Source organism: Cibotium barometz, chromosome 43 (genome assembly GCF_041138505.1).
Source record: "Cibotium barometz isolate CiBa-2024 chromosome 43, ASM4113850v1, whole genome shotgun sequence".
Taxonomy (NCBI): Eukaryota; Viridiplantae; Streptophyta; class Polypodiopsida; order Cyatheales; family Cibotiaceae; genus Cibotium; species Cibotium barometz.
Genome location: NC_141088.1, coordinates 13,733,486 through 13,877,664, shown reverse-complemented (window position 1 = coordinate 13,877,664; position 144,179 = coordinate 13,733,486). Strand labels below are relative to the sequence as shown.

The following is a 144,179-nucleotide window of genomic DNA, read 5'->3' as shown; positions in this document are numbered from 1 at the left end:
TCTCCTTCCTTCTCATCTTCATCATCTTATTCTTCTTCTCCATTCTTCTCAAGGTAGAGGTAGTTAAGCTCTCCAGGGCTCTATTCCTTTGTTGAACTCACCTATTAAGATTTCCTTTAGAGGGTGCAACTGTGCTTCTATTTTTCTACCAACATAAATGTTTCACAACATGTTGCTATTTAGTAACTCCTAATGACCCCTACATTTTTTCCTTTCTCTATAGGACATTTTAGGATAAGGTTGAAATATGGTTGAGTAGAATTCAGCTTTGTCTTAAATGACCTTATTCTTTCATCCTTTGTATGTCAAATTCTTTACCTAATTATTATCAATATTCATACATGATATAGTCACTTCGTTATTGATCTTGAATTGCCTTTTACATAAGATATATTGTTTATAATGATTAGAAGTTTTAAATTGATAGCTAACCACTATAAATCTATATTCTTAATTGACTTACCATTTTTAGATACACAATAAACTTGATGGCTAGAGCTTTTATATTGACATCTAAGTACTATAAATCTATATTCTTAATCGACTTATACAATGGAACATACCATTTCTAGATACATAATAAATCTATATTCTTAATTGAATTATACAAAGAATTATTATTTCTAGACACACAATAAACTTGATGGCTAGAGCCTTTATATTGACATCTAAGCACTATAAATCCATATTCTCAATTAAATTATACAAAGGTACATATACTTTCTAGGTACACTTGGTGATTTTTTATACTTTAAATTATTTAAAAAGTATATGAGCATTATAAGTAGTTTTTAGCTAAGAAAATAAAGGACCTTTGCATTATAATTTTTTAAAAATTATGAAATACAACTGTAGTGACACTTTGCATATAGTTTAGTTGGGCACGTTGGTCTCTCTCAACACACACTTAGTGACATGATCAGCATTTTGTAGTACATAGGCTTGATATCAATTCTCAAACCTTGCATTATAATAAACTTAATATTTTTAAAGAAAACATTGGATTTGTCTCCCCTTGTATAAAAGTCTAGTAGCAAGATGATATATAATACTACTAATAGGAGCTTTTGGTTTTATCGTTCCCTTCCTTATTATCAAGAAACATTAAAATACTTTCTTTGCAACCCATCTTAGGCACTAGTGCTTATCATTGAAAAAGGTTACTTGCTAGAATAATGTGCAAGATTAAGTCTTTCCTTTGATGATAGTAAAGGTCACTTTTTGAGATGTGGTCTAATTTTGTTGATGACAAAATGGCCCCAACACAAAGTGTCATATTAATTCTTTATTATGCAATATTTTTACATCAGTGTTTGACCTTGCCCATCAATTTAAATGGTAAGTAGGGTCTTTGCCTTGATTTTAGGTATCATTATATGTGAAGATCCCTTTAACAATAGAATAATTACTAACTAGCTTATATAAACATTAATTGGCACATGCATGTGGGTGAATTGATTATTGATTTTAACGAGCTATGTTGACGTTTTGAAAGAGCATGTATTAGGTTGTTTTCAGTATTAATAATGTTTCTAGAAGCCTTCCTCTAGAATTACTCTACAACATAAAGGAGTATATAGTAAGTAATGTACGTGAAAGTGTTATGTCCTCACCTAATTTTAAAGAAAATAATTATTACAATGGGATCTTTTCCAATGTATTTTACTCACCATTCATTTGGCATAAGCTCTCAACACCCTTTTTATACTTGAATGCGTAAAAAGGAACGAAATGGAGACAACAATGACTTTTTTTTGTTGTGCTCAGGTGGACCCTTGTTGGATTTGCATGATAAAAAGAGCATTAACAACATTTTACAATTTAATGAGGGTATACTTTACCACATCTTAGAGTTAATAATGAGATACTATGCTTGTAGACCTTGTGCAGCCGAATGTTGTTATAATAATAACAATAAAAGCTGAGTGACATTTGTACTAAAGATTTGTTTCAAATTGAAACATATTAAAGGCATATATTAGCGCTAAAAATTTGTTTCAAATTAAAACACATTAAAGAAATTTTTTTGCAATGATGTATACATATTGTAATAATAGTTGAGTGACATTTGTGCTAAATATTTGTTTCAAATTGAAACACATTAAAGGCATTCATTTGCAATAATGTATACATATTGCAAGAAATGAATGAAACCACATTAAAGGCATTTATTTGTAAAAATGTATACATATTGCAAGAAATGAATGAAAACATAACTTAACTAAAATGCAAAGCACACATTGTGTTTCAAATTGAAACACATTAAAGTCATTTATTTGCAATAATGCATACATATTGCAAGAAATGAATGAAACCATAATTTAACTAAAATGCAAAAGCACACATGTATTTCTTATACGTGTATGGTTGAAATCCCACCTGTACTACATGATTAATTAATTTATTCTAGTGTACTTCTTCTATGTGAACCCTAATCTTGAAATAGTTGTAAACGTTTACCACATGTATACATGAGCCATTTACAACTAGCACACAAAAATACGTAAGTATCCCGATGCTATACCAATTGAGGCATAAGGTAGTGAATGATGAGGCACCTAAAATTACAATTTCAAATCCACGGTGTGCATGTGTGATTATATTGGATAATTCAATATCTTTTTAACTAACTTCCTTTTGAATATAACATCCTTAACTAAAGCTATATTAAAAATTTATATCTTAGTTGCTATTACTAATCATATGACTTTTTTAAAGACTCACATACACTCTCTACTAGAGTATTAGGAACATTAAAAAATGGCTATTTAAATGCATATCTATAAGAACATAAAATATTCTTTTTGAAAAACTATGAGACCATCCACACAAAAAAAAAAATCTCTTAACTTTGAAATAACCTTTAGAAAAACTTAAAACAAAGTTTAATAAGTAGCCTTATGAAAGATCTAATGTGAGCACACCAAAGAACCTATTCTTGATATATATGTGTATACTTAGGTTGCAAAGTTTAATAAGCAACCTATTATTGATATTTATCTATGTATCATGAAATTAAAATGTAGGTTCTCTTATTTTTGCACATGCACATTACTTATCTTTATTTACTTTTAGAAGCCTGACATAAATTTTAATGTAAGATCCTTTTGTGTCCCCCTCTTAAGAACCGTATAAATCAAATGCATAATTGTGAAGATGAAAGTAATAAAAAAGACCACAATAAGCTTTTGTAAGTGTACCTACAAAATGGGGGCTACTGGCCACCTCAAGGGACGTGCCATACATGCAAGCATATGTTCAAAGATGAAATATTATCTTGGCAATATTCTCCTAATAACATTAACCTACATAAAAATCATCTCTTTGATTTGACGTTACAAATCCTATAACAAAAACAATTTCAATTATCACATTATCCACTACCATGTTTATTCATATCTTTAAAGAAATAAATACACATGCACATATGGAGAAAATAAACTATTTAAGTGATGTAATAGACTTATCATGGTCACAATAGAGAGAATCTTAGCAATTTTGGTCTTTAGGTAGTCCTTAAATTTCTAGAGCTATTGCTTTCCAATGTGGCATTTGCACCACGTTCCAAATTTTAACCAATATTTTTAGCATATATTGTAGGTAATTATGCTTGAAAGGGCTAAGTAATGTAATAATATTCTTTAGTTTGAGAAGCACAAATTAATCTTCCACTTTCCAAAAAAAACTTGTTGTGTAAATTTAATATCTTTATCAAATGTAAATTATTTAGTGGATTGTGTAGCCAAGATTTATAGAGTTTTTAATCTTGCATGAAAATGGGCTAAACAAAAGAACTCTACAACATGGTTCACAAGACAAAGTTCATACTTGAACAATCAAAATTTACTGAAACAAATTTATATTCTTTTTGTTTTGTTAAGTCTTGCTACAAATGTGTAGTTATAAGAGTTAGCATGACATGATTACATATTTAATTATTCCTATGTTAGTGTGGACTTGTTTTAAATTTTGATAATAAATTAGTCAAATATTACACTTGAACACCAAACATTTCCTTTCATTTCCATTAATTTAATTGAAATACCTATGAGCCAAATCCAATGTTTTTATTGGGGGAAGCTGAACTATAGCAAAGCTCTATTAAAGGGAAAAATAATAGTGATGTTCAATTATCTATGGTGCATGAGTAAATAATTCCACACGTGAGCTGAAAATCATATCACAAGAGTATGATGCACCAACATTAAAGGTTAAACGTGATGAGGAATGTTTTGGAGCTTCCTTGATGAGCCGAAAACTGTATCATAAGAGTATGATGCATCAATTAAATGTTAAACGTGACGAGTAATGTATTGCATCTTCCTTGATAATTGGCATGCATTATTTTATATTACCTTAAAAATATTTTTTATGGGAAAAATAAACTATAGCAATGTTCTATTATATATGGTGCACGAGTAAATAATTCCACACGTGAGCTGAAAACCATATGACAAGAGTATGATGCATCAACATTAAAGGTTAAATGTGATGAGGAATGTTTTAGAGCTTCCTTGATAACTTGCATGCATTATTTTCCTTGCTTTTGCACAATAAATACTTCCCATGTTACATTGACATAAGGAAAATAATGAATAATATGGTATCACTTTAGATAAAGCATACATAAAATGCAAACAAGTAAAGAAATGCCCACACTTCACTTGAGTCAACAACTTTGCCAAGTCTTGTGAGGTTGAATTTACTTCACATCTTCTCACAGGAGCATTTGGATAAGAACACCTAGAATCTTTCATTTTTTAGTGCCTAGGCAAAGAAAAGCTTAAAGGCAAAACATCTATTATCTTTTGGTAAAAACCTAATTTAATGTAAAAGAAGAAACATTTATTAACTTTTGGTAAAAACCTAATTTAGTGTAAAAGCTTTCAGCTATAGTGGAGTAAGTAGTATATTTTCCCCACTATCCAAATTCTTTGAGATCTAGGTTCCCCTCACCATCATAATAGTCATATAGTTAGGTACTAAATCATTCTCATGAGATAGAATTACATCATGGAAATGGATACTTAAGTGACAATTATTGACTTGATACTCAAGCAACAATCATTAAAGCATTGAAGCTTGCATGCAAACATCATATATCAAAGTGGTGTAGCTGAAATATGTCATTATGCCATGACGAGTCCTAAAGTCAGATAGTCATGTGACTAGTTAGAGTGGTTGATAGCAATTTCAGATATGTTAGGGCTTGAATCATGCCATTTAAAGTTGAGAGGGTGTGGGTTCGGTTCTTGCCTTTAAATTATTTTTTGTAAAAATGTGGAAGTACCAATTTATTGTATTGAAACAACAAATTGATTTTTTAAAAAAAGGACAAAAGTGAACTTAACACTTCACCTAAACCTAGAGAGAGGATGTTACTAAAGTGTAATAATTGATTTTATCAAATCTTAAAGTTCACCTATTTTTGGGTGTGATGTTCAAGTTTCTCTAGCTTGTAAATCAATATGCGATCTAAGAAGCCTTTTCCATACGCTCTACACTTGGCCAAAGCATGGCAATGTCAGAAGACTTGAGCAATCAAAAAGTTTCTCTAGCTTGTAAATCAATATGTAAATCAATATGCGATCTAAGAAGCCTTTTCCATACGCTCTACACTTGGCCAAAGCTGCCTTATATCCAATTGGCCCTTATTCACACTTGGGCGCCCCCCAAGAACTTACTTACGAGGCCTTGGGTGGCCAATATCTCATAATGTACAACTTTTATAGTGCCGTTTCATGACACTTATTAATGTCCTCAATTGAGGATCATGTTTGTTAATCCAAAATGGGATCAACATCCCCCCCTTCCTAATGTAGGTTCTGTCCTCAGAACCTGTTACCTAGGTCGGAAGACCTGGTCATCGAACTCATGTCGGTAGAAATTTCTTCTAGATTAGAGCTTTTTGAGTGTTCGTCTGAAGGCTAAATGGGATCTCCAAAATCTAGTATCAACCATATCTTCAAATGTGATGTGCATGTAGCTGCATGTAGCCTGGAAGACAACAAAGAAGGTGGTAATAAAGCATGATACCTCTATCTAATGGGCCTCGGTTCATGTCGAACCTCAAGTTGTCTACTTCATGACCATCATGATGTCCCTTTGGTTGGCCTATGATGACCACCACAAGCTTCAAAAATCTGACACTAGCTACAATGGCGGGGTCGGGAATGTTGCGCCATGCCCGAATCCATGTCAATAATTGTTGTCTTTGTTCTTGTATGTGGCCAAAAGTTACTGGTACAAAAATTGGGAAATTGTAGCACACATGAGAGTCACATCTTTTGGCTTCGTGAAACTCTAGCGGAGTCCATCTTCTCTTGATTGGCATGTACAATGGATCGACCCGCAATGTGGGTGGCGTGGTCATGTACACCTAGCTGTATTCTAGAATCATGAGGTAGTCCTTTCTCCATTCAGGTTGAAGTCCGAAATCCTCCAGGCGGGGGTGCTCATCAATAGTGGTGATGGTAGCGTAGCCACATCTGGTGTGTACGATGGCATTTGCTTTTCGCCACCTACGAAAACAGTAGTAGGCTGATCATAAAAGTGACTATTTTGATCTCTAGTAAGTCCGCTAATTGTGGGTTGGCGAGCTTTGTGTGCTTGGCCACATTTGCCCATAAAGTACCCTCTCCCGCCAATGGAAGCGATTCCTCGAGATCAGGTTGGGGTGCACGGAGAGGGTATGGTACATGATGTTGCTTTGTTGTCCCACCAGTGACCTCTGAGTATGCTTCCGACATGATCCGTTGGGTAGGCTCAAAGGGAATAATGTGCATTATTGCTTTGAACATCAATTTGGGCTTCAAAAGCAGATTGCCTACTCTTATAAGTCCCTCGTATCATCCAAGACTGTCATCAGTAAATGGCTCAAGATTATCTTGTGGTGTAGTTTGTCTTACCTCTTGAGCGTGCCGTGTTGGAGATGGAGTGGTTGCCCGTACCTCCTCGGGGGCGAGAGTGTTAGTGAGAAAATCAGTCTCAGGAGAGGATAAAAAGATGAGAAGATGCATTCTATGCCTGAGATGTGTTAGTAGGTTGCGAGGTAGGATAGGGGTTAAGTAGTTTACTAGCTACATTAGTGTAGACAGGGTAAGTGGATTTTAAGAATGAAGAGGTTTCTTCTTGACCCTGTTCTACGCTAGGCGATGGGTGACTAGGCTTATGAGACTTAATAAATTCCCTTAAGTCTGGAATTTCCTCTTTGTTTATAGTTGGATACTCTACATGGGTAGCATCAAAATTGTACTGTATAGTTGTCATCGTGGCTTCTAAATGTTTGTAAATATTACTATAGAGTTTTAGAATGCCATAAGGGTGATATAGAGTGGACTCAATGAGGTTTAGATGTTGATGAGTGTTATAGACCTCTAACCTGCCCCGTGACTTATGACCCACTGGTAACGTTGTGTTACAACTTTGTAGTTGGCGGGCATCTCTGGGATGTCATCTGGAACAAACAGGTCTAATTTTTTGACACTGTTGTCCAGAATTTCTGAGTTTTGGAGAACGCGATACCAACTACGAAGGTTTAAGACGATAGGGTGGAGGGGATAGAAAAAGATATCTTGAGGGTTAGTCAATACTAAGTCACCTCGCAAAACTCCCATGATTATTGTGGGGTCAGCATCTCTTTCAGTATTTTGTTTGATTATGTTAGTTCACCTAGGCCTTTATCTTCAGCGAGGTTTATATCATACTGAAGTAAAGATAGGGTTAGTGTAGACAAAAACAAAGAAAGAGTCTGAGGAGGGGCCCGAGGAGTTACTGGCAAACCGACCCAACTCGGAGGCACACTCAATGAGGAGATGAAGATCATCGCTTGGCTATGGCCTTTGGCTTCTTTCTTGGACTGCTAGTAGCTGGTGCTTGAGCTCTTGTAGCAGGCGAGAGTCCGTGTAGCTAAGGAGGTTTGAAATGGTCGTTTCTCTGACCATCCTTGTAGCATCTAAGTCTTTGAATCGTCTTGTGGCTACTTCCTGGGCCGGCCGAGCGGTTGCTTCCCTTTCCTAAGCTTTAGTAATCTCTTGGAGTCTTTGGGCTGCCAAGTTCTATGTGTCTTGGAGCTGTTGGAGTGATCATCGTTATTATTTCTTGGTGTGCCATCTCTTTTGTGTGTGCTTCTACCTAGCTTGTGCTTATGGTTTCATTGAGGGCTCAGATCTTCTCTGCATGAGCCTTATTGGTTTGTTCCCGTTCTTGTTGTAGACGATCTGCCTTTTCCTCCTCTACTTTGAGCTATGCTGTTAGTTGCATGATTTGGTTTTGCAGCACTTCCTCCTTGGCCCTGGCATTGTCCTGGAAGACCTTTGTTTATTGCTCATGTAGTGTTGTGATTTCTTTTGTGTGGTTTACTTCCTTTTGGAGTTGTTCCTTTGCTTGTTCCAGCTTGGCGTTAAGATCAGCATTCTCTTTGATCTTTTGGACTATTGTCTGGCTTAACATAAGGTTATTATTTTCCAAGGAGTTGTACCTCTTTTCCTGCTCTTTTGCAGCCTTCAAACTCTTTATAATGACTTCCTTATGTGTTGACTCTATTGCTTCTAAGTTTGCCTTTAACTTTTGCACTTGTGATGATGTATCTTTGACTTGCTTCCAGACTGCATTGTTGCGGTCATGGAGTATATGGGTTATTAGGAGATGGCATCGCCAAACTTTCTGCTCCTGCTCCCTCAGTGTAGCGGTTCCTATTCCTGTCTCCAGCCCAGTGAGTGGTTGATTGAGTAGCTCGTCGAGTCCCTCGATAGTCTCCTACAGGAACTGTTGGTAATCGATGGTGTGTAAGGAGGCAAGTTGTGGTAGCCCTTCTTCCTCTTCCAATCGTCTCCTCTTGCTTGGACTTGACTGCTCTGGAGTTCTTTGTTGTTTGCTTGCTTCCATGGGTACCTCAGCTTCTGGTGCTTGGGTTGTGGCTACCTCTTCCATTCTTGTTTCTTCAGCTTGTATGAGTGTTGCCGGTTCTGGAGCTATTTCAATTGGTGTGTCTAGCAGTATGGAATCCTTAAGAGGAGATAAGGCAGTAAATATAAGTTGGGCAGGGCGTGCTAGAGGAGTAAGCTATTGCTGGGGTTCTTGTGTTATCTAAGTGAAGAGATTTTCCATTAGTGCCTCTCCCGGTAAGTCCGAATCTCGGTGACGACTTCCTCCTCTATTCTTTGTGACTCCGCTGTAATATCAATCAGTACCCCCGCATCTTTTTATTTTTTTTCTTTTTGTGGTCTTTCTTGATCTGCTTGATAATGTCCTGTGTCTCCATCAAGATGGCTTGCCCTTCTTCTTCAGTTCTAGTTGTTACTTGGGGCTAGTCCTATAGTAGTGCTAACTTATAAGATTCCTCCCCAGCCTCTCAAAATGTCCAGCATCTTCCCTTGTAATCAAATCCCTCTTCAGAAATATAAAAAATCTTATTTCTACCAGTTTTGGCCTAGAGAGAGAAAATCTTCTAGAGAGTGGTAATTCAGTTTTTAAATATTTTTGGATAAAAAAATACCTCATCTTATTAAAATAAGTTCCCCTGAAACAGAAGTTCAAAAAGATTTTCAGAAGGTGCATTAGAAATTAAGTATATTCTGTTCAAGAGGCATTATCCTAGGACTCAAGATTTTTTCAAAATTTTAAATTAAGGTTTCTATGGACCAATAAGATTCATCCAAATGTAGGGAGGAGATAAATAGAAGAATAAAAGGAAAATCCCCCAAAAATGAGTAAATACTCACATAAGATGAAGAGTTGACAAGGTTAATAGTTAAAAAACAGAGATATTTAGATGAAATGATGCATTTTTAACACCTCAGTATGGGGGAATTCCCGTCATGAAGGAGATTTCACATGTGTGAGAGAGTTTTAAACTCCCAAATAATGAGATATTTTTATCTCTCCTCTCTCCTGTTTCAACTAGATCCAAAAAGTGAACTAAACTGACCCAAAAATGGTCAAAAATTGACCAAACTGATCTGGAAAATTCTAGAATCAGTTGGCTTGGTTAGAAGCTCACTTTTTCCTATAAATAGAAGCCTTCCCCTTTGTTGAAGCTTAATAGTGTTTTGCACTGTTACCCTACTTCTCCCAAGAGCCAGAAAACTGTGAATTTACTCATAATTCATTAGTTTTTTGACCTTCCCTCTTCCAAAGATTGGTGGCCACTCTTGTTTCAAACAAGAGTAAAACCCTCAAACCATCAAGCCAAAGGAAAGCTCTCAAATTTCTTCGTAAGTTGGAGATTCTTCTCTTTTCTATTCATTTTATGGTTTTTTATGATTTTTGTCTTCTCTAAATTGAATATGATGTTATGCCTCATTGAAAAAAGGCATTTCCCTCTCTTCTTTAGTAAATCCAACCATTCTTATCCTAGATAAATGATTAATGGATAACATCAAGTTTTTCATAATGTTTCTCTTTGATAAAGTAGAAAATGTTTACATTAGAATGATTTAAATACTCTTGGTGAACTTCTAATTAATTGTAAAGAGTTAAAAATTGAAAAATGGTCAGCCATACAAAGGAGGTTATGGCAAAAAAAATTAAAATTATGAAAAATAAGTTTTACTTTTTTATTCAAAAAGAGTAATTCCCATCGCATATGTATTCTTAAAGTGTTACTTTTCATCCTAGGTATAGAAAAATGCTTAGTAAAAATATTTTATAAAAAGAAAATGTTACTTTCTTTAGAATTAAATTCTGTGTATAGAAGGAAGCTTATTGAAATTTTATTTTGATCATAAAAGAATGATGTTCATCATAAATGATTTTTATGCATAAACATATGCATAAAAGATATTTTTTTATATTAAAAGTGTGATTTTCATCATAAATGATTTTTATGCATAAACATATGCATAAAAGATTTTTTTTATATTAAAAGTGTGATTTTTATCATAAATGATTTGTATGCATAAACATATGCATAAAAGATATTTTTTATATTAAAAGTGTTATTTTCATCATAAATGATTTTTATGCATGAATGGATGCATAAAAGAAATTCTTTTATATTAAAAGAGTCATTTTCATCATAAATGATTTGTATGCATAAAAGATATTTTTTTATATTAAAAGTGTTATTTTCATCATAAATGATTTTTATACATAAATGGATGCATAAAGGAAATTCTTTTATATTAAAAGAGTGATTCTCATCATAAATGATTTGTATGCATAAACATATACATAAAAGATATTTTTTTATATTAAAAGTGTGACTTTCATCATAAATGATTTTTATGCATAAATGGATGCATAAAAGAAATTCTTTTATATTAAAAGAGTGATTTTCATCATAAATGATTTGTATGCATAAAAGATATTTTTTATATTAAAAGTGTTATTTTCATCATAAATGATTTTTATGCATAAATGGAACATAAAAGAAATTCTTTTATATTAAAAGAGTGATTTTCATCATAAATGATTTGTATGCATAAACATATGCATAAAAGATATTTTTATATATTAAAAGTGTTATTTTCGTCATAAATGATTTTTATGCATAAATGGATGCATAAAAGAAATTATTTTATATTAAAAGAGTGATTTTCATCATAAATGATTTGTGTGCATAAACATATGCATAAAAGATATTTTTTTATATTAAAAGTGTGCTTTTCATCATAAATGATTTTTATGCATAAATAGATGCATAAAAGAGATTCTTTTATATTAAAAGAGTGATTTTCATCATAAATGATTTGTATGCATAAACATATGCATAAAAGATATTTTTTTATATTAAAAGTGTGATTTTTATCATAAATGATTTTAATGCATAAATGGATACATAAAGGAAATTCTTTTATATTAAAAGAGTGATTTTCATCATAAATGATTTTTATGATGATAAAAGTGTGACTTTCATCAGAATTAGATTTTATGCATAAATAGATGCATATAGAATGATTATATTTAAATAAGGGTTCTCTTAATCCTTTGTTTAATTTTCGTAAAAATTTAAAAAAAATGAATAAGTAGATAATCTGTGTGAGAAGAAATGCTACCGTTTGAGAAAATTCAATTAAACTATCGAAGTCAGAGATCGAGATAAATGATTATTTTATTCCTCATAAGAAATCCATGTTTTAGAAATCGGTAAGGCTAATTCCTTCGTCAGTTTCAATCAATGATGATGTGCCTTGTTCAGAAAAAATGTACTCAAATCTCCCACCGAATCTGAAACTAAGATAAGACATTTGATTTTGATCTGAGGATCAAGTTAACAGAATTCGAGGAATTCTGTTTGGAATTCAGACCTGGATCTAGAAGTATTGGGATACGGATTTAAGATTTATTCATGGTATTCAAACAAAATCAAAACTAAAAACTTGCATAGAAACCCTATTTTCTTAAAGGATTGTCTTACGCCAGAATGCTTGGAGGGAGCATTTGGCATATGTGTTTAACTAAGGGAAGTTCCTGAGGTTGCAATAGCTGGCGGGGAGTGTTCGAGGGACAGCTCACGCGGCAAAAATCTGCCCAGAGTGAAGTACCAGGACACCTAAGGAGGATCCTGGAGGGTTCTGACCAAGCGATGCACGGGCTCGCGGTGCTTAGGACACCCATACGTATGTCGAGGAAGATATATATATGTATGTTGACGAAGTGATTATTGTAATCTATTATTACTAGATCTCGTTGCTGACCAGCTGGCCCCAACGGAGAGTCCAGAGTGGTACTGTTTTTGTGAAACAAGGGATTGAATAGAAATTTTGAATTATGAAATCTGTGATCATATCTGTTTTATCAATGGATTATTTTTATATTAAAGTTTTAAAGAGGAGTGTGTACGTATCTGTTTTCTAAAGCTAAAGTTAAGAAAGGCATTTCAATTATGGGTGGGTGAGTACTTGTTTGGTTCTACCGATTCCAGTGGTAGGGTGGTGGCTAACCCATGGGCCGGATGGGGTTAGGCTGGAATCAGTGGAGTTTTGATAATCAAACTGAAAAATCTTAGGATTACGCTAGGATTCGAGTAATTAGTTAATTCCTTGATAAATTTTCTCAATTGAGTGGATCAATGGCTGTGCCTTATCTTGATTAGGAAAAAAGCATTGAAATCGCTCAGATGATCAAATTATATCAGTAATAGTTCCTTCTATCTGTCTGGTTTATTCAGTTGAAGGAGAGTTTAGATTTGATCTCGTTAGAAAAATTCGTTAAGAAAATTCAAAAAGATGGAATCGTCCCCGCTTTTTGGGCATGGGAAATTTTCCCAGTTTCGATTTTCGGAGTGACCACCAGCCTAGTCTCGTGTTCGGACATTCATGGGCGAGGCCTCGAGTGAGAAACCCTGCCCCACACATGAGGGGGCTACTTCCGTTGTCAGCTACCGGGAGTCTGGTGCGCGGGGGGGGCAGAGGGATCACACATAACTGCATTCGTTCTTCTAGTTCGGGCTCTTTGAGAGGCCTTTTCACTACATGGTTGAGGACCTGTGTGAGGAGGTATGGGTTACTTAGCCTTGCCTGGTGGGCTTTTAAATAGTTCTCCATCTCCTTATATGTAGGTGATATGCCCAATCATCCTCTTTCTCCTCATGTACCTTGGCAATTCTGTTGAGGCTTACCCTGTTGTATCTGTCTACTGGCTTTATTTGCAGCATCAAAGATATTGCTCTCTACAAGCTTTTGTTGTTGCCTCATCTCTAATATTCTCATACTCAGCACCATTTGATTGTATGATGGCTTCTTGAGCATGGCTTCCAATGGCATCTTGTTAATGCTGTGTGGATGGTGTCTAGTTGCAGCTGGAAGGTGCAGGGCTTCTCTTATCAAGTCCTTGATGATGAGGAGCTCTTCAGTGGTGCCATCTGCCTTTGTGATTCTGCCTCTCTTGGTCCCCTTATTGTAGGCCTTAAGGTACTCTGCACATAATTCTGTGTCGATTGGAGTACTTGTGCCATTGCACTTAGGCCGACTTATTCTAGCTTTGCTTGAACTTCAACTTTCTCCAATATCTGCAGACATTCAGGGCTGTGGTAGTGGAGAGCTACCTTTTCATGGGGCATATGAGTTTTGCTGGTGATGATGGTTCCTTGAAAAGCTTGGGAATAGGGACCCAAGAAATTCATCTTTGGTCGATATATTGTTCTTTTTCTCCGGCTGGCCGGGGATCCCGTAGCACTTGTAGCTTGTGATGCAGCTCGGGTCTCGTGTGCTTTGGACTCCGAGGTTGACATCTGTATCAGTCATAAGGGATCAGTCTTATGACTGGTGGGGCTTGATACCATCTTTTCTTTTCTTTTCTCTTTTTTTTGTATATACATATGTTTATATATATATATATTTTGATGGGGAATAGGTTAAGGAGTTCGTTAGTGTAGAAGTAATTGTATGTTAGTAGGAGTCAGCATGTGGCATAAATCAGCAGGGTGCGAAGAGGGTTGACCCGTGAAAGTACAAACTCCTGAAACTGTTAGGCCGTGAAACGGTGGGGCCGTAAAATGGTTTAAGTCATGAAATGGTTGGGCCGTGTGTGGTCGTGAAATGGTTGAGTCATGAAAGCGCAGACTCGTGAAATGATAGGGCCGTGAAATGGTTGACCCGTGAAATGGTTTAAGTCATGAAATGGTTGGGCCGTGAAATGGTTGAGTCGTGAAAGTGCAAACCCGTGAAATTGTTAGGCCCTGAAATGGTCGGGCCGTAAAATGATTGAGTCGTTAAAGTGCAAACCCGTGAAACCGTTAGGCCGTAAAATGGTTGACCCGTGAAAGGTTTCATAACTATCGTGTAACTAAGATTCGATGTTCGTGAACCTTCATATAGCATTTTTATACTTGTGTGATTTTTCTTGTGCATATGTGATGCGTTCATGATTAATGATGAGCGATTAATGATGATTTCCACAATATAATTGATGCCTATGATTCCTTGCAAACAACAACAAAAAAAAGAAAAGAAAAAAAAATAAGAGTCAAACTCCCACCTTGAAGGGAATGGTCGAGAAGATCATAAGGAGGATGGGAACTCGGAGATGCACACGGAATCGAAATGTAGAAGATCGATAATCGCAAACAATTTGTGAAATGATAAAAGAATAAAGAAAAATCGATTTTATAACACAACCGTCACACACAGCGGCGACTGCCTTAATGAAAGAAAGCCACATGGTGCTACGCACGAGTGGCTGCATGAAAATTACCATTTCACGACATTAATTGTTTTGGACATTTTCATGGCATGGAACCATTTTTTGTAGTTTCACGTCGGACTTTTTCACGACGTGAAACCATTTTTTACAATTTTACGTCGGACTTTTTCACGGTGTGAAACCATTTTCTGCAGTTTCACGTCGTCGAAGTGCATAAGATCGAATTTTTCTCATTTTTTCGTTATGCTCAAGAAATCAATCATGCACATGATGAGTGAATGATACAGAGCTTACCTTATACCCATTTGTGAAAACATTGGATACATGTTTGTTTATTGCCATGAGAACCAAGGGTTGACCTGGGCTCTGTTGGGCATTCGTTGATGCACTCTTTTTAGTTCCATGTGGTAGTTTTTTATTGTTCCTTCCACCCAACTGAACAATGTTGTCACTATTTTTAGTTGTGGAGGGCTTCTATCTGCACCTCCTTGCTGAACTTCTGGGCTACTATCTGCATCTCCCTGTTGAACGTCCTTGCCTTTATTTTTGGATTCCTTGTTTGGCTCTATAGCTAGGGTGGGTACTTATGTTGCTTTGGCCCTCCTCATCCCAATTGGCTGATTTTTCTTCTTCCTCCACACAAGAGTTGGCGGGTGCTAGCTTGGGCTGGGAGTTGATGTTGCACACTCTTACCACCCTCTTGTTGATGATTCGAGCTGTTTATGGTATTGACCACTGGATTGGGTTTAGCTACCATATTGCTGCATTGCCTCAATAGTAGCCTTGTGCTTGCAATAAGTCCTTCCAGACCCATTGTTTACAGAATCCTTGGATTTTCTTTGGATGCTTGGAGTCCTTCCACTTGGTTCGTCGGCAAGGTCAAACTTTTGAATTGTGTGCAGGTTCTTCTTTGGGTTTTTATACTATTTATGGTGTCCTTCTTGATTGGCTGACCCTTAAGTAGGTTCTTCGGCACCCACTTCTACATACCCTTAGATGTTAGGTATTGTGTGGGGGGCGAGCTTCTCGGAGCGGGTGCTAGTGCTATTTTCTGAGGTGTTTCCTCTGTACTCTGTTTGTTTATTAGATATGACGTGTTTCCCTTTGACGTGTTTTCTGAGGTGTTACCTCTGTACTCTGTTTGTTTATTAGATATGACGTGTTTCCCTTTGTTTGTCAAGTTCCATAAGGGTATGGACATGACCTTCTTGCCTATGCTTAGCAATGATGTTCTCTCTTCCCATTGGATATTGCATTTACTGCACACATCCAAGATCGTCCTAGAATAATCTCTTCTTCCATGGAACCTGCAGGCAAGACAAACACCTTTCCGACCAAAGAATTATTTCTGATCACTATGGAGTCGCTCACACCCTTGCATAGGACAATCACTCATCACTCTCTCACACAAGCATGAATCATACAAGCATAAAAGAGACACAATGCAAGAATGCTCTCTCTCCTTCAATCTCTCAATAGCACAAAGGGGATTGTGTCTCTTCATTATGAGAAAATGCCTTATATACAATTGGCCCTTATTCACACTTGGGCACCCAAAACTTACTTACGAGGCCTTGAGTGGCCAATATCTCATAATGTACAACTTTTATAGTGCCGTTTCATGACACTTATTAATGTCCTCAATTGAGAATCATGTTTGTTAATCCAAAATGGGATTAACACCCTTGCCTTTCTTTGCATTCGTAGAGCATATAGCATCTCTGGCTTTCCACATAAGCGTGCATGCTACTTGGTAGAGTGCCAAGTCTATATAAGTTGTCTCCTGACCATTTGGCCACCATCCATATCTGAATTGGGAAACTATTGATAAAAAACAGAAGTAGTAGACAGCACACACAAGGGAAGCAAACCCTAATCCATAATCATCAACCATAAAGAAGGAGAGAAGCCATAGTCACCATCTCTCTCTCACACACAAAGGAGAACACAACATAGTGTTATGTCCACACTACAAGATAAACCTAATGTAATGTCCACACACACATGACCAGCTGGACGCGGTCATAAACACATCACACGATATCTATCTACCATACTGTCACTCTGTCAGCACCCATGTGCTATCCTCCAGCTGTATACGAGCTTGACATTTCAACACTCCCCCTCAAGCTCGACATGTCCATCTCTAGGACTCCCAATCGAGTACGGAAATACTCGAACTTATCCTTACCAAGTGCTTTGGTAAAGATATCTGCAACCTGCTCATCTGTCTGCACATATGTCAAATCAACATGCCCATCTAGCACCTTCTCTCTGATGAAATGATAGTGGACCTCAATATGCTTGGTCCTGGCATGATAAACTGGGTTGCTAGCAAGCTGAATACTACTCATGTTGTCACAATGAATGACAACTCTCATATCACTCTGTATCCTGACATCATCTAGCAACTTTTTCAACCACATAGCCTCACATGCAGCTATGGCTGCTCCACGATACTCTGCCTCTGTGGTAGATAAAGCAACTGTAGGTTGCTTTTTACTGCTCCAACTCACAGCTCCACTACCAAGGCTGAAAACATAGCCACTAGTAGATCTCCTGTCATATGCACTACCGGCCCAATCTGCATCTGTATATCCATAGACATGCATGTCTTTTCCTGCCTCATAGAAAAGACCATAATGCGCGGTAGTTTTGACATATCTCAGAATCCGTCTCACAGTATCCAAGTGAGGTTTACGAGGACTCTGCATAAACTGACTCACCAAACCAACTGCATAACTGATATCTGGCCTCGTAATGGTCATGTAGATAAGGCTACCAACCATTTTCCTGTACATAGTGATATCATCAAGCTCATCACCCAAATCAGCCCTAAGCTTCATGTTTTGCTCTAATGGTGTCAACATTGGTTTGCATGCTGTCATACCATACTTTGCCAGCATGTCAAGTGCATATTGCCTTTGCACCAACCATATACCCTGGCTTGTTCTAATCACCTCAATGCCAAGAAAGAACCTTAAATCTCCAAGATCTTTCATATCAAACTCTTTGCATAAAGAGGCCTTAACCTCATCAATGCCTTTCCCACAATCACCTGTGATAATCAAATCATCAACATATATGACTATCATCACGATACCATCATGTGTCTTCTTCACATAAAGTGAAGAGTCTGCATTTCCAACCACAAATCCAATACTGACAAGATATCTGCTGATCTTGTCACTCCAAGCACGAGGTGCTTGCTTCAAACCATAAAGTGCTTTCTTTAACCTGCAAACGAAAGTAGGATATTTTGGATGTACATATCCTTCTGGCTGTTCCATGTACACCTCTTCTTGTAGATCATCATTCAAGAAAGCATTTTTTACATCCATTTGATGTAAAGCCCAACCTTTTTGTGCTGCTAATGCAATGATAGACCTCACTGTAGCCATCTTAGCCACTGGGCTGAAAGTTTCATCATAATCAAGACCATAAGTTTGTGCATATCCTTTAGCGACCAGCCTTGCCTTATGTCTCTCTAGGCTACCATCTGACTTGCACTTTACCTTATACACCCATTTGCATCCAATTGCATTCTTTCCTTTAGGTAACTCAGTCAATTCCCATGTATCATTTTTGTCCAAAGCATTCATCTCTTCATCCATGGCTTTCTCCCATATAGGCTCTCCAACAGCCTCTGTATAGCATGTAGGTTCCACATGCTTTACCATAGATGTCATGTATGCATAGTGCATAGCAAAATCTCTATATGTCAATCTCTCCACTGGATATCTGACTCTCTGGGACCTCCGCAATGCATGCGGGTCACTCTGTACACCTGTAACTCTGGCATGTGGTGGCACATATCTGTCCTGCCTAGCACCAGGTGTGCGTACAACAGGTATCCCGAGCTCCTCATCCAAACTCTCTGAGCTAGAGGACTCATAGCCTGTGATCCCAATTCCTTCAACTTTCTTCTTGCCTTTATCCATAGCACTACTCCCAGTGCTCACACTCTCATGCCTCAGACGTCCTGACCATGGACGTACACTGCTACTACTCTCAGCTTCTGCTGATGCTGGCCCAGACATAGTAGTAGAGCTAGAACTTGCTTGTGATGGCAAGTTCACAGGTACATTAGCCTCAAGTGTGTCAATGACTCCCTCATCTCTTGCTTTGTACCAACTAGCAAGCTCATCAAACACTACATCACGTGAGATGACTACTTGTCTAGTTTGAGGGTTATAACATTTGTAAGCCTTTCGATCCTGTGCATATCCAACAAATACACATTTCTCTGCCTTAGGATCCAACTTCCGTCTTCTTTCATCAGGCACATGAACATAAGCTACACATCCAAAGACTTTCAGATGTCCAATATCTGGCCTTTAACCTGTAAGCCGCATCTCTAGCGTGCTTCCATGAATGGCTGCTGTAGGTGATTTGTTCAGGATATACACTGCAGTAGCACATGCTTCTGCCCAATAGTAATCTGGCATGCTCTTTTCATTGAGCATTGCCCTTGCCACTTCACATATGACACGATTCTTTCTCTCAGCCACACCATTCTGCTGAGGTGTATACCTGCATGTCAACTGTCTCCTTATCCCATGCTTCCGCAAGAAATGCTCAAAAGCTTTTGAGGTGTATTCACCACCTCCATCTGTCCTCAGACACTTAATCCAACAGCCATATTGTTTTTCTACAAGAGCTTTGAAATCCATGAATTTTTCCAGCACTTCACTCTTCTCTCTCAAAAAATATATCCATGTCATCCTGCTGAAGTCATCTATAAATATCACATAGTATAGACTTCCTTTGATAGATGGGTTTTGTGCTGGACCCCATACATCACTGTGCACTATCTCAAGTGGTCTATTACTCATGTTTCCTTCTCTAGGAAACCTCAACCTTGCCTGCTTTCCAAACTGACAGGCTTCACAAACATGCATATGTCCATCATATTTAAATCGAGGCAATCCACTGACAATGCCTCTTGTTTGCATGTTCTTTAATCTCTGTATATTGACATGTCCAATCCTCTTGTGCCACATGTCAATGTCCTGCACAATCCCATTGCTCTTTGAAAACATGGCTGAGCTCAATTCTGGTATGCCTGCATCCAATTTGAACAACCTTCCTTCCTTCTTGCCCTTGGCAACCAATCTACAGCCATGCTTAAAATCTTCCACAAAACAGCCTTTCTCATTGAATCTGACTTGTAATCCCTGCTCAACCATTTGTCCTACTGATGCCAAACTTTTTGTGATGGATGGTACATATAACACTTCTGACATATTTTTCACATTTCCATCATGCATCTTCAAAGGCACACTGCCAACATGTGTTATAAGATGCTGAGTATCATCTCCTGTGACCACATAACCATTTGTATCCAATGGTTGCATCTTCTCAAACCACTCACCATGACATGTCATGTGGTTTGAGGCACCTGAATCCATATACCATGACTCATCTCCTGCATTCTGAGAATCCATTGTCCCCATAACATGCTTCATTGCAAAAAGATGATTCGAACTCCCATCATTGTTACTGGTAGATGCATAGTTTCCATGTTGTGGTCTTCCATTCCTCACATCATTCTGCTTTTTATAACAATCTTTTGCCAAATGTCCAAGTTTGCCACAATAGTAACATTCAATCCCATTCAAATTTTGTTGAGGACCTTGCCATCGTCCTCTACCACGAGCACCTGTTCCAAATCTCCCCCTATGGGATTGAAATCCACGACCTCCACGTGATCCAAATGATGACTGTGAATTCTGAAAATTCTGATTTAATTGTGGTTGAGTAGACCTGTCATTCCAACCACGTCCTCCACGGCCTCGAGGGGTAAATCTCCCCCTGCCTCGAAAGCCTCTAGATGAGTAAAAAGCCTGATTCCTTGCATGCTCATCATTGCTTGACGAGGATGCACCACCTGTAACACTCATACCACCAAGGCCAAGCTTCAATTCTTCCACAATGAGCAATGACACAAGCTCATTAAAGTCTGGCATTCCTCCCAACCTTACTGAGATGGAAGTGTCAAAAGATTTGTACTCTTTGACTAAACCACGCAATGTGAGAGCAACCAAATCATCATCATCCATCGGGGCATGGATTGATGACAAGGAATCAGCATACCCCTTGATTTCCTGAACATACTCATGTATACTCCTATTCCTTCATGTTACACTGTGAATCTGTTGCTTTAGTTGTATCTTCCTTGCACCAGTGTCTGTCTCATACATTCGGCACAATATACCCCATGCTTCTTTTGGTGTATCTGCATCTTGGATGTGAATAAGCAAGGCATCTGTTACACATATGGAAAAATAATGCAACACCTTCGAAGACCGCTCTACCCATTGCTTGTGAGCCAGTAACTGAGCATTATTTGGTTGAGGAGGTAGGTATGGCTCCAGATCTTCCTCCGAGACGAGACTCCATAACCCTTTGCCTTTCAAAAAACTCTTCATTCGAAACTTCCATACTTGAAAGTTAGTGCGATCAAGCTTCTCTCCAACAATCTGTATCGGACCATCTCCCATTGTTGCAAAAAAATAGAGTAGATGTACCCTTTCGATTACAATGTACGAAGTACCTGTAATGCTCCAAATCTCTCCAAATCACATCAAATGCTTGCAAATTGTGTGCATTAACATCCCACAATGATTCACCAACAATGTACACTCGATCAAAGTTGAAATCAAATGAAACTCCTTCACAAAAAATTTTCTGGTTTTTTTCTCGCCAGTAAATTCTCGCCAGTAACCAGTCAAGATTATGCTCTAAATCCTTCAAATCTTGTCCAAATTCAATGATTAAACTTGCATTAGCTTCCCAACACATTGCTCCAACATATCCTAGAAGGGTTTGATCCAAGTCTTCAAGGGGAATGAGAACCACCAATTTTTGTAACCTCTGGTTTGAATTTTTCTGCATCTGTCAGGTACCACCTCTCACTAAAATTGCTCTATCTCCTTCAAATCTTCTCCAAATCCAAAACTTTTTGATTCAAAAGTTTAGCAACTCATAGGACTTTACTTGTACCAAAGGAATTAGGCCAATTTGATATAGACAAAGACTAATGCCTTGATTAAAAATGCTCTGTTTCTGGATAGAATTTCTGCAAACCTGCACACCTCTGATAAATCACTTCAATGAGCTCCAAATACATGAAATGAGCTGCAACCAAGCATCACAAGGCCTTAGCAATGTTTTTGCTAACCTCTCCAAGCTTTAAAGCATTCAATTTGGTGTCCAAATGAGTGAATTAGACCAAATTCATTGCAAACTTTTCAAGAAACTCTTCCAAAAAACGCCGCCTTCTCTTGGAGCTCTAGGAGAGAGGGGTAATCACTAATGAGTGGATAGGTCTCTTAGCAATGACCTAATCTATCATGGGTATGAAGGGTTTGACTCAATTTTGAGTAGAATTGCCACAATTGATCCTCCACCGGGCATATGTTCTCTGTTTTTGTAGAGTCCAAAAAACCAGAATTTTTTTCTTCACAAATTGCCTGTAATGCATCAATTTTCATGCAATGGTTTGCTCCAGTGTTGCTAATACATGTGCCCTTTCACAATACATGAGAACCTCTGTGTTTCCTTTGTATTTGCACCAATACTTTTGACAAAATACATTCCTTCACAAGCTTTCCATGAAAGCTTAGAGAAAAAACCAGAATTTTTCCTTTGCTTTATGCCCTTCAATCTTCACTGAACCTGCTCTTTGATACCTGCAATCCGCAGAGGGGGTCTTGCTACACTCACCAATGGTCCTTAGCTCTCAGATCTGATGCCGGTGTGTGCTCCACAGCTTTCTTTTGCTCCACAGCTTCAATGGCTTCCTTCACAGCTTTTCCTTCTTCTTCCCTCTTCTCTCACTCACTCTCACAACTCAGCTAATGAGCTCTTGGCTCTGATACCATGATAAAAAACAGAAGCAGTAGACAGCACACACAAGGGAAGCAAACCCTAATCCATAATCATCAACCATAAAGAAGGAGAGAAGCCATAGTCACCATCTCTCTCTCACACACAAAGGAGAACACAACATAGTGTTATGTCCACACTACAAGATAAACCTAATGTAATGTCCACACACACATGACCAGCTGGACGCGGTCATAAACACATCACACGATATCTATCTACCATACTGTCACTCTGTCAGCACCCATGTGCTATCCTCCAGCTGTATACGAGCTTGACATTTCAACAACTATTAGGTGTTTAGTTGCTCACCACAATGACTACTCCTCATAGTAAGGGGCCTTACAAAATAAAGTACATATATCTTGCAGTAAACAACACAAGGGTGGAGCATTCAGAAAATTCTTTTATTGGGCATGTGAGTAGGGATCGATGCATGCCTATCAATAGTGTTCTATTCTCTTCTATTGTGTATGTGAGTAGGTTTTGATGCGGCCTCTCTAGAGAGTGGTCTATCCTCTTTTATTGTGCACGTGAGGAGGGATTGATGGCCACCTCTTCGAGACTAGTTTATGCTCTTCTCCTTCCTTCTCATCTTCCTCATCTTCTTCTTCTTCTCCATTCTTGCTCAAGGTAGAGGTAGGTAAGCTCTCCATGTCTCTATTCCTTTGTTGAACTCACCTATTAAGATTGCCTTTAAAGGGTGCAACTGTGCTTCTATTTTTCTACCAACATGAATGTTTCACAACATGTGGCTATTTAGTAACCCCTAATGACCCCTACATTTTTTCCTCTCTAAGATATTTTAGGATAAGGTTCAAATATGGTTGAGTAGAATTCAGTTTTGTCTTTAAATAACCTTATTCTTTCTTCCTTTGTATGTCAAAGTCTTTACCTAATTATTATCAATATTCGTACACGATATAGTCACTTCGTTGTTCATATTGAATTGCCTTTTACATAAGATATATTGTTTATAATGATTAGAGGTTTTAAATTGATAGCTAACCACTATAAATCTATATTCTTAATTGACTTATACAAAGAAGCGTACCATTTCTAGATACACAATAAATTTGACGGCTAGAGTCTTTATATTGACATCTAAGCACTATAAATCTATATTCTTAATGGACATATATAAAGAAACATACAATTTCTAGATGCACAATAAAATTGATGGCTAGAGCCTTTATATTAGCATCTAAGCACTATAAATCCATATTCTCAATTGAATTATACAAAGGTACATATATTTTCTAGGTACACTTGGTTCTTTTTTATACTAGAGAGTATACGAGCATTATAAGTAGTTTTAAGCTAAGCAAATAAAGGACCTTTGCATCATAAACTTTCAAACATTATGAAATACCACTGTCGTGACACTTTGCATATAGTTTTTTTGGGCACATTGGTCTCTCTTTCTAGGTACACTTGGTTCTTTTTTATACTAGAAAGTATACGAGCATTATAAGTAGTTTTAAGCTAAGCAAATAAAGGACCTTTACATCATAAACTTTCAAACATTATGAAATATCACTGTCGTGACACTTTGAATATAGTTTTTTTGGGCACATTGGTCTCTCTCCACATGATCAACATTTTATAGTAGACAGGCTTGATATTAATTCTCAAACCTTGCATTATAATAAACTTATTATTTTCAAAGAAACCATTGGATTTGTCTTCCCTTGCAAAAAAGTCTAGTAGCACGATGATATATAATACTACTAATAGGAACTTTTGGTTTTATCCTTCCCTTTCTTATTATCAAGAAACGTTAAAATACTTTTTTTTGCAACCCGTCTTGGGCAGTAGCACTTATCATTGAAAAAGGTTACTTACTAGAATAATGTGCAAGTTTAAGTCTTTCCTTTGATGATAGTAAAGGTCACTTTTTTGAGGTGTGGCTTAATTTTGTTGATGACAAAATGGCCCCAACACAAAGTGTCATATTAATTCTTTATCATGAATTATTTTTACATCAATGTTTGACCTTGCCCATAAATTTAAATGGTAAGTAGGGTCTTTGCCTTTGATTTTATGTATCATTATATGTGAAGATCCCTTTAACAATAGAATAATTACTAACTAGCTTATAACATTAATTGGCACATGCATGTGGGTGAATTGATTATTGATTTTAACAAGCTATGTTGATGTTTTGAAAGAGCATGTATTAGGTTGGTTTCGGTATTAATAATGTTTCTAGAAGCCTCACTCCAAATCTACTCTACAACATAAAGGAATATGTAGTAAGTAATGTACATGAAAGTGTTATGTCCTCACCTACTTTTTAAAGAAAATAATTATTACAATGGGATCTTTTCCAATGTATTTTACTCACCATTCATTTGGCATAAGCTCTCAACACCCTTTTTATACTTGAAATCTTAAAAAGGAATGAAATTGAGACAGCCATGACTTTTTTTTTGTTGTACTCAGGTGTACCCTTGTTGGATTTGCATGAAAAAAAGATCATTAACAACATTTTACAATTTAATGAGGGTATACTCTACCATATCTCAAAGTTAATAATGAGATATTATGCTTGTATATGAAAAGACCTTGTGCTTATGAATGTTGTTATTATAACAATAATAGCTGAGTGACATTTGTGCTAAAGATTTGTTTCAATTTGAAACACATTAAAGGCATATATTTGTGCTAAAGATTTGTTTCAAATTGAAACACATTAAAGGGATTTATTTGGAATAATGTATACATATTGTAATAATAGTTGAGTGACATTTGTGCCAAAGATTTGTTTTAAATTGAAACTCATTAAAGGCATTTATTTGCAATAATGTATACATATTGCAAGAAATGAATGAAACCACATTAAAGGCATTTATTTGCAATAATGTATACATATTGCAAGAAATGAATCAAACCATAACTTAACTAAAATACAAAGCACGCATTGTGTTTCAAATTGAAACACATTAAAGGCATTTATTTGCAATAATGTATACATATTGCAAGAAATGAATGAAACCATAATTTAACAAAAGTTCAAAAGCACACATGTATTTCTTATACGTGTATGGTTGAAATCCCACATGTACTACATGATTAATTAATTTATTCTATTGTAGTTCTTCTATGTGTTGACGAGCCCTAATCTTGAAATAGTTGTAAACATTTACCACATGTATACATGAACCATTTATAACTAGCACATAAAAAGACGTAAGTATCCCAATACTATACCAATTGAGGCACAAGGTAGTGAATGATGAGGCACGTACGATTACAATTTCAAATCCATGGTGTGCATGTGTGATTATCTTGGCTAATTCAATATCGTTTTAACTAACATCCTTAACTAAATCTACATAAGCATTTATATCTTAGTTGTTATTACTAATCACATGCCTTTTTGAAAGACACATACACACTCTACTAGAGTTTCAGGAACATAAACATGGCTATTTACATGCATATCTATAAGAATGTAAAATATTCTTTTTGAATAACTATGAGACCATCCACAAAAAAAATCTCTTAACTTTCAAACAACCTTTAGAGAAACTTAAAACAAAATTTAATAAGCAGCCTTATGAAAGATCTAATGTGAGCACACCAAAGAACCTGTTATTGATATATATGTATATACTTAGGTTGCAAAGTTTAATAAGCAACCTATTATTGATATATATCTATGTATCATGAAATTAAAATGTAGGTTCTCTTATTTTTTGCACATGCACATTACTTATCTTTAGTTACTTTTAGAAGCCTAGCATAAACTTTAATGTAAGATCCTTTTGTGTCCCCTCCTAAGAACCATATAAATCAAATGCATAATTGTGAAGATGAGAGTAAGTAATAAAAAAGAACACAATAAGCTTTTGTAACTGTACCTACAAAATGGGGGCCAGTGGCCACCTCAAGGGACGTGCCATACATGCAAGCATATGTTCAAAGATGAAATATTATCTTGGCAATATTCTCCTAATAACATTAACCTACATAAAAATCATGCAAGCATATGTTCAAAGATGAAATATTATCTTGGCAATATTCTCCTAATAACATTAACCTACATAAAAATCATCTCTTTGATTTGACGTTACAAATCCTATAATAAAAACAATTTCAATTATCACATTATCCACTACCATGTTTATTCATATCTTTAAAGAAATAAATACACATGCACATATGGAGAAAATAAACTATTTAAGTGATGTAATAGACTTATCATGGTCACAATAGAGAGAATCTTAGCAATTTTGGTCTTTAGGTAGTCCTTAAATTTCTAGAGCTATTGCTTTCCAATGTGGCATTTACACCATGCTCCAAATTTCAACCAATATTTATTAGTATATATGGTAAGTAATTATGCTTGAAAGGGCTAAGTAATGTAATAATATTCTTTAGTTTGAAAAGCACAAATTAATCTTTCGCTTTCCAAAAAAACTTATCGTGTAAATTTAATATCTTTATCAAATGTAAATTATTTAGTGGATTGTGTAGCCAAGATTTACAGAGTTTTTAATCTTGCATGTGGGCTAAGTAAAAGAGCTCTACAAGATGGTTCACAAGACAAATTTCATACTTGAATAATCAAAATTTACTGAAACAAATTTATATTGTTGGTGTTTTGTTAAGTCTTATTACAAATGTGGAGTTATAAAAGTTAGCATGACATGATTACGTATTTAATCATTCCTATGTTAGTGTGGACTTGTTTTAAATTTTGACAATAAATTATTCAAACATTACACTTGAAAACCAAACTTTTCCTTTCATTTCCATAGATTTAATTGAAATACATATGAGCCACGTCCAATGTTTTTATTGGGGAAAGCTGAACTATAGCAAAGTTCTATTAAAGGGAAAAATAAACGATAGTGATGTTCTATTATCTATGGTACACGTGAGCTGAAAACCATATCACAAGAGTATGATGCATTAACATTAAAGGTTAAACGTGATGAGGAATCTTTTGGAGCTTCCTTGATGAGCTGAAAACCGTATCACAAGAGTATGATGCATTAACATTAAAGGTAAAACACGATGAGGAATGTTTTGGAGCTTCCTTGATAATTGGCATGCGTTATTTTCCTTGCTTTTGCATAATAAATACTTACCCATGTTAGCATGACATAAGGAAAATAATGAATAATATGGTATCACTTTAGATAAAGCATACGTAAAAAATGCAAACAAATAAAGAAATGCCCACACTTTGCTTGCATCAACAACCTTTGCCAAATCTTGTGAGCTTGAATTTACTTCACATCTTCTAAGAAGCATTTGGAAGGACAAGAACACCTTGAATCTTTCATTTTTTAGTGCCTAGGCAAAGAAAAGCTTATAGGCGAAACATCTATTATCTTTTGGTAAAAACCTAATTTAATGTAAAAGAAGAAACATTTATTAACTTTTGGTAAAAACCTAATCTAGAGTAAAAGCTTTCAGCTATGGTGGAGTAAGTAGCATATTTTCCCCACTATTTGAATTCTTTGAGATCTAGGGTGACCCGCACCGTAATAGTAGTCATATAGTTAGGTATTAAATCATTCTCATGAAATAGAATTACATCATGGAAATGGATACTCAATTGACAATCATTAACTCAATACTCAAGCAACAATCATTAAAGCATTGAAGCTTGCATGCAAACATCACATATCAAAGTGGTGTAGCTAAAATATGTCATTATGCCATGACAAGTCCTAAAGTCAGATAGTTATGACTAGTTAGAGTGGTTGATAGCAATGTTAGAGTTGTTAGGGCTTGAATCATGCCATTTACAGTTGAGAGGGTGTGGGTTCAGTTTTTACCTTGATTTTTTGTAAAAATGTGGATGTACCAATTTATTGTATTGAAACAACGCATTGATAAAATAGGTTAAAAGTGAACTTCACACTTCACCTAGACCTAGAGAGAGGATGTTGCTTAGGTGTGATAATTGATTTTATCAAATCTCAAAGTTGACCTATTTCTGGGTGTGATGCTCAATATGCGATCTAAGAAGCCTTTTCCATATGCGATTTAATAAGGCTTCTCCATATGCTCTAAACTTGGCCAAAGCATGGTAGTGTTAGAAGACTTGACCAGTCAAAAATGTAACAATGGATGCCACCTTCAAGGTACAGGAATGCACAACATTACATGAAAATCAATGTCATGGGAGGTCTTAGAACCAAGTTAACTACGCCATGAAAAATGAACTCAAGAATGAGTAAGAATTAGGTGGTTGTAGATTTTGCTATGGTGGGATGTGAAACTCTTGGTTAAAATTCCAAACAATGTTTTCCAAGTTTGCTATGGTGGGATGTGAAACTCTTGGTTAAAACTCTTGGTTGTAGATTTTGCTATGGTGGGATGTGAAACTCTTGGTTAAAACTCTTGGTTAAAATTCCAAACAATGGTTTCCAAGTTCACACTTGTTGTCGAATCCATAGACAAATTGACACTCTTGAAGGCACAAGAGTTGGAGGAAGTGTGTGTGTGTGTGTGTGTGTGTGAAGATGAGACTTCATGACCGAGTCTGTGTGTGAATGCACCCTAGGATCATAACTATCAATAAGTCAAGACGGCATGTGTGAACCCACCCTACTCTCATAACAATAAGTCACTATCCAATATCTAAATGAGGGAACTGCATGGTGCCTGGGTGCTCACCCGATCACACACATAATGATAATGTATCTCAATTGCTTCATGCAAGCATGAAACATCAAGTTCTTAGCAATGACCATGCAATCTTGCAACTTTGGTAATCGCACAATAACATTGTTGCTCCCTTTTTAGTAACACACCCATGACTCCTAAAATCCTTCTCAACCTTATTGCTTTACATGAAGCAAAGCATGATGTCTCTACAAAAGAAAGTGCAATTGTATATTGATTCGTGTGCTTATTTAGGATGTAGTTCCAAACACAATAAGAATATAATAACCAAAAACATATTTTTTGCTATCACAATCTTCTACCCAATTAGAGTCGCAAAATCCTGTCAAGGTATTGCCCGATGTGTAAGTGATGTCATACCCAATGGTACCTTTGATGTACTTTAACACCTGCATCCATGCCCTCCATTGGTTCTCTCCATGCTGATTTGAGAACCTACTAAGGACACTAATTGCAAAGCTAATCTCAGGCCATGTATTACACATAAAGATCAAACTCCCCTTTAGCTTCCTATACTCCTTCATATCCAGAGTGGAGAAGCATCTTCCATAAATAGCTTCATATCAACCTCCACAGGTGTAACCAATGACGTGCACTCAGCCATGCCAAATGCCTTCGAAATTTCTAATGCATTCTTTTGCTAAGAAATGAGGATCCCATCTAACTCTTTCTAGACTTCGATCCTTAAATAGAAATCCATAAGCCTAAGGTCTATTGTTTCAAACTGTAACCTCAACATCACCTCTGTCTACTGGATCTTCTCTTCATGGTTCCTTGTTTCCCTCTCTTGATGAGGCCACCCACATATAGGAAAAGAATCATGTACCTACCTTGCCTCGAGAAAATATATAATTTTCTATCTAATGGTCTTTTAGAAAGACCAATACTTTTAAACAAACAATATATCCACGGATACTATTGTTCTTGAGGGACCTATTTCAACCTGTACAATGCTTTTCAGAGTCTACACACTTTGTTTTCTGAACCAGGTATCTCAAACTTTGGTGGTTTCACCACATAAACCTCCTCCTTGAGATGGCCATTCAAAAAGGTTGACTTCACATCTATTTTTAATACATACCATGAGAAGCCAAGGCTAATATTATATAGATAGTGGTCAACCTAGCTATTGGGGGCAAACGTCTCATGAAAATCAAACCCTTCCACATCTATAAATCCTTTTGCCATGAATCCAATGTACCATCAAACTTGTACTTGTTCTTCCAAACCCACTTGGTGCTAATAACTTCCCATTTTGTAAGATGCTCCATAAGATCCCAAGTGTGGTTTCTCAAAATTGAGTCATACTTTATCTTAGCCATCAAGGCAATATTGATAATGTGAGCAGATACCCTCTTCTGCTCATCTATTCTCTTGGATCTATGAATAGTTTTTAGCTCTTTTAAAATTACTAGTGGAGCTTTCCCAAGCAAGAGCTACTTCATCCATTTAGGATACAACCCCTTCTATGGTGTTGCAAGAATTCGTCTATGATGAATCCACCTCTTATGGAGTTGATACTACCACTCGTGTGGCTAGTTAGGCTACTTCTTCTTTGTTCAAGGTTGGTGTGGATGGATCCTTCTCTTTCACCTAGTGAGGTTGTTTCTCTTGAACACCACATCACGATTTATCTCCTTTTCCTCCAGCCTCATAGCCCGTAATCCTTTTAGTCCACACTTTACCCCAGGAAGATACACCTCCTACTCTTGGAACCCACATACACAAAATAGTCACACAACCAAATGTCCTAAAATATACAACTAAAGGTTTCTTACCATGACATGCTTCTTGAGTTGGATATGGACTATAGTACTAAGTACCTCGGCCCAAAAATAATTTGGTATTCCTTTCCCTTTAAGCATACTTGTAAGGACCCCTACCCGTAGGGGGCGGAGGAATCCTTTTGATAGGCGGTTAAGTCTCGTGTTATTTTTCGATTGACGACACCTCGATCTCGTAGAAATACGAGGTTACGAGCAAACGGAGGGACCTAACTCTATCTCGCAGGGGAAGCATAGTCATCCTAAAGGAAATTCTAATCCCCAGCACGGAATGTGCGTGGAGATGGAACAAGACCCACACTTGGTTCAAGAAAGCCAACGCCTTTTTCCCCCTGTATTTCATGAGGCACGGCCGCTGGCTCGGTCCCCTAAAACAAGTGTTGTTCGGGACTCTACTATTCCCTAAGTATCGTAAGTTACGACTAGTAGGAAGCTACCCGACTGATCGAGTCCACCCATCCTTAGAATGGTACCGTCATGGCATCCATTCTCCCACTTTCCACACACTCACCCGTTCAATTGTTTTCTAATTAAGTCCTACCACACTGTGAAACACTTAAAACAAATTTCTTTGTTAATTAATTACACTTGATTCCTTAAAAGAAATCTTCCTTAGCACAACATTGAAATCAACAAACATACTTACAGTGAAAAATATTTACAAAGACCCTGAACCCGGGCCGATATTCCAATCCAAACTTCCATGTCCAAACCATAACCATAACCATAACCACAATCCAATCACAACCACAACCACAACCACACCGATGATCTAGAATTGGATCTTCCAGCCTCAACCAGCTGGGTAAACCTCACGGACCGTCTCCCCTCGTCGTCAGCCAGCCGATGAGGGCCAAGCCGTCCTGTCACCCCCTTAGGTACTGCCGCTTGTACCAAACCCTCTCGCTCTTCAGAGGGGACGTCTCCTCATGAGGTGGGGGTTAAGTCACCGCACTAGCCTGGACCCACAGAACTAGGCAGCATATATACATCACCCTGGTGGTGAAATCCAATTCCCAGTGGCATAGGAGGGGACGTCTCCTCATGAGGTGGGGGTTAAGTCACCGCACTAGCCTGGACCCACAGAACTAGGCAGCCTATATAAATCACCTTGGTGGTGAAATCCAATTCCCAGTGGCATAGGAGGGGATTGCCCTGGGCCGACTCCCGGCCTCGCTATATCCTCCGCCCGGCTACACAGGCAAGCACGGAGTTAGCTAAGGGGGGGAGAAGCTGTACCTGCATGTTAGGAATAAACCAGTAGTATATCCAATAAAAAGAGACATAGCCTTTATTCAATGAATTCACACATTAACAGAAACCATCGTTTCGGAAAGACAATGATTCAAAAGCAAGATTATTTTCTTATAACTTTACTTAAGAGTAACCATAAGGTACTTTAGGCCATCTATACTAGGGGTTTAACCTTGGTTCCTTTCCTATTATTTCGAATCTTTGCATTAAGCTTCATAAGAGAGAATTTTACTTAAACTTGTTAAATGACCAACCTGGTTATCGTTTTCGTGCCTATTCGCTTCAAGAGGGGTGAAGTCGATTTTTGCAGGGACGCGATTCGCTTCATTCCCTCCTTGGGCAACGCGTGGTTCTTCATTTCGGCGATGTTTCGGCGCCATAGGAGCACTAGAGTTTTAAGAGGATAGAGAGAGAACAAGGTGAATATAAGAGGTTGGGAACTTGGAGAGAAAAGAGAGAATTCTACTGGTTCAAACGGATTCGAAAACGGAGTCCGTTTGGGGTAGGAAAAGCTTGTTGGGCTTATGGGTAGGAAAGACCTCTTAGCCTAAGTTTAAGTCGCCGCATATAGGGGGGGAATTGAGAGGTGTCCTTAACTTGGAGAGCTCTTGAGAAGAGTGTACGCCTAGGGAGGCCTAGGGAAGAGTGCAAGGTTAGGGAGGCCTAGGGAAGAGTAAGGCAAGGGTTGGAGGACAAGCACACTTTAAGTCTATTCACACGGGGGGGAGAAGAGTGTAGGACATGTCCTAGAGCTTGAGGGAGGGCTTGCGCCTAGGGCCTTGCTGGGGGCTTTCTCGGAGAAGGGGACTGGGAGGGTCCTTTTATAGGTGCTGGAGGGTGGACGTCCGTGTGCGGGAAGGCGACACCTGGGTGGTGTAGGTGTTCGGGAGAGAGTGTGGGCGCGAGACACCTGGGGGTGGAGGTGTCTCAAAGAGAGAGAAAGTGTGACACATGGGGGTGGAGGTGTCTCGAAGAGAGAGAAAGTGTGACACATGGGGGTGGAGGTGTCCCCGAGAGAGAGAGAGCGCGACACCTGTGGATAGAGGGTTCTGGGAGGAGGGGGTACGTGTAGGGGTGTGCTGGAGGGTGCGTCTAGGTCGTGTACACACTTGGGTGTCCCGGGTGGATTGTCGGTCGTTTCACGGGCGGCGCCCGTGGGTGGTGGGGCCCACGCCGGCCGCCCGGGGGGATCAAAAATTTTTTTGACGAAAATGTCCGGCCTTGCCCCGTGACCATGGGGGCATGTTCCATTCGTTGATTAGACGCCTGGATAGTTACTATTTTAGGTCGGAAGTTCGCAGATTAAAGGCTTAAAAGCTTAATTAAACCCATTCCGGGTACCCGTTTTTAGTTCAAAAAAACTATTTTAAGCGTAAAATTACGCGTAGATTCCAAATTTGGATTCAAAATTACAAATTTCTAAGCAAAAATGGCTCATTTTTCGAAAATAGAAGTTTTCTGATCGTAAAAATGACAAACTGAGTTATATTTTTCAACTCTGAAGCAAGTACATTGTTATTTACAATGGGTACGTTACATCCTTCCCTACTAAAAGAACTCGAGATGTTCGCATCTCGGCACGAACTCTGGGTAATTCTTTTGGAGGGTTGACTCTTCCTCCCAAGTGGCATCCTCCTCAGGGTAATCTTTCCATTCCACTAAATGTTCCCTAAGGATTCTATTGCGAAGCACTCTTTCTCTAGAGTCGATGATTCTATTAGGTCTCATTTCAAGGACTCCCTGAGTTGGCATTACAACTTGTTCATCATCAAGAACATGATCAGGATGAGGCACATATGGCTTTAGTAAGCTTACATGGAATACATCATGGATTTTGAGGTGGGTCGGGAGGCGAAGTTTGTAGGCATGTTTTCCCAAACATTTGATGACTTCATAAGGCCCACAATACCTTGGACTCAGCTTCCTAAATTTTCCAAGAGATAAAGAACTTCTCTTTGGCTGCACTCGAAGAAAAACTTTGTCTCCTTGCTAGAAAATTCTTTCAGATCTTTTGGTATCAGCATAATGCTTCTGTCGATCCTGGGCGGCTTTAATATCCTTACGAATAGCTTTGGTTTGTTCTTCCATTTCTTCAAGCATCATCCTAGAGGCTTCAACCTTTAGTGTGGGGTCAGAGAAATTTAAGGGAGACAAACATTCCTGACCATAAAGAGCTTTGAATGGTGACATCCCTATGCTTTGGTGATAGGATGTATTGTAAGAGAATTCCACTAGAGGGAGATACTGAATCCACTTCTTTGGTTCACGCCCACAATAGGCTCTCAGGATGTCTTCTATAACCTGATTAACTCTCTCAGTTTGACCATCTGTTTCTGGGTGGTAAGCTGTACTGAAACAAAGTTGTGTTCCAATAGCCTGGAATAATGATGTCCAGAACTTTGAAGTGAAGTCAGAGTCCCGGTCACTGACTATTCTTTTTGGCAATCCATGAAGCCTAAAGATTTCCTTGATGAAAAGGCGGGCAATATCAGAAGATTTAAATGTCTTCTTTACTAGGATAATATGGGTCACTTTGGTAAGCATATCCACAACTACTAAAATAGAATCATATCCTCCCTGTGTCGTGGGAAGACTTGTGACAAAATCCATACTGATACATTCCCACTTCATCTGAGGAATATCCAGAGGTTGGAGTTTCTCGGGCATTTTGATTCTTTCAGCTTTAATCCTTTGACATGAAAGGCATTGTCTGATGTATTGAAGGATATCTCTCTTCATTCCAGGCCAAAAGTAACTTCTCCTTAAGGCATTCAAGGTTTTTGCATAACCTGGGTGTCCTGCTACGGGGCTATCATGAGCAAGATCTTTGGGAATACATAACCTATGCATGAAGTAGAGGCATTCATCATCGAGGGTGTATCCCTTGATCAATACATTTTCCTTTTCTGTGGGTGCCTCCTTGTGAACTAGGCTTACTAGCTTTTGGTAATCAGGGTCATGAGGTGAAACCTGCTTTACCTTCTCTAGGATGGGGTTATTTGGCATAGAGATTGCACTTAGGAAGGATTTGCGACTGAGGGCATCTGCTACAACATTATCCTTTCCAGGACGAAATTTGATATCAAAATCAAACTCTTGCAGAATCTCAATCCACCTCCTTTGCCTCATGTTGAGATTGGGATGGGTGAAGATCCACTTTAAACTCTGGTGGTCAGTTACAAGCAGAAACTTACGGCCTAGGAGATAGTGTCTCCATAACTTGAAACAATGAACAACTGCAAGGAGTTCCAAATCATGGGTGGCATAATTGACTTCATAGGGTTTAAGCTTACGAGAAGTGTAAGCCACAGGCCTTCCTTCTTGAATTAAGACACCACCAAGTGCAAGGCCACTAGCATCAGTGACAACCTCAAACTCTTTGGTGAAGTCAGGGAGCTTCAGAACTGGTGCTGAGGTGAGGATAGTCTTAAGTTGGCTAAAACTGATTTGGTGGATTGGTAACCATACTATCTTACATTCCTTCTTGAGGAGATCAGTTAAGGGCCTAATCCTTGATGAAGATCCTATACCATCCTGTGATGCCTAGAAACCCACAGATTTCTTTGACTGTCCTAGGGGGTGGCCATTCCAATATATCCTTGACTTTGGCAGGGTCTACTGAGATGCCCTCTGAGGAGACAATGAACCCTAGATATTCAATTTGGGAAGTGAAGAAGGTACATTTGCTTTTCTTGGCATAGAGCTTATGTTCGCACAGTATTTGCAATACTTTGCGTACATGCTCCTCATGTTCCTCTTTTGACTGAGAATAGACCAAGATGTCATCAAAGAAGACAAGGACAAATTCATCCAAGTAGGGTCGGAAGATATCCTGCATCAGGCAGTTGAAGGTGGCGGGAGCATTGGTTAATCCGAATGGCATGACTGTAAATTCATAGTGGCCATAGCGGGTATTGAAAGCGGTTTTGGAGATATCTGATTCCTTGATCCTAATTTGATAGAGTAGCCGTTACCCGTCTTTCTAGACGTGGTTTACCTCCCCTGCCAGAGACTTATCGAGTTCTTGAAACCATGGGAGAACCCCCCTACTTTTTCAATGCTACCACCGCAGATCTTTATTAGGTTCCCTAGAGGACTACCATGTAAATAAATAAGATTGGATTTAGTCCAATCCTTGTAAATGGCTTGGTTCACTTGTAAATATTAAAGCTTGGAATAAAAGGTTTTGATTTTCACACTCATTGTCTTATTTGTATTAAACCGCCTAAGTGACATGATTCTAAATTTAGCTTCATATTGATAACCAGGATTGTCAACTTCTTGCCCCCAATGCATTATATACAGATATACAAGAGAAGAAGCTTCTCCTCAAACAAATGCAACCTCCCTCATTTAATGGGGCAGGTTCAAAGATTGAAAGGGATGCAGAAGTTTGGATAGAAGCCATGGACGATTACTTTTCGGCTGCTGGTACAGGAATTAGGAATCAATCCATGCTTGCCAGATTCTGTCTTACCAGGGACGCCAAACTTTGGTGGAAGCAATGGTGCCGAGATAAGGGCGTTTCAGAAAAACGGGTACCCGAAATGGGTTTAATTAAGCTTTTAAGCCTTTAATCTGTGAACTTCCGACCTAAAATAGTAACTATCCAGGCGTCTAATCAACGAACGGAACACGCCCCCATGGTCACGGGGCAAGGCCGGACATTTTCATCAAAAAAAAAAATTTGACCCCCCCGGGACGACGGCGAGCGGCCGGCGTGGGCCCCACCACGGGTGCCACTCGTGAAACGACCAACAATCCACCCGAGACACCCAAGTGTGTACACGACCTAGACGCACCCTCCAGCACACCCCTACACGTACCCCCTCCTCCCAGAACCCTCTATCCACAGGTGTCGCGCTCTCTCTCTCTTGGGGACACCTCCACCCCCATGTGTCACACTTTCTCTCTCTTCGAGACACCTCCACCCCCAGGTGTCTCACGCCCACACTCTCTCCCGGACACCTACACCACCCAGTGTCACCTTCCCACACCCGGACGTCCACCCTGCAGCACCTATAAAAGGACCCTCCCAGCCCCCTTCTCCGAGAAAGCCCCCAGCAAGGCCCTAGGCGCAAGCCCTCCCTCAAGCTCTAGGACATGTCCTACACTCTTCTCCCCCCCCCTCCCCCCCTGTGTGAATAGACTTAAAGTGTGCTTGTCCTCCAACCCTTGCCTTACTCTTCCCTAGGCCTCCCTAACCTTGCACTCTTCCCTAGGCCTCCCTAGGCGTACACTCTTCTCAAGAGCTCTCCAAGTTAAGGACACCTCTCAATTCCCCCCCCCCATATACGGCGACTTAAACTTAGGCTAAGAGGTCTTTCCTACCCATAAGCCCAACAAGCTTTTCCTACCCCAAACGGACTCCGTTTTCGAATCCGTTTGAACCAGTAGAATTCTCTCTTCTCTCTCCAAGTTCCCAACCTCTTATATTCACCCCGTTCTCTCTCTATCCTCTTAAAACTCTAGTGCTCCTATGGCGCCGAAATGCCGTCGAAATGAAGAACCACGCGCTGCCCAAGGAGGGAATGAAGCGAATCGCGTCCCTGCAAAAATCGACTTCGCCCCTCTTGAAGCGAATAGGCACGAAAACGATAACCAGGTTGGTCATTTAACAAGTTTAAGTAAAATTCTCTCTTATGAAGCTTAATGCAAAGATTCGAAATAATAGGAAAGGAACCAAGGTTAAACCCCTAGTATAGATGTCCTAAAGTACCTTATGGTTACTCTTAAGTAAAGTTATAAGAAAATAATCTTGCTTTTGAATCATTGTCTTTCCGAAACGATGGTTTCTGTTAATGTGTGAATTCATTGAATAAAGGCTATGTCTCTTTTTATTGGATATACTACTGGTTTATTCCTAACATGCAGGTACAGCTTCTCCCCCCCTTAGCTAACTCCGTGCTTGCCTGTGTAGCCGGGCGGAGGATATAGCGAGGCCGGGAGTCGGCCCAGGGCAATCCCCTCCTATGCCACTGGGAATTGGATTTCACCACCAAGGTGATTTATATAGGCTGCCTAGTTCTGTGGGTCCAGGCTAGTGCGGTGACTTAACCCCCACCTCATGAGGAGACGTCCCCTCCGAAGGGCGAGAGGGTTTGGTACAAGCGGCAGTACCTGAGGGGGTGACAGGATGGTTTGGCCCTCATCGGGCTGGTTGACGACGAGGGGAGACAGTCCGTGAGGTTTACCCAGCTGGTTGAGGCTGGAAGATCCAATTCTAGATCATCGGTGTGGTTGTGGTTGTGGTTGTGGTTGTGGTTGTGGTTGTGATTGTGATTGGATTGTGGTTATGGTTATGGCTATGGTTTGGACATGGAAGTTTGGATTGGAATATCGGCCCGGTTCCAGGGTCTTTGTAAATATTTTTCACTGTAAGTATGTTTGTTGATTTCAATGTTGTGCTAAGGAAGATTTCTTTTAAGGAATCAAGTGTAATTAATTAACAAAGGAATTTGTTTTAAGTGTTTCACAGTGTGGTAGGACTTAATTAGAAAACAATTGAACGGGTGAGTGTGTGGAAAGTGGGAGAATGGATGCCCTAACGGTACCATTCTAAGGATGGGTGGACCCGATCAGTCGGGTAGCTTCCTACTAGTCGTAACTTACGATACTTAGGGAATAGTAGAGTCCCGAACAACACTTGTTTTAGGGGACCGAGCCAGCGGCCGTGCCTCATGAAATACGGGGGGAAAAAGGCATTGGCTTCCTTGAACCAACAAGTGTGGGTCTTGTTCCATCTCCACGCACATTCCGTGCTGGGGATTAGAATTTCCTTTAGGATGACTATGCTTCCCCTGCGAGATAGAGTTAGGTCCCTCCGTTTGCTCGTAACCTCGTATTTCTACGAGATCGAGGTGTCGTCAATCGAAAAATAATACGAGACTTAACCGCCTATCAAAAGGATTCCCCCGCCCTACGGGTAGCGGTCCTTACACGGCTTCATTCCCTCCTTGAGCGTCCCTCCTTGAGCAGGGCGTGGTTCTTCATTTCGGCGGCGTTTCGGCGCCATAGGAGCACTAGAGTTTTAAGAGGATAGAGAGAGAACGGAGTGAATATAAGAGGTTGGGAACTTGGAGAGAAAAGAGAGAGATCTACTGGTTCAAACGGATTCGAAAACGGAGTCCATTTGGGGTAGGAAAAGCTTGTTGGGCTTATGGGTAGGAAAGACCTCTTAGCCTAAGTTTAAGTCGCCGCATATGGGGGGGGGGGGGGAATTGAGAGGTGTCCTTAACGTGGAGAGCTCTTGAGAAGAGTGTACGCCTAGGGAGGCCTAGGGAAGAGTGCAAGGTTACGGAGGCCTAGGGAAGAGTAAGGCAAGGGTTGGAGGACAAGCACACTTTAAGTCTATTCACACGGGGGGAGAAGAGTGTAGGACATGTCCTAGAGCTTGAGGGAGGGCTTGCGCCTAGGGCCTTGCTGGGGGCTTTCTCGGAGAAGGGGGCTGGGAGGGTCCTTTTATAGGTGCTGGAGGGTGGACGTCCGGGTGCGGGAAGGCGACACCTGGGTGGTGTAGGTGTCCGGGAGAGAGTGTGGGCGCGAGACACCTGGGGGTGGAGGTGTCTCAAAGAGAGAGAAAGTGTGACACATGGGGGTGGAGGTGTCCCCAAGAGAGAGAAAGTGTGACACATGGGGGTGGAGGTGTCCCCAAGAGAGAGAGAGCGCGACACCTGTGGATAGAGGGTTCTGGGAGGAGGGGGTACGTGTAGGGGTGTGCTGGAGGGTGCGTCTAGGTCGTGTACACACTTGGGTGTCCCGGGTGGATTGTCGATCGTTTCACGGGTGACGCCCGTGGTGGGGCCCACGCCGGCCGCCCGCCGTCGTCCCGGGGGGGTCAAAAAAAATTTTTGACGAAAATGTCCGACCTTGCCCCGTGACCATGGGGGCGTGTTCCGTTCGTTGATTAGACTCCTGGATAGTTACTATTTTAGGTCGGAAGTTCGCAGATTAAAAGCTTAAAAGCTTAATTAAACCCATTTCGGGTACCTGTTTTTAGTTCCAAAAAAACTATTTTAAGCGTAAAATTACGCGTAGATTCCAAATTTGGATTCAAAATTACAAATTTCTAAGCAAAAATGGCTCATTTTCCAAAAATAGAAGTTTTCTGATCGTAAAAATGACAAACTAAGTTATATTTTTCAACTCTGAAGCAAGTACATTGTTATTTACAATGGGTATGTTACAATACTCCATGCTATCTCCACAACTTTGTGATTGCCCCCTGAAACACCATTTTGTTTTAGAGTACGAGCAACTGTTAAATCTCTTTTTAATTATGTGCTCCTTGCAATAATAGGCATTACATTCACTTGTTCTCTTCCTTGATCTATTTAAAAATTCTTAAGTCTCTTTCTTATCTCATTCTCTACCAGGCTATGCTATGTTTTGAATTTTCCAAAAGCTTCAGCGTTATTCCAAAGAAAATCCACCCAAATTTTCCTATTGAAGTCATCGATTAGTAACAAAACGTAGTCCAAGAACTACCCAATGTAGTGGTGGGCATTTTACCACCACAAAGATTAACATGAACAAGCTCTAGAGAGGCCTTTTCACACTTTTTGCTTTCTTCTAGAAATACATGTTGATGGTGCAATACAAGCTTCACATACATTTGACATCTCAAAAAATGCTGGTAATCTCTTTCAAGACTAAAAAACCGAGGCATGTCCAAATCTTTCATATCATAGCTTGCTTGACACAACATCAGCTTGCATTAGATTCCTCTACCTAAGATAGGTCATATAAGCTATTACATTGGATTCCTCTCTCTAACTCCCTTAGACAACTCATACAATCTATTGCATTAGATTCCTCTACCTAAGATAGGTCATATAAGCTATTACATTGGATTCCTCTCTCTAACTCCCTTAGACAACTCATATAAGCTATAACATCAGATTCCTCTCCCGAAGACTCCCGAAGACAACTCATACAAGCTATTACGTCAGATTCCTCTCCCTCAGACAACTCATATAAGCTATTACACACTAGATTCCTCTCCCTACAACATTGCCACTAGCATCAATGCTTACTGCACTTGCCTTACCAAAGAGAACATTCAAGGTCACAATCAATGCAACTAATAGCATATTCCTTTGGATGACTCATGTATAAAGGACATCAAACAACTTTTTAGTATCACCATTGTTGCTTGAAATAAAAGAAATGGTATCTATTCCCATGGTTGGGCATTAGGATGGACTCCCCCATAGGCTTGAGAGAGCGAGCATACTAACTCTTTTGACTAGTCATGTTAGGATGATCCATTATTGATGATCCATGAACCATCAAGTGCTAAGGAATGTTGCTATTTAGTAACTCCTAAAACTACATTTTTTCCTTTCTCTATAGGACATTTTAGGATAAGGTTGAAATATGGTTGAGTAGAATTCAGCTTTGTCTTAAATGACCTTATTCTTTCATCCTTTGTATGTTAAAGTCTTTACCTAATTATTATCAATATTCATACATGATATAGTCACTTCGCTATTCATCTTGAATTGCCTTTTACATAAGATATATTGTTTATAATGATTAGAGGTTTTAAATTGATAGCTAACCACTATAAATCTATATTCTTAATTGACTTATACAAAGAAACATACCATTTCTAGATACACAATAAACTTGACAGCTAGAGACTTTATGTTGACATATAAGCACTATAAATCTATATTCTTAATTGACATATATAAAGGAACATACCATTTCTAGATACACAATAAACGTGATGGCTAAAGCCTTTAAATTGACATCTAAGCACTATAAATCCATATTCTCAATTGAATTATACAAAGGTACATATATTTTCTAGGTATACTTGGTTATTTTTTACACTATAAATTATTTAAAAAGTATACGAGCATTGTAAGTAGTTTAAAGCTAAGTAGATAAAGCACCTTTGCATCATAAACTTTCAAAAATTATGAAATACGACTATAGTGACACTTTGCATATAGTTTTTTTGGGCACATTGGTCTCTCTCAACACACACTAAGTCACATGATCAACATTTTACAGTAGACAGGCTTGATATCAATTCTTAAACCTTGCATTATAATAAACTTATTATTTTCAAAGAAATCATTGGATTTGTCTCCCCTTGCATAAAAGTCTATTATAGCAAGATGATATATAATACTACTAATAGGAGCTTTTGGTTTTATCGTTCCCTTTGTTATTATCAAGAAACATTAAAATACTTTGCAACCCATTTTGGGCAGTAGCGATTATCATTGAAAAAGGTTACTTACTAGAATAATGTGCAAGTTTAAGTCTTTCCTTTGATGATAGTAAATGTAACTTTTTTGAGGTGTGGTCTAATTTTGTTGATGACAAAATGGCCCCAACACAAAGTGTCATATTATATCTTTATTATGCATTATTTTTACATCAGTGTTTGACCTTGCCCATCAATTTAAATATGGTAAGTAGGATCTTTACCTTTGATTTTAGGTATCATTATATGTGAAGATCCCTTTAACAATAGAATAATGACTAACTAGCTTAGAAACATTAATTGGCACATGCATGTGGGTGAATTGATTATTAATTTTAATGAGCTATGTTGATGCTTTGAAAGAGCATGTATTAGGTTGTTTTCAGTATTAATAATGTTTCTAGAAGCCTAACTCCGAATCTACTCTACAACATAAAGGAATATGTAGTACGTAATGTACATGAAAGTGTTATGTCCTCACCTAATTTTTAAAGAAAATTATTATTACAATGGGATTTTTTCCAATGTATTTTACTCACCATTCATTTGGCGCGTAAGCTCTCAACACCCTTTTTATATTTGAATGCCTAAAAAGGAATGAAATGGAGACAACAATGACTTTTTTTTTTGGTTGTGCTCGGGTGTTGGACTTGCATGATAAAAAGAGTATTAACAGCATTTTACAATTTAGAGGGGGTATACTTTACCATATCTCAAAGTTAATAATTAGATATTATGCTTGTAATGAAAAGAACTTGTGCTTACGAATGTTGTTATCATAACAATAATAGCTTAGTGACATTTGTGCTAAAGATTTCTTTCAATTTGAAACACATTAACGGAATTTATTTGGAATAATGTATACATATTGTAACAATAGTTAAGTGACATTTGTGCTAAAGATTTGCTTCAAATTGAAACACATTAAAGGCATTTATTTGCAGTAATGTATACATATTGGAAGAAATGAATGAAACCACATTAAAGGCATTTATTTGCAATAATGTATAAGTATTGCAAGAAATGAATGACACCATAATTTAACTAAAATGCAAAGCATACATTGTGTTTCAAATTGAAACACATTAAAGGCATTTATTTGCAATAATGTATACATATTGCAAGAAATGAATGAAACCATAATTTAACTAAAATGCAAAAGCACACATGTATTTCTTATACGTGTATGGTTGAAATCCCACCTGTACTACATGATTAATTAATTTATTCTAGTGTACTTCTTCTATGTGTTGATGAGCCCTAATCTTGAAATAGTTGTAAAAATTTACCACGTGTATACATGGACCATTTACAACTAGCACACAAAATAACATAAGTATCCCGATGCTATACTAATTGAGACATAAGGTAGTGAATGATGAGGCACGTAAGATTACAATTTCAAGTCCACGGTGTGCATGTGTGACTATATTGGCTAATTCAATATCTTTTTAACTAACTTCCTTTTGAGTATAACATCCTTAACTAAAGCTACATAAGCATTTATATCTTAGTTGCTATTACTAATCATATGCCTTTTTGAAAGACTCACATACACACTCTACTAGAGTGTCAGGAACATAAAACATGGCTATTTTTTAATGCATATCTATAAGAACGTAAAATCTTCTTTTTGAATAACTATGAGACCATCCACACAAAAAAATATCTTAACTTTCAAACAACCTTAAGAGTAACTTTAAACAATGTTTAATAAGCAACCTTATGAAAGATCTAATGTGAGCACACCAAAGAACCTATTATTGATACATATGTATATACTTAGGTGGCAAAGTTTAATAAGCAACTATTATTGATATATATCTATGTATCATGAAATTAAAATGGACGTTCTCTTATTTTTTGCACATGCACATTACTTATCTTTAGTTATCTTTAGAAGCCTAGCATAAATATTAATGTAATATCAAATTCATAATTGTTAAGATGGGAGTAAGTAATAAAAAGGAACACCATAAGCTTTTGTAAGTGCATCTACAAAATGGGGGCCAGTGGTCACCTCAAGGGACATGCGATATATGCAGGCATATGTTCAAAGATGAAATATTATCTTGGCAAGATTCTCCTAATAACATTAACCTACATAAAATGCATGTCTTTGATTTGACGTTACAAATCCTATAGCAAAAACAATTTCAATTATCACATTATCCACTACCATGTTTATTCATATCTTTAAAGAAATAAATACACATGCACATATGAAGAAAATAAACTATTTAAGTGATGTAATAGACTTATCATGGTCACAATAGACAGAATCTTAGAAATTTTGGTCTTCAGGTAGTCCTTAAATTTCTAGAGCTATTGCTTTACAATGTGGCATTTGCAGGACGCTCCAAATTTCAACCAATATTTATTAGTATATATGGTAAGTAATTATTCTTGAAAGGGCTTAGTAATGGAATAATATTCTTTAGTTGGAAAATCACTAATTAATCTTCCACTTTCCAAAAAAAACTTATTGTGTACATTTAATATTTTTATCAAATGTAAATTATTTAGTGGATTATGTAGCCAAGATTTATAGAGTTTTTAATCTTGCATGCGAATGGGCTAAGCAAAAGAACTCTACAAGATGGTTCACAAGACAAAGTTCATACTTGAATAATCAAAATTTACTAAAACAAATTTATGTTGTTGTTGTTTTGTTAAGTCTTATTACAAATGTGGAGTTATAAAAGTTAGCATGACATGATTACGTATTTAATCATTCCTATGTTAGTGTGGACTTGTTTTAAATTTTGACAATAAATTATTCAAATATTACACTTGAACACCAAACTTTTCCTTTCATTTCCATAGATTTAATTGAAATACATATGAGCCACGTCTAATGTTCTATTAAAGCAAAGTTCTATTAAAGGGAAAAATAAACTATAGCGATGTTCTATTATCTATGGTGCACGAGTAAATAATTCCACACGTGAGCTGAAAACCGTATCACAAGAGTATGACGCATTAATATTAAAGGTTAAATGTGATGAGGAATCTTTTGGAGCTTCCTTGATGAGCTGAAAACCGTATCACATGAGTATGATGCATTAACATTAAAGGTAAAACGGGATGAGGAATGTTTTGGAGCTTCCTTGATAATTGGCATGCGTTATTTTCCTTGCTTTTGCATAATAAATACTTACCCATGTTAGCATGACATAAGGAAAATAATGAATAATATGGTATCACTTTAGATAAAGCATACGTAAAATGCAAACAAATAAAGAAATGCCCACACTTTGCTTGCGTCAACAACCTTTGCCAAATCTTGTGAGCTTGAATTTACTTCACATCTTCTAAGCAGCATTTGTAAGGACAAGAACATCGAGAATCTTTCATTTTTTAGTGCCTAGGCAAAGAAAAGCTTATAGGCGAAACATCTATTATCTTTTGGTAAAAACCTAATTTAATGTAAAAGAAGAAAATTTATTAACTTTTGGTAAAAACCTAATCTAAAGTAAAAGCTTTCAGCTATGGTGGAGTAAGTAGCATATTTTCCCCACTATTCGAATTCTTTGAGATCTAGGGTTCCCCTCGCCGTAAGCATGTTAGCATGACATAAGGAAAATAATGAATAATATGGTATCACTTTAGATAAGCATACATAAAATGCAAACAAATAAAGAAATGCCCACACTTCACTTGAGTCAACAACCTTTGCCAAATCTTGTGAGCTTGAATTTACTTCACATCTTCTAAGCAGCAGCAGCATTTGTAAGGACAAGAACATCGAGAATCTATCATTTTTTAGTGCCCAGGCAAAGAAAAGCTTAAAGGCGAAACATTTATTATCTTTTGGTAAAAACCTAATTTAATGTAAAAGAAAAAACATTTATCAACTTTTGGTAAAAACCTAATTTAGTGTAAAAGCTTTCAGCTATGGTGGAGTAAGTAGTATATTTTTCCCACTATCTGAAATCTTTGAGATCTAGGGTTCCCCTCACCCTAATAGTAGTCATATAGTTAGGTACTAAATCATTCTCATGAGATAGAATTACATCATGGAAATGGATACTCAAGGGACAATCATTAACTCGATACTCAAGCAACAATCATTAAAGCATTGAAGCTTGCATGCAAACATCACATATCAAAGTGGTGTAGCTAAAATATGTCATTATGCCATGACAAGTCCTAAAGGCAGATAGTTATGACTAGTTAGAGTGGTTGATAGCAATGTCAGAGATGTAAGGGCTTGAATCATGCCATTTAAAGTTCAGAGGGTGTGGGTTCAGTTCTTGCCTTGAAATGATTTTTTGTAAAAATGTGGATGTACCAATTTATTGTATTGAAACAAAGCATTGATAAATAGGACAAAAATGAACATCACACTTCACCTAAACCTAGAGAGAGATGTTGCATGCCACCTTCAAGGTACTGGGATGCACAACAAAACATAACAATTAATGCAATGGGAGGTCTTAGAACCAAGTTAACTACGCCATGAAAAATGAACTAAGAATTAGGTGGTTGTAGATTTTGCTATGGTGGGATGTGAAACTCTTGGTTAAAATGTTTTCCAAGTTCGAACTTGTTGTCGAATCCACATACAAATTGACACTCTTGAAGGCACGAGAGTTGGAGGAAGTGTGTGTGTGTGTGAAGATAAGAGACTGCATGATCGAGTCCGTGTGAGCGCACTCGACTATCGTAACTATCAATAAGTCAAGATGGCATGTGTGTGTGTGTGTGTGTGTGTGAGAGAGAGAGAGAGAGAAGATAAGAGACTGTATGATCGAGTCTGTGTGAACGTACCTTACTATCATAACTATCAATAAGTGAGGATGGCATGTGTGTGCATGTGTGTGTGTGTGTGAAGATAAGAGACTACATGATCGAGTCCATGTGAGCGCACCCTACTGTCATAACTATGAATAAGCCAAGATGGCATGTGTGTGTGTGTGTGTGTGTGTGTGTGTGAAGATAAGAGAGCAGCACCTGAACCCACCCTACTCTGGGAGAACGATAAGTCAAGACGGCATGTGTGAACGCACCCTACTCTCATAACAATAAGTCAAGACGGAATGTGTGAACGCACCCTATGACCGAGCCAACACAAAAGTCATGATGATGATCATAGTTTGAAAACAGGGGCGCACACAGAATTGACTTGGAAAAGCACATCATCATAACGATGGTGCCAAGTCAAGAATCAATGGCGACCTTGGTAGTCGCCCGCGGTTTCGCTCAATAATACTTTATTTTATTTGAAGGGTGTAAGATTCGCGTGGCTTCCCACCATGGTTATTTAATCAGAATCGCAGGTCTATCGTAGGTCTGTGCGAAGCCAGCCATAGCTACGTCTTACACAGTAAGGTTTTTTCCTTTTTTTTCCCCCAAATCCCCATAAAAGTTTGCTTCCTTGCTTGTTTTCTCTCTTTTTTGCCAATGCTTCAATCTGATTCTAGAACCTGGCAGTGTACGGCACAGTGAGTGGAGTGTACGGCATGCATTGCCTCTTGGTGAAGTGATTCAGTACACATCCTTCCTTGCAAAACCCGCGGCTATGGCGCTGCAACAGCTCTACGACGCTTGCAAGGCGACCTTTGCTGCCGCCGCTGATGGGCCTTCCCCTGATGGCTTGGAACATGTCAAGTCTCTCATTGGTAAGTGTAACCCAGGTTTGCAATGCTTTCAGAGAATCAAAATTTAAAGGTTTTTAGTGCAGTCATTTCTTATGATGTTATCACCAAGTATATAAAGATTAAGGTTCCACAATATGGAGAATTGCCAGCAATGAAAGGCGTTAATTCAATCATTCTTTATGATGCTATCACCAAGTATGCACTCTGGCTAAAAGAAAGTGCAAAGCTGGCCAGCTAGTTTACTCTTTCATCATGCAGGCCAACTGCCTCACCAATTACCGGGTGGCTCCTCGTCGTGCAGCGTTTTTCGGAAGCCCATGTTTTATGTTCCTGCTTGCCGATGTTTTATGTTCCTGCTTGCCGAGGGTGAATGATGACATTGATCCTCTGGGAGCAGCATGTCTTAGCAACACAAAATGAGGTAGGGCTAGTTTTGCATGATCATCATATCGGAGTGGCATTGTTCTTATCGAATGTGCAGTGCTCATTCGAACCCCTTTAATATCATGTTAGCTAAGTTATGTAGAGTTTAGCTGACAAACTCAAGTGTGCTCTTCCCCAAGGTACCAGATGCCTTGACAACTGCAGGGAAGCTCCGAGTCCTTTTCTGAAGCGGACATTTTAGCCTCATCTAGGCAACATGAGAACTTGCAATCGTATCTCCCGACAAAACCTCTGATCAAGCACCTCGTGAGTGATGAAGTATCTTTTCACTTATGAGAATCCTCTTGTACAAGCACAGGTCGAGAAACCAACTACTGAAAACTTTCTTTAGATTCCACTCCAAATCTCAGTGGAGCATACCCATCCACAAGTTCACTTGCTCATATGGATCTCAAAAACTCTGTTTGCGAAATTTAAAGCAGTGAGAGGATGAAAAAGTTGCAAAAGGTAGATGTTGCTCCTCACTAGTGCAAGCTCCACCCCCTCCCTCCCTTAGCCCTTCTTCCACCTCCTTATGCTCTGTCACCACCCCTTCCACTGCAAGCCTGATGAAGTCTCTGAACAAGCGAAAATCACCCCTAAGACACGAAGGTCCCGAGTGTGCAGCCCGCCTGCTCTTTCCCCAGCCACGATGCCTTGTCCGCCCTGCTATGCTTTAGCCTTGCTGGCCCATTTCCTTTGCGTGCATGCACAAAGCCCCCCCTCCCCCCCTCCCTCTCCACACACACACACACACACACACACACACAAAAAAAAAAAGGCTAAATGAGTACAATTATTGAATTCCTTGGTGTTTAATTTTTTGTCCCCCTTCTTCCTTGCTTTCCATGTCTGTTTTTGCTTTGCCCCTTAAGCTTCCGCTTCCCTCTCCTTCTGTTTAGGGGTTGCTAGTGTTGCTCTTCATTAGACTTTTGAGTACGGCCCCTAGTCCCTTCCCCTCCATGGCAGCCACTTCTTCTTTCCCAACTGAGGCCACTCTCATTTGCTCATTCTTTGAAGCAGCTTCCAGCTTTTGTCATCCTCCATTGCCTCTTTAGAGGCCACCACCGTCATTTGTAGGTTTGCTGGTAGCAGATGCGCTCTAAGGAAACTCATATCTCATGCAAGTGGCACCTATTAATGAGCAAGGCTCTATAGATCTTTGTCATCTAGTTCCTTGGCAATGGCTATAATTCAAGTTTAGTTTGACTCGGCTGCTCTCATGGATAAAGTTTGCAAATAATCCCCATTGTAGTACGCAGTGCACATGCGATGTGCCTACTTTGCTAGATGGCACCTACTCTAATCTGTTGGCCTCTGTGGTCGATTTCATAGTGGTTGTTTTCTTCTTGGGAGTACTGTGAGCTTTTACCAATGATAGGGTGGCATAGGGCGCTTCTTCTTCGTGCCGCCGCCCTTCTTTTGTTTCACTCACACCCCCCCCCCCCCCCCCCCCTCCTTTCTCTTCTACCCCTTTAGTTGTACACGGTTCCCTTCCTAAAAGGGTGTACCCAAAAGGCACCCTTTTGCCTCTCTTCAAAATTACCCTTTCAAAATAAGTGTGCCCCAGGTCGATGCTAGCCACCTTCGCCGGGCTGTAGACCTCTGGTCCCTCTGGCTAATCATCCCCTCACGAGAGAATCTTCCTTAGCATCTCTTGATTCCCCACCCTGATGGTTCTCACTTTCTTTAGAAAATAGAGTTCTGTGGACGTCCTGACCAGTGCTTTGTGTGTCACCAGATGGAACACCCTGCAATCTTGCTCCCAAAAGAACTCCAGCAGCTGCGGGCAGTCACAATAGACCCATTTGGTTGGTCCTGTGCCAGAGCGACCCCCCTGATGTGGGGGCTTATTGCAAGAGCACCATCACCCACCCCCTTCCTATCTCCCCCACCCCCACAACGAAGCCTCATGAGCGAGGCGATGAAACCTGAGCAGAGATCTCAGAACCAAATCACTATATTAATACAATTCAGATTAAAGAAATGACATCAACAAATGATGAAAACAGTTTTCAACTAAGCTTGGTGTAGACAATCGCAAGGGGTCTTCCCAAGGTCATCTTACCCCGAGTCAAGACCCTGTTGGTGCTCTTCTTCAACCGTCTTGCTCCAAACGCCAACAGGGTCCTCGGCTTCTCTCCACAACCACGGGAGCAAGACACCTGTCAGCATTCAAAGAACCTTCTTGTTAAATTTGTTCTCCAAAAGCTTCCTCTCAGAAGGGTGGGTGGAGATTGGTGGTTACAGGATGAAATCTAAAAGAGGCACTGTTGTCGCAATAGGCGGTGCTCTACGCAAGGTGACTATGGCGGGTGTATCAGCGTGGAGATGCAAAAGATGCCTGTCTCTGAGCAGCATTGGGGAAGGGGCGTGAGATGGCCAGTTGTTGCTGCAAATCTGAAAACGCAGAAGTATTTGGGGCAATAGATAGGGCTGAATCTGGAAAAAACAGACGAAATAGGTACACCCAAGCCTCAAAGCAGCAAACAGAACCAGCAAACCTGCAAACCTGTAGGAGAAAAAAACGTAGCAAAGATGCTGCTGCTGTCCTGCACAGAATGGGGGGGCGGGGGTGGGGGGGGTAGATGCTGAAAAAACGCTGCGAATCTGCTGTAGAAAACCGCCTGTAGAAAAACGCAGCACACTAGGTACTGCTGCCCTGAAAACAGTGCAGAAAATGGGTGTGCAGTGGGTTCTTAGAGGTCAAACCGATGAAGGAAGACCATGGGGTTGCAATGGAGAAGACGCTTGGAAGAGACAGGCGACCAGCAGCAACTCTCAGAAAAAAAAACGCAGGAGGGAGCATCCAACACCGTTCTTCACCGGCGCTCTGATACCATGATAGAATGCACAGCGGAAGAAGGGAAAGTGGAAACACAGGAGAGAGAGAGAGAGAGAGAGAGAGATGGAGAGGAAACACAGGTATAGACCTGCTCTCAATATCATCAACCAAGAATACATGTCCCGAGCAAGCCTCGTATGTGAGGGACTGTAGCAAACAATGCTAAGCAATGAAAAAGAGTGAGAAGGGACCGGCTATATATATGCCCAGATGTAGGCAGCCGATTGGCATCCCACGACTAGGATAAATCTCCAGGACTCCATAAAATGGGGAAAAATATGGGTAAATGGTGTGAGGGGTGACCAGCCCTCTAGCTAACATGGTCAGCCCTAAAAGCTAAAATAGGATATCACACAGGAAGCTAGTAGCAAGGGGATGATGATGTCTAACAAGTGTATGCGTGCACGGAAGAGAGAGAGTGAGTATGCACAACAAAGAGAGCAGGTATGCGATGGTTCCCTACACACCTCACCATGGGGTGCCATGGTAATCCATGCATCCCCCAACACTTGTAAGCTGGCCAACCTTGACGTGAGGGTATCTCCACATGTGGGTGATGACACAGACATCCCATGAATAAATTCGCACGTGCATCAAATGTATTTGGACAATCTTCCATTCTCAAACATACGTAAGTGTATTTAGACAATCTCCCATTCTCAAAGACATGTATCCACACCCTAGACTAATGCTGGTTGAGAGATCCTGGTCAGAAACCTTAAAGATGTATTTCCTGGAAGATTTGAGTTGAAAGGACAGGTAAATTTGGTAGCAGAGAATCTATTTTTATTTCCCATCGAAACTCCAGAATTGCAGCTGTATATTTATTGGTAATCACATAGTTTTGGGGGGTGGGGGGCCAGCATGCCATTAAGACCTAGACTCCTAGTGCGATATGCTCAGTGAATGCCATCCATCTCTTTTCACTGGTATTTTCAGTAGAACAATATATCTTTTTTCTTGAGAGAGATCTACACACACCTGTGAGCGGGCCATCCCCCCCTCCCGCGGCCCATCTCTTTCAATGTCGCTCCCAGCTGCAGTGAGATTATTCATTTTAATCAAGATAAGTGTTAAATCATTTCTTAACATTGGGCAAAGCAAGCTGCTAGGCAGAAGCATGACTGACCAAGGGAGTTTATTATGGTTAGTGAACCAAATTACCTGAATTGCTTAAGACAGAGTAAACAACATGCAGACAGATATTAGGGCTGAGCAATCACACGCTCATCAGGTTTCAATGGCCTGCAAAGAGGCTTTCACCTAGCTGTATAGAAAGGATTACAAGCTGCTGGCTGCGAACTGGATTTCCTCACCGGGTGCTTAATTAAAGTTTCAACTACTGGCTGCATCTTGCTGGGTGCCCTGACCTTGCTGCATTTAGAATTGCAGAATCTCTTCAAGGTGGCAAGGTAGAGGCAATGGGCTTGGGAGCTACTGCTCTGCATACTGGGACTTCTCTACTAACACAAGTTGTAGTGCGGCCCATCAGTAATAAGTATCTTCTCATTTGCGCCCTTTAGCCCTCTTTATGACTATTGTTGTGGCATTGACATTGCATATGCAGATGCCATGACACTTTCAGATCTTGGTCTAAATGAGGAGACCCTTGCCCAAGAAGATCGAGGCTTTGGTTTCTTTGGAATGTTAAGAGGCTGGACGGGTATGCATTCATCAATGGTGGCTCGGTGGGCACCACCCATTTCTTATCGGCACATTCATGCATGCGAAAGATTTTCAGTAAGCGTTCAAACCTCACATTATAGATATTGAATGGTGCTCCTGGGATTGTCGTTGTGTCTGGATCTACATTATGTTGACACATTTCACTTCATATTTGGCTATTACAGATGGGGATCTTTTTTCTGCCAACATCGGCAGTTATACCTCTTCACGATCATCCAGGCATGACTGTTCTGAGCAAACTTTTATATGGTTCCATGCATGTGAAGTCCTATGATTGGGTTGACCCTTTGGTGAAATGGCCTGAGACAGGCATATCGAAGGGTAAGCTTTGTCTTTTGCATATCTTTTATGCAATTTTGGAACTTAAAAAAGCTACGTTTAAATGCTGATCAAAACATCTCAATTGTTGCAGCTAGATTGGCAAAATTGGCCATGGATCAAGTGTTTATGGCACCTTGTGAATCATCTATTTTATACCCCACAAGTGGTGGCAATATACATGCCATTAAAGGTGTAACAGCTTGTGCAATGCTGGATGTCCTTGCTCCCCCATACGCGAGTGAAGAAGGGAGAATTGCTACGTATTACCGCGACTTCCCGTTCTCGAGTCGTTCTGGTTTGCCTACACAACCTTTTCCAAACTATGATAGTCGAATATGAAAGCAGTCTCTGAATGAGACCTAATGATTTGCTAAGAGCTTGTTTAGGAAGGAGACTTGATTGATTTGCTAATAGCTTGCTGCTTTCCTGAACAGGCGCCCTTGCCGAAAGTATGAATATGGACGTCCTCAGACAAACTTTTGCTTGGCTGGAAGAAATCCAACAACCAGATGATTTTGTGAAATGCATGCCTTATGAAGCTCCAAAAATTGTACTATGAGATACAAAAAGGCTTCTAGTTTAAGGGCAACATCAAGATCATCAGGGAGAGGATTTCCAATGTGGCCAAGTTTTATACTAGGCCCTTCTAGCATGATTAGGTCCATCATCGTCTTCACAGCCTAGAGAGAGAGAGAGAGAGAGAGAGAGAGAGAGAATCACCTACGTGTAAGGGGCTACTAGGCTTATGTGGCACTTTGTATAGTATGTGTGGGTAGTAGGCGTGTGCTTGCAAAGGCTGTGGTGATGGACTAACATGGTTGAAGACAAGAAATAATCATTTATTTTTTGTTTCTTTGGGTGTTAAGAGAGGGAGGGGAGAGCTAGCTGTGGGGGTTGGAACTCACGCCCTTTAGTGGACAGCATGGTATATAGGCAACCACAGTAATAGGACATGCCCCCACCCCCCCGCCCCCCCCCCAACAAGACATTAAATAATTTGACTTGAACCTCTTGAAATTGCAATTCAGCCATTCTTGGGCCTCATATTGATTCAAGTAATGGTTGGTTCATTTGGGTGCACTTCTTAACAAAGATTTTATTTTTTATTTTTTAAATAAAGAGAACTGGCTGTGTCCTCGTCGTCATATGTTGGTGTCGTGTGTGTGAGCCATGCCTAGAAGAAGAGAAAGTAAAATACTCAAATTTGATGCCCCCTGAGAGATCTTGAAAGAGGTTATTTCTTTTTTCTAAGAAGTTACAGTAGGTTTAGTGTGGCCAATTATGAAGGAAGATGAATTTGCAAAAAGCATCATAAAAAAACATGAGATTCGGAACCTTAACGTTTTTTCTTGTCTCTGTGGATCTCCTTTATTTAGTGGAGGCAGCGTCTTTAACAAGGTGACATGGTGGAGCATGAGAGGAGGGCCCTGGCTACATAATAAAATTCTTTCTTTATATAAGTTTAGAAAAATTTTCATACTTCATTTAATGAAAAGTCCCCTTGATATGATAGAAGCTAAATAGAGATGCATACGAATAGTCCCCCTTTCCTATAGAGACTAAAGAAAAAAGTTGATGCTATATGAACAATTTGCCTTTACCATAGAGGCTACATAAAATGGAGTTCTAGCCCTACTGAGGAGGCCAAAATTCATGCATGAGTGTAACATATAAAATAAGTTGTAGCATCCAATAAAGGCATGGCACTTCGATGTCGTGTGTTATGTGGGCATCCTTCATCTCATATGTTTTTTTTGGGGGGGGCTTCCTTGACAAGAAAGTGTAGAAAATATCGTGCGTCATCGTGCATCATGATGCCTAACATCGTCAATGCTGTCAGTACATCACATGTTGGAATGGCATGTGTAGGACCAAACAAAGAATATGGGTGAGTAGGAACCAAAGAGCACATTTGCAGGATTGCAAATGTGACACTACGCGATACAAGAGCAGCTAGCATGGAGTAGAGACTTTGGGGAAGTTGGGGAAGGTTTAGACTCGTTTAGGATACCCTGAGTAGGTTTAGAGTAGTTGGCCAAAAGACCTGGGACCTGTTAGGTGTGGTATGAATATGTTAGGTAACTTCTATCATATTTTTTATGAGCTTTTAAAGGAGTGCATGTGACAATATCTCGTATAAGTGAACCCCCAAATCCCTCTTTCCTGGATGTTGTAGAGTGCTCAGTGCTTGTATATGCTCGTGATCAAGTTATTCACAGTGCATGTGACTATATGTCTTATAAGTATTAAACCCCCAATCCCTCTTTCCTTGTGAATGAGGATGTTGTAGGGTGCTCAGTGCTTGTATATGCTCGTGATCAAGTTGTTCACAATTTTGGGAGTGTCTGTGTGTGTGTGTGTGTGTGCATGCGCGAGTGCTTGTAAGCTCTCATGGAGTTGTATGAGATTCTTTCTACTTGCATTGCCTTCATCAATGCTTCTCACAACTTGAGTGTGCATGCTTCTTTAATTGATCTGGACAAAGCTCTAAAAGTATGCCAACCAAAAGAAGTGAACAGTGAGATCATCCTTTTTTGCATGTGGGCACAGTAGAAGCTAAAGACAATAGTATTGTGTGTCACTTAAATAAGGTATAGATTTATTTATTTTTTAATCCAAAAAATGCACTTCCAATAAGCCCAAAATTAACTTCGATTATGATAAACTAACCACATAGCTAGTATTTTTAAGAGCAGGTAATTGGACAGAGATTGCAGTAATAAGTCTTGTTCCAAGCGATAACCAACAGGTGAGAGCATGCCCTCAGAGAAATCATAGGGGCTCAAGATGTTATTAATAGTAAAAAGAAAGAAGCTTAAGTTCCAGTGTTTTTCTTTTCATAGTTTGTAAGCACAACCTGCAGAGCGATGGTCTTTGAGCCAGTTCAAGGTGAAGTCAGGCATGAAAAGATAGGATCAGCGCAGATCCAGAGATGGAAAGGGTGGAGCTTTGCTTCAAGATTTTAGAAGGTGGGTGATACTTGCAGAAAGCACTCTACCCACAGCAGCAAACATGCAGGCTGCTGATCTGAGCTCATCGGCAGTGCGAGACTTTGAATCTCTCAATTGTATTTCTTACACATCCTGGTTTTGGTGCCCGTTGATACGATCTCTGTGTAGTCTTTTTCTGCAATGGAAGGAAGGCGAGGGCGAGGGCGAGGGCGAGGGCGACGCCGTCGGTGCCTGCCTTTGCAAGTTGGCGAAAACCATCAATTCATCCGATCCGTTGGCCTTATCAAACAATGAATGGTGACGATTCTGCCAAGTGTTCATTTAACCTCAAGTTTAAAGTCTAGGGAAACATTCTATTCCCTAAAACTAATCATATTGCCTATCCAAATTCTTTTAACAAAGTAGTTTTTTGCTTTAAATAAATAAATATCATACTGGCTATCCAAATCCATTTTAAAAAGTAGTTTTCTCCTTTAAATAAATAAAAATAGTATGCAAATCTAACTAGTTCATATCATTTTTCTCCATAAATAGACTTCATATGAACCAACAACCAGAAGAGCCTCAACATTTCTAACATGTTGCAATTATGTAAATCATAGTTCGGTAATTCTACAACAGTTTATTTTTGGTATTGTTACTCATTTGGGCATTATGTGGTAACAAGCTTTTTCATAAATATTGTGGGTTTAATAATGTGTGGTACGATGATTTAAATTATCTTTTGCAAAAAACATAAGAACGTTAGGTATGTGATGATGTAGTATTTTATTCAAACTCTATCTACATTATCAAAGTCACTCTTGATTAAACTAGAATGCTTGGGCAGTTGTGCATGTGGTTTTTTAATCGATATATCTATATTATATTTTGTGACTTATTATAAGCTTGTTGAAAAACTATCTTACTAACCTTAATCATATCTAAGCTATATTATTTTTGGAGTAGAGTAGAGATTATCTAGTCCATGGTTTATTGATTTTCCATTGCACAGATCTAGAGTTCCTCCATAGTCCAAGGGGCATGACATAGTCCAAGGGGCATGACGGATTCATAACATGCTTGGTGTAAGAGCGGCTTGTGTGCAAGATCTCATGGCTTGCACAAATCTAGAGTTCCATACTCCAAGGGGCATGATGAATTCATAACATGCTTGGTGTAAGAGTGGCTGACTTGATGATGGTATTCCTCCTGCTCCTAGTTATTGCCTTAGCAAACTTGCATGAAAGGGAGAAAGAAGGGTCACACCTTGTAATTATAACTCAGACTGAGGTCTTGTTGAGTATTCCTAGTGACAAACCGAAACGTAATTTTTGCAAGAGTCACCGGAAGTTTCGCAAACAGGAAGTCAAGGAAAAGAGACAACAACAACAAAAAGAAAGAGAAGATGTGGATAAAGAAGACTTTATTCCACCTCCAACCTTTGTAGGTAAGAACGAGTACTTGTACTACTTGGGAGCTGATGATTGCATCAAAGACGAGTTGAAATGGAGATACGGCTTTCAATTAGTGCAAAAGCAAAACGAGAAGGAGGGTGACAACCCAAAGAAGAAGAGGAAAAGGAAACCGAAGCTAAATTCTAAGGCTTCAGTGCATTCAATCAAGACTGAACAAAGCACCATGACGAGAGTGGAGCGTAAAGCTCTAGTGCAAGAACAGAAGAGAATGCTAAAAGCAGCATGGTCTTCCATGAGTGATGACTCAAAGGAAGAAGAGGATACCACAAATATCCCCTCAAACTTCAAGAAATTCACCATACAAGATCGGAAAATAGTCTTGCAACAACCTATTCGACAGAAACCTGAGGAACCAGGAGTTTCCTATGATGGCCCTAAGGACGCCAAGAAAATAGACCTGGCAGAACCAAGCGAAGAGCCACGCAACGTGTGGATTGCCACAGACTTAACCCAAGCGGAGGAAGAATTGCTAATCTCTACTCTGAGAGAGTATCGAGATATATTTGCTTGGAGTTACAAAGACCTTAAGGGGGTAGATCCAAAGATTTGCCAACATACAATTCCCATGCGAGAGGATGCCAAGCCATCCAAGCAGCGTCCTTACACGTATAACAATAATTTTGCCAAAAAGATCAAAGAAGAGATTGACAAGCTGTTAGCGGCTGAATTTATTTATGAGATTGAACATACAGAATGGGTTTCACCGATTGTGGTAGTACCTAAGAAGAATGGAAAACTACGAGTATGTGTCAATCTAAAGAAAGTAAATGCTGCTACTGTACGGAACCACTATCCGCTTCCACTCACTGATCATGTATTGGAGAGGGTAGCTGGTAAGAAGGCATACAGTTTTCTTGATGGATTTTCGGGCTACAACCAGGTATCTATTGATCCCAAGGATCAACACAAAACCGCATTTGCTACAGAATGGGGAGTGTTTGCATATAGAGTCATGCCTTTTGGTTTGACTAACGCTCCAGCCACCTTTCAGAGGAGGCTGATGAGCCATGTGTTCAAAGAATACCTGCGATTATTTCTTGAAATATTCATGGATGACTTTTGTGTGGATTCCATCGACGACAGAGAAGAACACATAGAGCATCTCAAAAAAATCTTTGAGAAATGCAGAGTGTATCGCATATGCCTTAACCCTGATAAATGCAAGTTTATGGTTAGGCAAGGGAAGATTCTAGGCCACATTGTGTCTAGGAATGGTATATCCACGGATGCGGAAAAGATAGCTATTATTGTTGAGCTACCTAGACCTTACAATGCAAAAGGGGTACAAGTTTTCATGGGTCATTGCGGCTACTATCGTAGATTTATCTACATGTACGCTGAAATAGCACGGCCATTATACGCACTCCTTGTTGTATTTGAATGGACAGAGGATTGTGAAGAAGCCTTTGAAAAGCTGAAGAAAGCATTAGTGAGACGGCACCTATTCTCAGGTCGCTGGATTGGGATAATTTATTCCACGTACATATAGATGCTTCGGCTTTTGCAATTGGCTGTATTTTAGCTCAACCAGGCAAGAACAAAATGGACTTTCCAGTCTCATATGCTAGCCGCCAGTTGAATAGTGCTGAAAAGAATTACACCACCACGGAAAGAGAAGGCTTAGCTATGATCTATGCTGTGAAGAAGTTTCGGCATTACCTTTTGGCCAACAAATTTACATTCTTTGTAGATCATCAAGCTTTGCTTTACCTTGTGAACAAGCCATGTGCAACCGGAAGGATTGTACGCTGGTTTGTTATTCTACTTGAATTTGAATTTGAAGTAGCGATAAAGAAGGGAAAAATGCATCAGCAGGCTGATCATCTTTCCAGGATAACTTCAGGAGAAGCACCCATTGGTATAGATGATGATATTCCTGACGCTACTCTATTCTTGGTTGAGAGCACCAAGATGGGCAGAACCCATCATTCAAGTTTTAACAACAGGATTTGTTAACTCCATTAGTCCCACCAATGAAAAAATAATGACCTTAGAGCATTGTGCTCCTTATAAGCTTCTTTCTAGACGATTGTATAAATTAGGAAAAGATGGAATACTTCGTCTATGCCCTGACCCTGATCAATATGATGAGATTATCTCATATGTCCACGTGAGCTTAGGAGGCAGACATGTCTCTGGAAAGGATACGGTTAAAAGAGTTTTGTGGGAAGGATATTGGTGGCCAACACTTCATGCTGATACAGAAGAGTATGTACGGAATTGTGAAATTTATCAACAAAGGAAACCCATTCCTCATGTGACTCTATTTTATATTTCAACAACACCCAATTGGAGTTCGTACATTGTGAAGTATTTGACTCAGGGTCATACGGACGATAAGATGCCTAGGCATAGAAAGAGAGCCATACAGGTAGAAGCAGCGAGTTTTCAGATAATTGAAGGCCAGCTGTACAAAAGGGGCAAAGATGGAAACCTACGGACTTGTGTTTGTGAGAGTGACTACCTTAGCGTATTGACTCATGCACATTCAGGAATTGGGGGTCGACATTTTTGTGGAGAAACAACTGCCAAACTTATACTATGGTCAGGACTATGGTGGCCTACGCTTTTTCATGATGCAACAGAGTATGTCAAACGATGTGATCAATGTCAAAGAGCCAAACCTCCTACCAAGTATGAGGACATGCCATTGAGACCAATTATGGGGGTTAGAGCTTTTGCCAAATGGGGAATTGATTTTGTGGGACCGATTAAACCACCAGCACGCCATACACATGCTGAGTATATCATTGTAGCCACAGATTATCTTACAAAGTGGGTAGAAGCAAAAGCCACAGTAAAAAACGATGCTAGGACCACTGCAAAGTTTTTATATGAACATGTGTTTACACGCTACGGTTTACCTATTGAGATTGTGAGTGACCAAGGTGTGCATTTTATCAATGAAGTCATTACCTTTCTTTTGGAAGACTTCATGGTCATCCATAAGAGGTCAGCGCCTTATCACCCGCAAGCAAATGGTCAAGCTGAGAGCACAAACAAGACTCTTTGCACTGCGCTTACAAAGATTGTTGAGGGACATAGAACAGATTGGGAACAGAAACTTCACTCAGTTCTATGAGCTTACCGAATTGCTTACAAAACGTCCATAGGCACGACACCTTTCAATCTAGTTTTTGGATTGGACGCTATCCTTCCGATAGAATTTATTGTACCTACACTTCGAGTTGCAAAACAACTTGAGTGGACGGATCATGAATTCTCTATACGGATCGATGAATTGGAGAGGCTAGATGAAGACAGGCTATTGGCAGTCATCATTGGCATGTATGCTGAAAAACGATGCCAAAAGCGTTGGCATGATACGCATGTGAAGAAAGGTCGCTTCAGGAGAGGTGATCTAGTGTTGCTTTACACATTGAAGAAACAAAAACGCAAGCTAAAAATGCGAGGACTTGGTCCATTTATGATCAACGAGCTTAGTGCGAGTGGTGCGGTAAGGTTGGAAACCTTAAATGGAGAGCCAATGACTAACTTCATCAATGGTAGCCGCTTGAAGCGCTATGAAGAACCTCTAACAGATGATATGCTGATACGCGTACATGCTAGTCAGACACGTAAAAAGCTCAAGCTTTGTTACAAAGTCAAGCAAAAGAAGAAGCTAAGGCTAGAGTAGCACTAGCACGAGAGCGCTGCAAGGCAGCTATCATGGCCATCCACTTGAATGATGATGAAGACTTTGTAGATCCCTTTCATATTGAAGTAAGGATCCCTACTCAAAGAGCAATCTTTGCAGCGTTTGCACTTATAGATTCGGGAGCCGACTGCAATGTTTTGTCTTATGAAGCGTGGACATCATTAGGCCAACCTTTGCTCACCAATGCATCATTGAACTTCCAGAGTTTCTCTGGTGATGAAACCCCAGCCCTAGGCAAGTGCTGTATTAATATGTCCATTCAGGATCAATCCATGCACGCGTGACTTTTTATGTTGCTAACAAGAGCCAAGCAGTGGTGGATGTTATTCTAGGCAGATCATGGATTAGAACCACCAGATGCGGTATGGACTGGAACTCACGACAATACACCTTGTTGGTAAATTCTACTCACCTTACAGGATCAAGTGCTTCGGCACTCCCATCTTTTCAAAAGGTGGAGACCATCACTACTGTGATAGAGACAACCTCAAAAGATCCAATGATTTGGGTGAATAATGACAATGACAATACTCAAGGATGGCATGTGCCAACATCTCTCTTATATGCACAAGGCTATGGAAGGGGGGAAGCACTTAGAATTCAAATCTGGTTACCTAAAGCAGCTCGCAAGCCAAGACCCAATGCTGCCAAGGAACATCCAAGGAATACAAAGCTAAAGAGGAGGTTCACCAAAACCAACAGTTCCACCTCCAACGAGACCACTCAACAACGGTGGATCCCAAAGAAGGTTCTGCAAGCACAAGGCTACTACGAGGGTGCTACTACCTTGTGGCTACCAAAAAAGAATGCAGGGACTACTGCAGCAAAACATAATTATGTTCCTGAATCTACTCAAGAACAAAAGCTGTCAATACCACCTCACTTACAGAAACCAAATCAATACTGGAAACCACGCCTTACCAAGCCTGAAAGAGTCCAGGTGGAAACACAAGCTGACGCGTCAATTGGACATCATCAGAAGGTCTCGAACAGGAAGGGATACTCCAAACTGACATGGGAAGAAAAAGGCAAGTGGGTACCTTTACTCACTTCTATCTCAGAGGCAACACATCAAAAGGAGGATATTGCAACCGAATCAAGTTCAGAGTCTATTCCTCAAAACACAAGCAATGTCAAAGTTTGTCTTACAAAGCCGACAACTTTCAATCAAGCTCCTACACAAGTAGACTCTCTTACTATCAAGGAAAGAGCGTTCTTCCTACAACTCCAACTATTTGGAATGTCGTCGGTATTCTACTCTTTCCCTAATCAAATTACATTACCAGCATAAGTCTACAGGCATAGGTGTTAGAGTTGGGCACTCTGAAGACCCAAGAAAATTTTGAAAGCCCAATGGGATGGCAAGAACACAGCTGCCATATGGTTGCCAAAGCTCAGAAGTGTTCAAACATCTCCATTCACACCTCCTCCTATTTGTCCCAATGCATTTCCTATGCCTATCGCTAAAATCTCACCTCCGACTAAACTTCAATCTCTTGCACGTACTCTAAAATGGGTACCAAAAAGAGTCCAACAAAAAGGAACCTGTGCCATACGTCAACACCCCACAAACAATTTGCATAATGTTACATCCAAAAACAAACTCATTCTTGAAAGAGCTATCATGCTACAAAAGCTACTTTTTGGCAATTCATCTATCGAATCTATTAGCTCTATTTTCGTCATGCCTGTACATATTAGCATTCTTCGTTCAACTTGCATTAAATAAAAAAATCTGAACACTTCCTTATGTGTTGTGTAGAATAACCAAATGGAGACTTGGCTGGACACATGCAGTCCATCTTTGGACCTAGATAGCACTCACCCTGACCATCAAGGGGGCTACAGCATTGCACCTTTTCAGACGCACTCCCGATATTTTTATGCCCCAGTGGGTGAGGATTGTTGTGGAAGACAATTTGTGGAGTTATACTACCAGCAACATCATCCGTTTCCACACTGCCGCGACTGTGCTCGTATGGTATTGGGGAATGCTTCCCATATATGTTGGCAGTGTCGCACATATTTGCGTCGCTATGGCACTGGTATGATGCAGCAGATCATGGGGGTCACACCTCAACGACATAATCTCTGGGCAATTATGATGCCGCAACGTGGACCCAACCAACAAAGACTCCCGGAAGAGGAAAGAGCTCAAACATGGCGCGGGGTTGTTGCAAGATCAGGGTGTCCAGTTTTATCCAGTTTATGCTGGACTGGGACAATTCTTGGAGAGAAAATTTTGGGGGAAAAGGTACTTAAAATGAGATCAAGCAAATAATAGAAAATACACTTGCCCTTAAATTAACCTAATATAACTTAAATTAATATAAATTAGTCTAATTAATCAAAATTAATCAAAAATATGATGAAATGTAAACAAATGATCTTTCCATACTTAGAGTGATCCAATTTATTTTTCCATAGATGCACCATTACAAGTACACTAGTCCCTATAGGTTTTAGATGATTCACATCAAAAATGTAATTTTACTAATTAGATTATTAATATTTGCAGGCCTTCTGATAGTCTGGAAGAATTTTGAAAAAGAGATCATTTTCCAACCATTGGATTTGCAATTTTTACTAACCACCACATTCTACTAATGTCTCAGTATCTACCCACTCTTGATCTACAAGATTGAGGATCTTAAGTGGTAGCTATTGTGGGTACAAAAAGTGGCGTATATTATAACACTTTAAAGACCTTGAAATATTTAAAGAAAATAGATAAATATTTTAAAATTTTCTCAAAAAATCAAGTTAAGCTCCATATTATGTGAAGATCTAAGGTACAAAGTGGGAATCTCATATGAGTTTATATGTAAAAGATATCAGCATTTTATGGAATCAGTTCAATTTGGGATAGGGTGTATACATTGACTTTGTACCTAAGAAAATGAGGACTTTTGACTATCTAATGCTTAGTCAAATTATGCAACTATATTTCCAACTTTGAATATGATGTTCCAACAAAAGAACTTGAAACGAAATTCCTTCATTTACTAGGAGAGATTAGCCACTAAAGGTAAACAAATGCCTGTTTTTTTATTGTTTACAGGGTGCCTGAGTGGACAAAACTGGGCACCCTGATCTTGCAACCACCCCGCGAAGACACCCTTCATTTGCTAACCCCTCCCATTTTGCAGGTTCTTCTTCCCCATGAATCTACATGTCACTTTTGGCTCAATGTGAGTGAGTCTTTAGAACGGTTTCAAAACCATAGGTGCTTCTTTAGCCTTCCTACTGTGCCCATACCATATGTTAGTGAAGATACACTTCTTCCCTTGTCATCTACTCCATGGGTAGGATTACGTTCTGGGTTATCTTTACATCCTGAAGCTATTGATGTCCACCCACCTGAGAATGCAGACATACATCCACCCCCAGTGCAAGACTAGCACTTGTACTCTCTTAATAAGAACTAGAAGCCAGGGCACTTTTTCCCAGCACCAATGTTTCTTATTTTTTGTCTTTTTAATTTTCTTTCTCTTTAGTTTGTTTTGTCGGGATAAAACAGATACAAGCACCAAACTACATCTTCCGCTTCAGTACTGCAACTGACAATCATACAATCAAGTGCAAACAATTCTTCACCAACCAGCGCTTTAACAGAAACAGGTGAACTCATGCCAATCTCTAATGTTTTCTGTATTTTTCTTGTTGCTTGATTGTTTATAAATTTCACTTTACTAAGCATGGCAATATGTATCTCCTTTGGTCTAGAGTAGGGATAGCATTTTAGTAGCTTTAGACTTGATAGTGTAAGTTTGACCGTAATTGTTTTTACCCGTTTAGCAATACAAAGTAATTAGTGTTTTGTGCTAAAGGTAGAGTTCCACACCTAGGACTAAGAGACTAAATTAATCATAGGACCGTCAGTGGATATCTTGCCCTTACTAGGACATTGCTTAGGGACAATCTAATAAACCTTCCATAACAAAAATTGGCATGACAAAAATAAAAGAAAAGTGTATGTGTTTGTGGCCTATTGCCTTGTTATTCATGGTAGGCGAGGGAGGTCTATACCTTTCCCAAACCAATGCCTTGTGTATTAAGGAATAGCCATACCGCGGGTGCGCAAACATACTCTTGAAGAGAGCCCTATCCAAAAAAAAAAATGACAGAAAGGCACCAAGAGAAATGCTTGTCTAATCCAGGATGGTCACCATTGTGCTTAAACTATTAAACCAAACACTAAGCAATATCAAGAGTCTGCCACTACATAATTATGTTAGATTTATTAATGTTGAACCGACATTTTTGACTTAGCATAGACTCAGTATACTACTTGATAGTCCCTCGATTAACTGTTGTCTTTTGCCTTCTAGGAAAAGAACAATACATTTGGCATAAAACATTCTTTACTTTAGTTAGCTGCAAGTAGTAATTATTAAGGCTTGAACTAACCTATTCAATCTCTACACTGCTTCAATGTTTCCTTCCTCTAGCTAATTGGACGTTTATTGCCATGTCTTATTCAGTAAAATTGCTTGTTTTGTTATTGTCTGTCAGTACTTTTGCTTTCCAAAAAAAAAAAAAGAGAACACACAAACCACCTACTATCATTTTGCTTGCAGGTACACACTGGAGATTCTACTCTTCCTTGGCATCTACGCGCTCAAGGACGTGCGCAAAATAGGAAGGGGGGGAATGTTGCGTGACGAGTGGTGATCAATGCAAGGATGCAACACAAAGATGGAAGCAGGAAAACAAGAGACTTGACATTCTTATTTAGGGCTCTTGTAGAGAGTTCCAAGTTGTGAGTGAGTGTGGGAGTGGGCTTGAGAATAATCCCACATGGGAAGTTTTGGGAGTTTTAGGAGTTTTAGTATAAATAGTGGCTCATTTGAGAGCTCACGGACACATTGGGCTGAACTCATGCTTGAGCTCTCTTGAGACTAGCTCTCCCTCTTGTTCATAGAGGTGCAAGCTCTTCTCTCTCCCCATCTACACTATTGTATGAGCAATGCTCTTCTAATTCAATGCAATGAGATGATGTTTTTCTCTCTTCTCATCTCTATTCTCTAGTGTGCATGCTTCTTTGTTGATGCTTGTGGATTCTCTATTAGGCTTTGTGTGGTAGTGGATTCAAGCTTAAGCTTCTCCATAGCTTGTAGCTTTTCCATGGGCAAGGCATTGCTTGAGTAGTGAATGAGAATGCATGTTTATTTCAAGTTCCATTAAGCTTCAAGGTTTGTGTACATGCTAGAGAAGTAAGTGCTTGAGAATGAAGTGTGCTCTTATGAGTGAGCTTGTGTGTGCATTAACTTAGCCTTCTTCTTGTATTGGATGCATGAATGAGTGGGATGATGAGTGAATGAGCTATGGCAAGATTGAGCTTGTGTGTGTAAAGTCTATGTCAAGGTAGTGGTGTTCATAGCATCCTCTCCCGAAAGGGATAAGCTTCCATGCACCTAACCGGGTTGAATCCCCTAGCGATGAAAGGAGTGTTTATCATTCCATTGGTGAGCTAGGAGCGTAGTCTACTTGCCCATATTGCATACGTAGGGAGACGACCGTCTTTCCATGTGTTTATTGGATATTCGCTTGAGCAAAAGGGATATAAATGCTATAACCCTACTACACGTGAGTTGAGGGTAAGCAGAGATGTTGTGTTTGTTGAAATGAGTAGTTGGTATGCTGCTGAAAAAGATGTTGTGTTTGTTGAAATGAGTAGTTGGTATGCTGCTGAAAAAGATGTTGGGGCTGATGTAACTGGAAATGTGATTGCACAGAATGCAAGTCAGCAATTGTAGTCATTGAGTGAACCTAGAGTGTCCTCTTGTGCTGGGTCTGTTGATAGACCATGGAGTGGCAGGTTGCATCAAAACACCAATCTTGAAAATGCATTTGGTACATCACGTAAAGGTAAAGAGAACGTTGATCAGCCTCTTGGTATGCTTGACATTTCTACAGGACATTCTTTTGTTGATAGAGAGTCTAGTGGCTCAGAGCAGCAAAGTCTTGATGATGAGCTTGGGATTCTAGATATTAGAACACCTGGTGTGCAAAAAAGGCAAGAGAAGTTGCAAAAATGTTAGGTAGTAATCATGGACAACACAGATCAGGGAGATTTAGAAAACTTGTTAACAGGTTGACATATGATGGCTATGTGGCTCATCATTATGCATATATGGCTAAAGTTGTGCAAGCTGTTGAACCCACATGTCTTGAAGAAGTTGTTGGGAATGTAGATTGGAAGAAAGCCATGGATGAAGAAATGGTTACATTGGATGAAAATGAGACTTGGGACTTGGTGCCATTTCCTGAGGACAAGAAGGCTATTGGATGCAAATGGGTGTACAAAATAAAGCACAACTCACATGGAAGTATTAGTAGGTATAAGCAAGATTGGTTTCCAATGGTTATGCTCAGACTTATGGCATAATTATGAAGAGACGTTCACCCCGTTTCCAAGATGGCAACCGTGAGAGCTATTGTTGCGGTGGCTACATCAAAAGGATGGGTTTTACATCAAATAGATCTTAAGAATGCATTCTTGCATGGTGATTTGCAAGAAGAACCAGGTTATGAAGATGTGGGTCACCCTAATTTTGTATGCAAACTGTGTAAAGCCTTATATGGCTTAAAATAGGCACCAAGAGCATGGCATGATAAGATAACACAATACCTTATCACCATTAGCTTTCATGTGGGAGATGTTGATCATTCACTCTATGTGAGGAAGAGTGATAAGGGCCTTGTGGTCATCACAATCTATGTGGATGACTTGATTGGAGGTGACAGTGCAGAGGAAGTTGAGAGAATGAAATCTCTTTAAGCAAAAATTTGACATGAAGCATTCGGGTGACTTGAGATACTTTCTTGATATTGAGGTTATTAGGACGGCCAAGGGTATATGGCTGTCACAGAGGTAGTATGCATTGGACATGTTATCCAAATATGGTATGGCTGGTTGTAAGCCAATTTCTAAGCCATTAGATTCAAATGGCAAGTTGAGTGCAGTTACGAGTAAGATCTTGGAGAACCCCAGGAAGATAGTGGGTAGCTTGATCCACATGATCACTAGGGCGGTCTTGAACTATACAGTTGGATTGGAGAGTCAGTTTATGCAAGTTCCTCGGAAGCCACATTTGGATGGTGTGAGACACACGTTACACTATGTGGAGTCCACATTAGACTATGGTCTCTTTTATGAGGCTGGTACGAAGTTGCAAGTGTTTGGATACACCGATGCATATTGGGCTGGTAGTATCGCAGATAGGAGATCTACCAGTGGATTTATGTTCTCCTTTGAGAGTGGTGTTGTGACATGGAGCAACAAGAAGTAGCCAACAGTTGCCTTGTCGAGTATGGAGGCAAAATATATGAGAGTCTATCAAGATCTCATTACTAAATTGATCGCTTCGATACACCTATATTAATTACAACAATACCCAATAACCGCTAACTGGCAAAGCAATGCTCTGCATTATATCCGGATCTACAATAAACAGCCTGACTTTCTATCTGGGACATATTGTGTGGGACGTATAACATTCTCCCAAGCAACTCTTGCCCAAGTGTCCAGTATACCATCCAAACCTAACCAAAGAAAGTTGCGGACCAATCTATGCAACAATGCATCCACGAGAGAAGCACCAACATAAAGCAATGAACCAAGGCCAATTGAATAGTGCGCTACTTTGTCTTGCAAGGTGGTTCGAAGATTAAACTGCTCTAATTTTAGAAGCACATCCTTCTTAATTGCTAGAGCTACATTATGTAGGTTCAAACTTGACTATAGCCAATTGTGGGGGTTCATGATAGCCAATTTAGTATTACCATGTGGGTGAACATGCTTGTGGCAATTCAAAAAAGGAATGTTATGATGCCCAAGTTTTAAAAAAAATACCTAGGTGAATCCAAGAACATGTCCAAATTCACCTTAAAGAAAGTGCAATTTATAACCTCATGGTAGTCATCCACAACACAATAAACCATCAACTCCATAGTATGGACTAAATATTACGGCATCCCCACTAAGCTCATCAGTGCCCAACAGTCCGTATAGAACTTGGTATCATTATATTGTTCCACACAAACACCTCCCACGCACACTTACACACACACACACACACATAAGAGCATACATTCATACAAAGGTCTATGTACTAAGTTTCTATCAGAACTACGAAGACACAAGCAGACTCAGCCATAATGAAGCCTATCACTAAGGATCATAACGAATAGAAAAATTTATTACAACAAAAAGGTAGTTGATGGGGCATATGTATCACTAAAGATAGAATTACCACAGTATCAACAGGCTGCTACTTAGACAAAAACTTCAAAATGTGAAATTTGCATGTCCGCTAATACAACATAAAGATATACCTAGATGAATCTAAGAACATGCCCAAATTCACCTTATAAGAAAGTGCAATTTATAACCGCACGATAGTCACCACAAGACAATAAACCATCAACTCCATCATGCATAATATGGACTAGATACTACAACATCCCCACTAACGTCATCAATGCCCAATAGTGGGTGTAGAACTTAGTATCACTATATGCTCCCACATAAACACCCCCCACGCACACACGCACACACACACATAAAAGCATACATTGCTCTACTTTATTAGATTTGGTTGCACAAAATTCAGTAGTACCATGTGGGTAAACATCCTTGTGGCAATTCAAAAAATGAAGTTATGCTGCCTAGTAAAAAAAACTTGCTTTATTGCTTTATTACAGTCGGTTGCACTAAAAATAGGTTTAGCTTTGTTAATCTAAAAAGTGTAAAAAAAGCTTTCAAAGGTCATGAGGGCAATAATAGTTTGGTCTGGCATAGATTTGAATCAATGTTTTATGAGAACTTAGCAATGAAGGTGTAAGTTAATGATGAAGCAATATGCTATGTCACATGTACACAAATCCAATGGGTAGTTTTAACCGTAGGAGTTCAAATAGTACTAACCCTAGAGGAAAGTTCAAAAGGTGCAGTAAATATAATCCTAAAGCATGCCCAATATGGCAGGATATTTACACTTACTTGCCTTTTGGCACCAAGTTATGCCTAAATATGCCCAATATGGCAAGGATATTAATCCTGAGCTTTTAGAGTAGCTTAACTTCACTATCCTTTGTCAAGGTCAATTGCTTGCAATTTACAATTCATCAAAAATATAATCAGACTCAAAATCCATTTTCTCATTCTCCAAACACACTGCATCCCATGGGTATGGAAACTTTAGAACTGCTGCAGCATGTGGAGTATACCAGTCCTTGTAAACAAACCTATTGACAGTCCACACACAAGCAAATGGCATTAGAAAGCAAAGGTTTTGTGGTACATCAAATCTTGCACACACATGCACACCCACACACACACAATGCATACTTACATACATAAACGTGCGTGCATGCATGTGTGCGCACACACACACACACACACACACACACACACACACACACACACAGGCAATAAAAGCTTGGGGTTAATCCCCTCTAAAACGACATTTATGCCTTTCAACCATGTTACCTACATACGATTGGTAAGGAGAACCTCAGAAAGGGAAGCAAACCTATTATCTTTATCCTACAGATCTGAAAGTGGATAAAAAGAAAGCCTGACAACAGCATAGATGACGAAAGACTAGAATTAGTACCTAAAAATTCGAATAGCATGAATGCCGGCAATTCTTCATGCACACCTTTTTCTGCCGTGTATAAGACGAATCACATTGAACACCCCACCAGCCATCTGGGTGCTTTAGTTGAGGGGGACAACCTTCCACCCCTCTCTGCCGACAACTAGTGGGTAAAGTAGGCTTTGATGAATCTATCTTACTCTGTGAGGGGACAGATGCTGAAGGGGGAGAGACAATGCTGCATGTTCAATTTATGTGCTTCATTTGAGATCCTTGGTTTTTTCTTTCTTCCACTTTTTCTTTATCCACACCTTTGACCAAGGCTATGTCTACCTCTCTGCCAAAGGACAGATAGTTGAAAGTCACATAGATAAGCGCTCCTTCAAAGGCACTAGAAAAATGCAGTTTTGTCTGAAAATTATCAAACACCGCATGGCCAACTGTCCAGTGAACTTGCTATCCCATTTTGCTACATTGCATTTGCAAGGAATCAACATGACAAACTCCAAAAGAGCCCCATGCGTTTGTCGCCTTTGCCCCCGCCTCAGCCCTGCAGGCCCTCCCATCATAGTTGCATGAAACGGCAATAGCAACGGCCAGCCTCTAGGAAACGGCAAACCTAGGAAATGGAAACGGCTAGGAAACGGTGGGTGTATGATACATAATATAAAAATAATGAGAAAATTAGTAACTAGGGAAAAGTTTGAGTACACCACCATAATTTGAAATAAATAGTGAGAAAAATTTGTAGAAAATCACTAAGCAAGCACTAGATGAGACAAATCAATGGGTGATTTTTTACTGGGGAGATTAGGAAACGGAGAAACAAAAACGGAAACGACGACTCTCGGGAAATGGCATTTCCGCGTTTCAAGGGTAGGAAACGGCCGTTTCCTGTTACTATGCCTCCCATTGCCCTATTCTCCCTCACCTCCCTATTTTGCCTGGTGCCTTGTGTTCCACCCCTCGGCACTTCTCCTCTTGCCCAACTGTGCACTCCTGTCTCACCTCTTCACTAGGCCCCCCCGTCGCCCCTCAGCCCTCTACTGTTACATCCCTAATCCCTAAGTTGGGTTAACAAGTCTAATTTCAGATTAGGTTAACCAGGGACAATGGGTTAGGCACTTATGGGGAAGTTAGTGGTATTTATGAGGCATGTGCTATTTATGGCTCCTAGTTTATAGGAGGCCCATATAAGTGACTGTTGGGGTCAATTTGAGAGAATGCTCCTAAGACCTCGACTCGAGGCCCGTGAAACTACTACATGCATCGGAGGGGCAAGTTCTGGTGGTATGGGTGTTAGAATTTGTGCATCTCACTATTGTGAGGGACCAGACCTTTTTATTGGGCACATGTATTTCACATTTATGCATGTCGTGGGGTTATTTGCTGCTGTCGGCCAGCTCCGTAGGGGCAGTCAGCCAGCTTCACTCCCTTCCTATATAAAGGGCCTTTCCTTTCTCACTTGTTATCCATCTAACCTATTCACAGGCACTTGTTCTCTACACCATCTGCTGGTTGGTATTGCCATTGTAAAAGCCTCTTGCTACATAATATGATGTTCATTGTTTGATGTCTCTCTCTCTCTCTTTGCCACTCTCCCTCTCTCCTATGTTTTGCTTCCGCATTGTGCAACTTTATCATGGTATCAAATGACTAGGTCCCTGCTGCCCACTTCTGCGTTTTTTGCTCCCTCTTCTACGTTTTTTGGCAGTCGAAGACATTGCTGCGTTTATCAACAGTAACTGTGTTTTCTTATCCTGCTCTCCCTTCTTGATCAGTGTTTTCCTCTCCTACTGCTCTTGCCCTGCGTTTCCTCGCGGAGTCCAGGTACACTCTGGAGGGACTGCGTTGGCTGGTGATTGGTGGGCTGCGTTTTCTGCTGAACCTGCGTTTTTTTCTTATGTGCCTCTCCTTCATCCGCATCTTCTTCTTGCCGTGCTCCTGCCCCTTGCGTTTTCTCCTGTTGGGTGCAACTGTGCTGTGTTGGAGGTGCTGCGTTTTGCTTTCCTAAGCATTTGCACTCGCTTTTGCGAGGAGTGTGGGCTGTTGTACAGTCAGGTCAGCATCTAGAGGTGGTTTGTTTGCGTATGAAAGCTGATTGATCCTCGTGACTTGTTTCGTTGGAGAAGTTTTGGAGATTGGAGTGCTGAGATCATCGGTGGCACAAGGGCTTGCGGAGGTGTGCTATTGCCGTGGATATGGGTTCCCTCTTGGAGGAGGAATCTATCCTTGTTTCTATGGTGAAGGTAAGGTTCCCTCCTAGTGGACAGGATCAGGCACTTGCTACAGTGCAACAGACAGGACGGTGTCACTGCTACTCTTGTCGAAAGCAAGGTCATTAAGGATTGCAAGATCAACGGTAAAGCCCATGCCAAGACCAAGTTTTCAAAGAAGGGCAATGATCATATACAGGATGATGACTCTGATACTTCTAGTGTCCCCAAGGTTGTAAAAGCCAGGGAGGACCTGGATGGTCAGCTTCTATAGTTATACAAATAGTGCCCCCCATGTGCTTCCAGAGCTAGAGGAGGTTTGTGGGTGGGAGAGGGGGCTATCAGCAGCTCCTCATTTCTAGTGCATGGGAGCCGTGAGTTGGAGTTCCAAGCATGAAAAAAAAAATCTGACAAGACAAGTTCTTTTTTTTTTTGGGAGCTATGGATTGGATGTGTTCCATGTCTATTGATTGGTGTGGCAGACATTATGGACTGGATGAGTTCCAAGTTCATTGTTCGAGGTCTTTTGAGATGTGATGTGTTCACCGTCTACTATTGAGGGATAATGGGCACGGTGTGTCCAGCAGTTCATCACTTCACTGCACACTGGTGTCGGAATTCAGAGCCAAGCAGATTTCTTTGTTGTTCATGGTGGCATTGTGTTTCGAGGTAACAAGTTAGCAGGTGCTCTCTTTGAGGTGATTCCGGTATCTGCAGTACTGTGCTGGAGGGTCCATGATTACATCTTCATCAACTTACTTCTTCAAGACTCTTGTACACACTGAGTTGCAAAGGGGTGTTAGAATTTGTGCATCTCACTATTGTGTGGGACCATACCTTTTTATTGGGCACATCTGTATTTTCGCATTTATGCAGGTCATGGGGTTATTTGCTGCTGTCGACCAGCTCCATAGGGGCAGTTGGCCAGCTTCATCCCTTCCTATATAAAGGGCCCTTCCTTTCTCACTTGTTATCCATCTAACCTATTCACAGGCACTTGTTCTCTACACCATCTTCTGGCTAGTATTGCCATTGTAAAAGCCTCTTGCTGTCATGTGCACAAAGTGTATCTACCATGTGCAACACGCACACAAGACTAGCTTCGAGGCTTGGAGAAGCTTAAAGCTAGGCAGGCAGCAGGCTGATTGGTGGCGAGCTGGGCTAGGGATAGATTGACGGGCGGGCACCCAAGTATGGACGGGCGGGCACCCAAGTGTGGACGCCCGATGACTGGCCAAGAGCCTATAAAAGAGTGGCCAAGGTTAGTCAGTTGGTTCATAGAGTCTCACGAGTCTTTGCGAGAGCTCTATGGTCAGGAGCCTAGATCTAGTGCACACGTGCATCTGCTTCATGCAGCCAAGGCCAATAGCGGTCTCGAGACCCGCGAGGGTAGCTCCGTGGCGGTATGGGACGTCACGGGATAGAGACTGGTCGGTGCATCTTGCTAGTTAGCTCAGCTCGTGGCTCGGTGGGGACGGCCAAGACTTGTGGGTTTTGCCCACGATTGTCATGGTTGGGTGGTGAGTCAGGCCTACACCCCCTTCACATTGTTTGGCTTTGTTTTGCACGTTTTGAGTCAAGTTTCAAGATCGCTCTATGAGGAGATCCGAGGGGATTTGACAATGGTATCCAAAAAAAAAAAAAAAAGCCATACAAAAAACAAAGCGCTTTTGGGGGGCTTATAAAATACCCCTAGAGTGGGCTTCTAGCCACACATCTTCTCGACCTCTCTAGCACCATTTCTTACTTCCAGCCAAGATTTTCTCTCACTTTCTCTCTTCGAGATGTCAACCCAAGAATCGGAGATGGAACCCGTTCTCGAACGTGAAGACCTACCAGCTACTGAGGCCACCGATGGCGATGTTTTCGAAGATTTCGTAACTAAATCTGATTTCCAGGAGTTTAAAGTTACTTTCGAAGCTTCTTTCACGGAGTGTCAGGCACAGGTCACCGCGCAGATGCAAGCTTTGCAGAATTCCATCTTTTTATTGACCACTACCCTGTCTACTCTCTTGGGCATGGATACCTTGGCATTTGCTTTAGGCCCCAACATTACTCCAGAGCAGTTTGAGGGCGAGCAAAAGCAACGTACCAAGGAGATTGTGGACATGTGGCTACATAAGTGGCAGGTCCACTTCCAGTTTCATCCATATGGCAATGACAAAAAAGATTCAGTTGGCAGCAGGTTTCCTCTCGGGCAAAGCTTTGCTCTGGTGGAAAGAACTCAACCAACAACCTGCGCCTTACAGGATGAGCCAGGCTGAGGAAGATGAGTTGGAAAAACAACTCGCAGATTATTTGAGGATGGGCCAGATCCGTCCAAGTAAATCACCTTGGGATGCACCTGTGTTACTTAGGAGAAAGAAGGACAACACCTAGCGAATGTGTGTAGATTACAAGAGACTGAACAAAGTGACAATCAAGAACCGCTATCCTCTCCCTAGATCAGATAGCCTGATTGATCGTTTAGTCGGATCGAAGTATTTCACAAAGATAGATTTATGACTGGCTATCACCAGATACGTATTCATGAAAGGCACGTCGAAAGAACTGCCTTTCGGACTAGGTATGGCCATTACGAGTTTCTCATATTACCTTTTGGATTAACCAATGCTCGAGCCACTTTCCAGCAAATGATGAACGATCTTTTTCGTGAACATTTGGGAAAGTTCATGGTTGTGTTCCTGGATGATATTTTAGTATATAGTTGTACTCTTGAGGATCATGTTAGACACCTCACGATTGTCTTGACTATTTTAAGACAGAATCGGCTGTACGCTAAATTAAGTAAATGTAAGTTTTTAATGACGGAAATCGTTTACTTGGGACACAAGATCACAAGAGACAGGTTGAGCATTGACTATGACTGAGCTCAGAAGGTTTTGGCATGCCCGATACCCCAGACAGTGAGACAACTTCGTTCTTTTCTCGATTTTGTTGTTTTTCTTCGGAAATCTGTGCAGGAGTTCTCTCAGCTCACACTACCAATGACCCACTTGTTGAAAGGTCATGGACGTAAGTCGAATCAGCCTATCCCTTAGAGTAACGATTTGGATATGGCCTTCAGACTTTTGAAAGATAAAGTCAAGAAAGCCCCTACCTTAGCACTATCCTAGTCGGCCTTATGTTCTTGAGACTAACGCAAGTGCCTATGCGATCGGGGCTGCTCTATTCCAAGATGGTAGACCTATTGCTTTCGAGAGTCGAAAGCTGGACGACACTCAATCTCGTTGGCCAACCCTTGACAAGGAGCTTTATGCTGTCATTTATGCTCTCAAGGTTTGGAGGCATTATTTATATGGCTCCAAGTTTGTGGTATTGACTGATCATCAGTCAATCAAGTATTTGTGTGATGCGGATGATTTGAGAGGACGACAAGCTAGATGGACAGAGTTAATGCAAGATTTTGATTTTGAAATACGCTATCGAAAGGGGTCCATGACTAGTGTAGCAGATGCGCTTAGTCGGATCAAAGAGGTGAATACTTTGTCGTTCACCGAGATTTCTACCGACTTATTTCAGTCATTGAGAGGACTTTGCAGGACTAATAGTTATTTTGGTCCATATTGGCAAAGGATCCAGGATGGGAGCTCATTGATTGACCGAGTCTCAGTGATTGAGCATCCTACCATTTAGGCTGCGGGAGGCCAATGGATGATTCGGAATGGTTTACTGTTCCGTAATGACAAAATTTATGTACCACAGGTCCCGGACATTAGGTCCAAGATTGTTAAGGAGTGTCACGACGTCCCTTCTGCTGGACACCTTGGGGTACACAGGACTTTAGCTTTAGTAAAACACACTTTCTATTGGCCAAAGATGAAAGGGTATGTACAAGATTATGTCCTCAAGTGTCAGGTTTGTCAAGCAAATAAAGCTGAACGCTTTAGACAGGTTGGAATGTTGCATCCTTTGCAAATCCCAGGTAATAAATGGGAAAGTATTTCCATGGATTTTATTACCGGATTGCTAAGAACACGTCAAGGCCACGATTCTATTTGGGTTGTGGTGGACCGTTTGACAAAAATGGCTAGATTTTGACCTACACGGAAGACTGTTACAGCTACGCAATTAGCAAGGCAGTTTATCGAGCAATTATTTAGACTGTATGGTTTATCGCAGGACATAGTCAGTGATAGGGACTCTTAAGTTCACAAGTGACTTTTGGAGGCTTGTTTTGGAGGAGTTGGAAGGAGGAGTTGGAAACAACTTTGAATCTGAGTTCCTCATATCATCCTCAATCTAGTGGCCAGACTGAAAGGGTGAATCAGACTTCGGAGGACATGCTTCGTGCATATGTCTCCAAAAGACAAGGTTTATGGAAGGATTATCTTCCTATGTTAGAATTTGCATATAACAGTACTAAGCATACAAGTACAGGTTTTAGTCCTTTTATGCTTATGTATGGATTTCAACCTAGATCACCTGTTGCCATGGGATTTTTAGAACTTCAGCATGATGCAGCGCGTACTTTTATGCAAGATATGCAAGAAATGTTACAAGTTGCGAAGGAATCTATTAGAAGTGCTCAAGATAGAGACAAATTTTATTCTAACAGACATCGTTCACCAAGAGAGTTCTTTGAAGGAACGATGGTGTATTTGTAAGTTCCGAAAGATTCTGAGACTTTATGGACGGGTCGATCTCCGAAATTATCCCCTAGATACTGCGGACCATTTCGGGTTATACGTCGGATTGATTCGGTTGTACATGAATTGGATTTGCCTTCTCATGTGAAAGTTCATCCTGTATTTCATGTCAGTAGACTTAAGGAAGTACTGGGTGGAACAGACCAATTAGTTACTCCTCAAGAAATCATAGATGTCAAGAATATGACATTTGTGCCACACGAACCAAAAAAGATTCTTGGATTTCGTGAAAGACAATTGCGGAATATGCTATTCACAGAATACAAGATCAAGTGGAAGGATCGTGTTGAGGAGGATGCTACATGGGAGACATTGACTACCCTTCAGAGAGACTACCCTGGGTTTTTACTGAGCTCAGGAGTGAGCTCTTAGAGGAAGGGGAGTATGTCATGTGCACAGAGTGTATCTACCGTGTGCAAAACGCACACAAGACTAGCTTTGAGGCTTGGGGAAGCTCAAAGCTAGGCAAGCTGGTTGGCGAGCTGGGCTAGGGATAGACTGACAGGCGGGTACCCAAGTATGGACGGGCGGGCACCCCCCAACTGTGGATGCCCGGTGACGGACCAAGAGCCTATAAAAGGGTGGCCAAGGTTAGTTAGTTGGTTCATAAAGTCTCACGAGCCTTTGCGAGAGCTCTATGGTCAGGAGCTTGGATCTAGTGCAGACGTGCACCTGCTAGTCTCGAGGCCCGTGAGGGTAGCTCCGTGGCGGTATGGGACGTCATGGGGTAGAGACTGGTCAGTGCGTCTTGCTAGTTAGCTCAGCTCGTGGCTCGGTGGGGACAGCCAAGACTTGTGGGTTTTGCCCACGGCTGTCATGGTTGGGTGGTGAGTCAAGCCTGCACCCCCTCACGTTGTTTGGCTTTGTTTTGCAAGTTTCGAGTCAAGTTTCAGGATCGCTCTACGAGGAGATCCGAGAGGATTTGACACTTGCTACATAATATGATGTTCATTGTCTGAAGCATTCGAACTTTCCAACAACCTTCATCAAGTTACTTGAAAATTGTGCAAAAACCCCCTTTCCTGACTGCCAACAAAGGGACTGCGCAACTTCTCATAACAAGAAACAGTGTTTTGCAGTTGCAACATTTCGGATGGTTTGTGATGCCATTATGGTTTCAATGCTTTATTAGTATAAGGATGTGTTGTTTGCTTTTGTCGTTCCCCACTTCCATTCCCTGCATTCGGCCCTTTTCCATTTCTAAGCTTTGGCCTTTCAGATTTAATCATTCCCATTTCTTGCAAAAAGTTGCAACTATGGCAAATGCAAGCCGATGTGGTGGAGGCCTGGCTCCCAGGAGAGAGAGGCAACAATTGGTCAGCTGACCTGAAAACGGCAACAAAGAGAAGGTAGCCAGCAGCAATTCCAAACACAGCATGCAGGGCAAAGGCAGGCCAGCCAAAATACAGGGGGCCTTACCACAGGCAGTGATGGCAGAGGAACCAGTTAAGACAAACAGAGACAAAAAGCAGTGAAGATGAAAGGAGTGGAGAAAACACAGGCAGAGAGAAAACATGCAGCATCAGATCAGGATCCATAAGAAGTTAATATATGCTCCTAAAACAAAGAGTAAAGCTTTGAATTAAGGACTTTGTTAACTCACACTTTGATTGGCGGGCGTGATATAATCACAAGAACCTGCAAGTCCTCTTCCAGTTGTGTGTTCTTTACCTGCCATGTGTCATAGAAAACATCAACCAAAGCCAGCAGGCTCTACCCCAAGTGGTAATGCCCTGACCTGGTGACACCCAGGTCTAGGGTTCAAAACCTGGCAACTATTCTAAATTTTTTTATTTTATTTACATTAACCAGCATTATCGATGATCAAACCACCCCCTGCCCCCCACTAAACCACCCCAAAAAACAAGAGGTCATACACACGCATACACATACGTACAGTTACATGTACATGCACATATCAAAATGTTCTCTTGGACCTGATGGACATGGTTGACAGGAATTGTAATTGTTGTGTTGGGAGAGATCATGAACTCCTTTGGTTGTCCTGGATACCTCTTGCCGCTTTCGGGCTCCATGAAGAGAGAGCCTTTGCCCTTCAATGTTAGGAAGACCTCTTCACAGGAATGCCTGTGAATTGGGGTCCCAGAGCCCGGGGCAAATGTCTGAAGCCAAACTTCAACCTGTAAGATAAACCAACAACATTGATTTAAACACAGTATTCCACCACTCATACTACAGCTAGTGCATACCTTGGTAGAATTAGTTAGGCCTATAAAAAATGGTTGCTACTTTTTCAGATTTTTACCTCCTGCATACCATGGTGTGTTGCCCCAGCAACAGTTATATGTGACAGTCCAGGCCGTCCAAAACTATCTTCATACATATCATTGAGATGCCTTATAACTGGGAGTTCTGGAAATAGAGAAGAGAGTGAATGATTAAATATTGCTAAGGTATTTGCAGTAAGCACTAAGGCTGGTTACAGGTATCCCTCCGCCCGTCAGCAGGAGGTCCATCTTGGCCACCCATCAATTATGGCAGGCAATCTTGCCCCTCCAACTAGGATATCTATATCCGGCCTTAGACATCTAAACAAAAAAAAATTTGGTGGTAGCAATTTTTTTAACCAACCCAAAAAAGGCTATAAACATGTAAATCAAAATAACAAGGCAACCGCAAAGAAATTCGAGAATAACATGAAAGAGAATATGGTTGAACTCTTTGACTCCTTGTTTTCAGTTCAGTAATATTAGTGGAATAATGTTAGCCTGCTCTTCTCCTTCAGTCTTTAATACTAACCTATCTTTGCATGTAGCATTGTTGGTTGGGAAATCTCCTGTACATCCAGACCCGGACTGGTAAACCCTGGATCCAAGAGTACCAGTTTCACCAACTCTCTTACAACAACCTAGACCACACAAGCAAACTTGTGCAAAGCCATGTCCACACGAGTCTCAGCCTGCCCAGTAGGCAATACCTGGCCATAGCCCAAATACAATGCCTGAAAAGACGCTTCAAGGCGCACTCTCGAGTCCACAACACCCAGCTCTCCACAACAAACAACAGATGAGCAATCCTCTGCCATAAACTCTAGCGCCTCCAGTGTCTACTCAACTTGCAATGTGTTATCCTACCTAGGGCATCCTTGAACACACCAGTATCCTCAGTATCGCAATCCATCTCAAAAGGCACGTTCTTGTGTTACCACACATCAAGCACAAGACCATCTAACATCCTCACAGGCCTCTGACCATTGACGCAGGCACAACCTCTTAAGCAATCATCAAAACAAGAGAATCACCGTCCAACAGATCACATGACCCAGCACTAAACCTCTCAAGAAACCATCAAAACATCCCACAGATCATATGATCCAATATTGAGGCCCACCTCAAGTCTCCACTTCCTTTGCCTTTTCGTTTGAGAAATCCATTCTTAACTGAAAAGTTTGAAAAGGATTGTGGTTGTGTTCAGAAGAGTCAGACAGGACTGACTCACGACAATAAAAAAATTGCCTAGACTGGTCTTTGACCACACTATTTTGCATATAGCATCATTAGGACTTGTTTGGGGTCTTCTTGGGCCCTTTAATTTGTCCCAAGCCTAATGACAGTCATTAAGGAGTGGTGCAATGGGAGAAGGCCATGTGGAGAAAAATGTTGGGTTTCCCTGCCCCTAATATGTAGGGGTCAAACTTGAATCATACCATTTTCTTTTAAGAAAATGGACTGAAAAATGCAAAATCTTTCAAGAAAATCAAATTTCCCACCTTTTTTTAATACAGACAGCTCAAACTTGTATAAATGACCCCACCTCAAAAAGTGGGCTAGGGCCAAAAACGCCCCCCCATCATTATCCCTCATTTAAAGCTACTTTTCCCTCTCCCCACTCCCTCTTCCTCTCTGTAACTGTAACTTGGTTGAACACAATGCTAATCAATACACTTAAATACACTAAGATTTGAAGGACACTTGCTCAAATACAAGAAGTAAATTGCTGAATTGACAAGAGGCACACAATGAGCCGGAACGGCCGACCCCTCCCTTGAGTAAATTGTATTACTATTGGAGAAATTCAATACATAGCTTCACGGGCATCCATTGCCAAATCCTCCATGCCAATGCATATGAAATTCAGCATTTAGAAAACAATGGTATGTCGATGTAGATCACCAAGGAGCTGCCTTGATGCCCGGCCCGACTTCAGTGCCCATATTCTCTACCATTGGCTCTATGTTCTACCAAGCAAGGTAGCAACATCTTCAAGAGCACATAGGACAAGAGAAATACTACACAGGGCGGCTAAACAAGGAGTCCTGCCCTTCTACTGAGTAAGTAATGACAATACATTGTCCAATTACCTTACCAGTACTGCTTCATAGAAGTTGTTGCAAGCGGAAGCCTTCGCGTTGGAAGCTTTAGAAGTGTTGATATCTTCGATTTGCCGCAATCCTTCGCGACAAAAGTCTTCAAGAGGGTGAAGGGAACCTTGGGAAAGCTTCCCCTATGGTTCAACTTGAGAAAGGAAGGCTGAAATTAGGGTTTTTAGCAAAAAGACCAGAAATTACAGCAAAAATGAGAGCTGTTTTGCTGAATTTCAGTCATTGGGAGTGAGTAGGAGAGTGATTAGCACTTGGAAACACTCTTGGAAGCTTGGAAAACACCCTAGCAAGTTGGGTATGGCTATGGAGAGCTTGGAAATGGAGAGAAATGGTGGAAAAACAGAGTTTTCAACCTCCAAAAATCCTCATGAAGAGAAAACACGAATTTCTCTTAATAAGTAAGTGAATTGGGGTCCAATCAGGTGAAGGGACATGGGGAGATGCCCATTTATGAGTAAAAGGAAGGATCAGGTCCTGGACATTGAGTCTTGTCCGCCTCGGGACTTCAGTGAGTGTGAACTTGGAAGCGGTCATAATTTATAAGTGACTTTTGGACGCCCAAACTTTAATGAAATGAGAACGCACTCACTTATAAATATTGGCTAACTCCTAAGGGTTATTTGAGCCTAGATTGGGTAATACTTACCACCTGTTCACATGCCACACAACCATGTCAGCAGACAGTTTCACACGCACGGTTCACGGGCGGGCGTCCCCTAGCCCGGAACTACACATAAGTCATGCAGGCATGAAAACAGCATGCAATTTCATTTGCAGGCAAGCACATAAAGATGCTATGCAATGCAGCATTGGCATGAGCAATTTCCGTTCATGAAACCATATAAGACCAGGCGTTTCCAGGCAAGTATACGCAATACCAGACCCAGTGGAAAGCCAATCCTCCAGGCGTTTCCGGGCATGTACACAAAGGCACAAGTCCCAGCGGAAAGCCAAGTCCTTCAGGCGTTTCCGGGCATGTACACAAAGGCACAAGTCCCAGCGGAATATCATATCCAACTATACAGCATGACACGTGTCAATCACCTGCATAGGCATATTCCATAAGCCATGGACACCAATCCAATATGTACATAGTGTGAAAGCAAGAGTGAACCATTTGGGTGGCCAAATGGTGACATTCCCCCCCGCTTCTAAACAGTTGTCCGCAACTGAAATGCATCCAAATATGTCTGAAGCACATGCGGGCAATCTTTGAAGAACTCTTCATCTACCCATTTAGCATCAATGGGAAGATAGTTCTTAAACTTCACAAGGTAACGCCTCAGAACTTTGCCTGCAGCAAGCTTGCGTTCCTTGTGATACACAATTTGCTCTGGCTGCAAGATCTCCTCAAGCTCATCCACTTCTGGTGGATCCTCAATGACCATTTCATTGGGCTCCGGCCCTACATACTTACGAAGGAGACTCACATGAAAAGCATTGTGTATGTGCCAATGACTAGGTAATGCCAATCTGAAAGCCACTTCATTGATCTTCTCGATCACTCGAAAAGGGCCATAGTACCTAGTTGCAAGCTTAGGATATGCACCCTCTTTGCCAGGCCTCTTTGCAAGTCTTGCTTTCTCAAATTTCAGCAATACCCAATCATTCTCTTTAACATCCAATTGCCTTCTATGCTTGTCGGCAGCCTTTTTATGCTTGTCTTGTGACCTTGCAATGGCTGTCCGCACCTGAGCAAAAGCAATATCCAAGTCTCTTACATACTCATCAGCTGCAAATATCTCATCCTTTGTGCGAAGGATGGGTGGCAAAACCACCTTACCATAAACAATCTCAAACGGGGCCTTTCCTGTAGATGCATGCACTGTGTTGTTGTATGCAAATTCCACAAGCGGTAAGTACTTCTCCCAAGAAGACTTCTGATCCGCCACATAACATTTCAAGAGATCCAACACGGCTGAATTTGCAGCCTCACTTTGCCCATCCGTTTGAGAGTGATAAGCTGATGAGAAGTCCAATTTGGTACCCATATTATCAAATAAGGCCCGCCAAAAGAGACTTGTAGTCCTGGGATCTCTATCCCCCACAATGGACTTCGGCATTCCATGATGTTTGAACACTTGTGCAAGATATATTTTAACCATATGCTCAGCTTTGATGGTCTTTTTGACCGGCAAGAAATGAGCTTGCTTGCTAAACCTATCCACAATTGTCCAAATTGCATCATTACCCTGTTGGGTACGTGGCAAGTCCATAATGAAATCCATTGTAATACTTTCCCATGGCTGCGTGGGAATAGGCAATGGCTGAAGCAAACCTGGTGCCTTTTGCCTATCAAATTTGACCTTTTGACAAGTGATACATGCACGTACATGTGCCTCTATGTCCTTCCGCATACCTGGCCAAAAGAAATACCGCTCAATCATGTGCGTAGTAGACATTATGCCTCTATGACCAGCATATGGAGGAGCATGGCACTCATCCAAAACCTTTTGCCTCATGTCAGACACCACACATAGGCAATTATCTTTCATAAGATAACCCTCTTTGATCACATATGAGGCATGTGCATGACCAGCCATCAAATCAGCCCAAATAGTGGCAAAATCAGCATCCGTATGATACAAATTACGCATGGTAGACAAGTCCCCATGAGAGGCAACCGAGATAGCTGCTACATACGGCTTTCGTGACAATGCATCGGCCACTACATTCTTCTTTCCTGGGGTGTGCAAGATCTGAAAATGAAACATAGAGAGGAAATTGGCCATCCTCATATGCTTCTCTGACAATTTAGTTTGAGTAAGAAAATATCTCAAACTCTGGTGATCTGTCTTCACAGTGAAATCAGCCCCAAGAAGGTAATGTTTCCATATAGTAAGTGCATGAATTACAGCCAAGAGCTCTTTCTCATAAATGCCGAGAGATAGCTCTGCATCATGCAATCTACGACTCTCATAAGCCACGGCATGTTCCTCTTGATTAAGGACAGCCCCTATGCAATTTCCAGATGCGTCACATTCCACACAAAAAGGCTTTTCCAAATCCGGAATGATCAACACTGGACCATGAGTAGTTGCATCTTTCAATTTGAGGAATGCATCTCTCTCTACATTAGTCCATTTGAACACGGCCTTCTTCTTTGTCAAATCATGCAAAGGAGAAGCAATCCATGCAAAGTGCCGAATGAACCTGCGGTAGTAAGAGCATAATCCAAGAAAACTACGGATCTCATGCACCGAACTCAATTCGGGCCAATTCCGAATTGCATCAATCTTTGCAGGATCCATCCGCACTCCATCTTTGGACACAATATGCCCAAGATAATGTATCTCTAACAAGAAGAACTCGCTCTTCTTTGCATTTATGAAGAGTTTATGCTTATGGAGCTCTTCAAAAACAATAGCCAAATGAGCTTTATGCTCTTCTTCGGTCTTCGAGAAGACTAGGATGTCATCAAAGAAGACACCTGTAAATTTCCTGTACCCACGGAATATGCGATCCATCATTCTATTGAATGTAGCCGGGGCATTTGTAAGACCAAAAGGCATAACAAGATACTCATAAAGCCCAAATGCTGTCCTGAAAGCAGTTTTGTGTACATCCTGAGGCACTACACGCACTTGATGATATCCACTCTTGAGATCAATTCGGCTAAAGCATGCCGATCCATCCAACTTGTCAAGGATGTCGTCTATGCGTGGAATCGGAAACCGATTCTTGATGGTAAGCTTATTCAAAGCTCTATAATCCACACACATACGAAAGGATCCATCCTTCTTTTGAACCAAGAGGACGGGTGAACAATATGGGGAAGAGCTTGGCTGAACCAAACCCTTCTCAAGAAGCTCATTCACTTGCTTCATGATCTCCTCTTTTTGGGATGCACTTACACGATAGGCTGGCCTATTAGGTGGTGAGCTACCCGGCACAAGATCAATGCGATGATCTTCCGGTCATACAGGTGGTAACTCATTTGGTAACTCATCAGCAAAACAATCATTGTGCTCTTGCAAAAATTTCAGCCTATCATTACTAAGAGTGTTTACATGTACATTATTTTTCTGAACATGATCTCGTACAAAAATCAAGTACGCAAAAACACTCTTTTTCATTACTTTCTTAATTTGTACATGAGATACAAGGGGAATGGTATCACCCTCTTCACCAGCATCAATTACATGTTCTCGGCCTTTATGTATGAAGGTGATCCTGTTAGTCTTGTAAGCCTTGCACGGATCAATACGTGTATGCCAAGGCTTTCCAAGCAATACATCACAGCCATTCAAAGGCGCCACAAGAAAATCTTCATGATCCACATAGCCTTGAATGTGTATGCGCAACTTGCCAAAAATAGGCATGACCTGCACTTCTCTACCAACAAAGGCAGCCCCTACTTCAATTTGAGGACCCATGTCCTCCACTTCAATACCCAAAGCAACTGCCATCTGAGTGGATATGAAATTCTCCGATGCACAATCATCAAACATGAACAAAGCAGGTTGATCTTTGAGCTGTCCCCAAGCTTTACATACAACCCTATCTTTGCTATCATGTGAAGTGTTGCCCTGCACATCTGGAACCATATGCACATTAGTCTTCGGTACATTAGCATTTTCAGCTTTGTTCTTCTTATTTGGGCATGCTCTTGCCATGTGCTCAGTGCTGCCACAAGTAAAGCATTTGCCTTCACGCATATATTGCTCCTTCTTCTCAGCACTAAGACCAAAGTTTGCCGGCTTATAAGGACGCTTGTTAGCAAACTTATTTTCAGCTTTTGGACCTGATTTGGCTTGGTTTTGGTCCCTTTTAGGTGGCTGTTCATCATTTTGCAGGTTTTGGACAGCCCTCTCTTTGCCTTGAAATGAGGGTTTAGCCTTATTGGATCGACTCAATTTGAGTTCCAATTGCTCGGTGGCGGTGGCGGCTGCAATTAATTGATGTAAGGTATGACCAGGATACATTTGTAATCCCGCTTTGTACACGGGTTGCAATCCCGATTGAAACCTTCTCTTCCTTTCCGCCTCGGTGACATGCATAAATGGAGATTTCCAAAACTTTTGTACATATGCATTTACCGATTCCCCCTCATTTTGCTTTACCCAATCCCACTTCATTGTTATCTCATTCAATGCATTGGGAGGCAAGAATTGAGCATAGAACCTCTCCTTGAACTCTTTCCATGATCTAACAGGATTCGGTGAGAGCTTCTCCGTGAGCCACCAATGGGCAGCAGTGCCTTTCATGAACATGCTTACATGCCGGATCATGGATTTCTGAGTGAAATCCTCATCACTGAAAGCAATATCAAACTGGGCAATAAAAGCAAGTGCCTTTGATGCATCGTATTCCCCATGATATGTGTCAAACTTCACAGATTTGTCTCCGGCTTTGAAGTCACGAGACTTTGATGCATGTGTGTGCATCTCAACATGTTTTCCCCCATGTTTGTCCATTGGGACAGTCCCTGTAATTGGCATCATTTTTGGACCAAAAGGTGATGCATAAGGCATAGATACATGTGCCCTGTAAGCATGAGGCATGGCTAGCCCCTCAACATGCATTGATACATTTTCAGCCATAACTTCTCCCTCACGAGCACACTCGAAGGCATGAGTGGCATGAGAGATACGCGGAATACCTGCACCAACAGAAAATTGCAGCCCATGTTGCATGTGTTGTGCATGTACATTTTCAGCCGGCAATGGCATTTGACATACATTTTGACCACTGCCATAAACATTGTATCCTTCACCGGCTACATGAGGTATTCCTGCATGGCGTGAAGTCACTGATTGTTCCTCTCCCATAGCATGGAGATTCATCCTCTTAGACATAACTTCTTGTTCGGGCACCTGTGGGGATTCCAAGACATGTGGGATGGTTGCCTTTTCTGCATAGGCATCCTCGGTACGAGCCAAGTATGCACGTGCTGCATCCCTCGGTTGCATGTGCAACTCTTGAGCAATCATTGCCATTGCATGATCCATATAAGATTCAGCTTTCTTGGCCTTCAAACGATCATGTACCAATGGATCCTCGCGGCGATGGAGATTCAATTCTTCTTGTTGTGCATGGAGAAGAGCCTGCATACGAGTAAGTTCAGCTCTCAAGACTATGGACTCTTCTTCTTGCATCTTCTCTTTGCCATGAGACGGCTGTCCCACATATTCATGTTCCCTATTGTGCACCACATGAGTTTGCTCATCCTGTAAAGCATTGGAGGCATGCATTTCATTGTCCCTGCCACTTGTATTAGCATCTCCAACATTCATTGTATGGCTGTCCATAATGTTCTAAGTGTAGAGATAGCTAGTGTTCACGGTGATCGTCTCTCACGATAGAAGTGAAAGAGAACCGTATGCTCTGATACCAATGTAACTGTAACTTGGTTGAACACAATGCTAATCAATACACTTAAATACACTAAGATTTGAAGGACACTTGCTCAAATACAAGAAGTAAATTGCTGAATTGACAAGAGGCACACAATGAGCCGGAACGGCCGACCCCTCCCTTGAGTAAATTGTATTACTATTGGAGAAATTCAATACATAGCTTCACGGGCATCCATTGCCAAATCCTCCATGCCAATGCATATGAAATTCAGCATTTAGAAAACAATGGTATGTCGATGTAGATCACCAAGGAGCTGCCTTGATGCCCGGCCCAACTTCAGTGCCCATATTCTCTACCATTGGCTCTATGTTCTACCAAGCAAGGTAGCAACATCTTCAAGAGCACATAGGACAAGAGAAATACTACACAGGGCGGCTAAACAAGGAGTCCTGCCCTTCTACTGAGTAAGTAATGACAATACATTGTCCAATTACCTTACCAGTACTGCTTCATAGAAGTTGTTGCAAGCGGAAGCCTTCGTGTTGGAAGCTTTAGAAGTGTTGATATCTTCGATTTGCCGCAATCCTTCGCGACAAAAGTCTTCAAGAGGGTGAAGGGAACCTTGGGAAAGCTTCCCCTATGGTTCAACTTGAGAAAGGAAGGCTGAAATTAGGGTTTTTAGCAAAAAGACCAGAAATTACAGCAAAAATGAGAGCTGTTTTGCTGAATTTTAGTCATTGGGAGTGAGTAGGAGAGTGATTAGCACTTGGAAACACTCTTGGAAGCTTGGAAAACACCCTAGCAAGTTGGGTATGGCTATGGAGAGCTTGGAAATGGAGAGAAATGGTGGAAAAACAGAGTTTTCAACCTCCAAAAATCCTCATGAAGAGAAAACACGAATTTCTCTTAATAAGTAAGTGAATTGGGGTCCAATCAGGTGAAGGGACATGGGGAGATGCCCATTTCTGAGTAAAAGGAAGGATCAGGTCCTGGACATTGAGTCTTGTCCGCCTCGGGACTTCAGTGAGTGTGAACTTGGAAGCGGTCATAATTTATAAGTGACTTTTGGGCGCCCAAACTTTAATGAAATGAGAACGCACTCACTTATAAATATTGGCTAACTCCTAAGGGTTATTTGAGCCTAGATTGGGTAATACTTACCACCTGTTCACATGCCACACAACCATGTCAGCAGACAGTTTCACACGCACGGTTCACGGGCGGGCGTCCCCTAGCCCGGAACTACACATAGGTCATGCAGGCATGAAAACAGCATGCAATTTCATTTGCAGGCAAGCACATAAAGATGCTATGCAATGCAGCATTGGCATGAGCAATTTCCGTTCATGAAACCATATAAGACCAGGCGTTTCCAGGCAAGTATACGCAATACCAGACCCAGTGGAAAGCCAATCCTCCAGGCGTTTCCGGGCATGTACACAAAGGCACAAGTCCCAGCGGAAAGCCAAGTCCTCCAGGCGTTTCCGGGCATGTACACAAAGGCACAAGTCCCAGCGGAATATCATATCCAACTATACAGCATGACACGTGTCAATCACCTGCATAGACATATTTCATAAGCCATGGACACCAATCCAATATGTACATAGTGTGAAAGCAAGAGTGAACCATTTGGGTGGCCAAATGGTGACACTCTCTCTAAAACTAGCAAGCTCGGTTTTGAGTCTCTCTCTAACTAAAAGAGTCATTTTTTGGCCTCCTCCCTCCCCATTCAGCCTTCCCCTTCCCTCCTAAAGTTAGATCTATCTTTCTGTGCCTTCTTTTCTCTTTTTCTTTTTTTTGGAAAAACGATCCTTCTATTAGTTAATGAGAAGACGCCATAAGGCTACAAAGCTCACCTCACAAGGAGGGATAATATATACAGTGAACACCGGAGCTCCACCCCCGTGGTTGGCCGCTCTCTGGGGGGGGCTACCTAGTAGTACATGCGGGAGGTGAGAAGAGCCAAACTGGAGGCCTATAGTGCCAAGTGACATCCTCGCCCCTCGCGGTGAGGAAAGGGCCAGGCTGCCAAGTGCGGAGGAACGCCTTGCGGCGATCTCTCATGCGATCCGAGTCGCCCTGAAGTTTCCCCCAGTGTCCTCTCAAGGTGTGAATGATGTCCACCCAGAGAGCCTGTATGACCTCCGCCGGTGGAATCGCCTGGCGGTCTATGGCCTCCCTGCATCGGGCTCTCCATATGTGCCAAGCCGTCATGCTGCTGATCATCTCCCATCTGTGCCTGTCCCCCTCCTGGGAGACTGCCGAAGAGAAGTCTGGCGTCGGAACCACCGCCATCGCCCTGTCAGAGACCTGGATGGTCACACTGCCAGGGACGTCCTCGTATCCAAGGGACGGGCCGCTGTCCGTGGCCCAAGCCACCGCACCCCACGTCACCATCATCTCACCTAGCGAGCCTGCAAAAACCATCCTGAGAGCGCACTGCCAGACCTGTTGTGCCTGTGGGCAATCCCATAAGCAGTGCCGCTGCGACTCCTGTGCATGGCCGCACCGAGGGCAGGACGCTGGGTGTCTGCCAAAAGCTAGCCAAGCTCCCACAGCCAGTCCTCTATGCGCTGTAAGCCAGAGAAAAAGCGTCACCTTCCGGGGCCGGAAGCTGTCCCAAAGGCGCTGCCAGAAGTCCCTAAGGAAGGCAGGGGAGAGCCCCTGTCGCCGCCAATGCTCGGCCGCCGCCGATCCTGTGCCTCTGGATCCGCCGCCCCAACCTCGCTGTGTACTGAAAAAAGGGGGTGCCTGGGCTGGTAGAGAGGGGGAGGGAAGGGCTGGGGGAGAGGGAGGGGCAGGCGACAGGCAGCGAGGGGGTGGGGGGGGCATGCGCAGGCTGAGAGAAGGTGGTGGGGATGGCGCAGAGAGGAGGAGGGAGGGGCTAGCGCAGCTGCACAAGAAGGAGAGGTAGCGAAGGAAAGGCGGGAGCTGGGGGCGCAAGGGGGCGAGGTTCGTAGGCAGGCCACCGTGTTGTTGTATTCTTTCTTTTCTGTGCCTTCTTGGCTATGGAAAGCTTGGAAAACAGTCCACTTTTTCCCCCATCAAGTCCATCCTCTCTTGCTTGCACACATTCTTCACTCTCCTCTTGCTCGCTTATACACATTCTTGACTCCTCTTGCCAACTTATATGCTCCTCCTCCCTCCCCATCCAGCCTTCCCCTTCCCTCCTAAAGTTAGATCTATCTTTCTGTGCCTTCTTGGCTATGGAAAGCTTGGAAAACAGTCCACTTTTTCTCCCCATCAAGTCCATCCTCTCTTGCTTGCACACATTCTCCTCCCTCCCCATTCAGCCTTCCCCTTCCCTCCTAAAGTTAGATCTATTTTTCTGTGCCTTCTTGGCTATGGAAAGCTTGGAAAACAGTCCACTTTTTCCCCCATCAAGTCCATCCTCTCTTGCTTGCACACATTCTTCACTCTCCTCTTGCTAGCTTATACACATTCTTGACTCCTCTTGCCAGCTTATATGCTCTGCTAGCATTAGGTTGCAGAGATCTTCTTACACACCTACAACTTCATAGCATTTAGCTTAATCGGTTAGCCAAGCACAATGAGTCGCCGACCTCGTTCAAGGGTGGAGTCCTTTAGCAGCAGCAACGAACAAGACGACACTGGCTTGTGGGTTACAAGCACCTTTGCAAAAGGAATGTGGGTGACGATGCGTCCAAGCACAAGGGGAGCTCACAAAGTCTCTCGTAGATACATAGGGTTAAAGTCGCACCATTGGAAGGGTCGCATAGTGGATCTCAAGCAGGGGGCTGACGGAAGCAAGCAGGTGATGATCCAACACGTCTACAAGGCATCGCAACTCCGTGTTGACAATGCCAATCACAAACGCTTTCCTGCAAATTGTAAGTTTTATTTGTGCTTCTTGTTTTATGGGTTGCACTGAGACATGCTAATATCATCATTTCATGTTACAGAAGCTTGATTTTTTCAAGTGTGTTCTTGTAATGTTCTGTGCAGACATCTTTCCGTCGACATTTGTGGAATGGGAGCCTTTAGAGGCCCTTTCTGGAACCTTTGAGGCGCACCACTTTGAAATCGGCAAGCTACTATATACTGGTTGTTCGGCATCAGAGCTTTTAGAGCGCTCAGTTTTCTTCTTTCATGTAGAGTATATTGTACCCACGTCAAGAGATGGTTCTGGGACGCTACGGAGGCTCCCTACACCAAGTCTCACGGACCATGATTGGCCAAAGCCCGACAATACTTTGGTTGCACTAACCAGACGTCGGATTGAGATCGATGTGTGCAATGCAATGAAGTGCACCTATGGGTCACATCGTGCGACTCTCACGTTCTTCATGCCTTTACATTTGTTTGTGTTTTTGTTCAAGGAGGTTGATGTTCACCGGACTCCTACAATGTGGATTGCAAAGGGAGGCACAGCAATGAGTGCCTTTCTGCCACCTTCGTGGGATTTGAAGGTTATTCAACATCAGGGTGACAAGATAAAGTGCATGGTGGTGTCAGAGAAGATGGTCGTTCGGTACCAGCTTGGAAAGCAACAACTCTCTATTATCTTTCCTTACAGACGTTGGAAGCTGACTGGAGGCGAATGGCAAGCACTCGATTCGGACATCAACGATGCAGAACAGCTTGATGTACATGTTAGCACGCAAGCTGATGTGTGGGATATCGTAGTAAATGCTGATTGGAATATGGTGAACCTAAGGGAGTACTTAGGCCTTAGGTTTGCACTGAAAGGTGACTTTTCATTTGTGATTGATAACACACCTCTACGTAAGAGGAAAGAGGCATCTTACTTTTGTAAAAGCATTCCCTTCCCTAGATGTATCCATATCAAGCAAGCTATGTAACAGATTTTGAGAGATTAATTCAAAACAATTTTGGCTACTCGCAATTTGCGTTCAATTTTGTGCACTTTTAAGTTTTGTCGCGTGTTTTTATTTTTTTGGAGGTTTTAAGTGAATTTTTAAACATAAAAAAAGTTTTAAAGACCTCTTTATAAGTCACTTTTGGCCACTTTGAGTTCATCTCCTCACTCTCTGCATCTTTGTGGTCCCCTCGCCTTCTTCGCTACTCAAGCATGGCCACCCCCGCCCAAGCTCTCCTATCTCAATTGCACAAGCTTGACCTCGGTCACTTGATCGAGAAGCTTGCACCCATCTTTCAGACATCTATTGACATGGAAGGCACCGCCGAACTCCATAATGACGTGTTTGGGGCGTTCACTAGCTACATGGACACATACATGGCTGAATATTGTGTCAACTTTGAAGACGAGGAGGGGACTTGGGTGCCTGTGGATCTTATCAAGCATACCTACAAAGCGGACAAAAATTTCAGGTTCAGGCTTGCAAGATTCCTCAAAGGCCTTAGTAGCACATATCTAAGGGAGGAGGAAGAAGATAACCTAGTAGATCTTGGAATGGGCAACATCGGCACAAGTTTTTTGAGGTGGGACATGACTCTTGCCCTCCTGATCTTGGAGGGAACAGAGAAAAGCTAGGGAAAGAGGAAGGCCACTCCTCCAAAGAAAGCCACACCTTATCTCTTGATCAAGGAAGCTGACCCAAAGGAGGAGATTGTCACCCCAGTGCAAGAAGCATCTCTTGCACTTGTGCCTCTGGCGGAAGAGCCGCAAGCTGAGGCTATGAAACGGGACATCGAAGGGGACGATGTCATGGATGAAGTTCCAGAGCTCGAAGTGCGAACTCTACACCCCATCATAGTAGAAGGTGTAGAGTTCTTATTTTTGGATGACATCGCCCATGTCCTCGGGCTGCACCAGGATGAAACTCTCTCAGTCATTGCTATGTACGCGGACATGCAAGACACACAACAGCCGTCCAAAGATGATGACATCCGCATTGACTTCAGTTCCGCAGATGTCACAAAGGTGCTTGCGCTCCCGGAAAATCATGCCTCAATAGAGTCCCTTGTGGCAGAGACTCTTGTACAAATATCCCAGTGCAAGGATTTCTACGAGAGTGTGCCAGAAACTAGCTTTGCCCCTCACAAGCCGCTTGCCATTTCGAATTCCGTCAGCCTCGGGAGCATCAATATTAGTGATGCAGACCTTGCGGATCATGATGATGCCACTGAGGTAGTACACCTAATTTCTTCCCTCTTAATTTGTAATTTTTTGAAGTCAACTCATTCTTCTATCTAATTTGTAGACCGCAAGAGAAATGGACTGGTTCGCAAGCCGAAAGGGTGGAGCACCAAAGGAGGTGGAGGGGAAAGATGCTGCGCTATGGCACTACATCCCGAGCTTCAATGCCGAGATGCTTCGCGTGATTCACAACGACTTTTCAAATGACGCGCAAGCTGAATTTTTGAAGTGCAGAGCCCTAAGCGCCATCCTGTCTGAAGCCCCTATAGCCCAAAATGCCCATAAATGTATTCTTGTAAATAGAGAAGCAGCTATCTATAGCTTTGGTGATAAAAGTGCAGGGTCTTTCCTAGGATTTTGTGGCCTTAGCCTTGGACAAGGCATCACTGATGCCAAAGAGATAGCCGAACGCATTGGTGACAAACCATCGGTAAAGACTCTCACCCACGAGGCTTTCACCAAGCTCATCAAACGAGTTGGCTAGATCCAATGTACTCATTTGCCTTTTGTGAAAATCAAACAATTAATGACATCAAGATGTTTGTCAAGCTGATTTTAAGTTTTAATTATCTTTTTGATGTGTTTATATGTTGTTGTCGTGTCGTGTCATGATGTTTCAATCAATTTTTGTGATCGCTCGTCTGCCACCACCCGTCCGACTTTGGCTCGACTCGACGGGTCGATTTCTCTTGCGTATGGCCCCAAAAGGGTAGATCTGATGTGCGGGGTGCGTCAGGGCCGACCGGGGGGGGGGGGGGGAGGGCCGGTGGTCGCACCGTGGACCCTGTGTGCCACGGAGCGACTTTTGCCTGTTTGACGAGACGGGCCGATTTCTCCTGCATATGGCCCCAAAAGGGTAGATCTGATGTGCGGGGTGCGCCGGGGCCGACCGGGGGGGGGGGCGGTGGTCGCGCCGTGGACCCTGTGTGCCACGGAGCGACTTTTGCCTGTTTGAGAAGGCTCAAACAGGCAAAAGTCGCTCCGTGGCACACAGGGTCCACGGCGCAACCCCCCCCCCCCCCCCCCAGGGTCAAACAGGCAAAAGTCGCTCCGTGGCACACAGGGTCCACGGCGCGACCACCGCCCCCCACCCCGGTCGGCCCTGGTCAAACAGGCAAAAGTCGCTCCGTGGCACACAGGGTCCACGGCGCGACCACCCCCCCCCCCCGGTCGGCCCCGGCGCACCCCGCACATCAGATCTACCCTTTTGGGGCCATACGCAGGAGAAATCGGCCCGTCGAGTCGAGCCAAAGTCGGACGGGTGGTGACAGACGAGCGTTCACATGAGGTTGAATGTACGTAGCGACAACAATTACATGCAAAAGACTACAATTACCTTGACAAAACGACAATCACTTGCAATAGAAAACACAACTTTTTTGAAAATAGACATGGTTTTTCATTAATCAAATTGAGATTACAAAACACGGATTTGTTGCATTACAAAAGCTTCTCCTATCTAGTGAAAGAGAACGTCGTCTCCACGGATACGCCTAGCTAGACGAAGATCAGATGGCTTGATAGTGACACGTTTTGCATGCACCATGCACAAAACCGCGTCTTGGAAAAGCGAAACCAAAATATCCTCGGCACCTTGTTGCAGAGCGCCTAGTGCCGCCGCTTGCACATGATTGATATCCCGGCGCTGGTCGAGGATAATCTCTTTGACGAGACGCGCAAAAGGTGCCTTTGGAATAATTGGTGTGGAGCTCTTCTGATATTTGCGAATTTCTCTAAGGGCAACCGTCCCTGGTCTCCACCTTCGCTTCTTCTGCATTGTTGGGGGCGGTGGTGCTTGCGCGTGGCAAGTCCAAGCTGGCGTGTCATTTTTGAACTTTTGTCACCGCTCTTGGAAGTTATCGGAAGGGGGTTCTGTGCGTTTAGGAATGGTTTTCCCCTTCCTAGCCTTTGCAAGTATTGGAGTTTTCTTTGCCTTCGCAGATGGAGTCTTCTGAGCTGCTCTCTGCTCTGCCTCCTTCCTTACTCGCTCCTCTTCATCTTTCCTTTCTTTTTCCTCACGAAGCCTCCGTGCGTTTGCTGCCCTGGCTTCTCGTTCAAGCTTCTGTCTCTTATTTTCTACTTCCTGAGCTGAGAGTTTTCTCTTTCCTTTACCAAGTGCACGAGCCAAGACTCTGTCTAACATTGCATTGAGAATCCTACTACTCGGCAGGTGCTCCCTTTCTACTGTGTCTTCATTTCTCCTCTTTGTATATTCTGCTCGAAGACCTTGTATAGCCGCTTCCAAAATCGTGTCATCTTCGTATCCGGCCAATCGCAGGTCAGCAACAAATTCGCGAGCTTGTCTGTTAAGCCAATCCTCCTCCGCAGCAAAGAATGCAAATCTTCTCTCGTTGCTTGCGGCGGCCTGAGCTTCTTCTGCAGCCTTCTTATCTGCCTCCGCCTTCCTAACTGCCTCGTCTTCTTCCGCCGCCTTGGCAGCCTCATCCTCCTGTGCTTTCTTTGCTGCCTCATCCTCCTCCTATGTTTTGACGGTCTCTTCGGCTTCTTTTCTTGCTCTCTCAGCTGCCTCCATGTCCTCTGCTTCTTTCTGTAATCTCTCCGCTTCTTGGCGTTCTTGGGCTTCTTGGGCCTCTCGCTCAAGCCTCACACGCTCAGCTTCCAGATCCATTTGGGCTTGTGGGTAAATGTTTGGGATTTCAGTTCTATGTGCGGTGGGTAAGGGCCCAAGGTCTTTGAAAATGTCATCCTGCGTATTGGAGAGAGAATCATTTGGGAGCTCCATGTGCGTGAGATATTAGTGCACGAGCGAGAGAAAGAGAGAGAGAGAGAGAGAGAGAGAGAGCGAGAGGGAGAGTCGAGGGGAGAGGAAGAGAAAGAGAGAGCTCACAAGTCAAGACTTTTAAAAATGACAATAAAACTTTATAGGGGGCCAAAATTACAAAAAAGTCAATTTACAATGAACGCGCCAAAAAGTGGCGAACAAGAATTATTGGGTGGGTAACCACACGCGGCCATTTCTTTGTCGACCACTGTGCCATTGCCTCGCTCTTTCACGTGCCATTGACGCATTGCACCCTTCTCTTTCGCCTTGCACCTACCACCTTCATGATTTTGCGCCTCAAAGACAAATTTCCGGCTCGCTTTTGGGCCTTTCTCCCAGTAAGTGCACGGTAAAACCAATTGAACATTTCGTGAAACGCATTGCTGCAACCTTGCCACCGCCATGACCCGTGTTCTTAAAATAGGCCGCCTTGGCTTAGTAATGTGATCGTTCCATGCCTTGGTTGCTCCAGAGTGCAAGAGACCCATATTCATCTAGAAAGAAGGAACTGTGCGCATAGAGAATATGCATGTAGTGTGTTATATGAGTTTCCCCCCAAGCATCGATCATTTCTTCTGTGAATCTGTCAATCGAAGTCTTGAATGTAGCTATCTCTGCTTCATCAAGATACGGGCGCTCAAGAAGCCTCATCATCTCATCACAAGCTTCCCACACATGTGCACGCTTCAATTAAGAGAACGGACCACATGGACTTGTGCTAGGGAAGTTGCTCTATGTCCACATCACTCCGTGCATAGATTTGGGCTCGCCTCATTGCCTCGATAGGTTGTTACATCACAAATCTGCTTCCATAATTCAAAATGTGTATGGCTTTGAGCCTCACCATAGTTTGAGAGCAGGTGTCTTGCTTTTGCACCACCCATACATATCTTATTAGGGTTATCTTGGGTACTTGATGGGTTTTTGCGATCCTTAGAGAGGGTGACAGCACCTGCGTGAAGCCCCACGGATGATAAAACAACTTCAAGCTCTTGGATGCACTGTTCTCGTCGTGACTCTGGCTCCATGTTCCAAGCATAATTGATATGGAGCATCAACAATTTGTCCAGAATTCTAAGTCTTGCGTGCAAGGTACACACATGTACTCGCGACAGTGGAATTAAAAGAATAGGGTTCCAAGTAGCATCCTCCTCTGCGCGAGATGGTGCCTTGCTTTGATTGCAGCTCATAATTCCATTGAGCCAGACGTGCATACCCTTCCCTTTTTGTAATTGATTTGAGCCCTTTGCACTTGCCTGCTTACGACCTTTCACCTTGGTTGCTTGTTTGGCCTTCCCCACTGCGACACTTGGCATCCTTGGATGACAACAAAAGATGCATGGAAACAAAGTGTTAGCACCGCTTTTAGTTCCCAACATGCATTTGAGGGTCTTGAGATCACCACCAAGGTGCCACTCTATTTCAAAGTCACCAGTGCTAGGCACATGCAAGACTTCACCATTTGATTGCCTGTGTATCACTCCTTGAATACCTGTACGGGTGAAGTACCACCTCAGACTGTCATGGTCCTCGTGCGGAAGGGTCCATGCCGCCTGCCACCATATGTTCTTCTCAGACTGCACTCCAAAGTAATCTTGCTTGCGTCGCTTTGTGTGCAAGTTATTCTCCGCATCACCTGTTTCATCTTCGCCGTCTAAGCTCTTTCGCTTCAATGCCCTGCTCATGAGTGTCAGACTTGTACGTTCCACCCTTTGACCCTTTACAACCTGACATTCATCCAATTTGAGGACAAATATAGCCTTTCCATCCGTCTCCTCTAATGTCATATCATAAACCTGAATCATAGCTCGTTGAAGCGCCTCCACCTCGACGTAAACATTGTTAAACTTGTTGTAAGCAAAATCTTTTGAATTTGACATTGGCATGGTACCATCCACCCATCTGTAGCCGCCTAGCAAGTCGGCAATATTGTTGTTTACTGACTTCCTTGCCATAACTATACTGTATGGTGTTGTAAGTATAGATCGTGTCATTCCTTTGCCTCGTAGACGTGCTGTGATGCAAGTATACAAAGCCCTGTATCCCTTATCACTGATACCTGCTGTGTCGCACATAGTGAGCATGTCAACGGGACTGACAATCTGCTCGAATTCCTTCAGAAAATACTTTTGAATCCTGTCACGCAACGCACCATTTACTGGATTGGTTATCATATTGATTACTTTCTGCTCTGGAATAATGTGCTCAAGGATAGACTCCTCAGTATTGGAACAACCTAATATTGCTTTAGCACATTCCCTGGACATCACATAGTACAGAGTCAATGACATAACTATATGAAAAAAGAATGTAATGCTAGTTTTGAAGCTGTGATTACCTTGTTTGACGCACACGTCGCTTGCGAGCCCCCCCATCTTTGGAAAGAAGACTCAGAGGCTTGCGCTTTCGCTGCCTTGCATTATATCCCACGGGAAGGTGAGTGAAATGATCGACACGTTGGCGAAGATTCCGAGTTGAGTTTCGAAGACGGAGATAGTTCTCTATAACTCGATCCCTGCTTTCCACACCTTCATCAAGCTTCATCTTCTGCTCTGTATCCTCCTTCTCTAGATCCTTGAATCGAGCCAGCATATGTTCCTTTGTGGCCATGAAAGTTGACGCACATTCTTCCTTTTCCGCCTTGCATAATTCTAGAAGCTTCCTAAGGTGATTTTGATTTGAGAGTTCCTGCAAGTACAAAGAATAGAGCCTCTGACAGTACCCTAAGAAACCATTATAACCGTCACCCAAGAAGCATACGACCTGCGTGATATCACGAAAAGGGGGAGGTGCACCAGTCTGTGGATCAAGGGGATAAATGCTTCCATCAGTCCAAAGATCAATGGCTTTTGCACCTTGAAGTCGTAGCACCTCAGTAGGAATACATCCCTTCGTTCGATTACTTCGCATTGCGGCATACTCCTCGTCTAAGTCCACGTGCAAGCGAAACTTTGATTGCTTGTTGGTGATGTCCCGTAGAGCCATTGTACCTAGCAAATGGAGATGGAGGAGATGTAGATGGATACAGAGATGGAAATGTGGATGGTGATGGAGATGGAGATGATGGAGATGGAGGAGATGAAGATGGAGATGGTGATGGAGATGGAGGTGGAGGAGATGCAGATGGATACAGAGATGGAAATGGAGGTGGAGATGGAGATGGAGGTGGAGGAGATGCAGATGGAGATGAAGATGGAGGAGATGGAGGAGATAAAGATGGAGATGGAGATGGAGATGGAGGAGATGAAGATGGAGATGGTGATGGAGATGGAGGTGGAGGAGATGCAGATGGATACAGAGATGGAAATGGAGGCCTTGAGGAGATAGATATGGAGAGCTTGCTAGTGATGGAGATGGAGAGCTTCAGCTTGCAAGGATGTGTAGATCTGTACCTTCACAGGAGGGGATGGTGAGCTCTTCCATGAGAGCTGGTGGAGAGGATGATGGAGTAGGAGGTCCAGATCTGCAGGCCATGGCTCTTAGAGAGAGAAAAAGAAGCCCTTACCCAAGTAAAACACCCTAAACTCGTTTTAGAGAGAGAGTGTACAGAGAGTGGGATCTGCAGCACCTCCAAAAAGGGAGGGAACAATGTGACGAAAATTTTCAAACATTCTTTGTGAAAGGTACTTCACTACAAGACAAAAAGGCAGTTAGGTCCATATTCCTTCCCAAGGACAGAAGATCTAATGATTAGATCACCTTTTGGCCTATTTTCTTTTTTGTAGAAAAGGAAAAATGCATTTTCAGGCCTAGGCCACTAGCTTGGTCAAAGCTTGATTAGCATTTTAAGCATTTCACTAAGTGTCCAAATAAAAGGGCCCAAGAAGACCCCAAACAAGTCCTGATGAGGTTGCATGTAGTTTAGGACTTGCAAAAGTCTAAGTCTAGGTCAAGCCTAGGTAGGGAGAATCTTCCTCAGCATACTTTTGATCACATTAGTAACCAATGGAGAGCATTGATGCTTGGACAGAGAGGTTGTGGTGGGAGTACAAGATCCGATAAGAACACGAAGATGAAGAAGATGAACATCGAGCCTACTGTAAAAGGGAACAAGAAGAGCATGAAGCCTCATACTGAAAGAGGGTGACAAAGGCTAGAGCCTCGTATCGAGAGAGGGTGGTGATAGAGGCTGAAGCCTCATACTGAAAGAGGGTGGCAAAGGCCAGAGCCTCGTATCGAGAGAGGGTGGTGATAGAGGCTGAAGCCTCATTGCAACATTGGTTGGTAGATTTCAATGCCTCATAACGACATAGAATGGCAAAGATTGAAGCTCAATTCCAATAGAGCATGGTTTATGATAAAACATTGACAACCGCAATGCCCGTAGACAAAGGAACAAAGGTGGAAAGCTCACCCGATGTTGAAACTTAGCAAGAGGGAGTGTTCAAGTATACCCGAGAGAGAGGGAGTGGCCATGGTTGTTTCTCGTACCGGTACGAACCTATTCGTACCGTACGGTTCGTATGGTACACCCCCCCTCCCCCCCCGCGCCCCCCGAAACCTTGAGAAAAAATATCCAAATGCTTTAAAAAAAATAGAAATCCTACTCAACAAAGATCCCAAATGCCTGCAATACTTCGCAACTTTCGTGTCCACTCAGTATTCCATATGGGGTTGCTGAGAGACCTAAAAAATCTGGCAAGGTAGACTGGTAGTGTACACTTGATTGGTAGGATGAGAGAATCTTGCTACATCACTTGGAGATCCCTGGTATAGGTAGGCTAGACAGTTGGATCCTCAAGTTATGTACGAGGGAGAAGATTTGGATAGGGCCACTTTTATCTAAAGAGGAGTCCCTAAACCTATCACCCTAGATGCACTGCCCGTATCTATGCAAGGACGGTCCCTTAGTCATAAACACTACACTGGGAGGCCTTTGGTATCACATTACCCATGCAAGCTCTTTTTTGGAGACAATTGGGAGATCCAACTGGGAGAGACACATCTCCATGTTCTCGTTCCTCAAGCACTGTGGACTCCTCCTCCCCCCCAACCTTCCCTCACATGCAAGCTTAAAGCTCCATAGTTTGTAAGTGTTTTTAAAAAAAACGTATTTCACCGTACGGTATCCCAAAATTTCATATCGTACCAAAATTTTGTTAGAAGTCATCTCCTGTCTATTTGTATACACCAGGGCCTTTGTTGTGGGTGTGCCCGCCCTTATGAGGTGTCTTATCATTTTTCCACACTCCCCGTATTTTTTCCCTATTTTTTCCATTTTTCCTAGTGGTGGGAGGGCTGCCAGATGATGCCGGGAGCACCCCAGAGCTGGCCGACTGGATCTTCATCAGTCGTGGGCTTCAGGGCTGCTGGCCGACTGGTTTTCATCAGTCGTGGGCATCAGTATGCTGGCCTACTGCATTTATGCAGTCGTGGGAGTTTTTCTCCAATCGTGGGCACTCTTGCTGCTGGCCGACTGCCCTCTATGAGATGTATATATAGCCCCTCAGCCCCCACCACATTCTCATTCAGTTTTTCCGGGATCTTGTGTATAGAGGAGAGTTTACACACCTATCTCTCTGTGTTTCTTGTGCTGTTTATTTTCTGCAGTCTACTTGCTCTTGTCTACCCACGTTTGGTTATCATTTCCGCTGCATATTCTGACATGGTATCAGAGCCCTAGGCTCTAGGAGATCTTGGGCGTTTTTCTGAGCAAGAGGGGGAGCAACAGGTTGCTGATTGGTGGACTGTTTCGGGCTGAACGGGAAGAGAAGGTGCAAGAGGAAGGCGGGCAAAGGTGCTGGACAGCCACTTGCAGATTTTCAGATTTTTTTTCCCACCCACCCACCCTTTCAGGTTACTCTCCACGATGGCAGATTTACTAGAGATGGCTGAGAAGCACGTGAAGATTCCGACTCTCCCCACGTTCCCAGTGGATCGTCAGTTGGACGGGTCCAATTACGGCATCTGGAAGGTCATGATGGAGTCAGTTCTGGAGTCATATGACCTTGCTGATTTTATTATCATCGGGGTGCCACGGCCGGAAGCTGAGGAAGGGGAGTTATTATCGACGAGGAAGGACCGCGAGGCACAGGCACACATGTGGGATCGTGTCAACGCCAGGGTCCGGTCGTTTATTTTCCTCAATTGCACACCACAAGTGATCAACCATGTGAAGCACATGACTTTGGCGAGAGGCATATGGGAGCACTTGGCTTCTTTGTATAACAGGGTGTCACCCATGAAACGGATATCCTTGGAAGTGCAGATGCGGGTTATGAACCCTGCAAAGTCTTCGACGATGCGGGAACACATTAACAAGCTGCAGGCCCTTCAGCAAGAAGTCCTTCAAGCTGGGAAAGAGATATCATCCGAAGATATGGCCATCACGTTACTTTCCCACTTGCCTGGTCAGTATTCTGCTTTCTATTCCTCGTTGATCACGAGTGGCAGGCTCAGCACCATTACTTGGGAGGAGCTTGTGCCAATGGTCTTGGACCAGGAGGAACGTTTCACGAACCCTCCTCACGGCGGAGGTTCGGAGGCCTTAACTGGCCAACGGTCGAAAGGCCGTAATACCAACAAGGGCAAAGGGAAGGCTTCACCGGAGAAGTCTTCTGAGAAGAAGCCTGATCCAGAACGAGAGAAGCTGAAGGCCGAAAGATCTTGTAATGATTGTGGTGAGAAAGGCCACTACTGGAGGAAGTGCCCTAAGCGGACAGGAAAGAGTGCTGATTCCTCAGCCTCAGCTGCGAAGACTCCGACATTTGTGCACTTAGAGATGGTGGACTCCGATGCTTCATCATCTTCGAGCGAGGAGGCAGTTGGCTTCACCGCGAAGGATACCCAGGAATGGATTCTCGACGGTGGTGCTTCTAGGCACATGACTCCATCCCGTGACTTCTTTCTGGATCTAAAACGGCAGTCAGGTCATATCTTTATTGGCGATAACTCCACTATTCCGATACATAGTGAGGGCCGGATGGAGATTATTCCCGACGGCAAGGGGGGCAAGCATGCTTCCCGTGTTCTTTATGTCCCTGCTCTGGGTTTTCATCTTTTGTCAGTGCATGAGGTATGCAAGACTGGCTTTCGGGTGGAATTTGAGGAGCATTCAGTTACTCTGAGGGACCGTGAGACAGGCAAAGTTGTTTGGGAAGGCGGTGTGGAGAATGGCATCTACAAGCTCTCTGCACTCTCCTCATTGACAGGCACTCAAGTCGGAGATTTGTGGCACTTTCGTTTTGGCCACTTAAATGTGGATGCTTTGCGGCGCACCTTCCGGGACCAGATGGTGGTTGGCTTGCCAGATGTTGGTAATAGGCAAGGACGCTGCAGTTCTTGCATACGTGGTAAGCAGCACAGGGAATCCTTTCCGAAGCAGGCTTCCAGGCGGGCTTCGAAACCATTGGAGTTGATTCACACTGACTTGTGTGGACCACAGCAGATACCATCCTTGGGAGGATCTCTCTACTTCATGCTGCTTGTTGATGATTGTACCAGATTCACGTGGGTCTACTTTCTTTCCCAGAAGGACCAGGCTTTTGCTCGGTTCAAGGATTGGCACGTGATGGTGGAGAAAGAGTCTGGATTTCAGGTCAAGACTCTCAGGGCTGACAAAGGAGGTGAATTCTCCTCGACTGTATTTTTCCGGTTTTGTGCAGATCATGGCATCAAGAGGGAATTGGCCAATACTGGATCGCCTTCGGAGAATGGAGTTGTTGAACGTAAGAATAGGACTGTGGTAGAGATGGCGAGGACCATGCTGGAGCATCGTGATCTTCCTCGTCCACTTTGGGGTGAGGCTGTGGCAACGGCTGTCCATACCATTAACCGCTCTCCGACGACTTCTGTACCCCATATGACTCCATTTGAGGCATATTTTGGCAGGAAACCCGATGTCTCGCACTTCCGTGTCTTTGGGAGTGACGCGTATGTACATATTCCGAAGAAGCAGAGGGGGAAGCTTGACTCCAAGTCCCGCAAGCTGGTATTTGTGGAGTATAACTCTCTTTCCAAGGGATACAGGTTGTATGATCCAGAGAGGAACGAGATTGTTGTCAGCCAGAATGTGGTCTTTGATGAGCATGTTCCAGCATCCACTGTCGAGGAGCCGCCACTTCTTGGAGATCCAGAGGAGTTTGATGATGATTCCCAGTCTACTACTCCAGTTGATCCACCTCAGTCATCACAGGAGGTTGAGCCCGCAGCTGGAGTTGAGCCCCCGCGACCACAGGAGGCTCCACGATCTGTTCGAGTACCTAGGTGGTTGTTAGACACCCTTCGGGAGTCAGGTGTCACGGAGCTACCCTCCGAGTGGACCACAGAGGACGGCCCTCGAAGATCACATCGAGTCCGAGATAAAAGCAACACGACGGAGCTTCTTCAGGTGAACTATGCTTTGATGTCTCGTATCATGCGGGACAAAGAGCCCACTTCCGTAAAGGAAGCCCTTTCACAGGATACTTGGAGGAAAGCCATGCAGGTGGAACTTGATGCCATCGAGAAGAACAACACTTGGGAGTTGGTACCGAGGCCGTCAAAGCGGTCAGTCATTGGTGTCAAATGGGTCTTTAAGACCAAGTATACGCGTCTGATGGGTCGGTGGACAAACACAAAGCCAGGCTTGTGGCTAAAGGTTATGCTCAGCGGCCAGGCATCGACTACAAGGATACCTTTGCACCGACAGCGCGGATGACCACGATTCGGACCGTTCTTGCCCTTGCTTCATCTCAGAGGTGGCCCGTGTACCAGATGGATGTAAAATCTGCGTTCCTTAATGGTGACCTGCAGGAGGAGGTGTACGTTGAGCAGCCTCCAGGCTTTATTGTTCCAGGATCGGAAGGGATGGTTTATGTGACATGTGAGAGCTTACGACCGTAGTAATCACAACCTTAGTCTAGATAAACTGCACTTAATGATGTTTAAGAGATAGACAAATATGTGTCAATGCAATGCAGCTATATTAGATGAATGAATGCGGTTACAATGAGATCCAAATGGATCTATACTACTGAATATGCTGCCCATATGCTGAATATGCTGAATGAACTGAATGAACTGCTGTCCACTGTCTTTCCCTTGTCTCCTGGGAAGGAAACGCTGAAGGGATGCTTTGGAACAGATGCTATGCTGACCTGATGATGAAACGCAGATGCTCTCCAGCACGGGAAGGTGGATGCTCCATGCGTTTTTGCAGATCTGATGGCTGAACTGAATGCGTTTGCTGAAGATGATGCTGATGATGATTATGCTGATGCGTTGGCTGGATATGCTGCTCCCAAAGCTTCCTGGAGGAGATGCGTTGGAGAACACACTGCTGAATGCTGCTGAACTGATATGCGATGATGTTCTCAGCCCTTCTGGAGTAGAAACGCTGAGGGACTGAGGCTGAATGCTGAATGATGAACTTGGATTGCTAAATGGAGAGGCGCCTGTATATATATGCAAGAATGCTGCTGGTCGGCCAGCATAAGTGCTGTCGGCCAGATGCCATGTCCACAACTGCTGTCGGCTGCCCCATAAATGCCTGTAAAATGCCTATAAAATTGCATAAATGCCAGTAAAATACTTGATGATGTCTATGATGCTAAAATGATGCCATGTCACTGTACACATGACTGGTGTGCACGTGACATTCCCCGCTGCTAAACTGTTGCTGGGTGATAAACCTGGCAACCTTCGACTCCTCTGTAATCCTTCTCCTCCGAACCACTGCCCCCTTCTGTCTTCTGCTGCCGGGACTGAGGTCCTCTGCAGGAGTGAAATCCTTCGAGCCAAGACTCTATGTACTGCGGGAACTGAACGGCAAATACCTGAATCACCCTTGACCTGCCTCTGGAAACCTTTCACCTACCATCTCCGTCGTACCTGAAGCTCTTAACCTCCTGAGGCGATGTTGGAGCAAACTTCCGTCTTCTGTGGAAGAGAAACCCCCTGCTGCTGCCAGTTGAAGCCCAAAACTTATGTCCTCCTTTGATGATGGATGTCATTCTTCCCCAGAGAGTTCATGGGCAACATGTATGCAAGACTGACTGGTAAGATGTCTGCTATGCAAGCCATGTGCAACCCTATATGGTGTGCAAGAATGCAGATGGATGGGTTACTGATGCATACCTAAGGGAAAATCCCTAAGGGTGGCCTACAAGATTTTGAGAACTGGGTTTAACTGTGCGGAAGCGATAAAAATGATGTCTGACTGAATGACTGATGAACTGAACATGCTCTAAGGCTGGTTACCCTGTAACGCTTTGATACCAATGTGACATGTGAGAGCTTACGACCGTAGTAATCACAACCTTAGTCTAGATAAACTGCACTTAATGATGTTTAAGAGATAGACAAATATGTGTCAATGCAATGCAGCTATATTAGATGAATGAATGCGGTTACAATGAGATCCAAATGGATCTATACTGCTGAATATGCTGCCTATATGCTGAATATGCTGAATGAACGGAATGAACTGCTGTCCACTGTCTTTCCCTTGTCTGCTGGGAAGGAAACGCTGAAGGGATGCTTTGGAACAGATGCTATGCTGACCTGATGATGAAACGCAAATGCTCTCCAGCACTGGAAGGTGGATGCTCCATGCGTTTGCAGATCTGATGGCTGAACTGAATGCGTTTGCTGAAGATGATGCTGATGATGATTATGCTGATGCGTTGGCTGGATATGCTGCTCTCAAAGCTTCCTGGAGGAGATGCGTTGGAGAACACACTGCTGAATGCTGCTGAACTGATATGCGATGATGTTCTCAGCCCTTCTGGAGTAGAAACGCTGAGGGACTGAGGCTGAATGCTGAATGATGAACTTGGATTGCTGAATGGGGAGGCGCCTGTATATATATGCAAGAATGCTGCTGGTCGGCCAGCATAAGTGCTGTCAGCCAGATGCCATGTCCACAACTGCTGTCGGCTGCCCCATAAATGCCTATAAAATGCCTATAAAATTGCATAAATGCCAGTAAAATACCTGATGATGTCTATGATGCTAAAATGATGCCATGTCACTGTACACCTGACTGGTGTGCACGTGACAGTTTACAGGTTACGTAAGGCCTTGTATGGTCTTAAGCAGGCTCCCAGGGCTTGGAATCAGAAGATTGATTCCTTCTTTATTCGGACTGGATTTCAGAGATCGGTTGCAGATCCGAACCTGTATCTCTTTCGGGAACGCGGCATGGTCACACTCATCATCCTTTATGTGGATGATCTCATTCTCACCGGCGGTCATGTGGAGCACATTGGAGTGACGAAGGCTGCCTTGTCAAAGGAGTTTGAGATGACCGACTTAGGCTTACTCCACTTCTTCTTGGGATTGGAGATCTGGCAGACCCAGATGGGGTTTTTCGTCTCTCAGCAACGATATGTTCATGAGTTGCTTGAGGCCTTTGGGATGGAGAACTGCAAGCCTATTACTTCGCCAATGGACCCAAACACAAAGTTAACCGTTACAGATCCTTGTGAGCCAGTTGATGCCTCGCAGTACCGGAAGTTGGTTAGTTCATTGATCTGGTTGCTGAACACCAGATTGGACTTGAGCTTCTCCGTGGGGCTGTTGAGCTCTTTTATGCAGACGCCATTGAAGACTCATTGGGACGCAGGATTGCGGATCTTGCGGTATCTGCACAGTACGAAGGATCTGGGACTCTTTTACACAGGAGGGAATGGAGTCAAGCTCCAAGGTTGGAGTGACTCAGATTGGGGAGGAGATCCAGACACGAGGAGATCTACTTCAGGATACACTTTTACCCTCGGCTCAGGAGCGGTTTCTTGGAGCAGCAACAAGAGGCAGCCTACTATTGCCCTTTCTTCGACAGAGGCAGAGTATCGGGCTGCTTGTGGTGCTGCTTGTGAGGTTGTATGGCTGCGGAGGCTGCTAGGCGAGATTGGGTTTCCACAGAGGGAGCCCACTGTCATCCAGTGCGATAACCAGAGTTGTATAGCTATTGCTCGGAACCCGGTTTTCCATGCCCGGACCAAGCATATAGAGATACAATATCACTTTGTACGTGAGAAGATCTTGGCTGGTGACATCTTGCTACTTTATTGTTCGACGGAGGACAATGCGGCGGACCTCTTCACGAAGTCTCTACCTCAGGCTACGCTCAGGCGGCACTCCAGCTCCCTTGGGTTGGTTTCACAGCCAGGAGCTGAGAGGGGGTGTTAGAAGTCATCTCCTGTCTATTTGTATACACCAGGGCCTTTGTTGTGGGTGTGCCCGCCCTTATGAGGTGTCTTATCATTTTTCCACTCCCCGTATTTTTTCCCTATTTTTCCTCGTGGTGGGAGAGCTGCCAGATGATGCCGGGAGCACCCCAGAGCTGGCCGACTGGATCTTCATCAGTCGTGGGCTTCAAGGCTGCTGGCCGACTGGTTTTCATCAGTCGTGGGCATCAGTATGCTGGCCGACTACATTTATGCAGTCGTGGGAGTTTTTCTCCAGTCGTGGGCACTCTTGCTGCTGGCCGACTACCCTCTATGAGATGTATATATAGCCCCTCAGCCCCCACCACATTCTCATTCAGTTTTTCCGGGATCTTGTGTATAGAGAAGAGTTTACACACCTATCTCTCTGTGTTTCTTGTGCTGTTTATTTTCTGCAGTCTACTTGCTCTTGTCTACCCAAGTTTGGTTATCATTTCCGCTGCATATTCTGACAAATTTCTCGTACGATATCATATTTTCGTACCGTGACAACTATGGGAGTGGCACACGAGACCGTTTACCGAACCACGGAGTGTAGACCAGCTGGAAGATCCCAAGTAACCGATGATGGCAGCCATAGAGTTAGAGCTAGCACAGGAATTGGTCGCTAAGGACCGTGCATTGCACGAAATGCAATTGTCAGAACAAGCAGCTTCTCAAGAAGGTGGATCTCATTTGAAGGAGGATGAGATCAGCCTAATAGTTCCAGAGGAGGTGGATCTCTCTGAATCCCATTTGGAAGAAGAGAAGGTCAACTTTTCACTTCCCGAGGAGCTTCCAAAGAGTCTCTTTGAATCAAGTGAGGAGGAGCATGAGACTACGAGTGATGCACCAGCTCCCATCCTCCAAGGTTATCACTCTAGTAGCGCTTCTATTGGTGAGACCGATCCCGTTTGTTGAGAGCAAAGCCAAAGTCTATCAGTGGGTGGACGAGACCCGAAGAGAAAAGGAGCGTGGAGCAAAGGCGCATAATGTGCCCATGGGCTCCAAGTTTAGCAAAAGGGGATGTCATGTGCATCACATCTATGAGTGTCACATGGACATGGATCTTAACATCAGCCGCGTCTTTAGGCAAGATGAGGGCAGAACTATGTGTTTGTCATCTTGATTAGCATTAATTTGTGTTTTTGCTTAGCGCTAAACATGAATTAAGTCTTCCGTTGTTAGCACACATGTTACATTTGTGTTCTTCCTCTTCCTACCGGCACGGGGCTTCACGTTCTTCGCATTCCCAATGGTACCACTCTTCCGAAGTGGCCTAATCTTGCCAATGTAACTCTATAATGAAGTCTATGTCTAGCATGACGAAAGTACAGATTTGGAAGCCTTCAACCTAGACCTAGATTTACGTATAGCCAAGAAAACCTAAGCTACATGCATGCATGACTCATAAAACCCTAGCGTAATGCTAGACCTATGCACACTATCCAAATGCGGCTTCCGAGGAACCTCCATAAATTGGCTCTCCAACCCAACTGTGTAGTTCATGTCTGGCCTGGTGATGTAGATCAAGCTGCCCACTATCTTCCTGTACATGTGGCATTCTCCAAAATCTCACCTGCATTTGCATACAGCTTGCCATTCTGATCCAACGGTATAGAAAGGGGCTTGCAGCCAGCCATATCATATTTGGACAACATGTCCAATGCATACTCTCTATGAGAGCCATATGCCCTCAAGTGTCCTAATGACCTCAAAAGACGGTCATTAGGCTCTCATATCAATGTAAAATGTGTATGTAGGGCATTGGTACTCTGATCTACCTCAGCAAGAACTTAATGAGCTTAATGCTCTGATACCAATGTAGCATACGTTGCATTGGTCATGCTAAGCCTCAGAGCCACCTCCCGACAAACTTGTTGCGCTAATACCAATGTAGCATGCTGTAACATGTGGAAGCTTCGGAGGAGATCGGTAACTTCAATGCTCAGAAATCAGCACACTTGTCGCAACGAAACTAACGCACAAAACTGAATGTAGATGTGCAGAAACATAGAGAGAGGGGAGGGAGAGGGAGAAGAGGACCCGGTATTGGGTCCCGAATACCCTTTGTAGGGCCCCCACCACGGATGGTGTATTTGCTTTTATTAGAATGATGCAAAACTGAAATAAAAGACTGAACCTGAACCTTCTTGGCTGAGGAGAATCCTCTTCACTTGACCTTCAATCCTTCACCCCTTTGCGTTAGCTTCTCCTTGACTGTCCTGGCCCTTTGATTGGCTTCAGCACTTGGTGAAATATGAGATGAATGACCTGAAGGCTGATTTATGCAATGGGTATTTATACCCATCTTTTATGCTGGTCGGCTGGTTTTACTCCAGTCGGCTGACTGAAAAAGCCCCACGACTGCATCCAATAGCATTAAATGCTAGAAATATCATGCATGTTCATACTGGGGCTGTCTGGCCACTTGCGCAGGCTGCTGGACAGCCTGATGGGCTCTGGCCGCCTGCAATCCAGGCTGCCCAATGGGCTAGCCAACACTTTGGGCTGGCCCAAGGAAGCTGGCTGCCTGGCCAAGCCCCCTTGGGCTGGCCGACAGCCTGCCCAGCCCCTCCTGGGCTGGTGGGCAAGGGCCATGGGCCCCTTGGGGTGGCCTAAGGCCTACCCCCCGCCCAACCATGTGGTATAGTCCCCTTTCTGGGGTAGCACTAATGGATGCCCCCTTCTACCTGCAAATCCTACCTGTCTAAACAGCGGTTTGGCATCCAGTTCATACCAGATACACAGAACCACTAACATCATTCTAGAGGGAGACTCACAGCGCGGACTGGCATTGTTTCATGTGCAAGAGAATGCACACCTGACCTCAGACAACTGGGATGGAACCTTGGCTGACTCGTCCCGGACTAGGCTCACATGGGACCAGTTTTCCATCCCAGGTCATGCACCTTCTGTATAGATATGTCTACGTGCATCCAAGTGCGGGATGCACATGACATCCCCTTCTGCTTAACTTGACGGAGGTAGGCTTGTCTACCATGTAACTATATGCAACTAGTGCACATCTGCTGCTAAGGTTTGACTTCTACATGCCCTAACTCATGAATTCTCCAAGTGGATAAGAGGATTGACACATGCAGACTCTCTATGGCTGTGGAGATTGACCTACATAGCTCGGGCTTGACATGTCCCGGACTGGGGCCATGGCATACGACAAATATTCCTAAAGGGGTAAAATCCTACTGATGAATATTGCACTAACGTAGAGCCAGTGTGCCACATAGCACTCCAGTGCAGGGTGCATGTGACATTCCCTCTTGCTTAACTTGGCGGCAAGTTCATCGCTTCGAAGTAGTCCGCTAAGAGCTGGAGTTGCTCGGGGAATAACTCTTCGTCCAGCCATACTACTTCATGAGTACCTTGGTCTCGAAACTTCGTGTGGAATTGTCTGTCTTCGACCGGATCCATGCTTCCACCTGTGGAGGAGAATCTGTTCAAGCTCAATAACTATGGCTTCATCTACCACGTCTGGTTGTTGCTCATCTGCAATATCCTACAAAAGCTGGACCAATGTAGGGCTTCAACCAAGAAACATGGAAAACATTATGCATAGTCCAACTATCTGGAAGCTTAAGCTTCATAGAGACATCATTTATCTTTTCAATGATAGGAAAGGGTCCGAAGCTGCGAAAGGAGAGTTTTGGACAATGTTGCCCACTTACATCAATCTTTGCTTCATTATCCGGCGATATACCCAGTTCCCTTCTTTAAAGTTGACATCTCGTCTTGATTTGTTGGCTTGCCTAGTGTTTGCTTCCTGTGCTTTGGCTGTTAGAAATTGTGCATCTCAGTGTATTTGGGGAATGCCTATTTTTGAGGTTTTATCCTTTTATTCTCCTATTTAGTACGTCATGGGCTGTCAGCCAGCTCCTAGGGGCAGTTGGCCAACTTCCCAACATCACCATAAAAGGGGCCCTCCCATATTCACTTGTAAATCATCTAACCTATTCACAAGCACACATTCTACACCATTTGCTGGCTGATATTGCCATTGTAAAAGCCTCTTGCTACATAACATAATGTTCATTGTCTGATGTCTCTCTCTCTCCTTTGCTCTCTGAAACCGGCCTCTGGTAGAAACCAAAGTGCGGTAGACTAGCAGTCACCCTTCCACTTGTAGTCCAGATATAAAAACAAATTATATTGGAGCTAGAGTGCCCCAAATCTGAAATGAGAACGACACCTGTTGGCCCCAAAGCTTGGCGCCCCTTTCGGTATTTCTTTATTCAAATTCAAAAAGATGTAAAGCTGAGTACAACAAAACCAGCCAGGAGAATACACCTGTATGTCCAATCTGGCAGCCCACAAGACCTCTTAGCACAGAGGATTCACACATAGATCTGTCCCACAAAAGCAACACTCTGTGTTTCCCTCTGATCAGCCAAGACCATTCAGCAGGGCAGCCTTGAGCACACATCTGGCATATCCCAAGTACATGGTTCCACAACTCAACACAAACATACATCCACTGTCCAATCTCTGTTTCCACCCTTTCAATCTGCCATACCCCTCCTCTCACAAGGGGACAGATAGCACAACTCTGAAGCAGACATACGCCAATGGAAAGAAAGAAAGATGAACCAGTTCAGAGCTTACCAAATCAGCACGTGGTTCTGCACTCGTGAGGCCAATCGTACCAGTTTGTACTTGCAAGAAACTGTCTGTACTTTCCTCCCTGTAACCACTCGACTGATGGACCAAATATGCTCTGATAAAATCCCACATGCAGCTGGAGATGTGCCGCCTTACAAACTGACAGGTCAGTACCAGCCTGTACTTGTCCGTACAGGTCAGCAACACCTGACTGAACCTGTCCGTACAAAACTGTACGGACTGTACTGCAATTGCCTGAATCTGCCTGTTCGCCTGCTGTACCCGACTGTACCAACTGTACAGTTCTGCGCCTGCAATCAGTCGCCTGTGTCAGCTGTCGTACAGCCGACTGTACTTGCTGTATGGTATCCCGTCTACTTCACCTGCACCAGCCAGCAATAGGGCAGCAGCTGCCTGAACCAGCGCCGCCTGTACCTGCAGCAGCCATACACTGTACCTACTGTCGTACAGGTCTGTACGGGCAGTCTTCACAGAGCTGTACGGCCTACTCTTCAAACTCTATGCAAAAACAGCAACCACACCTCTATGCAGCAGTCGACCAGCTTCCTCTTCTCTTCCACGCATGAACTAGCACGTTTTTCCAAAAGCGAGAGAGAGAGAGAGAGAGAGAGAGAGAGAGAAAAACGTGTAACTCCCAAAAGTGGAGCTCTCTCTCTCCAAAAATATCCTAGGCCCCCAACTTTAATATTTATTAAAGTTCCCTAGGGGCCACCCCAAGGTTAGAACATCAAAAATGTTAATGTTCTTGGTCCCCCTTCACACATGAGGATGTCCATACATCATTCTCTTTGTCCGGGCACCCCAAATGTGAATCATTTAATATTTTTGCTCAACAACCACCATGCCCACACTTGTGCTGTTCCATTTTCACAGGGTCATGACATACCCCCCTCTTGAAAAATGGCAAGCGTCCTCGATTGCATTCTGGTGATACAGCAAAATATCCAAAGTGAAATATACAATATGGCAAGATCAGCGTCCCAATCTCTCTAAGCCATGCATATGTAACATCATTCACTACAAACCAATGGCGTAGTAGTAGTCCAAGTTGTATACCACTGTGAACCATACACAACCATAACATCCAATGTGACTAGTACACATATATCATAGAAGTCCCATAAACAGATGTACTGTCAGCCATCAGTACCTTCGGGTGAGACAAAAACTGCACCAAGCGACCTCTAGATGTCATGTGAGCCTGTCTGTATCAAGGGAGTGGAGGTGCTACCCCCCTCTTGAGCATCAAGCAATGCTCCAGACCCATGCTCTGCTGAACTTGAATGAGCCATAACAAGAGTCGGCTCCAACTCAAAGGCATCGAGATAAAGCTGCAAAACCTGAGGTGAATCTGTTAAGTCACCTTCCTCCATCCACTTCGCATCCATCGGTGAATAGTTCTTGAACTTCACAAGATAGCGACGGGAAACTTTACCTCGTACCTTTCTTTCCTTATGTGCCAGTATCTGCTCTGGAATAAGAACCTCATCAAGTTCCTCAACTTCCGGCTGAGCCTCATCTGATACATCCTCAAGCACATCGGAAAGGTCTAAGGAGACTCACGTGAAAAGCATTGTGAATCCTCCAGTGATCTGGTAGCTTCAAACGATAGGCCACCTCACCAATCTTTTCCAATACCTAAAAAGGCCCATAATAACGCATGCTCAACTTAGGGAATAAGCGCTCTTTATCCTTCATCTTCTTGAGTCTAGCCTTTTCAAAGCGCAAAAGAGCCCAATCACCCAAGGCAAACTCTAATGCACGTCTGTGACGGTCTGCGGCTTTCTTTTTGCTTCTGCTGAGTTTTCTGGAGTGCCAACTTAACTCTCCGATAAGCTTCATCCATACTCTCCACATACTGATCAGCCTCAAAGATCTTATCCTTTGTATGCAAAATGGGTGGTACCTTCTTCCCTCCTTCCACAATCTCAAAAGGCGCCTTGCCCGTCGAGGTATGGACAGTGTTGTTATATGCAAACTCCACCAAAGGAAGATACTTTTCCCATTGTTGCTTGTGCTCTGACACATAACACTTAAGAAGATCTAACACTGTAGAGTTAGCCTCTTCTGATTGACCATCTGTTTGTGGATGAAATGATGATGAAAACTTGAGACTTGTACCCATGTTGTCAAACAACCCTCTCCAGAACAAACTCGTCATCCGTGGATCGCGGTCACTAATGATAGACGTAGGCAAGCCATGATACTTGAAGATGTTCGCCATGAACAACTTCACCATATGATCAACTTTGATCGTCTTTCGCACGGGAATGAAATGGGCCTGCTTACTGAACCTGCATATGATAGTCCAAATGCCATCATTCCCTGTTTATGTCCGTGGCAGATCAAATATAAAATCCATGGCAATGCTCTCCCAAGGTCTATCTGGAATAGGTAAAGGCTGTAGTAACCTTGGTGTCTTTTGACGGTCAAACTTTACCTTCTAACATACGATGCATTGCCTAACAAAGGCATCAACACCTCTTCTCAAGGTTGGCCAATAAAAGAAAGTCTCCACTGCTTTTACCGTGGCGTCAATACCTCTATGACCTGCATACGGTGGAGCATGACTTTCAATCATAACCTTGAGTCGCAATGGCCTGGTAACGCACAGTCTGCCATGCATCAATAAAAACCCATCTGTGAGAGTATAATGCTCATGCCGCTGACCCTCAGATATCTGATCATACAACCTTTCAAAATCCTCATCATGGGCATACTGCTCTTTCATTTCATCAAGCTCATGATGATAAGCAAGTGAAACTGCTGAGACCTGTGGCTTGCGTGACAAAGCATCTGCCACAACATTCTTTTTGCCTTCCACATGCACAATCTGGAAGTGAAACATAGACAAAAAGTTTGCCCATCGCATATGCTTCTCTGAAAGCTTAGTTTGCGTGAGGAAATAACGCAAGGTCTGATGATCGGTCTGCACAGTGAAATCAGCCCCAAGCAAATAGTGTTTCCATGTACAAAGAGCATGAATTACAGCCAACATCTCTTTCTCATAAACCTGTAAATGCTTCTCGGCATCTTGCAATATTCTACTCTCATTGGCTATCACATGTCCCTCCTGCATGAGAACTGCCCCAATGCTACTTCCACATGCATCACATTGGACAACAAAAGCCTTTCGGAGATCCGGTAACACCAATACTGGATCCGAAGTAAGCTTTTCTTTAAGCTTTTTGAAGGCTGTAATTTCCTTTTGTCAAAGCATGAAGGGGCGAAGCAATTTCAGCAAAATACCGTATGTACCGCCTGTAATAGGAACACAATCCCAAAAAGCTGCGTACATCATGCACGGTCCTCAAATCTGGCCAATTAAGAATTGCTTCCACCTTCGATGGATCCATACGGACTCCATGCTTAGACACAATATGCCCCAAGAAGTGTATCTCTTGCAAGAAGAACTCACTCTTCTTGCCATTAATAACCAGCCTATGGTTCTTGAGTTCTACAAACACAATGGCCAAATGCCTTCTATGCTTCTCCTCAGTTTGTAAATGCACAATCATATCATCAAAGAATGTGCCCACAAACGCTCTATGAGGCCGGAAAATCCTGTCCATCATTCTGTTAAATGTGGCAGGTGCATTTGTCAAACCAAAGGGCATAACCAAAAACTCATACAACCCAAACGTGGTTCGAAATGCTATCTTATGCACATCCTCGGGTCTAATACGTATCTGATGATACCCGCTTTTCAAGTCAATCCGACTAAAAACTGTGGAGCCCTGTAAGCGGTCCAAAATGTCATCGATCCTCGGAATGGGGAATCGATTCTTGATGGTATTCTTGTTCAGCGCCCTGTAATCAATACACATGCGCCAAGAACCATCCTTCTTTTACACTAAGAGTACAGGTGAGCACAAGGATGATGAGCTAGGCTGTATCAACCCTTTATTCAAAAGCTCCTCTACCTGACTCATAATTTCTTCTTATTGGGCTGCACTAAAACGGTACGGCGGTCTATTTGGTGGAGTACTACCAGGGATTAGATCAATGGCATGATCTTCTGGCCTCTCCGGAGGAAGTTTCCCTGGCAATGACTCGGAAAAACAATCTTGGAACCCACATAAGAAATCAATCCTGTCCTTATCTAACATAGACAAATTAGACTTAGACTCATCATTTTTTGCATCCTTTACATAAATCAAGTACGCGGAAAGATACTTTTTCATTACTGATGAAATTGCTGAAGCTGATACAATAGGAACAGATTCCCCTTTTAGTTTTACATCCAAAACATGTTCTTTCCCTCTATGAGTCAGAGTGATCTTCCTATTGTATGTATCCCCCACCGCATGTACCCTGTGGCACCATGGCATACCCAACAAAACATCGCATCCATCAAGTGGCATGATGAAAAACTCTTCGCTGTCCACATAACCCTGCAAATGAAGCCTGAGCTTCCCAATGATAAGAGCAACGGGTTCTGCATACCCTGGACAAGCCATGTTAACCTCATATAACGGCCCCGTCTCCTCTGCACGAATCCCCAATCGGCCAGCCAAATCCAGTGAAATAAAGTTGACTCTAGCACCTGTGTCAAAGAATATCAAGGCATTTTGATCTCTCACTTTGCCCCATGCCCTGCACAACTCAGACTCTTCACCACCTGGCTGTTCCCCAACAAGATCAGGAACTAACCCTGCACAGAAGGTTTTGGTTTCTTTGACTTGGGCTCTCCTTTATTGTCAGAGTCCTTTTGGGACTTTCTCTTGGGACAATTAAAAGACATATGTCCCTCTTCTGTACAGTAAAAACATTTCCGAGCATCCCTCAAAGCCTGTCTCTCCTCAGAAGTTCTCTTGGGCATTGGCAACTTCTTATACCGCGTCTCTGTAGACCCTTTTGCATCACGCGAAGCATGCCTAGACTTTTCAAATTTCTTGCTCGAGTTCTTACTGCCTTTAAATCCAAATGAGACTCCAGTGAGTAACGCATTAGCTGTCATAGCATTCTCTATCATCTGTGACATGTTTGTTACTCGAGTCTTGATACAATAGTCACACACTTCCTTGGGCAGCCCACAACAATAATTCTCTACCTGCTCAGACAAAGGCACTGCACGGTAAGAAGTAACTGGGAGTAAAGCTTCCCAAAACTTCTTGTTATAATCTTCAAGATTTTCACACTTTGATGCATCCAACTTGTGCCATGCTGTCATTACATCCACCTCAAAAGTAGATGTGAGCCATACGGAAGAGAACACCTGTTTAAATTGTACCCAAGTAGTTGGTGCTATGCCCTACAAAAGAAGAGTAGACCACCACTGCAATGCATTGCCTTTGAGAAAAGTCGTAGCTTTTCTCACCTTAGAGGACTCCGTGTAATTACCACCAAAAAAAGCAGCATCAAACTGCTGTAAAAAGGTAAGTGCTTTTAACTTATCTTTGGCTCCACTGAATGTATCAAATTTCACAGCAGCTCCCCCTTCCTTATAATCCTTCGCCTTACCCATAGGCGTTAGATTATCGTAAGGAAGTGGCTTCACAAGATTGCTACCCCCAGCATTCATGCCCATCATAGGGTCAACATTACCTGGCATGCCATACATTCCAGCCATGTTTCCAAACATACCATTATGCATACCGGGCTGCATGCCACCATACATATTTGCTTGCATTCCAGGTTGCATGCTCCCAAACATGTTTCCTTGCATTCCGGACTGCATACCACCATACATATTCCCCTGCATTCCAGGCTGAAAATTAGCTCCAAAAGTCCCTGGCATACCCATGCCTCCCTGAGGATAACCCCCAGTCATAGATTGGAACACAGAGCCACTGCCAAAATAACCTGGATGCATAGTCTGCTAAGGAATAGATGGCTGTCCAAAGAAGGAACTCTGAGAGTTAGCACCAAAAGCATGCTGCATGTTCGGAAACTGTCCAAAAGATGGCAGCACTATGACCCTGAGGAAGGTTCTTAGAACGCACCTTCTTCTTCTTCTTTTTAGGCTCAGTACAGGATCTCATAAATTCAGCAAACTTCTCACTTTGTGTGAGCTGCATAAACACATCCATAACACCAGCCAAACGATTTTTAAACTGAGCATCATCTTCCTCTTTACTAGGCATAACTTCTGGCTGTGTTACATCCTCATAATGCTCATCATCTGCAGCCTATTCTCCTGCAAGAATATCCTCAGATTCATTTCTCTCAGGAGAGGTCTCTTGCTCCTTCATGATAAAAATATTCGTCTTCTGTATCAGACATGTTGCTGAATTTTTCAGCGATGACTTTCCTCGAGTCAACCACGAGCTCACCCCCTTAAAAAAGTTGATGATGGGTCCCGGCAACGGAACCTTGAAACCGGCCTCTGGTAGAAACCAAAGTGCGGTAGACTAGCAGTCACCCTTCCACTTGTAGTCCAGATATAAAAACAAATTATATTGGAGCTAGAGTGCCCCAAATCTAAAATGAGAACGACACCTGTTGGCCCCAAAGCTTGGCGCCCCTTTCGGTATTTCTTTATTCAATTTCAAAAAGATGTAAAGCTGAGTACAACAAAACCAGCCAAGAGAATACACCTGTATGTCCAATCTGGCAGCCCACAAGACCTCTTAGCACAGAGGATTCACACTCAGATCTGTGTCCCACAAAAGCAACACTCTGTGTTTCCCTCTGATCAGCCAAGACCATTCAGTAGGGCAGCCTTGAGCACACATCTGGCATATCCCAAGTACATGGTTCCACAACTCAGCACAAACATACATCCACTGTCCAATCTCTGTTTCCACCCTTTCAATCTCCCATACCCCTCTCAAAATGCCATACCCCTCCTCTCACAAGGGGCCAAATAGCACAACTCTGAAGCAGACATAAGCCAATGGAAAGAAAGAAAGATGAACCAATTGAGAGCTTACCAAATCAGCACGTGGTTCTGCACTCATGAGGCCAATCGTACCAGTTTGTACTTGCAAGAAACACTCTGTACTTTCCTCCCTGCAACCACTCGACTGATGGACCAAATATGCTCTGATAAAATCCCACATGCAGCTGGAGATGCGCCGCCTTACAAACTGACAGGTCAGTACCAGCCTGTACTTGTCCGTACAGGTCAGCAACACCTGACTGAACCTGTCCGTACAGAACTGTACGGACTGTACTGCAGTTGCCTGAATCTGCCTGTTCGCCTGCTGTACCCGACTGTACCAGCTGTATAGTTCTGCGCCTGCAATCAGTCGCTTGTGTCAACTGTCGTATAGCCGACTGTACTTGCTGTACAGTATCCCGTCTACTTCACCTGCACCAGCTAGCAATAGGGCAACAGCCGCTTGAACCAGCGCAGCCTGTACCTGCAGAGCAGCCGTACACTGTACCTGCTGTCGTACAGGTCTGTAACGGGCAGTCTTCACAGAGCTGTACGGCCTGCTCTTCAAACTCTATGCAAAAACAACAACCACACCTTTATGCAGCAGTCGACCAGCTTCCTCCTCTCTTCCACGCATGAACTAGCACGTTTTTCCAAAAGAGAGAGAGAGAGAGAGAGAGAGAGAGAGAGAGAGAGAGAGAAACGTGTAACTCCCAAAAGTGGAGTTCTCTCTCTCCAAAAATATCCTAGGCCCCCAACTTTAATATTTATTAAAGTTCCCTAGGGGCCACCCCAAGGTTAGAACATTAAAAATGTTAATGTTCTTGGTCCCCCTTCACACCTGAGGATGTCCATACATCATTCTCTTTGTCCGGGCACCCCAAATGTGAATCATTTAATATTTTTGCTCAGCAACCACCATGCCCACACTTGTGCTGTTCCATTTTCACAGGGTCATGACACTCTCCCTCTCTCCTATGTTTTGCTTCCGCATTGTGCAACTTTATCATGGTATCAATCGCTTCGGTGCTGGCATCCACATCTCGTTCTCTAATCTGCTGAACCTGGCGTTTTTTGCTGGAAGAGGCGGTCTGCATTTTCTTGCATCTACAGCAGTAGGAGGCTGCGTTTCTACTGTGTTTCCATCTAGGTGGCTGCGTTTTCAGATCTATGGCTGCGCCCCTGGTTGCTGTGTTTTCAGCATTGCAGCTCCCAGCTTCCTGTTTCTCTACCTTATTCCCAGATTCCTCATATTCCCCACCACCACCACTTCTCTAGTTTCTCCAAATTGGGCATATATGTGCATATTTCATGCTCTATCTGGCCAGATTTATGAGGCCATGCATTCATCTTATTTTAGATATTTTTCTGCTATTTTTGTCTATTTTTTAGACATTATATTAGTATTTTTTGCATAGTCGGCCAGCCCACTATTTTTATACTAGTCGACCAGCTCTTGTCCAACCTATATGCAAGTGGCTTGGGTTTGCATCATTGGCACATCATTTTTTCAGCTACTGCTGTTGGTTGTATGCACCTACGGGCAGCCCTCGTGCTCTACTTCAGCAGATAACAAGTTTTCTACTTCAGTTCTTTTGCACATGTGCTTCTTTGCAAGATCTATTTGCTGTTTTTCTGTTTTACAGCCATTCTTTCATGGGCTGCGTTTTCAGTCCTTGTCAGCAATTGGTGGTCTTCTTCGAGTGTGGAGCGCCCCCAACTAGTGGCATCTTCAGCCTGCCTCTTCTTCGATGGATCTACCTACTTCGTGGGTGCTTTCCGGTAAGATTTGTAGGTTTGTTTGCTACAGTCCAGTCCCACTCTACCTCAGGTCTTAGAGGGGGCTAATCGGTCTTTTCCTTCCGTTGCATTGGAGTTTGTTGGAGAAGTGTGTTGGAGATTGGTTGTGGAGTGTTCAGATCATCAGTGGCACAAAGGCTTGCTTGCAGAGGTGTGCTATTGCCGTGGATATGGGTTCCCTTTTGCAGGAGGTATCTATCCTTGTTTCTCAAGGGCAAGTAAGGTTCCCTCCTAGTGGACAGGATCACGCACTTGCTACAGTGCAACAGATAGGACCGTGTCACTGCTGCTCTTCTGGAAAGCAAGTTCATTTGGTCGAGGATTGCAAGACCAAAGGTACAGTCCAGGCTGGGACCAAGTTTTCAAAGACGGGCAATGATAATATACAGGATGATGACTTTGATACTTCTAGTGTTCCCAAGATTGCACAAGCCAAGGAGGACCTGGATGGTCAGCTTCTATAGTTATACAAATAGTTCTCCCCCATGTGCTTCCAACCAAGGGGGCTTGTGGACGGGAGAGGGGGCTACTAGTAGCTCCATTTCTGGTGCATGGGATCCGGGAGTCCAAGCATTAAAAATATATGGCGAGACAAGTTCATTTTGGAGCTACGGACTGGATGTGTTCCATGTCTATTATTTGGTGTAGCAGAGATTATGGACTGGATGTGTTCTAAGTTCATTGTTCGAGGTTTTTGGGACATGATGTGTTCGCAGTCCACTGTTGGGGATTATGGGCACAGTGTGTCCAGCAGCTCATCATCTTATTCTTGGAGTTCATTGTACGCTTGTGTGGGAATTCAGAGCCATTGGCCAAGCAAAGTTCCTTGCCATTCGTGGTGGCATTTTGTTTCAAGGAAACGGGTTGGTGGGTGCTCTTTCCGAGGTGTATCCAGTACTGCATAATGCTGGAGTGTCCATGGTTGCATCTTCTTCAGCTTATCTTATTCAGACTTTGCATACTATGAGCTGTAGAGGGGGTGTTAGAAATTGTGCATCTCAGTGTATATGGGGAATGCCTATTTATAAGATTTTATCCTTTTATTCTCCTATTTAGTAGACCGTGGGCTGTCGAACAGCTCCTACGGGCAGTCAGCCAACTTCCCAGCATCACTATAAAAGGAGCCCTCCCATATTCACTTGTAAATCATCTAACATATTCACAAGCACATGTTCTAGACAATTTGCTGGCTAAAATTCCATAACATGATGTTCATTGTCTGATGTCTCTCTCTCTCTCTCCTTTGCTCTCCCTCTCTCCTATGTTTTGCTTCCGCATTGTGCAACTTAATCATTTTCTCATGGAGCAGCAACAGCACAAAGAAGACGACAAAAAGGCGGAAGAACGATGGGCCAAAGAGGCTTGTCGTGAGGATAAACGAAGGGCCGAGGATGCTAAACGCAAGGCTAAAGAAGACCAAGCTACCCGAGAAAGGCTTGAACGTGAGGCTATGCAACGCCAAAACCAGCAGTTGATAGCCGCTATGTAGGCGAATGTGTTGTCTCTTCTCCCTACACTGGCGAACCAAGGAGCAAGTTCCTCCACCACCCCAATCACCACCGTCATACGAGCTCAACCGAGCTTCAGTAAGTATCATAGTTGTTTCTCGTACCGGTACAAACCCATTCGTACCGTATGGTTCGTACGGTACGGTACCGTACGATATCGTACGGTCCCCCCCTTGAGAAAAAAATTCCAAATGCTGAAAAAAAAAAAACTTGCTTAACAAAGATCCCAAATGCCCACAATACTTCGCAACTTTCGTGTCCACTCAGTATTCCATATGATGGCTGGTTATTTTACAAGAACCGGCCGTGCATTCGAAAAGCGACAAGCATTTCTCCATGATACCCATGACTCTCGTTGGAGGTCATCGTGGTATCAACAGTACACTAGAGAAACTTGTGCGATCATTCTATTGGCCAAAGATGAGACGAGATGTCTATCAATATATCCAAGCATGTCACATATGCCAAAGAGTGAAGGTACCTAATACGAAACAGGCATGGTTACTTCAACCTTTGCCAGTTCCAGATGGTCCTTTTCAAGATATCAATATGGCCTTTGTTGAACCTCTTCCCACTGCATTTGGATCTCGGAACACAATGCATGACCATTGTGGACCGATTCAGTAAATTCTGCATGTTGATCCCGTGCAAGAAAACGGCTGCAACTAAAGACATTGCTCGCCTGTTCATCCGACATTGGTACCCCATCGGAGGTTTGCCAAGGACAATAACGTCAGACAGGGATCCCAAGTTTACTTCAAATATTTGGAGAGCATTATTCAATAACTTCGAGACCAAGTTGCATCTGTCCGATGCATTCCATCCACAGACACACGGTTTGACACAAATATACAATTAGCTAGCTTTTGATGTTCTCAAATCGTATTGCCATGACATACAATCAAAGTGGGAGCATTATCTTCCTTTGGTTTAGACCATCCTCAACGACACTCATTCATGTAGCATTGGTCGAACTCCGTACAAGGCATCACTTGCTCGATTGTGTTCTTTTGACCTATATAAGCATGGGCTTGTCCAAGTTCTAAAACATCTCATTAGTCACAAGTGCTGAAGAACTCCAAGGGCCAGGATAGCCAAGGGAAGACCAAAAGTAACGTGAACTTGAAGGTCAGAATTAGTTCATCTTTAGGCTACAGATTTACAACCAGGGAAGTGTCAGAATACGCAGCGGAGATGATGACTAAATCTGGAAACATAAGAGCAAGTGCAGAAAACAGACAGCAATGGAGAGAGAGGTGTATAACTCTACTATATATACACAAGAAGATCCCGAATACAATACACAATGTGGCAAGGGGCTGTGGGGCCATTTTATATGGCCCCCAAATAGCAGTCGGCCTGCTGTAGGACAGCCGACAAGAGTCCAGAAGTGCCCACAACTGTATACACCAGTCGGCCAGCTCATAGGGGTGTCGGCCACCACCAAGAAGGTCCACGACCTGTCCACATACAGTTAGCCAGCACCACTAAGAAGACTAATGCAGTCGGCTACCAAAAAGGACATCCTGCCACCTCAGGGCTGCCACCCAAGCCACAGAAAAAAAGGGAAAAATGGGGGAAAAATACGGGGAGTGAGGAAAAATGAGAAAAGCACCTACAAGGGTGCGCACACCCACAACAGAGGCCCTGGTGTCTCAGTAAAGACAAGAGATGACTTCTAACACCCCCTCTCAGCTCCTGGCTGTGAAACCAACCACCACAGGGAGCTGGGGTGCCGCCTGGGCAGAGCCTGAGATAGCGACTTCGTGAAGAGGTCCACCGTACTATCCTCCATCGAACAGAACTCTAGCAAGATGTCATCAGCAACGATCTGTTCACGAACAAAGTGCCTCTGGATGACCGTGGGTTCCTCCAGTGGAAGCCCAATCCTGCCATGCAACCTCTGCAACACAAGCAGCATCACAAGCAGCCCGATACTCTGCCTCTGTCGACGACAAGGCAAAAGATGACTGCCTCTTACTGCTCCGTAAAACTGCTCCTGGGCCTGAAGTAGATCTCCTCATGTCCAGATCTCCTCCCTAATCTGAGTCACTCGAACCGTGGAGTCGGTCTCCATCCATCAATCCCCCTCCTGTGTAAAAGAGACCAAGATCCTTCGCATGCTGCAGAAACCACAAGATATGCAATCCTGCCTTCCAAAGAGTCATCTCCAACCATGAGCTCAACAGCCTCATCAGGAAGCTCACGTCCAATCTGGTGTCCATCAACTAAATCAATGAACCATTCTGCTTCCGAGTCAAAAAAGCATCACACTGCTCACAAGGATCAACACCTGTTACGGTAGAAAGCTAAGTCCTAGAAACCTATTGAAGACCACGCAAGGCCTTCTAAAACCTGTAAAACACCCCCTCTGAATCCGGAACCACAAAGCCTGGAGAGTGCGCAACATCCACCTCCTTCTGCAAGTAATCAACTGCCACCTGCCTGGCTTTCCAAGAGGTCCCCGTGGAAAGAACATCCTCATCTACAGGAGTTTCTTTATCCCGAATACTACAAGACATCAGAGCATAAGTTACCTGTTCAGTTTCCTCTGACTGACGAACACAAGAACCACCAACATCAGTACTGGAAAGTTCCTGCCAACTGCTGCCATCAACTGGCAAGCTATCCTCCATCTGGTCTTGGAAAGCCTGCACCTGCAGCGTATCCACACTTAAGTGGCCACTACCAGACAGCCACTCATCACAAAACTGAGGACTTGGAAGAGAGAGTGCTGAAAGCTTGTAAACTCCATTCTCCACTCCACCTTCCCAAACCACCTGGCCTGTTGCCTTGTCCCGGAGAGCAACAAAATGCTCATCAAACTCCACCCGTACGCCAGTCTTGCAAACCTAATGCACTGACAGCACATGAAAACCAAGTGACGGAACATACAACACCCGAGAGGAATGCTTCCCCCCTCTGCCATCGAGAACTATCGCTAACCTGCCTTCACTGTGAACTGGAATAGTGGATGTATCCCTAGTAACAATGTGACAAGAATACCTGTAGAGATCCTGTAATGCCGAACGGGAAGGAGTCATGTGCCTGGAAGCACCATTGTCTAGAATCCACTCCCGAGTATCCGTTGCAGAGAGTCCTCCAACCTCCTCCCTGCCTGAGAAAATGAAACGTCGGTGTCCATCACCTCCAAGTGCACAACAGCCGAAGTCTTCATGATTGCTGCTGAGGAATCTTCACCCTTCTCGGTCTTCCGCTTGAGACACTGCCTCTAATAGTGGCCTTTCTCGCCACAATCATTACAGGTCCTCTCTGCCTTTAGTTTCTCGCGGTCAGCGTCGGACTTCTTCTCAGAAGACTTCTCCGATAAAGCCTTCCCTTTGCCCGTGTTACGGCCTTTTGACCGTTCGCTAGTTAAGGCCTCCGAACCTCCACCCTGAGGAGAGCTCGTGAATCGTTCCTCCTAGTCCAAGACCATGGAAACAAGCTCCTCCCACGTGATGGTGCTGAGCCTGCCGCTGGGAATCAAAGACGAGTAAAATGCTGAGTATTGAGAGGGCAAGTGCGACAGCAACGTTATGGCCATGTCCTCTGATGATATCTCCTTCCCAGCCTGAAGAACTTCCCGCTGAAGAGCCTGCAGCTTGTTAATATGCTCCCGCATCGTCGACGACTTTGCAGGGCTCATAACCCGCATCTGTACTTCCAAGGAAATCCTCTTCATGGGCGATACCTTGTTGATGGGAGAGAATTAGGGTTTCATGTGGGAGACATACACAGAGAAGAAGGGAGAGAGAGAGAGAGAGAGAGTTGTGGGGATAAGTCAACTCATCAAGTGTGAGTGTGTGACTCGCCTATCACACATGTATATTTGCTCTAGTACACATAGTGCACTTAGTACATTAAAAGTACTAAGTGTACTATGTACTATAAAACTTATGGGCTAGTGCACACTATAAGGGTGGGCATAGTGCCTTTACCCCAACAACCTCCCACTTAAAGGCAGTGTGTGCCCTTAAGTAAAGGAAAAGAAAAAAATCAGCACATGATAATATACAAGGCCATATCAAGGCTGAAACTGGCCTCATCCAATGCCCATCAAGTGTGCAATGAGCAAACCGCTCTGGAGGCAAACTCTTTGTCAACAGATCGGCCGGGTTGTCATCCGTATGAATCTTAACAAGCTGAATTTGCTTGTTCTCTATCACCTCTCTGATGAAGTGATACTTCACATCCACATGCTTCGTCTTTGCATGAAAGACAGGGTTCTTTGCCAACTGGATGGCACTCTGACTGTCACAATGCAACAATGGAATATCCCCTGTATAACCCAAATCAATCACTAACCGAGATAGCCATAATGCCTCCTTGCAAGCCTCTGTGGCTGCAATATACTCGGCCTCTGTAGTAGATAAGGCAGTGCACTTCTGCATCCTGGATATCCATGACACAGCACCTCCTGTGAATGTAGACACATAACCGGTAGTAGACTTCCGGTTATCTGGATGACCGGCATAATCCGAATCCGTGTAACCATGCACTAATGCATCCTGTTTGCCAAAGCATATGCACATATCCTGTGTGCCCTTCAGGTATCTCATGACACCTTTCACTGCTTCCCAATGCTTCTTGCCAGGTTTGGCCATGTATCTAGAAACCACTCCCACTGCAAATGCAATGTCCGGCCTGGTAGCAACCATGGCATACATGAGACTGCCACAAGCTGAAGCATACGGAATCTTGGCCATATCAGCCCTGCCACTATCTGACTGTGGGTTGTCCATAGCACTGAGTTTCACATATGGAGGCAAAGAAGTACTAGTCTTCTTCCCCCCGTCCATATTGAACCTCTGCAAAACTTTGCCAATGTATTCCTTTTGAGACAAATACAACACATGCTGATTTCTGTCCCGAAGTATCCGCATACCCAAAATGTGATTTGCATCACCCAAATCCTTCATATCAAAGGTTTGATGCAACCTCTTCTTCAAGGCATCCATCTCTTTACGAGATTTCCCGGCAATCAATATATCATCAACATACAAGATGAGGATCAATAGACTGCCATCCAAAGCTTTCTTGGTGTATAAGCAGTGATCTATGTCACTTCTCCTGAAATCCTGGGATTTCATGAATGTATCAAATTTATGATACCATTCCCTTGGTGCCTATTTGAGCCCATAAAGACTCTTTTTCAGCTTGCATACAAGCTTCTCCTTTCCAATCACTGCATAACTCTCTGGCTGTTGCATATATATCTCTTCATGGAGATCACCGTGAAGAAAAGCAGTCTTCACATCCATCTGAATCAAATCCAGATCATCATGAGCAACCAAAGCTAATACAGCTCTCAGTGTGGTCATTTTGACCACTGGAGAGAAGATCTCATCAAAGTCCACACCATATTCCTGCTTGAAGCCCTTAGCCACTAACCTGGCTTTGTATCTTGGCTTTGCATCAGGTGCAACTTTGAGCCTGTAAACCCACTTGCATGGCAAAACCTTCTTGCCTGTAGGCAAATGCACCAACTTCCATGTTCCATTTTTGTGCAGAGAATCCATCTCTGACTTCATAGCACGCTCCCAAAGAGTTTTGTCTGCCCTCTGTAAAGCCTCCTTATAACATGAGGGTTCCCCACAGTCAGTGAGCATCAAGTAGTCGACCCCTGGAACAAACCTGTCAGGGGCCCTGGAGGGTCTTGTGGACCTCCGTACCCAATGACCATCATTTGCAAGTTGTTGTCCAGCCTGCATATCACCTATTGGTGGCTCCTGTTCCATGCCATAAGGCTGAAAGATTATGCCCGGTATCTCGTCTAACTGTGGGATATCCATAGGGATATCTTCTGCCATCTCTGGCTGTCCATTTGGACCATTTTCAGCACCATTTAAGGGCTGGTTTTGATGCTGTAATGGCTGATTTACAGCCCTTGGTTGTTGTCCATGATGTCCATCATCATCAAAGATGACTCTGCCAGGCTCCTGTTGCCCTTGCAGGCTCCTTATACATGCATGTTTCATCAAAAATGACATCATTGCTGCGTATAATCTTTCTATTCACTGGATCCCAAAGTCTATACCCCATTTCACCTCTGTCACCATATCCTAGGAATATGCATTTGTGAGACTTAGGATCAAGTTTGGTGCGCATTTCCCTGCGTATGTGCACGTACGCAACGCAACCAAACACTCTCAAGTGCTTGTATGAAGGAGGCTTCCCTCTCCATACTTCCTCTGGCACTTTCCCACCAAGCCTCGTGTTAGGTGACCTGTTTAACGGCTGTCATAACAGCTTCAGCCCAAAAACCATGAGGTAACGCAGCATGTGACAACATAGAACGGACCTTCTCCTGAATGGTCCTGTTCATCCTCTCTGCTGTCCCGTTTTGTGGAGGATCATAAGGAGTAGAGAGCTCCCTCTTGATGCCTTTAGCATCACAAAAGTCCTGAAACTGTTTGGACATATACTCTCCACCATTGTCAGAACACAAAGCCTTCAGTGTTTTGCCAGTTTGATTCTCAACAAGAGCAACAAACTTCTCAAACACTGAGAATGTATCACTCTTCAAACGAAGAGGATAAACCCACACCTTGCGTGTGGCATCATCAATAAATGACACAAAATATTTTGCCCCTCCCAAAGAAAGCTGAGGCATCTCACATACATCTGTATGCACAAGCTCTAACTGAGCATCTTTCTGTCCAAGAGCTTTCTTGTGGGGGGACTGGAGTTGCCTACCATATATACAATGCTCACAAAACTGAAAACTTGAGAACTTTAGAGAAGGCAAGTAACCAAAACGAGACAATTGCTCCATTCCTTTGACACTCGTGTCCCAACCGGCTATGCCACATAGAGATTTCCGGCAGCTCGGTTGCATTTACATTAGCATGCTGACAAACACCAGCATGCATGAAGTAAAGAGTGTCCACCTTAGAGCCTCTGGCAACAACCAGTGAGCCCTTACTAATCTTCCACTTTCCACGACCAAATGTGGTAACATAATCAGCATCATCAAGCTGTCCAGTAGAAAGCAGGTTCTTCTTGATCTCAGGCACATGCCTGACATCATGGAGCATAAGCTGTGAGCCATCTGAAAACACAAGCCTCACATCACCTCTGCCAAGAATCTTGCATGCATGGTTGTCACCCAAATAAACTACTCCTTCATTGCCAGCAGTATACCTGACAAACAAGTCTCTGCAACCTGTGACATGAAAGGAGGCACCTGAATCAATGATCCATGAGTACATACCATGACCATCTCCTCCAAGAAGTGAATGGGCATCAAGTGAAGACGTGAATAGGACTTCATCCTCACTGTCACCTGCATGTGACACATTGACTTCTTCAATCTTGACTCCACTTTTGCCCTTTGGCTTTGCATCTTTGGCTTCATCTTTGTCTTTGTCTTTTCCTTTGCCCTTTTCCTTTTGATCATTCTTCCATTTGTAGCATTGCTTTTTGAAATGTCCCTTCTTGCCACAATAACGACATTCCAAGTCCTTTTTGGAGCGGGACTTGCTCCTTCCCCGTTCTTGGCTTTTACCCCTTTGCTGGGATCTCCCACGTGCATTCATTGCATTGGACTTTCCAACAGAATTGTTCTTCCTGTTCATCTCTTCTTGAAGAAGAGCACCCTCAACATCTGCATATGATAGCATAGCATTTGAATTGCTAGTGGCTGTCCTGAATGTGTCCCAACTCTCTGGCAAAGTGCATAAGAGAAAGGTGGCTTTGAACTCATCATCCATTGCCAACTTTTGAGTTATGACCTGGCTGACAACACCATTAAACTCATTTAGATGGGCTGTCATAGACGCCCCTTCCTTCATTTGAAGACCTATGAGTTTCTTCAACCAATACACTTTGCTTGAGGCACTTTGCTGGGCATACAAGTCCTGCAGTCTTTGCCACATTCCCCAAGCTGTCTTCTCTTCACGTATGCTGAAAAGTAAAGAGTCTGACACAGACAACATGATAGTAGATCTTGCCAGCTCATCCATATCTTCCCATTCTTCAGCAGTAAGAGAAGCGGGCATTACACCCCTTTCTTTGATGGGCTTGTGCTGCTTCTTCTGGAGCAACACATTATAGCACTGGGTTTGCCAAATGTCATAATTATGTGAGCCTTCAAGCTTCTTGATGTGAAGCAATGAAGAGCTCTCACCTGTGGTTGCCATACCAATATGCAACCTTTGTCAATGCCTGACTCCCTGCAAGATGTGCAAACACTGCACCAGAAGCACACAAAGTGCTCACAGTTGTTCTCCCAAAGTTTATCTCCCACTGCGGAAGCACGAATGCAACTCTACTCCCACTGTATGTGATAAAATCACCAAAATCTGGTTGCTGCAGATTTAGGACAGCACCTTAAATGTGCTCTGTTTCCCTTCCAAAGTACTGTACAACAGTACTAAGTGCTCACCAATGATGTACCAAACCTGTACCGGCAAGTACAGCAGCTGAAAATGAGCCTTTTCCTCACTCAAATCAATGTACAGCCATGCCAAAACTTGTACAATGTTGTACCAAATCTGTACCAGCAAGTGCAGTAGCAATAAATGCTCTCCTAGCTGTCCAAATGAGTGAAAATCAGACTTTTACAGTCCCCACCACTGCATACCAACAGTCCCGAACAGAAACTAGGCAAAAGCCCCTTGACTGCAAGTGGATTTCTGAGGGTTCAAGGCATAAAAGTCTTCCCTGCTACTTTGCCAAGCTCAACAAGCATAAAATCTTGAAAAGCCCCTTGATTTAAGATCAATTTCTGATCATACATGGTACATTGACACACATGAAGGCATCCAGAGTCTTCACAATGCTTCCCCCTGGCCACATATACATCCAATACATAAAAGCCCCTTGATTTACAGGCACATTGAGTGCTTGACAGGCATCAACACATTGCCCAAAGCATCAAATGCCAATGCCTGCATGCAAATCAACCCAATCGGCACAAAAGCCCTTTGATCTGCACTCCAATTTCCTGCAATTTTGGCCCGAATGTGAGATTGCTCACATCATACAGCATGTATGAATGCCCAATGGCACAATTACATCAAAAGCCCCAAATTTTGACATCCAATTTCCTGCAAATTGACGCGGAATGTGACCAATGTCACCTAATTGTTGCCAATTTTGCTCAAAATCTGAGCAATTTGGACCTGTACCTGCTCAATTGATGATTGTACCTGCTCAATTGCAAATCCCAAAAACAAATTGAAGGCAAATACCTCTGAAATCAGCTGATTTCTGTTTGCAGAAAAAGGGGGGGTCGTATTTGATGACTCGTATGAGATGCTGCTTCTGCTGTGCAGGTATGGATGCTGCTTCACGGCCTGCCAAGACACCTGTACTGCCCAGCGATGACACACATGGAGTCCTCAGAGAGAGCAGCCCAAGACATGGGCACAGAGAGAGTCGGAGCTGTGTGAGATCAGGAGCAGCGGGCTCTAGAAGAAGCTTGAGCAGCGACGAACGTGGGCGCAGTATCGTGAGGGTCAAGCCCTCGACGGCCGTCATCAACCAGCACAAGTTCGGAACGTGGAGGGTCAAGCCCTCGACGGCCGTCATCAACCAGCACAAGTTCTAGGCGTGGCCGGAGTTCCGGCAGAAGTTCCAGCGGGAGTTCCAACAGGAGTTCCGGCAGAAGTTCCGGCGGGAGTGTCTCTACCTATGTCGCCGACGGGACGGAGGCTCAGAACCTAGCATCACATGACCATGCGCCTGGTCTTGATAACCGAGAGGCCAAATTGGGTGCCTGGGAAACCAGCTTCAGTGAGCTCTCCGACACTGCCCTTCGCGATTACTCTCGGCTGCAATTGGCTGATCCCCGCCGACCAGTTCTGCACACAGGCGACCAGTTGTGCAGCACAAGATTTTCCTCTCTGCACGCTTCACAGCTCTGCCAGCTGTACATAGCACTCTTCCAGGCTCTGATACCAGTTGATGGGAGAGAATTAGGGTTTCATGTGGGAGACATACACAAAGAAGAAGGGGGAAAGAGAGAGAGAGAGAGTTGTGGGGATAAGTCAACTCATCAAGTGTGAGTGTGTGACTCCCCTATCACACATGTATATTTGCTCTAGTACACAGTGTGCACTTAGTACATTAAAAGTACTAAGTGTACTATGTATTATAAAACTTATGGGCTAGTACACACTATAAGGGTGGGCATAGTGCCTTTACCCCAACAACCTTGTTGTAAAGAGAAGCCAAATGCTGCCATATATCTCTGGCCAGCGTGATATGCTTTACAGGATTGATTACTTGCGGTGTGCAATTGAGGAAGATAAATGAACGGACCTTGGCCTTGACACGATCCCACAACTGTGCCTGTGCCTCCCGGTCCTTTCGGGTTGACGGTAACTCCCCTTCCTCTACTTCCGGCCGTGGAACCCCAACAACGATGAAATCAGCAAGGTCGTAAGACTCCAGAACAGATTCCATCATAACCTTCCATATGCCGTAGTTGTTCCTATCCAACTGACAGTCTACCGGGAACATGGAGAGTGTAGGGATCTTCACATGCCTCTCGGTTATCTCTAACAAATCTGCCATTGCAGGGATGTACTCTGAAAAAGGGTGGGTGGGTGGGAACAAAGAAGAACTTACACCTTCCAGTAAATCAGCCCGCCGTCCTCTTGCTTCTCTTCCCAAACAGTCCCGAACAGTCCACCAATCAGCAACACAACAGTCCCCCTCTTGCTCACACAACTCCCAAGAACTATCAAGAGCCTAGGGCTCTGATACCATGTCAGAATACGCAACGGAGATGATGACTAAATCTGGAAACACAAGAGCAAGTGCAAAAAACAGACAGCAATGGAGCGAGAGGCGTATAACTCTACTATATATACACAAGAAGATCCCAAATACAATACACAATGTGGCAAGGGACTGTGAGGCCATTTTATATGGCCCCCAAACAGCAATCGGCTTGCTGTAGGACAACCGACAAGAGTCCAGAAGTGCCCACGACTATATACACCAGTCGGCCCAGCACCAAGAAGGTCCACGACCCATCCACATACAGTCGGCCGCAGCACCACTGAGAAGACTGATGCAGTCCGCTACCAAAAAAACATCCTACCACCTCAGGGCTGCCACCCAAGCCACAGAAAAAATGGAAAAAATGGGGGAAAAATACGGGGAGTGAGGAAAAATGAGAAAAGCACCTACAAGGGCGGGCACACCCACAACAGAGGCCCTGGTGTCTCAGTAAAGACAGGAGATGACTTCTAGCATGAAGATCTCCAAGAAGTCAATCTTCTTCATCATTCAATATAGCAAATACACCAGTCCTTGGTGGGGGCCCTGCAGAGGGTATTTGGGACCCAATCGGATGTACTTGTCTTTGTTCTTCTTCTTCTTCTTCTTCTTCTTCTCTCTCTCTCTCTCTCTCTCTCTCTCAGCTACATTGAAGAACCAAGGTGCTGAATATTCCTTATCAAAGTATAATCCTGTCTGTAAGCTTCCGCCTATTACACACACACATACTAGACAAGTGACAGATGGCACACTTATCTTGTCCACACCTAAGGGTGGGTTCACACACACTAACACACTTAGCCCATTTAGAGATTTTTCACACATAGACACAAGTGGATACACAAACAAGGGTACGTGTACATGATGGATACACACAGAGACTCTGAAATACCCAACAGTATGTGTGTTGGTACCAGACATGTGGCTCCAAAAGCCGATATTTCGAGTGTTCGTGCTTCTGGGATAGGTGACACCGACTAATAGAAGCGACTCCTAGGATTATTTGGCACTTGTGTTGAGGCGGATGTAAGACATTGTAGGGCTCCTTCGGTCATCACCATGGTCCAAGAGACTCATTGAAGCATATTGTCTTGGTCTAAGGATCACGGTTGTGGTGCGAGAAGATTTATGATGATGAGATGACATTGATGTGTTACTTGGATATTTATTATGTGATATGGACATATGATACATGCATGATTTGAAAAGCACAATATGATGTATCTTTTCTTTGGAAAGGACTGTTTTAAAAGGATTGTTTTTATAAAGGAGTGTGTGTAAACTCTTGTTTTTAAGTAGTGTGTGTGAGTAAAATGGTAATTTTCAATTATGGGTGAAGTTCACACCAGCTCCATAGGTCCAGAGGTGGAGGACAGAATGCTAGACCCATGGGATTGGACTAAATCTATGGATCTGGTTGAAGTAGAGAAAGGATTAAACACTGGCAAGTGGGCACTCGGCTGGACCACAGAAGCAATTACTTTCCAAAATAAAAAAAATTGTGTTATTACAACGAGAAAAACTTGGGATGAATAGCTTCGTTAGCAAATCATGAATAAGTATTCAGGATAGACGCATTGCCTTCGTAATTGACGACACAGTACGTCTTGTTGAGCCCGGAGCAGCCGCTCAATGTGACCTACTTATGAAAATTATGAAGGGAATACACCCGGAGAAATCATTCACCTTTCTTGTGTAAGGATTATTCCATTTAGATTGATACTCAACATGAATTACTCTCAGCCCCTTGCCCCTTAATTATCGTGTTTTATGGGCTGGTTGGCTGACCTTTAGGGTTGGTTGGCTACAAACCCTCCAATAATAATAAAAGTGGCCACATTGGACTGCCCTTTGGGCATGCACGTGACAGTAACAGAGAGAGATGTGCTACGGAAGACTTGCGAGCACAATCGTACAAAAGTAGTCCTCATCTAACCCTTCTGTTACACACAGAAAATATGTACAACCGATTGAACAATGTACAAATGAAGCCCACGATGATGGTCAACTGGTTTTGAATGAGTCATGAGTCGTGGAGCGATCAGCTGTATCACTCAACCCAATTAACCTTATAATTAAGACCAACTGCTGTCGCCAAACACTGTACCTGCCCATCCCACCTATAACCTGCCTGCCAACCTGTCCTACCTGGGTGCCACCTCCTGACAGGGCTGGCTGCCCAGGCTACTGCCAGCACTCCTGTTGCTGCATGCGCTGTCGCCTGTACCTGCAGGTGCAGGTGCAGGTGCATCACATATGCAATAGCAGCAAGCCCAGCACCAACCTCAGATGGCCAAGATGTCTTACCTGATGAAAAAGCATCTTGAAGCAGAGCAGAAACTTTGGGCTATCGTGCCTTGCATTTGTGCTACGGCCATGCTTGTCTTGGCACATTCTGATTTCCACCTAAGCTACAAACCACTCAACGATGTTGAAGCCCCATTTTAGACCTCCTTGCTAAAACTTCCATTCAGAGAGAGAGAGAGAGAGAGAGAGAGAGAGAGAGAGAGAGTTTGTGGCATTCATAAGGCATGCAAGCCACACCCACACTTTAGATATCATCAACCACAAAGTCTCTTTTAACTCCACCTTTGGATCTCTTAAGTAGTGTTTGTGGGAACATCAGTTCAGCTTCTTTGGTACTCTTCTTTGTAAGAGGGCACATTTCAACCGCTCAAAACCCTCGACCACAAAAAGCCCAAAATTGGCACACAAAAACCTATAGCCAAACTTCACCAACTCATCTCCCCCTTTCACCAAGCCTCACCGACAATGCCAATTCTAACAACATCCCTTCTCCATCTTACCTTTCCAAACAGCCTATTCCCCCAAACAACACTTAGAGCACAGCATTGATCCATCAATGGTGCTACACCTTGCCTTTCTAAATAGCTTATTCCCCCAAGTAGCACTTGCACTACGGCACTGATACCCCAGGGGTGCGACCTCAAAGCTAAAATCATGTTGCTTATGCTGCCAAACACTCTAGCACCCTTTATGCCTTGGCCCAAGTTTACAACCTCATCATGGATGAGCTGGAGGAGAAGGGCTCAAATCAAAGATAATTGGTGGTCAAAACAGGTGTCTGGGATCAACCCCACCAGTCACGAGTGCCCCTACCACATGGTAAAGCAGCCATTGATCACTACACAGCATAGGTATGCTCTCCATCAACTGGCCATTTCCAGATATTTGAAGGGAAGTATCCCTTGTGTGAGTGGTGCGCAAAGAGTTTCACGATTTTTTTAATGTCAACTGACATAAAAGTTTACAACTGTATCACATCGTTTTCTGCAGAATGCCGATGTGTAGCTCTATGGTCTCTCATGGATTTCTTGAAGAAATGGAATGGGCCTCAGGATGCAGGGTCGCAGACAGACGGCTTTCCACCATGGCAGATCGCCATCCACCTGCAAACCTACATCCTGAGGTCCATCCCGAACTCAAGAGATGAGATTATTGCAGGTCACCATCGAGTTTTTTTTCCCCCCTTGAGTAGATCCTTGTGTAATAGCAACTTGAGTGCCCACCCAAAAGAGGCTTCGTCTCCTCCCGAAGGTGGTACAATTATGGCCGTAAACAGCCTGGATGCCGCGGGGAGAGCTTTGAACTCACGAGATCTTCCCCTTCCCGGTCACAAAACCACACCACTAGGCGCCACACGGGTCACCATCTACCTGCCAACCTGTATCCTGAGGTCCATCCCTAACTCAGGAGATGAGACTGCATCCTGAGGTCCATCCTAACTCAAGAGATGAGACTGCATCCTAAGGTCCATCGAGACGAGACTGCAGCATGCTATTGCACCACTGAAACTTGTGTGCAAGACAACGATTGCAAAAGTCTTACCTGACTTTGAGCAGTCTGAAGGTCCCCGTGCGCTGATGGTCCAAGCAAAGAAGCTTAATAAGAACCATACAAGCTTTCTTCCCATCGTCCGATACAATTCTGTTCACCACGTGAAGGAAAGATGAGGAATGGAGGTGACGCGAAAAAAGCAAAAAGGGTAAGAGACCCAAGAGGAGAAGTCCTCATATGCACCTAAGTCTCGGTTAGACAAGTCTTGATTGTCGATGGTAAGATGCAAGGCCTTATATTAGATTCACCAAAAACTAGACCAAGATGGTCAGACTAATGCCTCAAAAGAAAGCCAGGATGCTGAGGATGCTGATGTGGCTTGTACATCTAGGAGGACCCACCAAGTAGCCCGAACCAATAAGCTGATGGTTTCAACACTGATGCAAGCGGAATGCAAGCAGTGGTGTAGTGCATGCAACACTCCCAACTTCGACCATTACATCAACCACAAATGACAAGTCAACTGACTAGCAAATCTAACCCCCCATAGTGAAGAATCAACCACATCGATCGAGTAGTGACAAGTCAGCAGACTGGCAAATCAGACCTAGCGGTGAAAGATGTGTTTGAGAACTAGTCCTCTCCTCCTACAAAACTCTGCTAAAGTCCTTTCCATTTTTCAAACTTTGCTCTCACCTTGTTCATAGTCCATTTCCATCTTTGGTGAAAGCTGACCCCAAAGCCCATAGGAATGCCCAAAAGCCTAAAGATTTCTTCCTCTAGGATGGTCTGACAACCCTGGTCAATAATTCGATGCATTCCCAGAAGGAGTGGATAGATTGGGGGTCATTGTGAAGCAAGTTGTTGGTGTCATCTACAAACTGTTGAAGGCACATTTGTTTTTGACCCCCCTCTCTCTTTATCTACACCATAGCCATGGACATCTTTCATCCCCCATAACTACTCATCTCATGTGTACTATAGCTCTAGTCCTTCAGGAACGCTAGCTCAAGATGAGTGAGTTTTGTTTAAACATGCATCAAGCATGAATAGGGATGTGATTTTAGCATCATTCAATTGTGTAAACCTTGTCCCAACCCTCAGTGAAAGAGTGTCCATAGTTGCTAAATTGTGAATCCAATCCTCAGAGTCATGGCAAGCTTTGGGAGAGACTCATATTCTTGGTCCTCACATTACTAGCTCATAGAAACGGAGTTGGACTCTCTCACACACACACATAATGCTCAAAGATAAGAACAAAGGTGTAGAGTGTGAGAGAGATTGGCAAGCTTAAAGGAGAGATATGAAGCTCTCTACAAGTACAAAGAGAAAGTACAAATGAGCAGCAACCCTGAACTGAGAATGAGGTTACTTATATACTACCACCTAACCCTAAGGTGTCCATTCACACCTGGATGGCCATGGGGAAAAACCTAGTGGGACAAAAGTGCTCATGGCATAAGTACTGTACTCACAGTGTAGTACTGCCATATATCTAACAAACCCCCTATAGTACAAATGTGAGGTTTAAATAATACCTTACACATTATATAGTAATATTATTTTTAGCATTGCTACAATACTTATAATGTAATAAAACTACCATATTTAAATATAATTAAGAAAAACATATTTTATTATATCATAATACTTATAATGTAATAATTAAGAAAAACATATTTTATTATAATAAATAATAAATAATACTAATAAAACTGTTATAAAATAATACTATTAAGTTATTATTCTACAATATTACTACTATAATTTTTATAACAAAGATAAAAATACCACTCTTTAAATTTAAAATATTAAAACTTAAGGTTCACTAATATATAGATCTAATTATATTTATACCAACAATATTGTTTATTCTCACTATAGAATATAATACTAAGAGTATTAAAGTTTGAGTATATTTTTATCATTAAAAGCATTGTAGGCATTATTATTATGTGTATAGTTATACTTATAATTATAATTATATATATGAATTTTAAATAAATAACTATATTAATCATAATTAAAGAAATTATTCTCCTAACACGAATTCTTTTATGCACTTACATTGCTAACTAGACCTAGACACTGAGGGTATGTATAGTTATCCATATAATTATAATTATATGTATAAATATTAAAGAAATAACCAGATTTATTATGTGTAGTTATACTTATAATTATAATTATTTGTATAGATGTTAAAGAAATAACTACACTACTCGTAATAAAAGAAATTATTCTCCTAACACTCGTGGTTTGGGACGAATTATTTTGTGCACTTAAATTGCTAACTAGACCTAGACACTAAGTGTAGCTTCTTTAAGTGCAAAAAATAGAAGCTCCTCGAATCCATGAAAACCATAGTTGATCATAAAAATCAATGCATGCCATCTAATGGTCATTAATCATACCAAAAGAAGCATTAAAATTGGTGGCCAACTCATCAATCCGGAGTATATGAACGTGATGTGGTTCAAGCAAAACTCCAAAGTAAGCAAGTGAAACACATATGTGTAACACTCATTAAAAAACCCATAGACACAAGTGATCTAGGCAGAACTTGATGAGTTCATATAAAACTTGGAAAACATCCAATAAAATCCACCAAAACAAACCAATCAACTAACCCATGATAGAATTTGTCTTAGGCTTAGGAAATTAAGCATAGACCACACTTAAAAAAGTGTAAAATAAATTATCATGGAAAAGTGTCAAAGGTGAACAACACTTTGAACGCAGATTATAGCCATCAAAAGTATGGAACATGTCCAAAACGCATGGCTAAACAATGGCAAAAAATCATGAAAACATCGTTTGGAATAAATCCAAACAGACATATCTACTAATACGAGGTATAATCGTATTAATAATATGCGAATAACCTACATCTATCTAATGTCAGCACAAGAAAACGTACTTCAACATTAAATAACCTTCGAAAATATTAAGTTCTTGAGAAAAAGAATTATCATGATTTTTTTCAAATTTTTCCTAATTGTATAGGGCCTTAAAATACAATAATTTTGAATTCCACCAAACCTATCTTATGGCATTCCAAACCTATATTTTTTCAAAAAAAAATAGCAAATAATTTTGCCAAAATACCATTGATATTTTAAAAATATCAATTTCTAGGTTTTCTAAAAATAATTTCTAGAAAATTCCTGATTTCTCATGAGAATCTCATCGTTCACAAAATTTCTAATTCCGCCCAATAATTCTCAAATCCAATGAAATTTTCCAATTTTAATGGATTTTTTAATTTTCTAGCTTAAAAAATATATTTTTAAAGGAATTTGAATGGTCATGGGCGCCCGAATGGACACACCACATGCCCATCACCAACCCCACATTTTCCAAAAATTTAAAATAACCTTTGTCTATTTTTTCACTAATTTTCAAGAATTTTTTGAAATATTTAATTTACCCTGAACGCATTTAGAATACGAATGGTCAAAAAATTTCGGAATCCCAATGGTTTTCCCGGAATACAGAAAGCCAACAGTTTCGGGAAAATGAAAAGACCCCAAAAAAAATAATCGGAATGTGAAAGGTCAAAAGATTCCGGAATCCGAAAGGTTAAAAGATTTTCTGGATTTTGGAAAACCAAAAGGTTTTCCAGGAATACGGAAAGCCAAAAGGTTTCAGGAAAGCGAAAAGCCAAGAGATTCCATTAAAAAAAATTCAGTGAAAAAAAAAATTCAGATAACATCTCTTTTTTCCCTTTTTTAAAAGCTTTTTTGAAAAGCATTGAGAATATAAAAAAAACTATTTTCTAAATATATTTTGAAGCTTAAAAAAAACCTTTTAACTAAGGTTTGTTACCCCATGCCCCTATTATATAGGAGGGCCCTCAAGTGACGCTTGACTCTCCATTTCCCATGTGTGACCCTAAGATGCCTGACCCTAACCTTAACCCTTAAGGTTAGTCCTAACCCATGCTCCACTAGAGCTTGTTCCCATGCTCCCATACTCACAAGCCTAATGTGGGTTAGCCTCCTAGTATATGCACACATAATGTGCATATAACATTTCCCCTTTAAAGAAGTGACAAAGATGAGGTTCTCTAATGGGCTACTAGATTATTTACATTGCAGGATTGACAGGATTAGCATGCAAGGTATGAGATGCTGTAGTTGGGGGTCTCAGAGCTGATGTTCCCATGTTTGCACGTAACATTGCTTTTTGCATGGGTTGTTTGGGTGTCATATGAATATTTGGGACATTTCCTACTACCAATTATCTTGCGTTGCCCTTCAAGATAAAGGGTCTATTTAATGGTGGTTAGAACCTTAAGTTGATCCTAGAGGATCCCAAGATTCATACCTTAAAAGATGGAATGTAATCTTTTGTGTCTCGTTTTAGTGACGTGACCTAAGGCTTGGTTGATACGAGGAGGATAGAGGGCCATTGGGTGTAGTAGAGTCCAGTTAAACATTGTCACCTCAAAATTCTTTCTAACTAGAGGTGTATCAAAATTTTCAACTTTAGAAAAACTAACAATATAAGTCTCAAAGGCCACTGGATTAAGTCTCTAGCTCAAAACACAAATGTGCTAATGCGTATCGACCTTAAGGGAAGTACCCTTATAACCTTTACAAATATGTATGCCCATATCGATATGAAGAATTTGTTATGAATATGGGGGCCAAACGTTGTTTGTATTAATTTGTTATGGCGATGGTTTAGAGATGGGCAGTGGGTCGAAGGTCGGACATTTGAGATGGGGAAAAAATGTGCTAATGCGTATCGACCTTAAGGGAAGTACCCTTATAACCTTTACAAATATGTATGCCCATATCGATATGAAGAATTTGTTATGAATATGGGGGCCAAACGTTGTTTGTATTAATTTGTTATGGCGATGGTTTAGAGATGGGCAGTGGGTCGAAGGTCGGACATTTGAGATGGGGAAAAAATGGAGCCTTAGACTTGTGCGAGG

At 42.5% G+C, this 144,179-nt stretch overlaps 2 protein-coding genes across 3 annotated transcripts; one reads left to right on the top strand and one right to left on the bottom strand.

Moving 5' to 3' along the window:
* The first annotated feature begins 48,060 nt into the window (after positions 1-48,060).
* LOC147613558 (plant cysteine oxidase 4-like) lies at positions 48,061-54,804 on the top strand. The gene is made up of 6 exons (XM_086781549.1): positions 48,061-48,211; positions 48,319-48,506; positions 53,321-53,493; positions 53,604-53,760; positions 53,852-54,055; positions 54,195-54,804. Exons 2-6 carry the CDS (start codon positions 48,407-48,409, stop codon positions 54,317-54,319), a joined length of 759 nt encoding a protein of 252 aa, XP_086637675.1. The 5' UTR covers positions 48,061-48,211; positions 48,319-48,406; the 3' UTR covers positions 54,320-54,804.
* A 15,825-nt stretch (positions 54,805-70,629) lies between these two features.
* On the bottom strand, positions 70,630-139,531 carry ABP1 (endoplasmic reticulum auxin binding protein 1). 2 transcript variants are annotated; one of them, XM_086781547.1, is made up of 6 exons: positions 139,478-139,531; positions 139,286-139,384; positions 80,563-80,669; positions 80,234-80,437; positions 79,900-79,967; positions 70,630-71,078 (listed from the first exon to the last, which is right to left on the bottom strand). In XM_086781547.1, the coding sequence occupies exons 2-6, from the start codon at positions 139,368-139,370 to the stop codon at positions 70,949-70,951; spliced, it is 594 nt and encodes a 197-aa protein (XP_086637673.1). In that variant the 5' UTR covers positions 139,371-139,384; positions 139,478-139,531; the 3' UTR covers positions 70,630-70,948. The 2 variants fall into 2 exon arrangements, with proteins under 2 accessions (XP_086637673.1, XP_086637674.1); XM_086781548.1 differs by lacking the exon at positions 139,478-139,531 and adding an exon at positions 137,744-137,847 and having other exon boundaries at positions 139,286-139,379.
* Between the last annotated feature and the right edge of the window lie 4,648 nt (positions 139,532-144,179).

What these genes read in the sequence shown, in the direction of transcription:
- LOC147613558 (XM_086781549.1), top strand. Translation starts at nt 48,407, where the DNA reads ATGGCGCTGCAACAGCTCTACGACGCTTGCAAGGCGACCTTTGCTGCC. An exon ending in ATGCATGCGAAAGATTTTCA is followed by an intron (nt 53,494 to 53,603) that starts GTAAGCGTTCAA and finishes TGGCTATTACAG; the next exon opens with ATGGGGATCTTTTTTCTGCC. An exon ending in CCCGTTCTCGAGTCGTTCTG is followed by an intron (nt 54,056 to 54,194) that starts GTTTGCCTACAC and finishes TTTCCTGAACAG; the next exon opens with GCGCCCTTGCCGAAAGTATG.
- ABP1 (XM_086781547.1), bottom strand. Translation starts at nt 139,370, where the DNA reads ATGGGAAGAAAGCTTGTATGGTTCTTATTAAGCTTCTTTGCTTGGACC. An exon ending in TTCAGACTGCTCAAAGTCAG is followed by an intron (nt 80,670 to 139,285) that starts GTAAGACTTTTG and finishes CTCTATTTCCAG; the next exon opens with AACTCCCAGTTATAAGGCAT. An exon ending in CACACCATGGTATGCAGGAG is followed by an intron (nt 80,438 to 80,562) that starts GTAAAAATCTGA and finishes TTTATCTTACAG; the next exon opens with GTTGAAGTTTGGCTTCAGAC.